General features: G+C 38.4%; 3 protein-coding genes across 10 annotated transcripts in view; 1 reads left to right on the top strand and 2 right to left on the bottom strand.

Annotated features, from left to right (window-relative positions):
- Window positions 1–22,227: 22,227 nt before the first annotated feature.
- Window positions 22,228–59,088, bottom strand: trak1a (trafficking protein, kinesin binding 1a). Of its 5 annotated transcripts, none has more exons than XM_026370313.1 (16): window positions 58,806–59,088; window positions 46,760–46,954; window positions 35,753–35,829; window positions 34,618–34,734; window positions 34,292–34,392; window positions 33,903–34,011; window positions 33,489–33,567; window positions 33,244–33,374; window positions 33,021–33,095; window positions 32,426–32,563; window positions 32,135–32,211; window positions 31,775–32,020; window positions 31,154–31,482; window positions 28,757–29,221; window positions 27,157–27,259; window positions 22,228–26,106 (listed from the first exon to the last, which is right to left on the bottom strand). In XM_026370313.1, the coding sequence occupies exons 3-16, from the start codon at window positions 35,801–35,803 to the stop codon at window positions 25,086–25,088; spliced, it is 3,042 nt and encodes a 1,013-aa protein (XP_026226098.1). In that variant the 5' UTR covers window positions 35,804–35,829; window positions 46,760–46,954; window positions 58,806–59,088; the 3' UTR covers window positions 22,228–25,085. The 5 variants fall into 5 exon arrangements, 4 of the variants coding, with proteins under 4 accessions (XP_026226098.1, XP_026226099.1, XP_026226097.1 ...); XM_026370314.1 differs by lacking the exon at window positions 58,806–59,088 and adding an exon at window positions 52,801–53,030; XM_026370312.1 differs by lacking the exon at window positions 58,806–59,088 and adding an exon at window positions 49,603–49,817.
- A 1,707-nt stretch (window positions 59,089–60,795) lies between these two features.
- ulk4 (unc-51 like kinase 4) lies at window positions 60,796–124,517 on the top strand. 4 transcript variants are annotated; one of them, XM_026373364.1, is made up of 38 exons: window positions 60,796–60,862; window positions 61,665–61,802; window positions 62,128–62,227; window positions 62,502–62,641; window positions 62,731–62,893; window positions 63,407–63,508; window positions 63,846–63,929; window positions 64,102–64,177; window positions 64,286–64,435; window positions 64,790–65,100; window positions 65,390–65,459; window positions 65,821–65,884; window positions 66,077–66,169; window positions 66,467–66,527; window positions 66,650–66,843; window positions 67,830–67,876; window positions 68,259–68,337; window positions 70,187–70,246; window positions 73,514–73,621; window positions 76,421–76,504; window positions 85,420–85,581; window positions 86,861–87,046; window positions 88,478–88,605; window positions 91,915–92,048; window positions 92,997–93,118; window positions 93,485–93,541; window positions 93,928–93,979; window positions 95,149–95,243; window positions 97,724–97,775; window positions 98,461–98,641; window positions 99,702–99,794; window positions 105,385–105,433; window positions 107,366–107,465; window positions 113,185–113,351; window positions 114,842–114,943; window positions 116,795–116,989; window positions 121,176–121,264; window positions 124,255–124,517. In XM_026373364.1, the coding sequence occupies exons 2-38, from the start codon at window positions 61,665–61,667 to the stop codon at window positions 124,322–124,324; spliced, it is 4,158 nt and encodes a 1,385-aa protein (XP_026229149.1). In that variant the 5' UTR covers window positions 60,796–60,862; the 3' UTR covers window positions 124,325–124,517. The 4 variants fall into 4 exon arrangements, with proteins under 4 accessions (XP_026229149.1, XP_026229150.1, XP_026229148.1 ...); XM_026373365.1 differs by having other exon boundaries at window positions 60,797–60,862; window positions 61,662–61,802; window positions 70,190–70,246; XM_026373363.1 differs by having other exon boundaries at window positions 60,797–60,862; window positions 61,662–61,802.
- Window positions 124,518–126,143: 1,626 nt separating this feature from the next.
- LOC113169772 (catenin beta-1) overlaps window positions 126,144–128,534 on the bottom strand; it is a 13,648-nt gene continuing 11,257 nt past the window's right edge. The window contains exons 13-17 of the mRNA XM_026371465.1: window positions 128,382–128,532; window positions 128,115–128,236; window positions 127,909–127,969; window positions 126,862–127,112; window positions 126,144–126,604 (exon numbers count right to left, since the gene is read on the bottom strand). Coding sequence (XP_026227250.1) covers window positions 126,898–127,112; window positions 127,909–127,969; window positions 128,115–128,236; window positions 128,382–128,532 — 549 coding nt within the window. The 3' untranslated portion in view covers window positions 126,144–126,604; window positions 126,862–126,897. The remainder of the gene's footprint in view (window positions 126,605–126,861; window positions 127,113–127,908; window positions 127,970–128,114; window positions 128,237–128,381; window positions 128,533–128,534) is intronic.

The following is a 128,534-nucleotide window of genomic DNA, read 5'->3' as shown; positions in this document are numbered from 1 at the left end:
CACCAAATATAGATGCTGTTGTGATCAGGAACAGGAACAGGAACTTTTTCCATCGTCTTCATGAGTGAGGATAAGCTGCGTCCCGTGAAAACCATACATCCCAAACGTCAGCTTCTTAAGAGTTAATGGTGTTAATCAGCATGAGCCACACACTGACATAATAACAGAAAGTGTACTGAAGGTGAATTTTAAAAGGTTCATTAAAGCTGTAAGTGCTTATTAATCCACTGTTCAAACTAAAGCATCAATTAATAAGTATCTTTTCACATATTCACATCATTATACATTACCTCTGTAGGGTCTTTGGTGCAGCATTCAAACTATGAGGTTATTAGCCGTTTTAGCCTTAATCTCTGTTAGAATGAGCTTTAGGTGTGCAGCCGTCCTGCAGAGTAGAGACTGTATAACTGAGCTGCCTTCAAATGCTCAGATTCAGTTATTGTTCCTGTGTCTGTTTAAATACTGATCTGCTTGCAGAGCGTGTCTCAATCTGAATTACTGTTTACCTATGTTTCAAATCCTAATCCATGGTCTCTGGGATATCGAGTGCGCTTCGGGGCAAATACAGGTCTGAACAAATGACTGGGGGCTGACTAATCCACTGTGTTCCCACATGATTTTAATACAGAACTTTGAGTGCGAGCCTCGTCAGACAGTTCTGTCTGATGTTCAGAAAAAGTGAATGTAAAAAAAAAAAGTTCCTGTGTAAAGTCATTGAGTTACATGGCTGCATTCCATTTAGCTGATTGGGTTTATGCTGATTCGCTATCACACTGTCATACTGTACCTTAATGAAAGAAGGTTTTGCTGTGAGTGCTTCATGTTGGTGCTACATTTGGCCTTCATAGACAGTTTCTTTTCAATCCGTGGATCACTTTTTATGCAGTATGGCTTTGTGGTGCAAATAACCAAGTTTGCACCATGGTCTGTGTCAGTGCTGCTGTAAACCAGAGACTGTTTGTCAGATCAGCTGCTGCTGAGTTTTTCTGTTGGGCCAGCCCTGAAGTGTTGTATCTCTGCTGGGATGCTCAGGTGGACTAACTGCTTCACTTCCACATGCTAAGTCCTGCCTTCTTGTACATGCATGTTCCTGGTTATTGTTTTGTTTTTTTCAAGACGCCCAGCCTGCTGCCTGCATTTGTCAGCTGTGTGACTGCAAGTTAACATCTGTTTTCTTGAAGAGATGAAATATGTACTTGTAGAATTTCATACAATCTTTAACATTTATTTACTATTTTGAAAATTTAGTGCAAGTGTTTTAAGCTCTTTGAATTAAAGTAAATCTGTGAGCTCAGGCCTGTTGTGCAAAACTGCAAAGTCTTATTGATGCATCTTAAAAATGAGCTTCTCAGGGGAAATAACGCGAGACTACATTCACAGCTTTTTCTAATAGATCTGTTCATCAATACTAATGCTTCTCTCTGGGCCATAAAACCTCTTTCTCTCTGTGTGTGTGTGTGTGTGTGTGTGTGTGTGTGTGTGTGCGTGTATGTGTGTGTGTCCACACATCATGCATACATGCATGTCTTTATCTGTGTCACTTTGTTTGTTATGTAAAAGTAATGATAAAACCTGCTTCCCATGAAGCTAAGGCAGTTGCTTGAAAAGAGGAGATTTGTGTTATTGTTGGGTGAATATTCATTTTGAAATATTATTAAATGTGGCTGAATGACTGCGGTAATATCCTTAACTGTTTTGAGTTATTAGGAGACAGGAAGTGCACAATGCTGTCATAAGGTAAACACACTTTGTCTAGTATAACACACTGTTAAAAAAGTATGGTATCAGTGTATGAATGTACTGAATTAGGGCAACAGATCAGTTAGAAGATCATTATCCCCACACTCTGAGACTGCAAACCAAGTCCAACAAGCCTTTGCAAGAGACTGAAGATCGTAGACAGGATCTAGAAACCATCACAATGGCAGACTCATAGTGAATGATGCCAAGCTTGATCCATGTCTACTGGCAAAAGAAGCTAAAGATGCTGACTTAACTTCATGAGCGTCTGGCTGCACAAACGAACCAGCTGCTGATTGTTGTCATATCTAGTTGGAGGCCAGATAGGGTGTAATAGAGATCACTGACTGAAACATAACAATCAGTACAAAATAAGTACTAATGTCAAATATTGTTTGTGTAATGATTCTCAGAAATACGGGTCATGACATTATTTACTCAGTGAGGTCAGGCATGATTCACATTCAAAGACACATTTTACTGTCAGTGCTCTTTGGAAAACCAGTAGCAAACATCAGATCTACTAAATTAACTAGTTGTCCAACGGCAGCAGGGGGTCAAGTGATTGATACACATGGTGTTAAGTGATTAAATCCAAGCACAGCAAAAGTAAAAGTGGATCCACATTGAGTGATTTGAATAAATAAGGCATCATCAGTCTAGCCTTTTACATTAAAGTAGTTTTGGGAAGTCCTCATCAAAGTGGAATGTCAGTCAATGTTGGTGTAAAGATGAAAGTCAGTGTCACACTTCCTGCTCAGCTTTCATCTTGAATAGATTTCTAGACTACTCCCAGGTCTCATTCTATTCACGGTGTTTATTCTGATTCAGCAATACTGTGCTTGTGGTAAAAGTTCCCATTCTTATCTCTCGTATTTCACAGTAATACACAAAGCTCCCCCTCTTCTTCTTTCCTCTCCTCGTGTTTTCACAGTTACTTTAGACAGCTATATTGCCAGCCTGAGGCAGTCTATCACTGGCAGGAAATAGAGGAGTTCTGTTGTTGGTTGAATGAAGAAAATGTGTTCAACAGTGTGACGAGAGGCTGCAAGAAAATCGCACATGCAGAAACTGCTCGGTAAGGTTTCACCAAACATGTATGAAAGTGATCATTTAACAGGAACCACACTGTACCTGCTGTTAGCTGTTTGGGAACACAAGAAAGTAGAACAGGCATTTTTCATGGTCAAACAAGCTTAACACATACGCTTTCTATGTCTTATTATTATTTTTCAGGGTCATAGGTGAGCTGCAGGTCATCCCAACGTGCTTTGGGAAAAAGACAGAGAAACAATGTTGATACGTTAGCAGTAAATAAAGGCTCAGAATAAACCAGGTACTGTGAAAAGTATTTCAAGTCAGAATGTCCAAAAGCAGTAAAAAAAATTTCAGTGGTTCATTAATACATTATTAAAAAGGATTTTTACCAGAAAATACAAATTATTGGTGATGGTAAGGTCATAGGAGGTGTTTATTGAAATAGTGAATTCCACAAGACCCGTCATTTATTACATTGCATTGTACCACAGAATCGACTCTGTTTCGTCAATACAGGAATCACTGATGCTTTGTTTAATCACAGCCAACAGACTAATTTTCATGTCCTGTCCATGAAGAGAATGAATATGGAATTAAGTGATCCCATGATAGCTTAGCGAAGGTGGAAAAACTGGTGAGAAGATGCCCATTGTGACTTTTTGTCATCATTTTCTAGTAACCTTTTTCCACCTGCCTGTTCTCATGGTGGAGATGATGATTCTTCGACGTTCTTGGTCATCTACAATGGTCCTTGTAGAAATAACTAGAAATTAAATTGATTCACTTACACATTTTGGGACAGGGATGCCATATTCTGAGGTACCTGCTCTGTTTGCCAATGACTGCTATACTGGTCACCATAGGTTACCCACATCCCTTGTGTCTACACTTTAAATGAACTTCAAATTGTCTGTCTCTAGAGGTTCATGAACAGTTGCTGTGGCTGCAAGCAAGCTCTTTTCTTCGTAGACACAGTGCTACAGACTGGCCTTTACAGTGGGAGAGAGTTTCCAATCTGAGTTTTTTATTTCTGCATTTGCCATTCAAAGACAGTGTTTGTGTATAAAACAACAGACAGATGATCTACACTCTGGACTGTACCTGACGTTTCTGTTGTCTCAGCTGCTGCTGACTTGCAGCTCACGTTATACCTTTTACATCAGCCACGCCTCAAACCCGCCCCTCTGATTAGCTCATCTTCATTACACACATCTCATGTAAGTTTGTAACATAATTTGCAATAATTTATAATAATTACATTACATCATTTGTAATATTTTGCCTAATGACAGTGACTAATTCCTGGAGGAAGGATAAACCTGACTTCTATCAAACAAGAAAACATTTGGTTGTTAATTTTGCACCAACACAATTTTTCAGCCCTGCTGCCATGTGAAGCTGTTTCCACAAAATAGTCTAGTAGTCAAATGATTACAGCGCACATCACCTAGAGTAACAACGGTGTCCCCAAAGACACCAAAAGACACTTTTGCTTTTTATTCCTGCACAAAAATGAGTCACTCTGCTCTTTCCTTTCTTTTGCCAGATTCCTGCTAGTTTTTGACTTTGTCTGTTTTCATAATTAGTTTTCGCTTTTTAAGTTTCCACAATTGCCTGTTTAATTATTCTGTCTCTTTCACAAAGTGTGTGTTTTTTTGTTTTAGGTTTTTTTTTTTTGTTGAGCTTGGCTCTCTTTCCTCACATGTTTGGCCTGTGTCCCATCAATTTGCTTCCCTACAGGTGTTGTAGCCTGGCTGCATGGGAATTTGGCACGTGGTCACGGTTTTGTTTGGTTTTGAATACTATTAGGCAGCTCTCTCACAACTCTTTTTTTAGACAAGAAGTCATTATATCCACAGTGGACATAACAGCCACTAATGAGAATAAACATGAACATAAACATAATGAGAAACTAGTACAATCAGTTAGTATGGTGTTACTTCTGCCTGATAGCGAACAGTAAAATGTTATCTAGTATGATAAGATTATTACTTTAGGAAGCCTGATAGCCGTGCTGCAGGATGGCAGCGCTGGTCTCTGTAGGCAGCTCAGTATGTGATCCATCATCACTTGGATAATGAAATAACGGTGAGGACACATTACTAAGTCACACACACGCTCTTTGTTACTCACAGCTTTCTATTTATACGTATAGCTCTCTATGAGTGTGAAATCAACACGATTCCAAACACCCGGCTAAACATGAGGAGTCAGGAGTCGCTCTGTCTCCTGCGTCCTTTGCTACCACAAGCAGTGAACAGCTACATCGTTCAGCTCCCATCAGGTGTGTGAGGTCTCACTGTGTGTGGGTTCGTCTGGATCTGTTTGTGTGTGTGTTCCTCTAGGCAGCTTGGCACCAATAAAGAGGTGACAGAGATACACCATTCAAAAGATGGACTGAAAAGGGGAAATGAACACATGACACCTTAGAGACCAGCAGAAGAAAGAAAGCGAGAGAGCTGCACGTAATATTACAAAGTGTTATGGTGCACTTAGTCACAAATAAGGTCTGATGCCCTCTTTATTAAAGGGACCTCAAATGTCAGTCATGAGACCAACATTTGTTCAAGTTCCAGTAAGGATCACAAGAAAGACAAGAACATTTTCTCAAGGCAGCGCGTGCATGGATGCAATAAAAGCTTTTATTCACTTGGGTATAACACTTCTGGCCTTTACCTGAGTAGTAAACCAGATTATTACCTGTTGTTCTTTATAGGCAACATCAGAAGCAGTATTGATAATGTTGCATCAATATTGCAAACACAATGAAATAACGCAACAACATTATACATACAGTAATAACTCATCATTGTTCACCTTCACAACCAGTGATGTGGTAGTTTACATGAACACTTGTCCAGATTCATGTTCTAATAAGTTTATCCATGAGTCCAGTCGGGCGTTTGTGCAACATGTAGTGAAGTTTCAGAGATAAAAGGTTGACAAGAATGAGACATACTGGTACTGATGTCACAATGACTTTGACCTTTTCACCTTTAACCCACAAAATCTAACCAGTGCATTTTTAAGTCCAAGTGGACATTTGTGACAAATTTGAAGAAATCCTCCTCAAGACAATCTTGAGATACTGTGTAAGAAGAAACAAATGGATAACCTGAAAATATAATGTCTCCAGCTACAACTGCCGCACAGATGTACAGTGGCAAGAAAAAGTATATGAACCTTTTAAAATGTCATGTTTTTTTTTTTTTGCATTAATTTGTCATCTTGTCAAAATGTGATCTAAAGTCAAGAATATTAACAAATATAATGTTCCTAAAATAAGAACACAAAAGAAACTCTCATCTTCCATGTCTTGGACACCTCACGGTGTTAGTGGAAGAAGTATGTGTCTCAAATAAAGTGTCAAAATACTAAATTCAAAAGTTTGAAGAACATATTAATCATTTCCATCAAAATCATTATTTCTAACTCACAGTGTCAGTATGTCCTGTTCTTTGTTATATTTCCTATTCAGACTAAGTTCATGTGTGTTTCCTTGGATCACAAACGTTTGAGCTGTAGTGTATTTTACAAGAACAATTAAAACTAGTGTAATATTGTGATATGACGTTGGAAATGTGTGTATGTATATGTGTGTGTGTGGAAAGTGTCCACTAGCAGTCAACAGTTTACCGTGTTAAAGACTTCAGGACTTTATTGTGCATGCTGTTGCTTTGACAGCTGGTAGCAGTGAGTCATCATTCGATTTGTTATTCCAGTTATGCTTTTAATTTCTAGCAGATGATCCAATCGTCACAATGCCCAATATGCCTAATTGTTAATAAAAAATCTAAATGAGAATCATCAAGCACCTTTCGCCTGTAAGCAAGACACTGGCTTTAGAAACACCATTAGTATGAAGTGGAAATAAAAGATACATGTGAATTGATTATTTAGTCGTTTCTCTTTCTTAGGGTTTCATTATGTGGCCTAGCTGCATTAGAGACAAAGATATTGTTCTTTCATATTAGGTTGGTATGTTGGCTTGATGCATCTATGGAAATAAGAATAAAAGTAAGGTTTTAAAACAGCGTCATAATTTACAGAGGAATATTCCTTTAGTTTACAGTTTACTGAGGCACCTGAGTACATACAGTGCAGACATTAAATTAAGTCATAGGAGCCCCTCAGTGGTGAGAGACTGCCTGAGGGTCTTTACTGTGTTTGCTGTCTGCATCCTTCAATTCCTCAAGTGGAATTAAAAACACTTTAGCACTGGTAGTAAAAACAGGATTGCACGTATCTTGCCACCTCTTTGTTGCTTTTTTTTTTTTTTTTTACAGTATATGCTTATGCTGTTGATTTCTCCAGCACGTGATTGACAAGCACTGCTGGGTTCATGTGTACCTTAAAGTTCAATTTAATCAAAGGTGCTCATGCTATAGTGTTACACAGGAGAAACATAGAGGTGACAAACTGGATGCTCTCACAGTCGCTCTGTGGTCTAAACGTGCACACACATGCGTACACAGAGGTATCTGTGTTGCCATTAAGATGAGGGAAGCCCGACCTCTTTTGAGTGTATACATTCACAGTATCCATCCTCCGCAGTTTAATGATGTCTGCTGTGCACACGGGTATCAAACACACATCGTCTGATTATACAGAACACGCTGCTGCATTCACCCTCCCGCTCCCATCAGTCTTACATAATGTGACACGGTGGAGATGGATGGTGTTAGCTGCTCTCGAGTAGCCACAGTTTTACTTTTAGAACAGTGTGCGCGCACACACACACTCGATGACCTTACTGCTGCAGATACATCTATTTTACGCGCACACACGCTCACACGCAGATCAAACAGGGTTGTCATTAGTGTGGGTTTGGTGATCAGTCATCATAACTGCTGAATGTAAATCACTGGATCAACAACCTATTGTTCCTCTGTTCTCTGTGTAATTTGATCGAGAGCAGCTGGATGAACAGCACGAATATTCTGCAATGATCCTGCTCTCTGGTGATGAATCTGTTTTCTTAATGGGTTGCTCTCTGCATCTGTTGTTAAGCAAAACATTTCAATTCAAGGGCTCCATTTAATCCAAGGCTATTAATTGGAAATGTTTAGTCATAGCATAATGGCTCCTTCTAATGGTAGACTGAAATAAAGTGGGCAGTAGACAAACACCAATATACATGTGTCACTTGCTGCACATCAACAGACTTTGCATATTATAAAGTCAAAATACTGCATCCAACAGGCTGAATTGCAATCAGCAGGTTTTAAAGTCTCTTCCTCCAGGAAAGGTTAGATTAAAGGATTTATTACCTGCAAATGGTGTTTTAGTTAGATTTCTATTAATTGTCCCCCCAGGGATCTGAAAACATCCCACAGCTGTCTCAAATTGGCAGCAACTGGTATTTTGTTAACTGGAACAAACCCGATTTACATATTTCTGTTACGACAGAGTGGGTTTGATCTTCAAACATGTGGCCATCAGATATTCAGCTGGTTTCTGAGTTACATTTTCCGTCTCCTCTTATTATCAACCAAAGGAAGCTACTGTAACCTGTCATGGACCAAAATGGTCTTTTTTTATTTTTCAATAAAATATTTTTTTTTTTACTTTTGCTTTTATTTGTTGGACGTATTTGTGACAGAGGTTCAACAGTGAGCATCGCTGGTCCTAATCCAGGGACTTTGAGTTGCGCTTGGTCAGACGGATGATTGGGGCTGCTGGAGGAAGAAAAGCAGGGTGACAAGGAGAAAGGTTTAATTGGCTCTGAGTCACTCTGCAGACTTACTTGTCTATCATTAAGAACAAAGAAACACTTAGATGACATACACATTGACAGTGACACTCATTTAAACTCACACTGTTGAATACTGAAGGCTGAAGTGCTGTGTGTTGACCTCGTCTGTCTTTCAGTTGGAACAACAGATGTGGGGAGCAGAACTGCAAGACATGATGCTTTCAATATTTTGGGTCAGACTGTTGTTTCATTCATAAAATGTGTGACCACACTGTCGCTGGACTCTCAGCAGCAACTGTTAGTGTCTGCAGTTAAAATAAGTCCTGGTGTTGAGTCTGTGTTGTGCACTGAGCAAAACAGGTTCACACACATCCTGTAAAAAATGGATAGTAATGACCTGACCTGAAATAATAAATGTTGACTACTCTGAGTTGGTTTAAATTGAGCCATCAACATCCAATCAAGTCCAACTCACAAAAGCAACATTTATTACAAGAGCGTAAAGTATTTCAATCAACATGTTTCTGAAGTACACGGAAAGACCATCTGTCCAATGTGCACTGAGCTCTTACATTTGAAGTTCAACAAAGGGAAGCCTCAGCACCAGCAATTTGTCCCTGTATGGTCCAGTGAACGTAGAGTGAAACCTAGAAGCCTGTATAGAGGAAAACAGGGGTGAGTGCAGACCACCAGAGAAAATTCAAGGATGCTTTCGTATTACTAAACCCATGAACCCATCCTAACCAATAAGTGAATGTGCTGGTTTCTCTAAACAGTTATAATAAAAGACATTAGCAGTAGCTGTCAGGGATTATTGCTGTCAGCAACCAGTCGTCTGTGTAGTTTTCTCACAGAAATCATTAAGTACTTGAGCTCTTGATTTGTTTCTTTCACCCCTGTAAGCTGAAAACACATTAACCATGAGGAAAAATTTGAGTTCCTTACTGAGATGCAGATTTACTCTACTCATCCATCAGGGTGGAACTAATCTTTACGATGGTCATCATCGTCCGTCCACACATTTATCCCTGTTTCTATCTTTCATCACCATCTTCATCCATTATCAAATGGACCTGTTCTTCATGTGACCTCTCTCTTAACAGCAAAGTCATATAAAATCAGATTCTCGAGAGATGATTTGACAGATAAAGTGCTTAAATTCAGACCTGCTGATTGAAGCTGTGTAAAAGCAGAACACTAAAGGTGAGGCGAGCCTCCTCTCGGTGCACACATTGATTTAAAGCAGTTATCTGATCTAAAGCAACAAAAAGCAGCCCAGATATGCAGAATCTCACTGATGGAAGAAATGCAGAATGAGTTTGTGCTAAAATGGAGAATAAACATATTTTTTTATTAAGTATTATTAAATAAATGACAAGAGAACATAACAGAAGATCCCAACAGTGAGGTTCAAAAGTTTTTTTGGATGTGGTTAGTAATTCATTTCATTCATTGTACTGAGTGCTATCAGTGTAAAATAGAATTTGTTTCCACAATATAATGAAGATATGTAGGTACACACACACACACACACACACACACACACACACACACACACACACACACACACACACACACACACACACAGAAGCTGATTAGTGGTGGACCCATAGTTTCTCTTTGTCTGCTCTCTGTGGGGATTAACAATTTAAGCTTATTAAACCAAGAGATACAGTAATCCTTGACAGTGAGAGAAGCCGTGAAACCAAAAAAATAGAAAAATATCAGGAAATAAGGATGTCTTTACAGAAAGAATCCCAAAATCAGTTTGTAGCAATGAATTTGATCAAATGAGACAAAGATGAAACTGATGAAAGACAATGTGAGACAATAGTTGAAAAGATGCAGATGGAGCTAAAAAAAATGTTTCATTGACAAACAGGAGACAAAAAATGGCATCACCCTGTTGTTGCATGGCAACATGGTGATGGTTTCATCTCTGCTGAGGGCTGTCAGGCCTTTCTCTTCAGAGATAAGACTTTCAGACACAGTTGTTCTGCTTCTACAGCTGAAATCTGGACTCAAATCCACTAAGGGGACATAAGGCTTTGGCCTAAGACCTCTCTCTGTCTGTTTGGGTGAGTTGTCTGATAAGTTCTTCGCCTCTTTGTCCGTAGTGATATCTGTTGTCCCATCATCTTTCTCTGTCCAGTCAGGCTCCTCTGCTGTGTGTTTGTGGTTTGTCTCTTCTTCCCTTGGTGGTGTCATGTTTTTTCTGTTCAAATTGTACGACAATTGTTTGAACTGTATGACGATGCTGTCAACAATGAAGTAAATGTGTCTTACCGTGTCACTGAGCAGATGTTCCTGTGCTTGCTAAAACATCATGTCTGCTCTGTGGCTCAGCCCTAATGCTGACTTGCAATGAGGCAACAATTACTGCGATATTAGGGTAAAAAATATTATAGCTTATAGTAGATGATGTATTACATTGTTAGACAGATGTAGTTCTTACTTAACTACTGACATGTTGAGGCTGCTCTGCTGAGATAAAAACACAAATATTCCCAAAAAAAAGAATATGAAGTTATCATTTAGTTTGTTATAAAGCCTGAGTAGTGGGCTTGAACTCAGGTCCTTCCTTTGTGCCCTCTGTATCAAATTTAAACTCCAAATTTAGTCACACAAAGTCACAAAGCTTATTTGATTTCCCTTGCCTATCCGCCTGTGATGCATACAGGAGCTCAGGACCACTTGTGAATTACATTCATACCAAAGAGAAAACTCAAGTACAAGATAATTGGTGACTGTAGCAAATTCTCTTAAATCCCTCATACATGACCAGCTAAGACGTGCCCACCATTCAATTTAAGGAATTCAACAATATGTTATGATAAAGCAGTGTTTTTACCATCTGGTTTAATTTACAGCTCTAAAACTTGGTATCATTAGCAGATGTGAAACACTCCGAGTGAATCCTCAGAGGACAGTAAAAACCCAGACTAGGAATTGATCTATTGTCTATTCTGTTGGTCAGTGAATACAGACAGAATGTCTAATTGTGTAAAATATACAGCAAACACACACACACACAACCTCACATATACAGGATAGTAATTAATTGATCACTATTATTGTTGAGATTTTCCCCAACAATACCCATCTATTATCTACTACTGATTGCGGACATGAACAGACCAGCTTAAACAGCCTGCAGTACCTGCTGCTTCCTGTCATTATTACTGTAATTGTTTCCTGTATCAGTGCTGTGCACCATGTGTGGTGGTGCTTATTATTGGCACAGGTACGACCATAAATCACATTTAACACCGTTGAATGTGTCATTAGTGATAGCCGCACACTAAACAAAATCTATACTAGACTGCAGGTGTCTACTCATACAACATGCTTTAAATTCAAAGATAAGAGCCAAATATTTGACAGCAGGTTTTTCTTTTTTTTTTTTTTAGATTTTTAAACATAAATTTAATCAAGAGAGACAAACATTGAATTATGCAATGCAATTGTATCAAAGATAATATCCATTGTTAAAATATTACTAATAACAAAATACAAAATAACAAAATGATTAATTGCACAGACACAGGAAGAAAATCAATAAACTGTAACTACCTGCTCAGGTAATTAAAATGCTGCACAGTACATCTCATCTTACAGACGTTTCCTCTACAACGTGAGAACAAAACAATATGTTGACTTGTAGCAAAGTTTAGTGATTCACTGAAACATTAGATTTCATACATTTAGTTTACATATCATTCAGATATTTTTATTTTGCAGATATTGATTTAATCATTCAATCACACCTGAGTACTCTCTACTTCTGAAATTGTTTAAATGATCAATCAACAGAAAAAACGGGGTAATTTATCCAATTTTAAATCATGTTGTCATTTTACAGAACTAGCTGTTTAAAATCAAACTACTATAGTATGTAGTTGTCTGATGTGTGTGATTCCTTTCTTACACAATCATCTTAAAACCACCACAGGACAGTTTGAGTATCAGGGGTTATTTTATAATAGTGAGCCCTTCAGCACAACTTTAAACAAACAAATCCAACAACTTTGGACAAAAAAGGTGAGTATGAATATAATGGGTGCTGCGTGCCAAAGCAAAGACTGTTTGTCGTCTGTTCTTGTGCTAATAAATGACAAAGGTTTGACACTACAGTGATGTATCTTTTTAAAGATTAGTTTTTGAATTATCGCTGTCATGATTTTGCCATCCACTCTAAATTCAAGCACCGTTTATTTATTGGCTATGTCGGTGCAGTTAAAGTGGAGGCCACTTCTGATTTAATAGCGGGAGCTATGAAAATGCAGCTCCCCTGAGCATAACACTGAGGACCCTGCTTATTAATCAGCTTGAGTGAAAGTCACATTTACAGCTGAACGATGCTGCATTCGGGAGAAAGCTATGTAAAGTGAAAGTATAACAATTAGGCTCTGCAGTTCTCACTATGTTGAAAAAAAAAAAACCCAGGGAAATGACTCCGGTGGACGTAAATTATTGTTACTGTGTAGTTTTTAATGTCAGACAGGCACAATCTGTTCAACCAAAAACCGACAGGAACATAATAGAGGACAGTGATGTAGGTCGTGGTTTATGACCCACCCTGTTTTCCAATGACAGATGGAGAGACAGAGAGTGCACTCATGATGTGAGCGGTCCTGATTAGACCAGCAGCGTGCCTGTGCATACTAACAACTGTCATGAACTCAAAGTCAAGTGTCCACTGAACAGTAAAACTAGCAGCAGCACGCCTGTATGTGTGTGTGTGTGTGTGTGTGTATAAGGACTGAGTGGTGAGTGTGTTGGCGTCAAGGAGGCGCTTCCGAACCTGCGTAGCAGATGATGTCACGCGTTTCAATATGAAGCTGTCTGACACTGCAGGCAGGACACACACAGTATACACACACAAACACACACACACGAGTATTTTTTTTTGTTTGTTTACTTTTGTGCCATTTTCAAATTTAAAGATTGTGTTTTGCCACATGTTTGTACCTTGAAACGTGTTTGCTTCCGGTGATTATCTGTATTTTTTTGTCTCAACATTAAGCAGCAGGTTAATGTTGCCCCATTATGTTCAGCTGAAGTGTTTTTATATATCTTTATAACACAGTTTATAGTATTTTTACAATATTTCACATAGAAGGTGGTGCTTCTTTCATTGTGAGGCTCTTTGTCATTGCTCAATAGTTACATTAGGGGCATTTCTTATTAAAATGCCACTACAGGTTAGAGTTGAGTATCCTGAAATGGAAATCATGGTGCCAAAACTCATCAGGCAAACGGTCTAATAATGGCTCCAGCTCTCCACAATTAGAATCACTGTACAAAGCCCCGGAGCTATTGGCTGAGACACACACACACACAGTCACACACTTATAAATTGTAGAATATGCATCAGTGTCTGTGAATGTAATTGAATTAAAGTTGGACAAATGAAGAAAAAAAGAAGTTTTCTTTTGTCTTTACTGTGTTCAAAACAAAAAGCACCTCATGCATCACTATGATGTCACGTATCAACTGCGTTCTTCTGTGTATTAGTTCAGTGCAGGCAATATCATCATCAAGTTAATGTAATCAATAGTTTTATATCAATGGATCACTAAGAAGTATTAATAACGCTAACCTGTTGTGATAATAACAAGTGACAAAGTTACCAATTATACAACATACTTTGCTTGTATCACAGTTCTTGTGGTTGCTGCATGTCTCTGTGGGGTTAAGTGGTACATCATATTACAATGTGTGATGTTACAAGTTTTAGTTTGCTGAACTGTTTCTGACGGTGTTTACTACAGGTTGCAGCTGCTGCCAGGCCGTCTCGCTGTAGGTCACCCGTATCCTGCGCCGAGTGCAGAGTTGCTCGCTAGAGCGAGTTGGTCTGAGTGTTTGCTGTATACACAACATGTTCTTTAGGGCAAAGTGCAAAATGGTACTTGGCTCATATTAAAGCAGACACAACTACAGTACTATAGTGTTAGTACAGCCAATGGAGCCATAATCACAGACTGTTAACACACATTACTGCACGGTCACACACTCTTTAATCTTCCTTTCCTCTTTCTCTTTTCCGTCCTTTTGTTCTGTTGTTGACCATTACAAGCGGCCATAAAGACACTAGGATGTAACCACAGGAGATAAGAGCCGTAAAACACATACTTACAAGAGGAAGATGTGACTCTAATGTGTGTGAACAAATAAACTGACAGACGGGCGGCAGATAAGACAGTCAACAAGCCTCACTCATAAATACAAGACACATGGATGTGGATATGAAGATTTAAATGTGTCGCTGGTTTATTAAACAACACATCACATTACTGTTAATTAGTGAAGTTTATTACTAACAGAAAACTTTTACTGTGTTACCCTGACATTTGAGGAGTGAAAGCTAGCTGGATACTTTAGCACCTGGTGCTGATTTTCTTAATTGTCTGACAAACCCTATTTAACTGGATGCTGAGTCGTTCGTAGTGACTGAAACCCTCAACACTATGTTCGGCGTCGAGCTGGAAAAAGAATGAACCCAAAGTGTGTAAAGGAGTCAGTGAAAGGTGGAGGAGCAAGTGTCCTGGTTTGAAGAATGTTTTCTGCAGCAGTAGTTTGGTCTCTTATACAGCTACAGAGTGAATGCAAATGTTTATCAGAACCTTCTTTAACAACATGCAGTTCCTTCCCTGCATTCGTCATTCAACCATCAACAGTGAGCATGCAGGACGCCGCCCCTGACACACAGCCGGACGGTGAAGCAGTTCTTTAAAACTGTAAAATATAAAAATATCTGGAAAATCCTTGGTGACAAAGTTACGACCAAGAACCCACTACAGCCACAGAACTGTGGAGGAAACTGGAAGAGGAGTGGACCAACGTCACTCCAGAGCAGTGTGACAGACCAGTGATGTCCTGTGGCCGCACAGTTGTAATCTTTCTCCATGCTACAGTCATTGCTGCTGTTTAATCTTCACCATTGTATTTTTTGCTAAATAAAGTGTGTACATCAGTGTACATTAGTGTGAACCACCTGTTCCCTGTTTAATCGTCAATCTATCAGACAACATTTCAAGGGGCACATAATAAGCATTAGTTTTCTTTTGCATGGTGTAATACTATCTTGTTCAATGTTACATACACACAGATGTGCAGCATCATTCTAGTGTTTAGTGCTGTGCTGTCATATTACTCTTGTGGACCTGCCATCACAATGACAACAATGCAACCCGACAGTCCTGTCGTCATAACAGCACAGTCACTAGGTGAGGTTACTGTCTGCCATAGGAGTGGGGGACAGAGACAAATTTGGTGAGACTAACTCTGCACAAATGAAATTAAGTATCCCAGTGGGACTAATGCATACATTTCTTGATGCCACTGACATGGCTATGACATGCAGAAGCAGCTTTAAGTGGAAAATATTCCTGCAGCATCACTACTACCTTCCTTCATCTTGTGCCGCTGCTTGTCTATATCCTGCATTCATTCTTTATTACTTTATTTCTTTATTACTGTGTAATAATTGATTCTGACAAACACCACCCCCCTCTCGTCCACGTGCATAAAAACAACAACCTGATGTCATGTCATCTTGTTCTATAGCCTTCTGATGACGCAGGTTGATACAAGCAGAGACTGCTAAATATAACGTTGCACTGGAAATGTCAGCACTATCACATTCCTAAATAAAACTCTCATCACAACTTCATAAATAACCCCAGAACATCATGGTGGCCCAAAGCAAGCTTTGCATCTTCATATGTCCCCCTCTTCCCTATACCTCTCTGTGTTTCTCCTATAAAAGTGAAGGCATGGAGGATTACCATGCCAACAAGATTCCTGGTCATGCCAATGCAATTGGACAATTTCAAATTGTTGTTTTATTTAGTGTATTTCGTTATGTGGATTTTATGCAAAACCTGTATCAGCTTCTTGTCAACATGCCTGAAAACTGGGGGAATAGAAGAGAAATCGCAGCCTCCGCTGTGTTCTGTTTGATTCATTGTAAATTAACAACACATCAACATTGAGAAGTTTACATTTACATTTTATATATTTAGTTTTTTGGCAAAACGACTTACAAGTGAGGTACAAAGCAAGCAAATATCTAAGCCAAGGAGATCAACTTTAAAGTAAAGTACTCCAGAAAAAGCTGTTTCAGTTTCATGGGGTATATAGATTTGGAAGAGTTCTGTTTTCGGCAGGTTTTTAAAAATTGAGAATGAGGCAGCAGAGCATGCAGAGGTGTGTATGTAGTTCTACCATCGTGGAACCACACAGCTGAAAAGTTTTGACTGGGATCTTTTGAGGTGAGGTGAGGGGACCACAGCACACTGTTCGCTTGCAGAGAACAGTAAACGACCAGGAAGAGGGGAGTTCAGCTAGGCCAGTGCTGTTGAGTTGCCCACTTTGTAGGCAAGCGCCAGGGCTTTGAACTTGATGCAGCAGCTACGGGATGCCAGTGCAGATATTTGAAAAGGGGTGTAGCCTGTGTCCTTTCTGGCAGATTAAAGATGAGACATGCTGCTGCATTTTGGATTATCTGGAGGGGTTTGATGGTCCATTTCGGTAAACCCGTCAGTAATGCATTGCAGTAGTCAAGCCGAGGTATGACCAGAGACTGCACAATGAGTTATATAGTCTGTGAGGTGGGGTCTGATCTTTCTAATTTTAATTATTTTCTTTTTACTTTACTTTTTTATTATTTCAGGTTCAATTCTTGCTTATTATCTGACACTTTTGAATTGAGAAAATATGTTTTGTTTTGTCAAAAAAGAAAATCATCTAAAAAAACCCAAAATTGTATTATTACAGTACATCTTTTTTTTTTTAAAACTACTATTTTTAAAGTATTTTATATTATACTAAAGTAGTATATATTGTACACTACATTATTTAAAATCTCCCTGCACCAAAGAAATAGCATGTCATGTCAGGAAGTGCCCTCTCTGTCTTTGCTATAATGATCACACCCAGGTTATTGTGCTAGAATTACAAAAAATGTCTGGAAATTATTTTAGTTCTTTTCTGTAATGTCCTGTATAATAATTATTCTGCACTGTACAGGAGAATAACTTGGCACAATTCATATCATTGTGTTATTTTGTTATGTTTAGGTTTTAAAGTATTTATCAATTATTTTTGTTGTTATTCATATTAGTATCAGTTTCTTTCATCAAGTGTCAAAAGCTGTCAGCACCAAAGAACCAAAAAGGTTTTACCCAGCATCTGACATCAGCGAATGTTTATTTCCCAGTCAGATTGAGAAAAATGTAACGTAATGTAATGTGCTTTATTTGATTTGATTCAATTTTCTGTCTGGCAAATTCTAATAATCAGATGTAATCAAATGTAAATATTGTTAACATTAAAAATGTCACAATGAAAGTGTAATCAGTGGAGCAGGGGGGTGAAGAGCCACCTCACATTTCACTTCCTCATCAATGGAAGATGCTAACTCTCATTTAGTTTTTCCTCCAGGAGCTGTTGCTAATCACATGAAGAATGGTGAAATAAACAGCCGTAACAAATGGAGGAGAAGAAGATGGTTATCTGTGCTCATATTGTCTCAAACAAGCAGCATTACAGTGATTACAACAAGGTGTGAGAAGTGCTCCCTGGAGACACCAGTATTGTGGATAATGACTTATCTGTTGCTTTTCATGATAGGTGTAGGATACACATCAACAAACTGAAGTCTAAAAGAAGTGCTAAGATCTGTGCCATCGTTCGAAAAGTCTATAAGGGAATATTAACCAACATCCCCCTCATATACAATTCTTACATCAGAGAGTTACAGCAAAGCACAACCAGTCTAATTGTCAATAACAGAGGGATGTTGCATAATGGAGCTGTCACATGTTAGATCTGGATGTTGAGCCATCTGGACTTCTTGGCAACTGGACTTCTTTCGTGTTAGAGTTCACTTCTAGTCAAAGTAGCTTCTTCAGTAGTAACGTTTTAAGTCGGTTAGGGACCGAAATTCATCCTCCAGAGTGGTTTCACCACCTGTCGGAGCGGTAGAGAGTAGTAGAGAGTGCTACTCCTCCTACATTCTCTTGTACCGACCCCAGTGGCTTGTTAGCAGTGACCTCTCTAGTGGACATGTGAAGTAGTCTCAATCCTCCTGGGGATGGATGAGAGGGCAGCATGGAACACTGAAGACACATGGAGACCTCCGCCTCTGCTGAGGGAAAGATTTTTCACTTGATCGCTTCTTTCACCCCTCTCTCCGATCATCTGCATACATCTTCTGTCCAAATTGTGCACATTCCTGTCTTCAAATGAAGTTCCTTCACAATGAGACAGAGACTCATCCACCAGTGGTAAATCAAATCAGCAGTAGGCTACAGCAGTTTACCTCCATTCTGCAGGATAAAGGCCACTCATTTGAGCACAGTACTGTACAGACAATGCAGACGGTTTCAAAGAAGAGTGAAAGAAATCATCTACATTCAAGAGGAAAATCTTTGCCTCAACAGGGACACACTCTGTCTCCCATTTTCTATGCCGCTCTTTCATCTTTCTCCGGGGAGTTGAAGAACACACATCCACCAGGAAGCCCACACCTAAAGACCAATTCTGGGGCTCTGACTTGCAGGAGTGGTTAGCGATGCTCAGGTGAGAAATGAAACCACAGTGGAGGATAAGTCTAGGTCTCTACTTTCCTCAGACTGAAGAAGCTACTTGGATGAGTAGTGAAACATTTCAATCTAACAAGAGAAAAGTCCAGTAGTCAGGACTCAACTTTCAGCCACCGTCACCTGAATGACTGGGAATCTTCAGCAACAAGTTAGATACAGACAACAGCACAATTTAAATAGTAGGAGTTTTAATAAAGCTAATAATTAATTTGCTTTTTTGTTGTTGTATTTGTGTAAAACTAGCAGCACAAGTGTCACACTCAGGTGCAGGGTCCTCGTCTTTCAGAGAGGATTTATGCAGTTTGAAGATGAATGAGTTTGCACAAAAGTAATATTTTGATTATAAAAATATCATACATTAATTTGTTCTGGAGCTTTTTGAATAATATTGCTGGCATACAGAAGATTGATTGATTATGGAGACAATACATTTACTGAACTACTAAAAAGGCATCTGCCTTTCAAAATAATGGTATTTATGAATGAAGCGTAAATAATTTAAGCGTTTGAATACTATTAAAGGAAGCAGATCCACACTGTAAAACTGTACATGAATATTTGTCTATGACTTTGTATCAAGATGAACATTTCTGTAGCATTTAACATGGACTTCAACATTGAAGATTCATGTCCATATTGTACCAACATAAATGCTGTATGAATAGGGAAGGGTTTCTGCTTGAGGTGCAGAAAACAGACATGCACAGTAAATTAAAACGATCAAAACATCTACAGCTAAATGAAACATTATGGACCGTGGAGTAAAGCACAGTAAAAGTGACTGCATCTAAATGTAAACACAGAAACCTGAAATGTCTGAAATGACTTTTGGTTATCTACTCTGGTGTCAGAGTAGATGACTGCTGGTTCAGAGATTCAGGATAAAAGTACCCAAAGTCACTGATAAACATTTAGTCAAGCTGTGCACAGATTAGCAGCAGCCTATGTTTAGAAGTAAAAGATAGAAAGAAATCGTACTTTAAAAGTTAAGAGTCAAATGTTTGTGTTATGTCATAATGTTTTTACTATATACTGTAGAAACATGTCATTAGGATGATCAAAAACGAATTGAACTAGGAGTTAGAACTGCCTGATCACATAGTGCCAATAATGTCTGTTGAATTTACATCTCAGTAACACGCTACATTATTCACAATATAAACTGAATTATCAGTGTAATTTAATTTAAATAGACAATGTTCTTCTAATGCATTCTCTTTCACAGATTTTTTACTTCCTGATGTCCACACAACATATGTTTCATATGTTTGGACTAGAAAACCTGACCGCATTTAAACACAGTGGCCAAGAGGACTGATCATCATCATCATCGTCGTTATCATCATCATCTTCATCATCATCATCATCATCATCCAAAGGCAAAATACACAATTCCTTCTAAGATAAATTCTACAGAAACGTCGGACTGGGTGCTTGTTATTTGACTGTGGAGGCAGTCTGTAAAATCCACACACTGTAATTATCATGGGGCCATAAATGAGAATAGCAGGTGTGAAGCAGCCATCCAGAGAAACCAGTGAACAATTTTAAACAAAGTCAATTCAACACACACTTTACGAAAAGGCTACATTATAGACCTTCTTGGTTTTTGATGTGTAACACAATAAAGCCATTGCTGTGCCTGTTCACTGAAAGTTTAGTTGTTTAGATTTGGTCATAAAGCAGTTGTTACACTAGGTGGTAACTTAGTGTAACAACTGTAATAAAATGAACCAGGTGCTGGTTGACAAATTAAATTAAGCTTTGAAGTCATTACACATTAGACCCATGAATGGATTATTAACATCAGGTAGTTATTGTTGTTGCTTGAAAGTCAGAATAACTAAAGTCATAACAATAATTGTAATCTGTTTGAATAAGAGACAGTTTAGATGAATCCTTTTAAAGAATATATATTGGGGGACAGCCTTTTTTTTGTACTTGGACACAGTAAACCTTGTTTTGCTGATATCTTTCCTCAGTGATGTCCAGCCAATCTGCAGTAACAATGATCAAAACTCAATGTAGCCAGTGTATCCTTTTATTCATTTTGTTATTCCATCTTAATAAAAATTCCATCTTCCTTCACAGATGAAAAGGTACGAGGGACTGACCAACTTTAATCTGACCGAGACATGCAGATGAATAAAGGTTTTCATCTATTTCCTCCCCTGCTCTGACTGACTCAACTCTGCAGAATGTTCTCATTTCCTCTCTGGGACCACACTCACCACCAGAAACCATTTCACAAGCATCCATCATTCCATATCCCTCTGTCTCCTCTCTTTGAGAGTACATAATCATGCCAAACCACTCTTCTTTAATATGTCATTTTAGTCTGTCACGTTTTCTGGGTGGCTCGATGGGTAGACCATCAGCCTGGGCTGCAGAACGTTCCTGGTATAAACCCTGTCTCTGTCACCAGGTGTGTCCTTGAGCGCTGCGTGTGGCTGCCCACTGTTCCCCCCCGGGTGGTGGGTTAATGCAGAAGACAAATATGACTATGACAAAGCCTTCTTCTATTTCTCTGTACAGGTGTTGTAGTAAGACATAATGTAGACAACAACTTATAACCATTTTTAAAAAATGATTGTAAGTATTTTTATGTGTACAAGTTTAAAAGTGAAGAGTTCTAGTGCGTGAAGTGTGGCAGCCTTTAGAAAAGACTCAATAGAGGAGAAGCCCGGGAGAAATCCCTGCAGAGCTGCAGTCTGAAGCCAGGAGGCGCACATATGGTTTACACAGCCAACACTGGGTGCATTTCCTAATCTTTCTGTGCCGTTTGCTGTCTTTTCTGGGGTTACAGTTGGCTGAGGTTTGTGTTTACACCAGCTGTCAATTCTGTTCTCCGAGAAACACTGCCCCCCTGTGGATTAAAGCTGTAACAGTCACAGGAAGAAGCACTAACACTAACAGTCGGCAATCAAACGGTGCAGATGGAGACATCATAAAAAGGATTCAAAATCAGGCTTACACAAAAATAAAGGAAAGTGAAAACAGCAGTTGTACTCGTTCTCTCATGTAGTCACTAATCACAATGACATGTAAACATTTTGATGCTCATTACTCGTTTACGGCCCTGAACGAGACATATACAGTAAAAATAGTGAAACTTAAAAAGTAAATAACCACAGTACTCTTTGGTAAATAGGGAAAACAAATTTGTAATTATGCATTTATATTTGACAGCATAGTCCATTCTGTAAATTAGAACATTTAAGTCCTTGAACAGAAAACCTTCTCTTAACTCAAAACAAACTACTTAACTTCCTCTTTTTCCCATGTTGCATTTTTACTCAATGAAAAGTTAGCATGAGTCTTTGTGTTGCATACATTTACAATGTAATAACAATTCCCCTTCTGAGTTTAACACAAACTGTACATAAATATGGCCCTACAGCAGGATTACTATTTGTATTAACTTACATTCAAGTGACACAGAGAACACACACACACGCACGCACGCACCCACACAAACAAGACTAGCACAGTCTTAGCACTTAGTATCATTATTAAATGCTGTGAACTGTTACGTACAAATATGAAACTTTAATGAAGTAATGGGCAGAATAAGCTTGTAGGAAACTAACTGAACCCATAGTTTTAAATGGCAAAGTTCCAAAAAAGTCAATGTCACAGAAATCATGTAAATCATAACACCAAACTGTGCAAAAAAAAGATTAAAGATTAAAAATATCAGTGATAGTTCAGAATAAACAATTACAAAAGTTCTTCACCTCAACATGTGTAATGGGCTTTCAGTCATGTGCATGCTTCTACTAATACAAATTTCATATTATATTTCATAATCGCCCACTTTATAACATTGCTAGTTTAATCCCTTAATCATTAAGGATTTTAACAGATCACAGCCAGCTTCAGAGCCAGCCATTTTGTCCATTCAGTCATCAGTCAGTCACAGGCCCAGTCCCAGTGTCCAGCTTCAGGCTCACAGTGACATGACTTGTATGATCAGCATAAGTGCCAAAGTACTGGGGTTCGCAGGGGGTTCAAACACTGGATGACCTGAGCACAAAGGTTTCAGTGGCCAGGAAAGTGTAAGGAGCATATTTCATATATGTGTTCTTCTTTTTACCACGTTTAGTCTAGGAAATATTTCAGATGTCTGTTGAGCATCTCTGATGTAGAAACTGGGACTGGGTCAGTGTTTTCAAAAACTTACTGACAGAAACAAACTGATAAAAGTTCAATCTCCTACTCTTAAAACCACCATTGCGATACTTCAAGTCATTCTTTTTACAGTTACATTCAGAAACAAAGTGTCATAATGACTAATATTGCTTTCATTTTTTTTTACCCATATGCTTGTATTGATTTTTAACACAATAATTGAGATGGTGAAAGTATGAACTGCACTGTGAACTGTGTGATGAAGGTTTACACCGGCAATACAGAAACACTTCCACCTGCTTGTTATTTGGGTGTAACTTTGGTTTTGAGTGAAAGCTCTGGGTGCTGCTGCATCTGTGGTGGATTGTACTTTGATGATGCAGCTCTCTTCAGCATCTTGGTGCAATCAGGATGTTTGGGCTCATGCAGTCACGATTTACTCTAGTCACTTTACATTCATCATCTTTCTTAATCTTGTTTTATAATAGTTAGATGAGCATGGAAAGAGCAAAGGTGCACCAAAAATGGAAAAAAACACTAAATATTTTGTGTGCTCTCTGCAGATCTGCCTTTGTTTCTTGATTACCAGTGTCTATTTCTGAACCTGTTCTGTATTATCATTATCATTTATGTGCTGCATGTCGCTGTGGACTCTAATCCAAGGGGAAGCTTCACCCAAACTCATTAGAAAACGAAAACAAAGAACCACAAATGAACAGACACAAATGAGCATGTGTGGGTCTCCCTCAGCACGTTCAGATGCAAATACATTAATTTGCACATTTATTCTCAATTACTACCTCTGACACATAACTCACAAAAGGCTATGTAAATTGAAATGAGATGCAGTGGTTAATAGGATAGGCACATAAGAACATTCAGTCACAGCCAGAGGACACATTAAAGCCCCAATCTGGATTTTTTAAACATAGATTACATACTGTACATACCACACATACAGAGAGAGAAAAAATTGTTACCAGTAAAAAATAATCTCTAGTGCTAATGCCACTGTAGGTGACACTGTAATTTCTCTTAAACACAATGCAGACACAGTTAAAGGCTTAAAAATACCACAGTGGCCCAAATATAGAAGACTTTTTCAGTTTTAGCTTTGGTTGGCTTTGGCATTAGTCTCTCTGTCTGCTGTCCTGTCAGCTCACAGAATAGACCTACATGATGACATGATGCATTAAACAGCCATTTAGTGTTTTTAGAAATATCAAATATTTAAGTCCAAACCCTTAAAGTGCGTTCTGTCAGCAGTTACGTCTAACAACATTAGGACTACAAACAAATCATGGTACTGCACTTCCTCAAAGTAAAAGTAACATTGCTGTAATAAGAGCATTCTCCTTGTGTACTCCTGTGTGTTAACCCCTTATTTTCTTAAAAATAACCTCCACGAAAAACATTGTTATCTTTGGGCCTACAATTTCAGACTCATTTGTTGGCTTTCTTCAAAGGTGCATTCAATAAGGGTGAGGCTAAAAACTGAATCTCTGCAGTTCTTTCACCAGATTGGGCCTTTAATATTACACTATATATGACAGTATAATGCATATACAGTTACAAGACAGAAGAAGGCAACATACTCTGTCTGTATTACTCTGGTCTGACAGTATGAGTATAACACAGTGTAACAGTTGCAGTCAGTAGTACTTCATTCACCACCGTTTGAGTTAGTTTATGTTAATCGGACCAGTGACTGTTTAGAAAGTAATGATGTGGATGGACGGTACTCCTCATGTGTGCAGCTGAAGGATGTCTGTATAGTAACGTGGTAATTGGTAAATAGATGTGTAGGCGGGCCGTTAGTTGTGTATGGGCTTATATACTAAATGTTACCTATATATGAGACAGTTTCATCATCACTTGTTGCTTGTTGAATCCCTCAGTGTCTCGTTTGGCCTGGTGGGTCTCTGTATTATCGTCTGTGGTGTTTCCAGTGCATGTAATGTCTGTGGCATGTGTATGGTCTTTTTGACCAGCGTGGAATTTGTTTGTGTTTTGCCCATTTCTGTGTGTTGTGTATTTGAGGTTTGCATCGTATGTGGTATGAGTATATCTGTGCTAGGGGGTCCTCCTGGGTCTTTCATAGCCATACTGGCCCCTACCATGGCAGGATAGCTTCGATTCCTCCTCAGTCCTGCGTTCAGACCTGGAAGCCCCCCTCCCAATGTACTTTTCCCCAGTCCAGTAGAGCCAAACAGAGTGCTCCCAGATGATACTGAAGCAGAAAGAGGCGAGAGGGTACGGAAACATTTTAGTTTATCGATAAGTCGCAGGTTTAACATCTCTGCTTGGCTGTCATCATCTGTCTTGTCCCCTCTGTCCTTCTCTGCCTCCCCCAGCACTTCTCTCAGAATGGTACGAGCCGGTTTGGAGGCGAGGAAGGTGTCATAGTATGGTGGCTCGTCAGCTGAAGGGCTGAAGTGAAAAACAGGGTGTGTGGTGGTAGCGGAAGCAGATTTGGAGTGAGGGGAGTTGGGTGGGGTTGAGGGTTGAAGGAGCAGTGTGTCTGGGCGTTTCCACAGCCGTATCTCATCAGTCTCCAATGGTGTATCGGTGAACCTTTGCACCTGTGCTGCTCCCACAGGTGTTGAAGCTCCGCTGACATTCAGGCCACGGTCCCAGCTGCGAGGATTATACACTGAGGCGGAGATTCCACGTTCCAGCAAGAGGCGCACCAGCCCTAGAGAGGTACTAGTGGTCTTGGTGGAGTCCCTAAGGTTGGTGGAGGATTCAGCCAGAGAAAGAGACAGGGAGAGGCGACGAGGAGTGCAGCAGGGGGTGTAGGAAGGTGTATGCGGGGCAGAGAAGGGTACAGGAGAGGAAGCAGTAGTAGGGCTGCCAACATAAGCACTGCTCTGACAGGAGACTATAGTTGGGCTGAAGATGGAGGGGTGAGGAGAGAGAAGGGAGGGCAGAGAGAATGGTGGCAGGTGGCATTGGGTGAGAAACAGTGTGGGAGCAGAGAAAGAGTTGAGTCACATGAGTTATCAAGTCTTAATACTTCCAGTAGACTCATCAAAAAAGAACAATGAATATATGAACATCATTTACTTAAAATATAACCATGCCTCAATTAAATCCTTTTCCTGTTTTTGCACATTAGCTTAGGCCTATGTCAATTCTTAGTTTAGACTGTAACTGGTCTTTTAGTCATGTGATAGGTAAACCTTGTCTTGATTCTATCCTTCTACTACATTGGTTGCAAATGTCAAGAATCCACACTTAAATCTGTTGTTGGATTTGATCAGTGGAGTCACTGAATGTCTCAGAAGCTATATTGTTAGTCAGGAACATGTAGAGAAGGAACTTCAAAGGCAAACTGCATGCAGCCTGTGCCTATTTGGGAAGTTAGGGGCAAATGACAGACATTATTCTGGTTTACAAACAGCCACAGCTTTTAGTAATGCACTCCCATGCATTTTCTCACCCATGTGCACCCCAGTCAGTGCATTCAATGGGTTTGTTCTACGCCGGCCATGACAACCATGTGATACAACTCCACTTCATCTTCCTCAACACATGACCTGTCAAGGCCAATCAGACAAACGTGTCATAGAGTGCATCAGCCAGTTGTGGTGGCATCAGAGAACTTCTGCCTCTAAATCTATTTGTGGGGAAGAAATGAGGAATTTGCTCCTTGACTGAGTGAAGAAGCTACAGGATTTGCTTTTCATAATGGAAATTTAGACAGCTAAACCTGTTGCTTCTGTTAGTCTTCATTAATTTTATAACTTTAAATTTACTGTAAAAGTAATATGTACTCCAGCCTATTGTTACAATGCTGCCTGTGGAAAGCAAGAAATACAACAGACTGCCATCATGTGTACAATATCAGCTGTGCACACACAGAACAAAATGGCACAAGTACAGACAGAAAATAATTGAATACTGAATGCAGCAGTGAGAGAAAGTAATGAAAGTGTTTACCTTGGGGACACAGAGGTCAGCTGATCAGAGGGGTGGAGAATCCTGCAGGTAGTGAAAGTGTATGTGGAGCTAGTTTGGGACAAACACTTCCCTGGGAAATTGACTAGAGAAGGAAAACCAAACAGAAAAAGATTGTTAGTGTTCAGACAAAATGCACCATACAACACAGCATATTAATGTTTGAAAGTGGAGGAAAATAGGCCATGATCACAGAATAGGTCCCAAGTAAAGCAGCAGCGTACAGTAATTGCTCCTTAACTTGTGATAGTAAGTTAGGTAAGTTTCCCGCCAGCCAGTAAGTCCAGGTAAAATCTAATGATATTCATATCAGTTGTCAAAGTTTAGGGGATTTACTGAACATCCACAAAGCAAACCTAAACCATTTCATTCTAAAGTATTATTATTAAAGATTCATTTTTCTGCAGTACAGAAGTTTTTTTTTTTTCTATTAAACTTGTTTTATGTTATATTTAGTTGCCATTTGACACTGATGTTTTAGTTTCAGTAAAAATAAATATTGTTATGGTTACAGAAGTTCATTCCCTGTTCCATTGTTGGTGTTGGAGTTTTAGAAATATTTCATGAAGATGTCTGTATGATACATGAAGTATACAGTACAGAGTGAAAAGTAGTAATATGGATACACTCAAATCTTACTATTACTACTATTACCAATAATACTAACACCAGCACCAGTAGAGGCCAACTCTACCAAACATCATGGTTGAACGCAGCTTTGTTTTTGAATATGGGCATTTGGTGTTTGTTTGGTTTAAAGAAATACAAAACAGTAATATTTGCACCAAGGACAAGAACTGAGTGCGTCTAAAGGTTACTGTACACAGGCGCCAGTATGACTCCAGCATTAACCAGCTGTGGATGTCATGTGTCATGTGACTTGGGCAGCTGCACTAACAACACCTAATACAGACACATGCACGTGCACAAGCACAAGTTGGATTGTCTGTTTGTGTGGTACACTGGTCCTTCAGTGTCACTGTTGACTGGTAGAAGAAATAATATGAATCTTAACACTAATAGTGTTAACCTAGCACCAACTAATTTAATTAACTACTTTTTAAGTAGTTATTATTTTAATTACTCCAGACCATAAAATACATATTATATTACTTCTTACATTTTATAATTGCCACTGATGTCAGTAACATCATAGAAAACATCCTAAAGTTAAAGACTTGCTTGAAAAGGATAGAAATAAAGAAATAAATAAATGAAGGTGATTTGTTTAGATAGAGCAAAAGTGTGCCAGTGAAAAAGTGTGAACTGAGAAGGAAGACTACGAAGATGCAAGCTGGAGTAAAATGAAGAACATGAACAAAAAAAAAAAGTACTCAGTTTTGATGTGGTTCGATGACTGCACACAAGGACTGCCAGTGGGATGGGTGGGTGTTGAAGTGTGTACACATGAGCGTGATCATACAGGAAGAGACATCACAGTGGGATTGTTAAATGTCCAGTGAGTGCCTTCCCCAAAACCCACACCCTCCCACTCCTGCTCTTCAAATCTCCCTCCCTTTATTCCTGGGTTACAGTGGAGGGTGGATGCAGTGCTATGACCCCAGCTAAGAAGCTCCCTCACCAGGCACGTGGTCCACTGTGGCAGCCTGTAAGGCCTGGAGCTCCTTCAGGTCCACATGCCCATTCATCATCTCAGAAGAGCAAGAGAAGTTGCTGGAGAAGAGAAGGGCTGCATTTCCAACATTGTCACCTTTTCCTTCATTTGCATCTTTATCCCCACATACTTCTCCAAGCAATGTTTTTGATTGGCAATTGTCATCAGTGTCACCATTTTTGTTGCAACAGAGAGAGGGAGTAGAGGTAGAGCAAGGCAGATCCAAGGAAGTGAAGGTTCCTCCTGACAAGCCAGTGAATGAGTCACATGAGACTTCATCCTCCTCTGGTTGGTCCAGTTCCCAGCTGTCTTCCTGGTCCTGCTCATGTGCTAAAGTGCGGAAGCCCTTCGTGACAACACCAGGCCGAGGGTCCAGCAGAGCGCCCATGTGGGGCTGAGCCAACTGCTGCCATGCATGGAGTGTAGCAGAGCCTGTAAAAAAGGTCAGAGAAAAACTCATGTTACTTAAATCCATACCCTGAGAACTGTGGTAAAACCTTTTTTCATCATATCAGTTTGTATGTTACATGATTTAATGCTAAAATATGTTACTAATAAATTTAAGTTTGCTCCACTCAACAAAATACCGTCTGCTCCACAGAACCATATCTCCATCAACACAGTGTGACATGTTGCATTGAAAATAAATATTGCATGTAGGCTTATTGACATTATGTCTGTTCAGTAAACACAATTTCTATTTTTAAATGTATTAAAATAGATCACAATGTGCCATTTACTAGCCGTTTATTGGCAAATGTTGTATAGTATATAAACACAAGCAAGCTGATAGTAGAGGCACATACACACAACTGCAGGGGCAGCTGGAGTGACACTGGATGACATGGTCTTTTCATTTAATAAAGTCCAATGAATGTTTTTTTCATAATTTATGTCGAGATGTCATTAAGCAAATGTAAAGAAGTAACATGAAAAGAATGAGAGAAAAGAAGATGAGAAAATAAGTACGATTTTATTCAGGAAATCATCAATAAAGAAAAAAGGCAAGTTGAACAGAAAATGAGTAAAGTGCGAACAAGACACAACTGAAGAAAAAAAGCAAACAAAAGAGCAAAAGAGGACAGTACATTATAATGTATTGTAGTGTTAAAAATGTTTGGACTGGTCTGTTGACTAGCAAATTATGAGATTTTATTTATTTAAAACTGTTGCAATAAAGGAATAATTTGTCTTACTGTAAGCACATTATCTGGTTATCACTTGCATTTCCAAGTTTTAATGTAAGTGCTGTAATTGGGAGTTTGAACACTAGATGGTGCCACAAAAGAGGAAATACCTCTTTTTTCAGGTTTTGTTAGTCTCAAGTGGACTTATTTTTAAAGTGATGGAAGATTTTAGTTGTACATATTTTGCACATATTGCATATTTTCAACAACAAAAACAACAACAACAAAAAACATTTTAAGGCTGGTTGACAATATGTCAATATCAGTAAAGATTATTGCTCTGTATCTATAATAGCATCACTGTGTGGATAATTATCAGAAAGGAAATACTGAATGTTAACAGTTTAGTTCTACAAAACCCAGTAACAATTAACTATAACCAAGTACTACTAAATTATTACAGAATAATAAATATCCTCTTATAAACTGAAGAAACAAGGAAATACAGCAAGTGCTATTTCAAACATGCTTACCTATTGGAAAGTGCTCAAGTTTTATGACGTATTTAACACCAGGAAAAAAAACATTGTTCTTTCTTATTGTAGTTACCTGACATCCACTAAAGTCACATAAAAAGCATTTTAGTTAGTGATAATGATGATTTATGGTATGAAGAGCCTAATTATGTGGAAAAATAGCAGTTGTCTGTCTGACAACAGTGTAACACAGATCTGTACATCTGCATTTGGCTGTTTCACAAACAACAAACCTCAAACTAGAGCACTGGGTATAGTAATCTATATTTCAAACCAGCAGCGTGGCTGTGTATGTCTGAAGTAAAAAGAGTGCTGGAGGTTTAAAGTACTTTGCTGTTGTTCAAACACCTCCAGCAGACATGTGACTAAAGCCGGTGGAGCTCTGAGGTAAGGCTTTTTACTTGGCAGGCTGCTCACCTCCAACAAACTAGAGCTCCTTCGCAGGACCTTCTCAGGATCCTGTGAGGTTCTCAGAAAGGTTTTAGACTTATTGTGCAAAATCAGATATTCAGTTGGCCGCTGGTTCTGAATGGCTGGCTTTCGATTCTGTGATTGGGGGTAAATCTCAGTATAACTTTGGGGCATATTTAGAACACAGCTTGAATTTCTTGCTATGTCATTTTCATTGTGTTTTTGATTTTGAATTTCTTTTTCTGTATGTGGAATATTAGAATCCTTACGGCTGTGAGACGAATAATCACCTTCTAGCGGCTTTACAATCTGCAGCTTCTCTGGCAGGTAGGATCTTGCTGTGAAAGAGTATCCTGACCAGATGCTCCCGAAGGAGGGATGCGAGCACAGCGACAACAGGCTCTCAGTCGGGGTCCCTGGGCCTCCGCTACTCTCCCCACCTCCTTTTTCCTCCTCTTTGGCCAAGTGAGCCAGCTTTCTCTCCCTCTCCTCCTCAAAGAATCGCTTTTCTGAGAGGTAGTTGTCACGGCGAAGGGACAGACGGCGTAAGGCTGCTTCCAGGTCCCTGCTGCCTGGGGTGCCTGGAGTGCCAGGGGGCCGCTTGTTAGAATCCTCTGACCTGGAGAGGGGGACATAGTTACGTTTTAAAACCAGTAGGTCTCCTTTTACCACAGTAAGGCCCTGTCTCAAACTGACTAGTAACTCTAGCCCAACAAAAATCCTTCCATAAACAGAAACACAAACACCAAGGATACCAGTAAACAGAAATAAATCTGAAGAGTTCAGAGTGAGTGGTATCCACTTAGTTACTTAAAACAAAGAGGGAGAAACAGGAAATACATGTTAGAGATACAACTAAACAATTCACAAATATCAATAAAGCAAAGAAATACACATAAAACATTCCATACCCATCATAGCCATCTCCACTCTCCAGGATACTGCTTGTCCTGTTGTCCAGGATAATCCCACTTCCTGTCTCACTACCATACATGGAGTTGGTGCAAGGGGTGCCCACCCTGCTAGAGCGCCCTGAGGTGAAGCATGATGTCTGATTGGAGCCTGGGATGTTGAGCGGGGAGGGGGCTAATGATGAACGCTGCTGACGCATAAGATTGAGGTTTTTCACTGTCTGGAACACTCGCTTCGGGTGAAGTCTGCAGGGACACAATCACATAAATATCAAAATTCTGAATACATTTTATATTAGATTAAATTATTTATTCTCCTAACGTATCTACTTTTCAATCTGAGTTTTAAATGGGATGTACCTTTGCTCTTCCACGTCTGGATCATCCATTTGAAGCTCCTTTCTCATAGTGCCCTCTATTTCTGCTGCCAGAGAGTCCTGGAGAAAAAAGGCAAACCTTAATAAATCATTCTGTTGATTCTGGGACGCTGAATCTGCTGTGACAAATTAATGAATACAAGCAATTGTATACATCTACTATTTCTAGCTAAACATGTGTTAGGTTTAATGTGTCTATTACAGAATGAAAAATTACTGTTGAATGATGATCTGACCCCTCTTTATCCTCAGTGCTACATGCTCCCTCACTCACCATCGGGAACAAGCCCAGAGAGTGGAAACGCCTCGGTGTGCTGAGTGGTAGAGTTTTATTTCTCAGGTTCTTTAGCTCCTCCTGAGCTTCTCGGAGCATCTCCATACACTCTGCATACTTATCCTGTAACTCATGCAACTGGAGGATGAGAAAAGAGTCATCATTTAGGTATTGTTCATGATACCTGATAGGGACACAATGGTTGTTATCCTAAACTACGTTTTGTGCACTGTACAGTAAAACAGCTATAAAGAGTTTCTTTCAAATTCAAATGTTTATAGGGTGAAGATAATAAATAAGCAGTTATTTAAAATTAAAGTGTAACATGAAACATGTTTATAAAATAATCACATTCAGTGATGTAATACTTAAAAGAAGTCAAGGTTCTATTAATATATTAATACTACAGGTAGTACTACACGCAAGGCAATGATTTAAAAATAGTCTGGCTACAAAGCAGTTTACCTCACCCTCCTTGTTTTTACCAGACATTCTCTGGGAATGTGACTTGTACCATTAATATTTGTTAATGGAAACTACTGCTGCAGAAAATTTAATGATGAGGCCATGGTCAGTGGGCTGTAGATTGTCTTACCTCAGCAGTGAGTTGTCGCTGTGCATCTTTGGCTGCTCCCAAATGCTGAGTCAGCTCTTCATTCTCCAAAGCATACTGCAAAATAACCCAACAACATCGGGCAACAGGTATGAAAAATGCATATGTGCATGCATGAATGGAAGTAAAACAGGAATTATTAATGTAACAAAGTCCTTACATAGTAGCTGTAGATAATTAAGGCATTAGGGCAGGATTGTCATACCAGCTTGGCCTTTTTCTGGAGGTCTACTATCTGGGAAAGTAGGTGTGTGATCTCTTCCTGTTGTCTGGAGGAGTCTTCAGTCTTCCTGGCCAGCTCTTCAGCCAGAGAGGAAATCTGCAGGTTTGCATCACCTGGGAACAAGAGCAAATGCTAAGCAAGTGATAATCTGTCAAAAAGCTTCACTGCCTCACTGAGGAAGTGGTTTCCAGTGGTCGTAATATGACTGTAGTCAGTATTATACTCACGTAGTTCTTTGACACAGTCGTTGACAAGCTGCTGCTCCTTTTCCTCATATGAGATAGTTTCTGTCTCCAAATGACTGGCCTGGAAAAAAAAGAGACATTATGTGTAAGTGTTATTATTTATAAAAAGGTAAAAGTGTATGAAAATAATGGGTTTCACCACAAATTAAAAGATGATAAATTATTCAAAAAATTATTAATGGTTTGCTTTACTACATTGCTCACTATTACAATAAGTACTGTTCAGAAACAATTTTAAGTGTATATGCAATTGTACTTTAAATGTGTCTGTGCTAAAATGTATTTATTTAGAAAACAAAGCAGAATATTCATGCTAAAATGTATTTAATGCTTAAAGAACCACTGTGTGTATTTGCAGGAACTCGTGTACACAATGTGTATGTACAGTGCATGTACCTCAGATCGCAATGATTTGTTTTCCTCCTCCAGATCTTTGAGTTTCTTCTGTAAGGAGTCCAGGGGGAAAAATGTTGGAGGTGATACACTGGCTTCACTGGGCCGCACACTGTAAACAAATACAGGTTAGAGAGAATGACCAACACAATTAAACTGAAAATGCTATTTTATAAAGTTAAAGCTCTGAACTTAAAACTGTAAAGTCACTGGGACAGTCTCTCATGCCTTACACAGCTTACAAAAGCTTCGGAGGCAGACATTTTCATAATGATTTGTTTTTGTTTGCATTATGTTTGAATTCTGTTGCATTAGCTGTGTTGCATTATATTTCTCAAGAAGGGGAGAAGAGGAGAGGTGATGAAAGAGGGAGGGAAGGAAAGGAGACTTACGGTGTGGAGGCAGTTGACTCCACCTCGCTTTCCTCAGCAGCGCTGGTATAGAATTGTAACAGCTCATCTTTCATGGACAGGTCATGACGCAGCTGAGATACCTATATATGGATTTACAGAAATAGAAATGTGAACAAGAACAGAGAAGAACACCTCTTTTGCACTGCTTTAAATCCACACCCATGACTAACCATAAGTAAGGGCCGATAAAAATATATGCAATATGTAAGTTACTGGAGAGACAATTACCAGACAATGTCACATTTGATTGCCTCCAAAGACAGTAAAACACACACACACACACTGACACACACTCTGCTGTGTACCTCTTCTCGTATGTGCTCTACTTGCTCCTCCAGCAGTTCATTTCTCTCACTGAGAGTTTTGTTTTTCTTCAGCAGTGACTGTCCAATGCGAGCTGCTAACTCCAAGTCACGCTCTTTCTGCAAAGAGCAAATGAGTTAGCAAAATGACATTAAAAGAATAACTTAGCATTTTGGGAAAATACACTTTCTTGACTGATCATTTATGAAGAGAAGCTTTCTTGCCTTTCGACAGTGTCAGTCTAGCGATTATGTTAAGCTACAGCAAGCTCACTGTCAGCTGGCCTCAGCTACATTTTTAACAGCCATATACAAGTGGTATCACTTTAACACTGTTATGTTATTCTGTGGTTGGAATAGCTTGGGGAAAAAAGGGGAATAAAATACATGTACATACATATAAAGAACAAACAACCGAGGATTACAGAAAACACAATGACCACACCTCATGTAACAAGGACAATCATGGAGTCTTTAAAAGGGCAGTAAATACCTTTTCTTCTTATTGCCCACAACACTATGAATCTTTTTAAGATGCAACCACTCTGGAGCACTAGCCAACACTGAAGTGCAGCAGATTTAAACACTATGTACTACTGAACAACACAAAGCAAGTAACAACTACACATGTACATACATAGATACATAAATATCTGAAAAGTGAGTATTAATGCATTGTCAACCAAAGAAAGTATCTATTCACAGCAACAGAGGTCAGTTTATTGATCTCTTGAAGCTGATGCTTTAGTAATTTTGTTGATGGCATGACATATGTAAATACCACGTTCAGTCAATAGTTAGATAAATGACTGGCTGTTCAGTTTTAGGGCTCATTTCACAATGACATCTTGATATTTACACAGTTTTTATTTATGCAAAGGAAGCATAGCTGAGTTCATCACTAAAAATGTCATGTCAGACATTCTGTGGCTCACTGATCAGTTCGTGTGAAGCAGACAGATTTGACTATCAGCTGCTGCAAATTCTATCAAATCTCATTTGTCATAAACCTCATTAAATAACCTGTGTTCAGACTATCAGACTACATAATATTTGACCATTTCCTCAGTGGGTCAGCGAAACCTGTAGTCATCTGTGTTCATTCTGTTCTAACTTATCTTTCTCGACATAATCTTACCTCTTCCAGCAGTCGAGTGACAGCGTCAATGTCGCTGTAGGTCTTCGTCATCTGGCCCACTCTGTCAGCACACAGCACTGCAAAGACACAAAAAAAGAAAGTCTTTAAGTCTTAGCACTATATACACTGGGAAGATTACTGAAAAGGCAGCACACTAAATTTTAAATCAAGATAGTCAACATGTATTACTAATGCTCCTTCATAGTATTTATTGCTTGATTTCACATCTTATGTTATATATAACATTATGCATTCAAACACTTGTGTGTATGCAATTTGTACTGTCTGTAGTATATCATGGTTTCCAACACATACAAAAACACAATGAATAAAGTCTATCTTCTATCTATAATTACAGTACAAAACCTGTGGTGGCATATGATGCGAAGCTGGACAATAACTGACAGGGTGCTTAACACCTACCTGTAGAGATTTCATATGCACTCAGCTGGCTGTTAATTAAGTAGGAAGCACCCAGCTAAACGACTGCAGTTTTAACTGAATGCTATATTCAGTCTCCATTTCATGAAGGTGCTATTGCACAGCAGAGTTTCTAATATTTGCTAAATACATCCTCTATAAAAATGAAATGGCAAGTGTAAATTTCACTTGATCTAACTTTATAAAATATTCTTCGTGTTTACAATGCTCAGTATGGACATGTGTTGTATTTCATACTGTACTTTGATATGCTCTTTACTCTTCACTCTTGTCCTACATTTTACTAAGATGAATCACACTGCACTTTGTTTAGAGTCCACGCCCACATACTACAGTCATATTGCACATGCCTTAAGAAACCTCATCGACCCACCTGGCCATTTAGAAAAGATAAGTTATCGAAAGATGACACAGACACACTATGAAGACACAGGCACAATATGAAGGTCCACACCCATGCATTCCTATTTCAGTTTAAGTTCATTGTTAACTCCTTGTGTCCTCTTACAAAGCCCTGACTTTAAATGACCAGGTAATCAGCTTTAAGCAAATGGTGGAAGACTTACTCAGGTCAGGTCAAAATTCAAACAGGATCTTACTGATAGAAGAGATTACATGTAAGTGTATATCCCTCTGTCTGGCACAAACAATCATGAAGAGCATTCCAGCAAAAACAATAGACTACTTTTCCTGTTTCTCAATAGTATCTGGTTTCCAACACTGAAGTTCCACATTTACATATCACCTCAGAAAAAATGAATAAATATGGAGATGCAGAAGAGTGTGTGGATGGTTTTATGAGTCATTTTAACACCATCAGCTGGAGTGAGATGGTGTGTGAGGACGTTGCACTGTTGGGAAGTATAATTCCCAATATATCTTAATGTGCCATATGGTGCCAGGCAGCACAGTAAGATATTACCGAAACAATTTCACTATTTTAATGTCCACAGAAAAAGCATTTTACTCCAGTTTAGAAAGGACAAAGGTCATGTCAAGCACATGCATAATAGCAACAACTCAGAGGTCTTGCAGAATGCAAAACGTAGTTGGCTAATGCAAACAACATATTTTCATATCCTTATACAGTACATCACAGGCACTATATAAGCATAGACACAAGGCTTTGTCTGGTTATGCTTTAGATATAGGAATTTCCCATGATTATTATCCATTATTACATATGTTTCTCTATTCTAATCAGTACTGAATAAACACACATGCCAACTACACAAAGATGTTTTGTGTAATTCAATCTGATAATAAGAGTAAATAACCTTTTTTATAGATTTTAATTCTAATGTGGTTTGGAATTAAAACAGGATTGAAAATATTTCCCTCTATGATTGCGTCACACATCAAACAACTCATCCTTGTGCCAACATGCTAATGCTTAATGTTTACCATGCTCACCATGTTAGTTCCTCATGTGAGCACACACTAAAAGGCACAAAAACATCTTAGTTTTGGCAGTATTCAGTCATAAAGCAAGATAGTAGATACATTAAAATTGGCAATAAGGGGAATGTTTGGGTAACACTAAAGGTCCTACTATTCTTCCTGTGGAAATTTGAATGTCTGTACAAAACTGACAAGTCTTTCCACTCAAAACATACATTTCGCAATAAGAAAAATTTGGACATATAACAGCAATCTAGTCAGCAGTCTGGACTAAGATAGTGGACGGGCCAGTATTAATTAAAAACAAATTAGTCACAGTCTATAGAAACTTAATCATACAATGTTTTAGGGCAGGGATGGCCAACCCTGGTGCTCGTGAGCCACAGCCCTGCTTGTCTTCCAACTTTTCCTGCACTTACAGCTTCTGATTGGCTGAACACACCTGATCCAGGTAATCAGTAGTGGGTAGGACAGGAATAGTTGGAAAACAAGCAGGACAGTGGCCCTTGAGGACCAGGGTTGACTACCCCAGCTTTAGGGTTTAGCCTTGTATTACAGGGATATTTCTTCCTTCAAATATTTAGATGACAAACAAAATATATCTCATACTAGTGTGATACAGGTGCAGAGTTAGGACACACAAGACCATGCAAAACATCCAAATAGCCTTCTTTTTTTGGCTGAGTTGTTAAAACAGTTGTTAAGTGTTACTTAGGAAAAAATCTGGCATGGCGATCACCAGGAAACAAAACTGTGTACGTGCCCTGACACACATTAAGTATAACAAAACTGCATGCTTGCTGCAACCTCCAACCTGTTTGTCATACTTTTGGTGTTTTCGATTGAAGAATATCCTGGCTTATTTTCATGGTAACACTCCACCCAGGTCAGGGAACTACTACTAACAAATAAAATAGCTTACTATGTTCACTTCTCTCAGTACTATGTAAATAAAATGACCAGCATATAAATAAAATAGATAAAACTGTATTTAGGTTGAGAGAAAGCAGGAAAAGACTAGGAATGAAATATTTGTACAAAAACTGTGTGTGTGGGACATTGACTAAGAAAAGATATTAAGGATTTCGTGGTGATATCAAGATCAGTGGGTTAGGGTTAGGTGGAACCTTTGTTCAGTGATTTACTTTATTAATCCATAAATGGGTTGGGAGCAAAAGGAAGTCATACCTAGATCTAGATTTTGTAAAAAGAGGTGTAACCTAATATTGGAGGGTGATCAGGGTATTTTCTTGGCGCTTTAACCAAGATAGAACTTAAGATAAATGCCCCCTCTCACTTTCTCAGAGAGAGGACAAAGGAGAAACAAATCTTTGATTTTACACGTATTTTCACCAAGGTCACAATATGATCCAAGTAAAAACTGTGTTTAGGTGAGTCTGTTGAAATGTGATTTACCACACTCTTATATGTTCTGCTGCTCTGCAGCAGGGGGTAGACATCGTAATAATCATCGCTGGCACTGGGCAACAGACAACACACAGGTTCAAGGACAACAAACAAAACACCAAGACGACAGACTCAATGGAAAAAGGAGCCCTTGTTAGACCAGTCAGTGTCCCAAACACAGCCTGTGTGGAACTGCGCAGGTCACTGAGTAGGCTGCATCTTACAGCAAATTTAAAAACATGTTTATGCCACAGTAACGTCAACACAGATACTTCCTATACATCTAAAATATTAAACACAAAGAGACCAATTATAGTTGTTTTTTTAGTCTAATTTTTTTATTTGTCTAATTTTTTTAAAGCTGCTTTCTTCCTTCACACGTTACCTTTAGTTTATGTACACGTCTTTCTGTGTCCCTGTCTGTTCAAAATTTTGTGAAAATGTTACAAAATACAAGCTAATTTGCTAACTTTAAAAGAATCACTTACACACATTGCACATACATGAAAACTGTCATGCTGCCACATACAACATAGGAGTGATGGCTGTGATAATGAGCCTAGCCCATATTTAAACATGTCAAATGAGCAGGAAGATAAACCACGCTGTGGTGAGACCAGATAAAACACTAACACGAAGGACCACAACTGCAGGAGAAAGCCACAGCCTGTAGGAAACATGCCAGGTTTTAAAAAAAAAAGTTAAACAGGTCTCCATTAATTCACAGATACACAAAGCAAACTGATCCACAAAGCACTGAATAGAAGAACAATGGGGAATTCCTTTGATTACAAAGGCTAGACTACCTTCACAAAGAACTTGTTGCTCTTCATCCATCTCCTCTTCCTCCTCTTGCTGTGTAATTCCATGCGTGGGAAAACAGACATATTCCTCCTCATCTTCCTCCTGCTCTGTGCTTTCACTAGAGGGACGGCAAGCATATTCCTCATCCTCCTCTGGTTGGTAGGAGTATTCAAGTTCATCTTCGGCAGCTGTGAACAAGGCCATCCTCTTCCCTGGCACTATGGTGAACCAGTTAACCACAAAGCCTGCAGGTACAATGCCATGGCCTCTTCCGATGCTACGTGCATTTGTGTGTGTGCGTTTTAAAGTATGAATCAAAAGACACACACACACAAACACCTAACAATATTTTGATCCATAAAGGAGAGAAGGTGTGTATTTTTACACCCTCTCTAAACACTCCATTCTGCATGTCTGTATGCATTGGTTGCCAAGTAGTGTCTGCTGTATCATGTCTGCTAAGTTTCTAAATGTGTGTATCATTTGTCCCCTTAGGTCGCTCTGTGTGATAATCGGAGAACCTGACTCCTCCTCCACTTCTCTGTGACTGGTCAGTGAACAGCTTGCTCTACTTCACCACAAAAGGGGGTGGACACACACAAACAGGAAACTGTCTAGTAGCAATTTAAGGTCATAAAACTAGGTAAAAATACATTTAACACAATTAATAAATAATAATAATAATCTGTAATATTTATCTGTATCCCTGTAATCCTCAGCTGTTCAACCAATTCAACCTTCCATATTTAAATGTTTAAGGCTGGCACCTACAGGAGGAAACCGGCTCTGAGTGAGTCACCTGTTTCTCAGGTGAGTCTCAAGTCTAATATACTGCAAGTAAATCTTTATGTAACCCCCCCTCACGTGAAAACTGAACTTGGTACAGTCCATTTAACCTGCATGGTGACAACAAGCGAAGGGAAGAGCAAACAATAATAGACATGCACCTATTTCCAGGGTGGGGCCAGACAAAGTGAAAGCTTCACAAGTACACATTACATATTTAACTAATGTTTGTAATGTTTGTTTCAGAGGAGTTAGCTCTGAATGAGATCAATGAGATCAAATTATTCCATAAATTAGAGAAGATTGGTTTTGGACCAGAATAAGCAGATGTGGTACAGAGACAGGTTACTGACATGACGTCGTTATTGTACAACTAAGGCAGTAGGTAGTTAAGTGACGTGTCAAGGATAAGCAGTTAGTGAGTGTTTGTGAACTATACAGGCCACAAAGCTATTTAATTCTTGAAGGGGTACAGAAGTTAATGTTATGAATGTTTCCTCAGGCATTCAGTAGCAATGACATACAAACACAAAGAAAGCATCAAGTCCAGAAAGACACCCTTTTAAAAATTCAAATCCACTTCCAAAATTTTTCAAACATACATTACAAAAGCATTTTTCTGCATAGACAACTGGCACGACAGCTACAGTTAACTTTTATTAATAAAAAGACAGTTCTGGGTCAAGCTCATCAGGCTGCAATGTATTTCTGGGGTTCCTGTAAAATGGACATAAAGCTTCAAAACTTGTCTCTATTGACATATGAATATAATATCATATTGAATTATTATTATTATTATATTACTACTTAAATTTTATAAGTATAACACTTAAATGTCTGTTATTCCACTTTAGTTAAGCACTAAGTTTCAGAGACGTCTTTGTGGCTTGATGACTTAAGCTCACCATTAGATTATAACCTTTATCTATCCATCAGTCAAATTTCAGGGCTGAGGCGGAGTGATTAAGCGTCAGCAGGTCTCCTGATATTGCTTAGTCACAACGTTCAACCAACCATCCTGGGTGCTCATCTGTGTACACTTTAATTAACCTGTCCTATGAAAACAAGGACGCTCAGTCCTCATTAGCATTTAGTAATAAATACATATGTAGTGGCATATTAAAGATGCAGAAAAAGACTTACATGTCTTTGAGAAAATGTCACTCTTATATAATATATAAGTTTTCAGTCTTTCTTTCCACACTAACCAAACTGTCACATGGCCATCTAAGCTTAGATGAGAGACCCTGTCCTTAATAAATTCAGATGGGCCACATCAAAGCAACTGGTCTGTTCTGCTCATTAGTCAATGCTCAAGCAGTTTAATTACTGTAATTGGTCTAGAAAACTGATGTCAGCTCAGTTCCATCCTTAATGCTTGAGTAACTCTAGTCAATGGCCCTCCAAATACAATGCTCCAGGCAACAAAAGAGTCAAACACCACCACTAAGTAGCGTTCCTCTCCCATTGCTTTTCTGGTCACATTCAGTCTTCACACTGCACTTGTTTTTCCTTTACAGCCTCTCCCTTTTCAAAAGCCTGTTAGGTTTCTGTTAACATACTTCAATTCAACAGTTAGCCTACACATAATGTTTAGAAGGATACTGAGAATCAAGGACTTCCTCTAGGTAAAACAAAGACTCTCAACGTCTGTCCCCCTAGCTAAAAAACTAGAAGGATCTATTAGTAGCAATGACCAAGGAACAATTATAGCATTTTTCATAATCATGATGACAACAAATTGAAAGTCATGTGTGTGCACTTGAAAGCAAACAAACAGATTTCTAAAAGCACATTAAAACTGAAGTCTCACCAGACTTCTACAACAACCCCGCCACACTGTCACTTTGCCACTGGTAGAATAGTTTGACCTCTTTCTTGGCCCCAGGCCCAGGTTTCCCTTTGCTCATCCAGACATTTGTTTTGAAGGCTTCTGATGGTTTCAAAGAAAAACTTGGCAGGCTGCTAAAACAAGGGTGGCTTAGAGCAGAATGAAAATTGGTGAGCTAAATATAAGCCAACCTATTTCCACATCCCACCCTTGCATATCTCAGAATAAAACCAGCTGCTTTCTATTCCTGCCTCTACATTCCACGAACTGCACCTCTCCTCTCACTTGGTTATCTGATCATTTCAAGCACACTAAGACCTAGTGTCAGTGTCTAACAGCACACATTATAAAAATCACTAAGGACTAAAAATCAAACCTCAGCTGGCTCTCAGAGCCAGTGCACAGCTCACATTGGGGGAGGTGCTGAGCCATCTCAAAATGTTATATAACTGTCTACATCAGCATCCTTGACACACACATGCATAATATAGTGTATGTAACAACTAACAGATCACATTCTTGCCCTCTATCCATCATTTATTAACACTAAATGCACATTTCAATTATGTCAAAATACAACAAATTCACAAATATGCACCTGTGGTCATAGATAAATTGTTTCAAGCATGATATAAGGTATGTAATTACTTACAGACAGTAATACAGTTAACCATCAACCATAACTTACTGCCTTTTAACACAGTAAGTCTTAGACAAGAAGAGAGAATCAGACAGAGGGCAGAAAGATGTACACATACAGAAGAGAAGAAGAGGAGGAGGGAGAGCTGGAGGCAGTGCCAACTGGCTCCTGATAAACCAAGCACTGTTGTAACCTGTTGTTAGTCATATGTCACATGACTCCATAAGTCCCCCACCTCTTGGGTGTGTATGTGTGGATCAGTCTGTACAATCATCACCCACACAGGTTACTTATTGTAGCTACACCAAGATAACACCACTAGCTGTTTTAACAAAGTGAGGTGTATTACATAAATGCACATCACTGCACCAAATTCTGTAACACATGCAGATAAATTTACAGCATTGTCATTAATGCCTCTTTGTTGCTTATCTTTAATCAGTGTTGCAGAAGATGCAGATTCTAATAGTGATTTACATGTAAGTTATTGATCATGTGGTTGATCAATGTAGCAACTCACTTAGGCCACCTAACAGCTATGCTTCCCCAAATGGAAATTATAATGCATTATAATTATAATTATATTATAATTATAATGCATTATAATTATAATGCTCATCTTTAATTAATAGACAAAAACTAGGTAATCTTTGGAAGTAGTTCCAGTATCAGTAACAGCTAGTTTAGAAACCACACTGATACAAGTGCCACAAAGTAATTGAGGACAAAAAAAAGCATTGTATCGTGTTTTTTTTAGGCTAAATAATCTTTTAATACTATTTTGATCATGCTGAGTGGAGAAATGTCTATTCGTGAGTCTAATTTGTGACCAGTGCAGCTTGGTCCTGTCACAAGTGCTCTTCTAATCTGGGTTATATGTCACCTGTGGTTAAGTTGTAAAACCTACCTTGTGCTTATCAAACAGCGTTATAGCACATACACCTGGCATTATGAAAGTTGTGAACTTTATACCATGAATTCTGTGTCACATTGTAGATACACTGTAGTATATTGGACTGGACATTGAGCAGTTTTGTGTTGAATCTAGACAGCTATGCGATTAAACATACAGTTTAGTTGCATAGTATCGACAAACTTACAGTATATCCTACATTTCATATACAAACTTGCAGTATTTAGTATACAATATATACAAATGACAGCTGTATAGCCAGTAAAACTAGTGCAGTTGGTAGTTAAAATGAACAACTACATGTCACTGCATCAGATTATAACAGACAGGAGTCTTACCATCAGTACACTCCTCATAGTACCAGTCCAGTTCATAGTAGTCAGCCTTGACAAACCTCTGGCCTCTGCTCTGGCCTCGTCTCTTCATCCTCAGTGCTCTGACAAACAGTTGTTATTGTCCACTTATGCCTAGCTGTAGCATATATGGATGATCCCAAATCCCAGCATGCCTAGGAATAACCAGGTGTCACTGGAGTTCTATTAGTAAATGATAGTGACCAATGGTCAGGCATCACATGCTTAGTAGTTTCCAGCTGTTAATGAGAGAGACCAGGTTCACCCTATGCCTCTCTCTTACTCGTAACAAACTGTCAGCATATTATATGCTCCATATTTGTTGTCGTGCTGGTGCCATTTCTGCATGTCATCCCACATAATTGTTACTTGCATCATCTGTTGTCAGCAGAAAAAAACCCACTGTCATTTTATAGTCCTTTTGTCCATCATTTAATGCTTCATTGTATCAGTAAATCTTCCATCTCCAATTACTTTCAGCCATCTTGCTGTCCTTTAGTATGTCTTCTTTCTTTTCTGTCCATCAGTTTCCCTCTTCACTCCAAAGCTTCAGCAAATGTGTCACCTTCTATCCTCTCATGCCTCCATTGTTTTATAGCTTAGTGCTCCTGCAAGACTGTCCTCTTGAGTTTTGTCTTTCTGAGGTTGAATTACAATCACTGTCTTCTCTTTTGCAAAACTGCTTTCTCATTGACAGGACTAGCTGTACACATGGTCCACAGCATCTCTAACAATGACTCAATAAGCACAGAGATCCAGAGAGTGAGGGAGTGAGCAGCAGCAGCAGCAGCAGTCACGGGTTTTGCAGCAGAAATGATGATAATCATGACACAGTGGGGTGGGTGGGATTAGAGGATGTTTACAGCCAATCAGTAAGAGCAGCATCAACAGTTTGCTCCCGCCCTCCATTCGTATGTCAGCATCCTCCCCTCCTCTCCTCTACTTTGTCCTTCTGTGTGGTTGCTATAGCAACAGGCTCAGACCCGAAGGCCTGAGACTGAGCAGCATGCAGAAGCAGTTGGCAGGAAAAGAGTGTAGTGTTGGCAGAAGTGACGTGGCTAATCCAAAATGAATGAACACAATAAGTATCACAGACCGACAGACAGAAGGTGGGGTGTCATCATGGCAGAAGGTAAAACCCAATATACAGTCAATACAGACAATATGAGCAGAATTTAGTGTTAACCTGCCTGGATGTGCTAATGTACTGCATGTTAGAAACATTGAATGTACCTTAATACATTTCAGTTCTTGTAAGGTGGAGCTAACGTAAGATTATTAGCTAATAGGCTAACTTTACATTTCAAACTGATGCTTACTGAAGGGAAACTGGCTGGAACAGTGTCCTAATCCTCCTCCATATTCCCCAGTCTTTTTCCAGCTAGGTAATAGCTAGAGTGGCTATGGGGCCAAACAGACGCAATCTCCCATGTTCAGTAAGATATGTGCAATGTCATCACAACACAGAGCTTCTCTCTACTGGTCAGTCTCCATATCATCACCCCAACATGTTCTTCTCAAGCAGCAGATTACACATTAATAAATAAATAGCACCTTGGACATGCATGTTACCCTGTAAACTTAACTTAAGGGAGGTCTACATAAAGATAAATATCAGACAACACAGGTAATTGCATAATTAATTAATCACTAACATTTTTCCCACATCACTTTATGATAATTGCAATTATCACAGAGAATTAGTAATACAATTTCAGTGAATCTATGTTTATGACCTGGCTGAAATCAATAAGACCAATCACTGTCTCACAGCCTGGCTGGATGTCAGAGACATGCTGAGGCCAAAATGTATACAGTTTGTCAGCACGGGGCATCGAGGTGAAGCTACAGATGTAGGTTAAGCCTATTTCTAACATGGTTGATCTATTTTTAGAAGCTGCTTTTAGTCTGAGTCACGATTCAAGTAGACATGAATTAGAAATTAATTATTGAAAAAAACTCTTCACGTTCCCCTGGTTTGCCATGTGCAGCCTGTGCACATGTTTTATAAGTCTGTGTGTTTATTTGCTTCCACATGAGTGTATTTGCTTTACAGCTGCCATAAACGGCAACAAATAGACAACTCTTAGTGAGATAAGACAAGAGCAGACACATGCATTAGAGGGCAGAACAGAGGGCTAAGTGCAAGAGAAAGCAAAATACCAACTGAGGGTGACAGAGAGACCATTGCATGTGTGTTGTGGCAACCATGATCAGCTGTTGCACCCACACTGTGACGGGCAGATGGTCATCTCACTTTCTCTCATGCATGTTGAAGGTCACTAGAAATTTTAACTCTGCCCCCAATCAATTTTAAATCCTCATTATCCCTCTTATGCTCAGTAACAGCTTCCTGCAGGTTCAATGTAAATAAATATAAATATAGTAGGAGCGTAGCCACTGATATAATTTGAAAACAGCACAAACTCACAGAAGTATTTGAGGGTTTCCTCTATCTGTTCAGTAGTCAGGTCGAGGGCAGAGTCGGGGGCGACGAGCGGCGTGTGTAGCCAATCATCTTGGTCGTAGCCGAAGATGGTGTCGGCCCTCAGCTTGTACACTGGCAGCTGTTCCTCCAATAAGCTGATAATTTCAAGCTCTGGCAAATCAGTACTGTTACACACATCTGCAAGGAGAGAAAGAGAGATACAGTACAGAACTGTTCTTTTCCTTGACAATATTATTTTCTGTTATTTTTTGGTACATCCCTTAGTCTGTAGATATAGATAATGCAGACTTCCATAGTTATGCATTTCTGAGTCATAATACACATGCATACTGGAAAACTGTATTATTTAAAAAGCAGTCCAAAACCAGTACGACAATTCTGAGGGAACTGAAAGTATAGGACACCCTCTACTGGCCAGTTGTTGAACAAACCTTCAATTGCAACAATTCTGTAGCACTTAACAATTGAGTACAGCTGAAAGTTAAATTGAGTCAATGTGGATCCTCAGTTAAGTTAAATCAGATGTCTACTTGGAGTGTGGCAGTACAATGCAACTCATGTGACTGTGTTTACATTAAGAAAAAAAACATTAAAATAACTCATGTTGTGCCACAACATAAGCTACTGTCTGCAATACTGCATATCAAAAAGATTCTAATGCAAACAGTTATATCATTATACATCTTTGTCTCTGAAACTGAATACTGAAACACTGCTAATGTTTCAGTATACTTGTCAAATCTAGTAAATCTAAACTGATAGAGGCAAAAGAAAGGCACACGTGAGGCCAGTTTGAGGGGAGGTCTCACTACTATCAGTTCAAGAATCTACTGCCTGAGAAAAGGACAAGCATGGATACTTCAGGGATTTAAACAAATAAAATCATAGACACTGAAAAAAGGAAACAATAACATGGAGAATTTGGTATTGTAATAATTCACATATGTTTTTACTTGGTATGTTTTTTACAGGGTAAAAATGTAAAAGAGCTCATCTTTAACACTTATGGCATCAAACATCTTCACAAAGTAAACAGCAGCTTCCTAATTCAAACTACAGAGCAAAACTGGGAGTAAAATTTGTGTGCTGCTGTGGAAAACTTTGTGTGCTGCTGTGGAAAGCTAAACAATCTTACCTAAGCTTTCAGCTATGTGCCTCTCTGTTCACACAAGTTTAGTGTGCTATTAAAAAAAGCATAAATTCCGTGCTCTACTACAGAGCACACTCTCACTGTTCAGATACAGAATATTTTAGTCAGTTTCTCCACACAGATGTGGAACTGAGAAGCTCTTGGATAGAAAGATTACAATCGTACAGTAAAAATAATGTCCTTTGTTCCACTGTGTCCCTCTATTTCTGGCTCTGTCGCTCTCCTCTGCTGTCTGTCTGTCTATGTTGCTCTAACAATGATGTCTCTCACAGTTTGCTAATCCAGACTGAATGACTGACTGTGCTGAAAAAAGAAAACACACACACAGCAGATGAAATGGAAATCATTCATTGAGCACAGATGTCAGTGTTAGACATTTGACCATTAATTGTTTTTACTAATTTATCTATGCCTAATTTTTATTTTAAATCTTGTCTTTTTTAAAAACACAGTACACACTGTTACCATGTACTGTGTAAATCTTTATTGTCTGTACAGGCGGAGTATCAACCTATCTTTAAATTGAAACCAAATAATATTCAAATAAACTTATTCCTGAAGAGGGTGTTTTCATTCAGAAGCCCAACCTCTCTCTTTTGGACTGATATGAAATATGACCAATGCACTTCAGTTCCTAAAATGACAACTGATAGGATGTGAATGAGGATAATTATAGCACAAAGCATTCATTGCTGTGTCTGCTGACAAAAGGTCAATGGAGAAAGCACAAGTTGTGTCTATACTGTATTCAGTAAAACAATCCCTTTTTAAGTGTTTAAAAATAGGAACAAGTTAACTAGGACAGTAGAAAGTAAACTGAATATTTCAGAAAATGTCATCATTTTTCTTTTTTCAATTTTACATCTAGCAGGGATGTAGTACGATCTATAGTTCACTCTTAACTATGAACTAAACTATTAAACAGTGACTCAATATAAAACTGCAGACAAGTTATTCAACTTAGAAAAGGTTGAATGCAGGCACAAAGAAGACAAACTAAGAACATTATGAAGCAGCCAGTAGACACCAGAGGAAGAGAGTTCAAGTTCACATATAAGATCAAGCCTCTGTCACACTGCTGGTCTGAGTAATAAACACAGGAACATGTGCAGAGTACACAGAGGCAACGACAAGCATTAAAACCAGGTTCAGTCATCTCCCAATACTGTACACTACTGATGATCAACAATTAGGCAGAACCACAGTCACATAGTTTGATCAAACCAGAGTAACACAGTTCACAAATGTTCTAGATCAGAAACAAGTGCCAGCATTAAACAAAATGTATTTTTATTTTAACTGACCCACACAAACACTCAACGAGTGTCAGAGTCAGAGTGCAGAGTCATCTAGATAAAACCTAAGAAATGTTACCTTAGATAGGATTTAAATCCAAGGACAACATGTCTGCCTCCTGGTAAACAATACAGTGCAAAAACCTTTTAAAGTTTAAACCTTTTTATTACATAGACTGACGGTTACAAATATTTAACTTGTAAATCCCAACGGTCCCAGCTGACTGACTCACTGACAAACAAAATAAGACAAACAAACACAGGCAAGATAGAAACTGTGAAAGAAACTCTATGATCCAGATGTTAGTCCCACTAGTCATAAACCTGACCAGAGACAAGCTGAATCTGGTAGAAAACCACGCTATGCACAGTGTACTCACTCATGGTGCCTGAGGCCCAACAACCACCAACTCTCCTGCCCTCAATCACATTTTCCGCTGGACCAGGAGAAGGCAAGGTCACAAAAAAGAGAGGCCAGAAAGAAAGCACGTTGGGAGGGAGGGAGAGTGAGAGAGAAAGAAGGTACTTAAAGTTTTAGAGAACGGCACTGGGAGACAGAGAGAGGAAGAAGCGGGAGGGAGGATTGAAGGGGAGAAGAGAGCAGAGCCAAACTGGTTCGTCATGCCTGACATGCCAGTGACGGGATCCACATGGACCGCCCCATGCTTGCTCTGCCCCCTCTCTCTCTTCCTCTCTTTGACACTCTACAGACCAAGCTAGACTCTTCCAACAAGCTCCGCTAACACCCATACACACATACACACTGTAGTTGAAGCTTGAAGCTGATTCTGTTCTACTGTAGACTGTCTCCAACTGCTGAAGCAGACATCGCTGCCTTAAACTCATATGTGATTTGAGATACTATGTGATTAAAGAGATTTCTTTTACCAATGAGTAGTGGGTGTTACGTCTAGTTAAGAAATAGCATAATAAATAGAAAAAAAGTTTATGTACTGCAACTCTGATTGGAACTTGTCACTTAATACACTTAATATGCACTTCATTTTCCACATTGAAGCCATTCAACCAAATACTGACATGCTTTTCTCAAGACGCTACAGCACAGTCCAGAATTAGATTGAGCTGCTCCTGGTCACAGGCGGTAATCACGTGAAATACAGGAGAGTACGTCATTGTGGTCAAATATCACTGGCAGCCCATAAGAGCTACGTGTGGAGGGCTCCACCGAGGTGTTCAAATGTCACCAACCCTGTAAATCTCTGAACCCAGCAAGCCTGTTCAGGCCCCGTGCAAACAAAAACTGAAAAAAACAACCAAAATGAATTCCTAAATGACAACACTGAACAACAAAGTAATACTAGTAAGTAACTAAGTAAAAGTTAAACTTATGCAGATGCATGAGCTGGAAACAAGTAAGGATGTATGCACATGACCAAACATGTACAAAAAAAACAGTTTAAGCAAATGGGTGCAGCTTACATCTGACAGATCCTAAGTTCATTTAAAATCTCTCAAAATTACTTCACTACCAAGTCCACCACACCGACAGTCCTGCTGTAAATGTTCACAAAAGTGAATTTCAGTCTGTTATGTGACTTGGCTCTGTCTCTAGTGTGTTTGTCTGTCTCACCGGATCACAGATCAGCAGTGCACTCAGCAGTTTGGATTCTACTGTTTGTCCACTTACATAACTTTGTCTCAATTAGGATCGTTGTCCTTTTTGTTTTCACTCAGCCCCCCCCCCTCTCTGTTTGCTTGTTTCTCATCTCTCTAACCAAGCATCCCATAATTTCACAGTTACTCAACTCTTTACATCACTCCTGGCTGGTAACCGCAGAGAATTAATCCCACACCCAGGAGCTGCCCCATGGCAACGAGTTCCTCTATTCAGCCCTTTGTCTTTATTTACCCGCTAGACTCAGTGAAATTACACATACAAACTTCCATACAGACGTTAACCTTCAGTGAGAAAGAATTCAAAGACAGAGAAGGATGAAAAAACTAAAGGACAATGAGGAACTTAAAATGTAACATTACACATCTGAGTTAAGTTTGTTGTAGTAATACCATACCAGCAGGAGGAAGCACTGACCCAACCTCTTCAGTTGCCCTGCCCTTGACTGACTTAATTGTCACGAGTCCAGCAGATATTACCAAAGCGTGTCATTTCACCATGTGATTTTGAGAAATGGAGTACATTACATGGTTGTTGCATCAACATGTCACCAAAATAATTCTAAGAACCAAGAAACAATGTCAAGTATGAATTGGTCTGACTGATAATACGGCTGAACTTGAGAATTGCATTTAACAGCAGCTTGCACCATAATGCAATGCAATTATGAAAAAGCACAAACATTTTGCAGCAAAACTTCTGACACTTGACACAGTTTCAACAAAGCCAGAGCTAATATAAGCTCTTCAAAGCTAGTGTCTTTGACTACACTGGACTGAACTATACAATGCTGCTTTTACTTTGACCACCAACTGCTTGCATAAGCAAGGTTAGGGAGCGTCCATTAGGAAGTAGACATTAACACACTGATCCAGTGACCACAAAAATGTTGTATATGCTCTCAGGGTCTTTTCAGATCTGTAAGTACACAATAGACCATCACACAGGGCTGCAAACTCAACTAGAATGAAAAAAGCTTCCTGCTGATCTATTGTTTCAAGATCAACATCCTAGGGGACCATGGTGTTCAAACAAAAGGAAGAAAATACAAGTAAAGTGTGCTTGTGAGAATGTTTTTCCATTGTTTGTGAGGTTACAAATTGTCACAGTGTAAATCACTGCAAACTGACTCTTAAGTTTGGTGCTTCTGCCTGATGGCTGTTGCGCTGTCACAACAGTTTCATCACCAAGACTTGGAAAGAGACCTTGTGCTGACTTTTAATGGCCACACAGTCTGCAGTGGTACTGAGCTCAGCTCTGTCTAGTATCCCAGAGAAGATTTGTCTGTCATTAGTGTTTGTTTCCAGATTGGGACAATACAGACTACTGCAAGATGATTAGCATCAATATTTATTAAATGCTTCATGTGATCTCACACAAAAGTTGGTGTTCAAAGATAACTGGTCCAGACAGACTCATTCAAACTGTAAAAAGAAAGGGGACGAGCCATAGAGCAGCTAATTCTGACCATGAGACAGGACCTCAGTGTCCCTCAGCTCTCTCAGACAGAAAGATGAGGGGAATAAAAAGGACTTGACAGAGGCAGTCCACTGAGAGCTCTTCCCTCTTTCACATGCTGGCTTATACACAGAGCTGAGGTCCCCTGGAGCTGCTTTACTGACAGGATGTAAGATTAGAAAAGGGTCATAGAGAAGGACAGTTTCTCACAGCTCCACATGGTTCTGTCACACAAACACACAAACACACACACTGCAATGTCCTTCCCAGCTTATTCTAAGACCATTATAGATTGTCGGCTGTTAGAAACATTTACCGCGGTTAAAAGCAGACGTAAGAATTCTTTTTCTATGGTAATGCAGCCAGACTGAAAGGAGCACATGTTTGACAAATTAATTACTGTATATACTGTAGGTGCTGATTGTACACTAATGGATTCTACTCAATTCTGTTCCCCTTAGTTATAGTATGCATGCAACATTACCAGTAATGGTCTCAGCATCTCTGTAGATGGCCGTAAACTCGTGGACTGCAGCTGGCAGATGCGCCTCACTGACATATTCCTCCTCTTCCACCGCTTCTCTGGCCAAGGAGAGCTCTAAGTTATACAGGTGAGATTTGTGTAAATCTTCTGACGGCTGTTTAGGGGGCAGGGCGGAGGAGCAGGAAAAGGTGTGGGGAGATGGAGTCTTCGGGTCCAGCTTGGCGCTAAGTGGTTACCGATTTAAGGTAAGACTAGCCATTTACAAACTTTGGATGTTTTGGTACAGAACAAGGCCAAACTAGATTTTTCTTGAGTGCATTACTCAGCTGGAGAGGACAATAGTGTGTGTCTCACAGGAGAGGTGGAAGCAGATGGAGAATCAGAACAATGCACCTGGATGTACAGAGGTTTTTTTCACTGCACGCCTGAAAAAGAAAAAAAGCAGACAACAGGAGAAGAATTATAGTGAGTTGGTGTAATAAAAACTGGTAGTATTTATAAATATGATGTCACATTCATCTGCATGGTGGCTGGCTGATTCATAGACAGAACACACACTCAAATACATAATTATAGACAATTTAGTTTGCACTCAATTGAAGTGTTTTGGCTAATAAAGTGTTTTTGTGTCCCTCATAATTTTAAATATTATTAATATTAAATAACTTTAAATGCAGGATATTGGAATATAATCATTGCTAGAGTCCCAAAAAGAGTTAAATTAGTACCTGATGTATTGTGCTACTTTACTTTAGTTAGCTTATAGTATATAGTGTATACTATACAATAATTTAAAGAGCTTAAAATTTGTGTAAAAGATAGAAATTAATTAGTAAAATTAGTAAAAATAATATACATTAGATACAGTACATAACAATGGCAGTATTGAAAGACTATGAGAATCGGTCCATGGAGAAAATGGAGCTGTGTTTGACCTTAAGTTAAGGAAAAGGTGGAAGAAGTACAGCACAATTCTATCACTTAGCAGCAGGCTGCCTGGCCAGCACTGTAGAGGAACTTGGCTAAGTTTCTATTAATAGTCATCTCTTGAAAACACACACGTCCTGCAGAGTATCCCTCTATCATTATTAAAAACCAACAAACCTTTGAGTATAGAATCCTTCTCCTGTATTTATCTACAGTCATCCTTCTATTTCTACCCATCTTTATTTTTCCACCTCATGCTTCTCTTAGACATATTGAGTCATAACCTAATGCTTAGTGGAAGGTATGATTTAGGTCACACAGTTTCCATTATTTAGTCAAGACATCCAAATACCCTAAGACCGTTGCTAACAACAACAAAGCATACAGTCACCACAAAACAAGCACAAGGCTGCAGGAAGAGGATTCTGCTATAGGTCAGGACCTCAGTCATTCAGTCTTTCTGATTACTGAAACATAATTCCTAATAAAGGTAGTAAGTTGGAAAAATTAGACACAAGATTGTTACGGGCTCAAAATGTGAAAGAATGATTTCACTATACTATTTATATTACATATAATTCTGACCAAAGAACTGTATTTCCAAGTAAAGCAGTAACATATTTCCAGGAGCTACAGTAATGTTATGACCACAACACTCCCACCCTGTACTGTGCTTTGGTGGAATGACAAAGACAGGGCTGGGTTGTGATCAGAGGAAGTACAATATCCCAATGAAGAAAAGAACACAATAATAACTGTGGTTTCTCTCTTCTCTTGGGGAAAAGGTGTGGCTTTCCACTTTCTTTCAATTTAAAAAAAGTGTAGTGTTCCAGGTGTTGTTCTCTTTTTACATTAAATTACATTCAGCTCTCTCCAAAGTTTTACTTGTTTGGTCTTACTGTGCCTACAGTGGCATTCATCCTATAATCTATACACTAACTAGTGCAAAGCTATGTTTCACCTGAGTATATAAGCCATCCATACTCAGTCTACGCTTGGCAGGTGAAGTAAGGTGTCCATTAGGACGAGTCACATACAACCAGAGGGCCTGGATTGCCAGTTTAAATCATGAATGATTTTAATGTAAAATTACAAACATCAATAGGGTTCCCCCCACCCCTTGGATTTTTTTTAAACAGCAACAATATGGACATTACAACACAGACCACAAATATTCATTCTCAGCTCCACCCAAACCTCTATCACAAACAACACTTGGCCCATCTACACAGAAAAGACCAGCTCAGACACACACACACACACACTTTATGTTTTGGCATGTGAAAGAATTCAAGCGCATCCTGATCGAATCACTGAACACACAGTGTCTGAAAACTGCAGCACTACTTATCACATTATGCTTGTTGCTCTGTGGCAGATATGATAGCAAGTACACTCACAGTAGTAGTGAGGTTTTTGTTTTCTATTTTTTTTTGGCATGCAAAAATTAAATAGAAATTTCAACCACAATCTGTTAAGTGTTGATGAAGAAACACGTTTCAGTAAACTACATGACACTAGACTGATTATCAGTGTATCCTGTACAGAAATATGTGTAGGAGTCTTTTTGATGATGCACATGTTGCTTATTTTACATCAAAAAAAGCTGTGATCTATCTAATAATCATCCAGGCTTTGAGACACACTACAGAGTCGGAACCACAAAACAAAATTATGGGTATGCGTTTTGTTATTCAGTTGATGAGCTAACCGTTTAACCAGTTTGCTAAAGAAAGTTGAAGTGTAAACCTGTCTGCTGTTAGGTATTATGACACTACTGTATATCAATACATACCTCTGCAGAACTTTTTAGCAGCTGAGTGCTGATGTTTGTCCTTGCTAGAGGGGATTTCCAACTTTCAATAGCCGATAACGTAGACCACTTGTGCTGGCTGTAGTGCTCGTTTTTAGTGATGCAATGTGTGTGTCTGTATGTGTGTGTCCTGGTTAATGGAATATAAATGCATATTGCTGATAGATAACCATTTCCACTGGTTCTCCATCAGTGCCTGTACAGAACAGCATCTAACTGATCAGCTGGAGCTCTAACACAGGAAACACTGTGCACACCAGAAACAACTTCCTGTGAACATTCTATGCTATGAACCCCCCACCCCCCACACTGTGCTGAGAAGTTCAAGTCTGCTTCATAACAGCCTTCATAACACTGCCATAATGAGAGGACCATCTCCTGCCATTAAATCACCAGTTATTAGAGACTGACACAAATCAGCAGGGTACAGTAAACACTGGCTGTAACTGAAAACCAAAGACATGTCACATTATCCTTTGCACACAAACAGGAGATTATACAGTAAGTATAAAAGCACACAGGCTCAGGTACGATTGATGAAATGTTACAAAGAATAGTTTTCAAACTAGTAGTCAAACTGTCACTGTCACTGTCACTGAACTGATGAGTTTAGCATTTAATGGAAAATCCAACAAAATGTTTCAGTGAGGATTTAAATAAAGGTCAGTCCAGGCTGCATCCCATCCTGTCAGCCACTTTATGATCAGTGGATCCAATCAATAACCCAATATCCTCTGCTGATGTGGGATACAATAAAAAACAATGGTTTTTACTCAGGGGGAAAAAAGGTTTTACAGATGGAGCTCACCAAATAATCTGATAACACAGAGCTGATAAAAGTAGAAAATTGAATGCATTACTTCATTAAGAAGACTTTTGTTTTGAAATGTTTAGACCTATTTAATAAAAACTTGATCTGATAATCGTCATTACTGATGGTAACTCAGTTAATCAAGACATAAGTGAACTATGAATTTTCCTGCTTACAGTAAGTTAGTACTGGTTAGTGTGTGAAGATGTACATGGTCAGTACAGAGCAGTTAGTCATCTTTTCCTTGTGTCAGTTTGAGGACAGAAGTGAAAGAGGATACAAAAAATGAACACACAAATCACTGTCACCGATTAGATCTTGTTCTCTCTCTCACGCGAACAGACAACTACCTCTCTCTCCCTGTCTTCAACAAAGCTCTGCTCACCATCTAAGTGGATAGTTACTGGAAACACCTGAGTGGGTGAATTTTACCATCTAACTTGTTAAGGAACTAACTAATGTAACATACAGGAGGCAAGGCATTAGCTTTACAGGAAGAAATTATGATCAAATTACAAATTTAAAAAGTTTCACAGTGGCAGAGAAAGAGTGATCAGTGTAAACAAGCATTGCCATTGTGTCTGGTACAAAGTTCACCACAGCAAATCCTTTCTGCTCAACTCTAAAAATCTAATGTAAGCAAAGCTGCAGAAGGGACGTGCTCCGTCCTGTCCTGCTAATCAAATCATTAAAACAAGTTTCAATCTGTGTGGTCTCAGTGATACAATTGGTTGATGGTGCAGGGTGTGGACAAAAAAAAGAGGGCTAAAGGAGAAATATTGTCTGTCCAAGTGATACTCTATCCAGTGTGTGTCTCTGGCTCTACTCTCCTCATTCAACCACTGTTCTCTCATCTGTCCTGCTAAAGACAAGTGCAGAGGGAGACAAACAGAGACGTTGAGAAAAGATGGGAAGAAGGAGGCTGCAACTGGACTTTTAAAATCAACAAGTCACATGATGAGTTAAAGCAAGTTAAAACTGCAGTGCACTGCACATGCCATGTAACCACCACCTCCCTGAAGTGAGTATGGGAAGGAAGACATCCCCTGCTTTATCAAATTATAGATAGAGACCTGAATGAACTTATGGTAGAGGGGGATCAATGGCATATACAATGAGATGAAAGAAGAGAAAGCGGTCACAGCCTTGTTTAGAGGCACTGAAGAGTTTATACGTGACCTGGATAAAGTTTGTAATGTGTTGTTGTCTCACATGAGACAAGACATGAACAAATCTTCTGGTAATCAAACTAAATATCTGAAATATTAAATATATTGTAAGAATATACAATATATTTGTATATTATTTGCTATGTTACTCACACTTAAGCATGATTCACTATTAACGAGAATGCATATGTTTTGCTCAAACAGCTGCAGCCGTTCAGCCGAGTTCAATGAACTGTAACACCAGAACTATAAATAACAATTATACTGTGTAAGTGAAATGCTTTTTTTTTCAGAACTCTATGAAAATGAATACTGGTTAGTACTCACACACACACACACGCACACGCACACACACACAGTCCATCTGTCGGCCCCTCTGTCTGTCAGACATATGAGCTGTTTAGGTCCTGCTCCTGGCTCATGGTTGTCTGTGTTAACATTGAGTGTGTCCGAGTGTTGGGACAGTATGCACGCCTTCCACAGATCATGTGCTGGGAGTTGGCAACACCAGCAGGAATCTTATTTGGATTCTTAGCACTGACCTAGAAGTTCTCCTCATCTGCAGTAGCGCTGAGGAAAACTGCAAAACAAACTCCTCAAAAACTCTAAGGACATACATGCAAAGGTGTGAACAGATATTACGTACAGGTTTAGGGAGGAAACAGGGTTTGATCACAGACTAGTTTCATATCCACAGTGTGATTTCATATAAAGTAGTAACTTTTACTGTGGTGATAAAGAGGACACTTAGCAGTAGTAAAACACTCATAGATCTAATTGACTAACCAGAGGAGAACTAATAACCTCATGTCACTTGGCATTACTGGTTTGGCCACAGTCCCCGAGCAGCAGCTGTGATAATCTGTTTCTGGAGGCTGAGGGCACTTGAGTCCCTTTTAACGAGTGGAAGCAGATTGGGTGTGATAGGATTACCGTTAGATCAATCTCATTAAAACGTGCCCACAAGTCGCTGAGACAAACCCTCACCACTGGACATTTTCACTTGTATTCACCAGAAAACACACCAAACCCATTGTCCCCGTGCAAAAACAGGTCTTTCCATGGGTCGTCTAATGCAAAGTTGAGCAAGATAGTGAGCAGATGAATGTGAAACAGCACGTATCGAGTCAGAAGTTAGTATGAAGCGTTAACATGAGGAGCTGGGAGAAGAGCTACCGCTAGTTACCAAACCGAGCACCGGCCACTCTGCACCTGCTCCAGTATCACCATTAAACAATTAAACTTCAAAAATAAGACTTTAACAAACACACAAAAGTCTTCCTACCGTTTCGTCAGACAGCGCAGACTTCCCTAAAGAATAATTCCGTTTTCTCTTTTGACCGACGGCTCACTTCACTGTTTCACAATGTGCTGGGCCAAAATACTAAGATAGGACCCGGTGTCTGAGTATCAACCCACAAACCAGGCGGAACACAAGCCAGATAAACCGGTAAATGCAGGAGGTGAATTCGGAGGTGATGTAGAGTGAGTCCTGAGTCTGTTCACAAAACTTGTGAAGCTGTTTGGCTCCTTTTGCTGTTGTGACTGAAAGGTTTGATAGAAACAAAGCTGCTGAGCAGAGCAAAGTTCACGTAGAAGAAACATGGAGGTACATCCGGTGTGGCTGATTTCAAAATAAAACGCACAACTCGTCGTTGTAGGATTGTGCCATATGAGAACTACATAAACAAAGCACGACATTTAAAATAAATACCCCAATAAGGTAGATTAAAAACTTTCTTTTTTCTTTACAAAACGTCATGGACACGGTGGACAGTAATGACTAAAACTTTCACCTGCTCAGAGGTAGAAAAAACTTAAGCAGCCTACATTTACTCAAGTGTCTTTTGTGGTGTCTGCATATTTGCATTTTATGTCGTGCTACTTCTGCAGCGCAATGAAAAAATATTGTACCACGACATGTATTTGAGAGCTTCACACATTGAGATTCTAATCACAAAATATGATCAACTAATAAATGGTGTTTAATCATTTACCTACTTAAAGTGCTTACAATTTGACATTTACCACTTGTGGTAGAGGTATTTGATACTTAGGTGTGAAAAATGGTGTGAAACTGTTCACATTTGTACTTATTTTTATATCATGCATCAGTAATTTGTAAACAGCATAAATCAAAATAAAACGTGGAATACAAATTAAATTGGTTTGATTGATGGAGATCTGTGATTAGATTAGATTAGATTAAATTAAATTAGATTAGATTCGATTAGATTAGATTAGATTAGATTAGACTACTTTGCTTGTTTGAGTATTGAGATGTCCTACTGAATGTTTAAAAAAAAAACTGGGTAGTTTGTTGATATAGATATATTTGTGTTCTATAAATTGTATTTTCATATACAAAACGCTAATCCTTGAGACAGAAAAGTTGTAATTAATTATACGTGTTTATATATGAAATGTAAGAAAGGTGGCTATGTTGTGATTTTAATATATATCTTGCTTTATTTTGTAGAATGTAATACACTCACGGGAAATGGTGCTTTGGATCTTTAGGTAACTTGAAGGTTAGAAAGTTTATCATTTGAAGTGTTATGGAGTAACAGTATGAGGGTTTGCGCTGCTCCTTGTACAATCTTTCTCAATTAAACAGTTACCCAGAGATAATCTTAGAGGAAGTTAACATTATCTGATGAAGTTTTACTAAATAAGCACTATTTTTTTTACTAGAGCTAATTTATACATTTTATTTAAATGAATACATTTTATACAGTTGGAAAATGTTGCTTAATAGCAGTGGATTCGCAATGAAACAATCATTATGGGGTGTAATCACAAAACCTACCCTGGCATCTCAATAAACTGTCTGATATCTGCCATGCCTCTACTGCAGCTGTCGACAGTTCCTGTTTGCTCTTGGGGCGTTTTGTATTCAGTTGTATTCAGGGCAGGTAACTGATCATTAATTTGATAAACAGCACTAGGTTGCCTCCACAGCATACTTCAGGATCACTCCTGAGTAGTCGCCTGTTCCTGAGTCCTGGGATCCAGCTGTTTTTACTGTCCTCCCCTCCATGCCGTCTGTTGTGTTCCGGCTTGTATCATAGCAACGCAGGAATATGCCATATGGAGATGGGGATCGCAAAACAACAGCTCCTTTAATAAAACATCACAAACTCGTTTTGTTTTAATTACGTGTATGAGGAAATATTTTCTAAATGTTATAAATCAAAGTACAATCATTTACATTATGTTATGATTTTTTGGGGGGGAAACATTCTGTTTTATTCTAATTACAGAATTCCAGACTTCCCTCCTCCAGTTGGAATGATGTGACCCACCACGCTTCCGCTAACAAACGGTGGGTTCGTCGAGGAGGTAAGTTCAAAGTAATTTGCCTGGAATAGCAAACTGAATATTGTATTAAATTTATTGTGTGTGTTTATAACTGCACTGAGCTTTCACGTATTTACATAACAAATGTTTTACGTGCTACAGTTAACTCTTGTCCTGTCACAAGCGAACAAACTGCATGTGCTTCAGAATAGACCAATAGGTCAACTAGCGGTTGCCAAACTAAATACATAGGCCAGCCGTGAAGTTAGCCTGATAGTTTAACTATAACTTAGTCAGAAGTTACATTTCGTTGCAGCTTACTTCAATAATGTTCATTTAATATAATTCTCATTGTAGAGTACTTCTTCTTTAACGTTAAATCTATGTGTCTGCTCATATCAAGCCGTCAGAGCAGCTAATCAACTGTAATTGTAACAGAGACATTTACAACCATTTAATTCTGCAGGTGTGGGTAATGTAGTTCAACTCCACTGTTAAACCATGATTGACCAGAGGGACTTTTATTACACACACACACACACACACACACACTATATATATTCTATGACTATATATTTTATGACTATACTTTACTCGTGACCCATTTTTCCAAGTGGCTCAGTGCTGCTTATTATAATTAGCCTATGTCCAAACATCTAAACACTTAATTCAATAGGTTTCAGGTTGGTAACTGAACAACTGCATGGACAATAAGTATTAATACTAATTACATTGTAAATATCTGGTTCTTCTGTGAATGGATAACATCACAACACTCAATTTGTAACAATTCCCTTTTTAGTTATTGTAATGTCTAATACGTTGTCCCTTTCTCTCACAGCAGATGGAGAACTTCATCCTGTATGAGGAGCTTGGGGCTGGTAGAAACTCTGTTGTCTACAAAGGAAGAAGGAAAGGCAATCTCAACTATGTAGCCATCATCTGCACTGACAAAGCCAAGAGGCCTGAGATCACAAACCATGTAGGATAGTTTAAACTTTATAAACATACTAACACTTCTGTTTGTGTTGTAGTATTCTGTGCATCATGTTGTATTTGTTTTATGTGGCTTTAAAAGTCATTAAATTCATATGAAATTAATTATGAAATAAATGTTTAAAAATTATTAAGAGGCATATTGACTTTAAATTGACAGTTTGAGCTCTCTCTCTGGCCAACTTAATGACTGATTTCCATCAACATTGTTTATATTTGTTTGCCAAACAATATGCCCTATATTGCATTGCTTTAGAACCTTTTAATAAAGTATATCTGCTGTATACATATGATATAATGTCACTTGATAGGTACGGCTGAGCCATGATTTGGACCATCAGAACATAGTGTGCTTTTATGAGTGGTATGAGACAAGTAACCACCTCTGGTTGGTAGTTGAACTATGTACCGGTAAGTAATTATGTATGACACTCCTGACAAGCAGAAATTGTAAAAAAAAAATAATAATAATAAATGGCATCAAGATTTTACATATAGTAAATACCTTTATTGCCTGGTTTATTCAAGAATAGATTGTAAATACATTTTTATATGCAGAGTGGATAGTTGTTTTTAAAAAATAAATGCACTTATTATCCCAAAAAATGACTAAGAATCTTCACAGTCAATGCAGGTATTTGTACATTTGTTTGTCTCACACATGCTTAACCTGTCTCTCTGTTAGGTGGTTCCCTGGAGTCTGTGATTAGTCAGGATGGATGTCTGTCAGAGGATGTGGTGAGAAGGTTTGGATGGGACTTGGTCAAAGGACTGAAACACATACATGAATTGGGAATAATTTTCTCTGACCTGACCCCTGCTAAGGTTTGCATCTGTATTCATGTTTGTAAGACTAACAGTATAACATTATTATTATCTTATGAATGCAATACCTCAAATTTTGTCACCCACAGATCTTACTGGATGGTAGTGGAATCCTGAAATTTGGTAACTTCTGTTTGTCCAAGGCTGAGGGAGAAACACTGGAGGATTTTTTTAACTTGCTCTCTACATCTGAGGAGGCAGGGGAAGGAGATGGCAATAATAAGTTTGATGATATGAAAAAAAGATTACAAGGTAAGATCACCATCTTCTAATTATGTTGGTTCTATATACAGCACTTTATATTGCATTGTTGATGGACAGGCTAACCAGTAATGTAGCCCAAAGAACAGTCCTAAGATACACATTTCTCAGTGTATCCAGTTGAATAGGAACATAGCATATAAATTCTTAAGGTAGCAAATTAGCAACTGGGAAACGTATGAACAGACTTGTAGAATTCATAATGAAAGGAGGCAGAAAAAGTGCACATGGAATAGCTGTTACAACACGGTGAACAGATGGGCAAGTAAAAGCTGAAAGAAAGTTCATTTTCCAATAGTTATTTAAAATTTTGGTTTAACACTATTTGGTGGTTAGTCTACAATTTACAATTTAGTTTGTCTTTACTTACTGTATGCGTGTATAATTATGTGTGTATATATACACACATATATATATATATATATATTTGTGTGTGTGTATATATATATATATATATATATATATACCGGTATATACATTTTTTTTCTTTTTTTCTTTTTTTAGGTTCTCAAACTTACAGTGCCCCAGAAGTTTTACAGGGATCAGAAACCAGTATGCAGTCTGATCTCTGGGCTCTGGGTTGTATAATGTACTACATGTACACTGGTGAGATGCGCACATACACACCCTGATACACGAAGACACCTTGTACATGATTGTAGTACACATGTATGAATTAATTGCAATTTTTCCCTTATTATTTACTAATATACTATGCATTACAGAGTACCTGTAATTTACGGTTTATAATGAAAGTTTATATATTTTTTAATTACTAGAAAATAGGTAATTGATGACAAATGATGAAAAATGATGAAAAACTAAACTTCAAAAAGACAAAACAGTGCTAGATACATATAGCATGCCAACAATGACCTCAACATACAGTATGATAGTATGTTACACATTAATTTACTCTAAACATTGTTTTTTTATTTTCCAGGTAAACCTCCATTTTATTCTGATAACTACACTGAACTAACAGATATGATTTTACGCCAGGAACCACCACCTCCCAGACATACAGGTAAATATACATGCTCTCTGGCATACAGTATGTGCACACATTCATATTCCTGCACGCCGTCAAACGCGTTTTATAAAGCTAGCAGCTTTATAATGTGTGAGAGAACATTGTCTTGCATGTTGCTGTTCTGTGGTTGTTTGTCTTTATTAATGAATCTTTGTTTTTGTCACAGTGTTTTCAGCTAGTCCTCCAAGTGAGGACTTTCAGAATCTTCTCAAAGGCTTGCTCAACAAAAACCCATATAAGAGGTTGGATTCACAGATTCACACAATACTGCTGATTTGATTCTAATTACAATATTACATCTAGTGTCATGTTTATGTGTCCTCATCTCTGACTGTTTGTATGTTCTTTAGGATGGATTGGCCTGAGTTGCTCAGACACTCTTTCTGGACACAGATAGTGAATGAGGAAAATGATGTGAAGGAAGGAGAAAGGGGAGAAGAAGATGGAGCAGGGGATCAGGAGGAAAATAATCACTTAGGAGTCAGTCCAGCTAGCATGAGGTCTTTCTTTATCATTTTTTCTCTTGAGCTTATAGCTCCTACAGTATTCTGGAAATATTCTGGATGCCAGTTGCCTGCATCTGTGTGTATTTTCCTTGTAAGAGTAGTAATAAGCACAATGATATTCATACTGAATTTTTGTTCAAACCCAGTGAAGCGTCCTTTAATCCACTTTGATAGGCAAAAAAATTAAACAACAACTTTCAATGTAATGAAGTAGAATTTAGCATTACAACAAATAGCTCATTTATTTGTCATAAAGTTTAATCAAAACAGTTCGTAGGCTACATCTTTAATTATTTTCTTTATAGAGAATAGTTTATCTTAGTATTTGCTTCTTCACTTTCACCACAGGTACACAAAGATCCCTCCCCTTGTCCCGCCAGGACAGGTGGATGAGGTTCCCACCAGCAACTTGGCTATTGCCCAGCCAACCCATAGGATTTCTAAGAAACTAGTGTCATCACAGACAGCACCTGACAGAGGAACTGATAGTCAGCAAGATGTCAGGCACACGACCTGTGGAGCTTTAAGTAACAGCCATGGTGTGGGTAGGGATGTGGGATTGGTAAGAGGAAGAGAGGGAGAGGCAAAGCCAGAAGATGACCCCAAGCTAACTGGGGCCCAGAAGATGTGTTACACAGTGCATCCTAGTATCACATTAGGTAATACATTTCCTGATGCTTGTATTTGGTTATGTTTATGTGTTTTAAGCAGTAACAGTATATCTGACTTGTGTGTTTGTGTGTGTGAGAGAGTTGGGGCTTACTAACTAACTTACTAACAAGTGTAAACCATTATCTCTGTTCTATTTCGTCATAAAAAATCATTTTTGTGGAACCAATTTCCATCTTTCACCTGTGTGGCCTTTAGGAGGTCTGTGGATCAGAAATTTGTATTGTATTAGAAACATAGAAACACAAATTTTAGTGCTTTGTGTTCTTCCTCCTCCAGAAAATGTATCTGAGCTCAGGCCCAAATGTGGTGTAAATGAAGACAACACTGAGGCCATTTTTCTGCTCAGGTAATGAGCAGTCTATCTGCTGCTCATCTACTTGTTTTGCCAAAGATTCATATGGTTATTCCTATTTTGCCAGGGATGTGTAACTGTTTTATCTCCATTTAGTAGTAAACTACCTGGTTACTTGTCAAGGTGTACTTTTACTGTATGGCAGCTGTCTAATCACAATTTTCCCAAGGGATCCATAATGTATGTCATTATTATTGATTTGTTATGTAAAATATTTTATTATGTGGAGTGATACACAGTATACAAAACCACATATAGGGCAAATTTAGCATCAGTGGTCCCTGTGGTACTTGCATGTCTGGTGAACATACAACAGGCACCAATATATTTGGATATTCTTTTTCTGTTCTCCAAGCTCTCAAGCCAACTCAAGAAGGAGCTGCAGTACTTCGGGTACTCAGAAGAACACTGTACTTCAGGTTGGTGACAATATACTCTGGAATCTGCAAATAACAGAGATACTAATAGTAATAAATGACTACCTGTCAATTAAGCTATTGTGCTTAAACCCAGTCACTCTTCTGCTGTTTCTTCTATCAAATTGCTCTGCTGGTGTGCCTGGAAGTTGAAGTTGACTTCTGTTACTTTTCTGTCTTTTCACCTGCTCCTAGGCCAGTGCTGGAACTGACATCATATCCCGTGTGAAAGCTCTTCTCCACACTGACTCTGATCTGACAGTGAGCCCAATCATGGACAACCCTAAGGTCATCAAAATGCATCATATACAGACTATGCCTGACTTTAATAATCTTGAGGAATTGTAGCAATCCTTCCTGTTGTTCATGTTGTATTGTAACCTCCTTACACAATTCAAGCAAAATGACATTTGTATTAGAAATGAATGCCTTATCTTGAAAAGGCGCATCAACATTTCGCAGTCAATCTGTTATTATAATACAATTACTTGAATACAAATATTTTTTGATACAGGAAAGAAAATGGCTACAAAGCAGCATGGAAACTGAGACTAATGTTTGCATTATGTTCTTTCTCTTTACCAGATTCTTAAAAGTCCTCCCGTGAGATTTGATTCAAGAACCCTTTGCATACCAGCTTATTCAGGTACATGTGTTTTTTGCATCAGTATAAAGAGGTTTTGTCTATGTCTTACAAGACGTGCAGTACAGATGATCTCAGTGTCTTGTAATTGACCCCAGTTTATCTGCCTTTTTACTCTACTCTAGTTGAGAAGCTGCATTCCCTGAATGATGAACAGTGGACTGTCTTCATCTGTCAGCTCTGTTCATCCCTTGAGGACCAAAATCCCTCCACTCCTCCTTCCTCCACAGCCATTCGCTCTAGACTGAACCTTCTGTGTTACCTCTGCTGTGTTGTTGGACATACAATTATTGCCAACCGACTGATTAACTCAACACTGGTAGGAGAATTTGTATTTACAAAAGATTTCTACAGAAGTAATGTCACATTGCTTTTAGTTCTGTTTAATTACATTATTAGGTTTAGGTTTATCACTTTCAGGAAAATATTTTAGATCTTAACTTCGAAGTGTAGTAGGCTGAAAAATGCATTTTTTGAACTTTTTACAATTTGTTTCCCTTATTCTGCTGAATTTCCGATGTTGTTTTGCTTCCCGTGTCACACATTTACCATTATTTACCTTCTGCCAGCAAGAACTGTATGAGATTCTTGCTGTTGCTTCCAGATGTTGCTTGTTGTGAATCATTTACAGCACGTTTTTTTTTTTACATATATTCATGGCATTTTTGCCTTTATTTAACATTAGTAGTTGGGCAGAAAGGAAACATGGAAGATAAGAACGGGGAGTTACATGCAGTAATGGTCCCCAGCTGCACTCGAACCAAAGACGCTGCAGTTACGTGGCATGCGCTGCAACCATTCAGCAACCAAGGCATGCCACAAAAGGTCTTTTCTTTCATCTGACTTTGAACATACAGTCGCTTTGAAATATATTCAGACTTCTTTACTTTTTGCACATTTAAAGATTTTGTACATTTATTTTATTTTTGCACATCTTTCCATAAACAATAATGCAAAGATAAAACATATTTTCTAAAAAACATTTTTATATACATATTTATATTAAAAATTACAAAATGAAACCCCTCTCACAAAGGGATTCAGACCCTTTGCTGCGGGACTCGCAACTATGGTCAGGTGCATCCTTCTCCTAGCTTTGGTTGTCTTTGAGATTGGATGAGACTCCAGGACACTTTCTTGAGTTGGTAAAGTCACAATAATCAAAAGACCATGTGTTTTTGTCATTGTCATTTTTGTTTGTTTGTTTTACAGATAGTGTTTTCTTAATCTTGATTTTTTTTTCTTTTATTTATTTCTTTATTGTTCTTGTTTCTGTTTTCTAATCTTCTGTGTCCCTTGTTTCAGCTTACAGTACTGACCCAGCAGTTACAACAAGCTTCAAATTGGGATGTGTAAGTACATTATGTATGCATTCTCTCTATAAACAAGGGAGCATGATGGTGCATCTTTAACAGGAAAGTTTGAGAAGTGGTCACCATTTCCACTGAAGCCAAGACTGGGCCAAATTGCAGCCAAAATATTGGTTGCACTAAAAAAACTTAAAATATTTAATGCAACTCTGGACGGGTATAAATGTTGTGACATTGCAGAACCATATCGAAACAATGTCACGGGAAAAGCGTGCCTGTAGTCAAAGCTAAAGGTGGTCCAACAAAATATTACGTCTGACTTTTTTGGGACAGGCAGTGTAGTTTACTTATCTGGTTAGTCCTGTGTTGCTATGCAAAAACAATGAGTATTTATCACTTTTTGACATTAAAAACTATTTTCCAGGCGGAGTAAGGTTCTCAGAGTGATGGCTCTTCTGGCTCAGCATTGTACTGAACTTGGAGAGGATAGTTCTGTTTCGGAGGTCTGTAACACATTTCATATTTCATATCAATGTCTGTGAAGATTCTCAGTCATCCAAGTGAAGTTGTCTGGAAGTTAAGTCATGGCAACTAAACTTCTTTCTTATGTTGAAATGTTTTCACTATTTTCACTACTCATCCAAGTAGCATCATGAGGAAAATTTTACATGCTGATAGAAGCCTGAAGACTGATGAAGCCACATGGATAAAAGTAAAACCCAACTGGAAAGAAGTGCAGTTGCCATAAATTAACTTTAAGAAAATTTTCAATTGATACTGCTTGCACTAAATGTTAATATTTAGTATAGTACAGGAACAACAATGGTGCTGTAAGAAAAAACATAAAGCAATATGATCAACACATTCCATTTGAACCACATTATAATGTAAATTTAAAGTAAACAAAACCTGCTTTCAAAACTGATTTCCAACGTGCAGTACCAATTTGCACCATGAGACAGCAGTACATACCAGCTGGTGCCCACCAAATGGATGTTAAAGATGTTACAATTAATGCATTTAAGAATATGCATAAACATAATGGAAATCAATGGAGAACTGTTTTGTGTGTATTGTTCTCATTTATAGAAAGTCCTGATAAATGTTGTTTGTTTGTGTACATTAGTCATTATTATTAATTTTAACAATTGCAAGCTTTAGATGTTAATATTATGATATTAATCATTTTGTTGTGTAGGAACATATCACCAGTAACTAATAATTTCTAGACCAACATGAAGGGTGAATTCTTTCAATTAAAGAGAGAAGGGGAATACCTGTTTTTAATTAATAGGACGAGTAAGCACCAGCAGGTGGCATTAAACACCTACAAGAATTGGTCGCAACTCTCTCTCTGACACACACACACACACACACACACATGCACACACTGGGCTAATTGTTAGCTGTATAATAGTTTCAATATTATCATAATAGACTATACTTTGTTATAGTTGCAATGATGCAAGTGAAACTGTTGTACAGATAGCGGAAAACTTGGAAAACTTCTCAGCTTCACATTGTGGTGAGATGCATCCTGTTTGCATAAGCACTTGAGTCCATCTTGGACAAAAACCGAGCCATGATAGAAAAAGATCTCTCTGTAAACCTCTGTGATAAAATTATGATAACCAAGGACCAGGTCCATGCATGGATATAAAGCAATTTCTTTGACTACTTTGAGTAAAAAAGTATATGACAATTGGTGCTTAAATCTTCACCATACTTAAACACCTTTTTCTTGTCTTTTTGTCCAACTTGTCTCTACTCTTCTTTTTTTATTCTGATAGAAATTGATCTGTCTGCAGTAGTTCTGATCCCACACTCGCTCCGCTTCCTGGTTTCTCTGTTTCTTCTCTCTTTCGCCACTTATTCAGACCATTCTACCGAGTCGTCACGGCGATTTACAAAATGGCCGGCATTGGCAGCGTAGTTTTTTCGGTGCGCTACTGTTAAAGACAAATGGCAGGAAATATTTTCCGCTTCCTATCTTAACTTCGTTCAGCTATCATAGAATCACAAATTGTTATGAAAAGGACAAAACAGTACATGCCTGTGTGTCATAGTGTGTCTGCCTGTTAGTGTCTATGACTGTGTGTCCATCTGTAGGCTCAGCAGGTGCTCTGTGTGTGTGCGTGTGTGTCTATTTGTAAGTGCATGGGCTTTTTTGAGACTTGTTTGTGTGTCCACTCAGCAGGGGTCCTGAGAATGTAGTTTCTCTGTTTGTGTGTATGCATGCATTGTGTGTATAGTCATAGTGATGCTAACAGATGACCACTAAAACACTGCTTACTAGCATTTGTGTGTGTGTGTGTGTGTGTGTGTGTGTGTGTGTGTGTGTTGTCATCTCAGCAGGGGTCTCCTGCTGCAGTCTTGCTGATTGGAGTGTCAGGGCTGGGCTTAGTTACCATGGTAACTGCTATATGCTTTGATTATCTCCACCCAACTCTTACACACACACACACACACATACATGCCCACCTGCCTGTCTCTCTCTCTCTTTTTCTGTCTCACTCTGCGCTTTTTGAATGATGAATACAAAAACTTTGTTGTACACAACAGTTTTTGTTATGTCTCTTTTCTGTGTCTGATTTGCCTGTCTTTTCTCACTCTCTGTATCTTTCAATCAGAATAAAACATTTTGGGTTAATGTTACTAATGCAAGCTCCCTGCTTTTCCATATATTACTTAGGAAGGCAGTGCTTAAAATGATCTACACATTTTTCTCTTTGCTCATTGTCAATTATGAAGTGGCTCAGAGTGGTTTAGCTGGTAAAACCTCGACTGTTTAGTGTGTTTCATGGCAGAATACAGACTCAGCAATCAAAACACATATTCAGAGGGCACTAGCTGCAGAAAGACACTACTCAAACAATTTGTGAATGAAGTAAAAATTATAGTTAACATTAACTTAATTTTACTCATCAAAAATCTCTGATATTAATGTATATGTCATATTAGCCAAGGGGTACTTCAGAATGTAGAGTATAAACATTTTGTATTTTTACTCTAGGCTATCTCAGTAGAAACCCAGGATGTTAAGTCAATTTAGGTGAAAACCTGGGTGCTGGAGGATAAGAGGGTTATCTCTTACTGCAACGTAAGGCAGTTTCCCTTTTCACCTATCCAGAAGCAAATGTACTAACTGTAAAGTTATAAGATCAGTAATGTAGAAACCTCAGAAACATCACTGTTTTTCTTCCCAAGTAGAAATAATAGTCCCAAAGTATAGATATAGTCAGTAACTCATGAGCACTATACTTTTTAGTTTATGTATAAGAATGTTTGGAGTCAGAATTTAACTGGCAAAGTGATTTTAACACTCCCACAGATGGCTCAGCTTGGGGACACCATGGGTAATGGGCAAAAGAATAATTCTTAAAGGAGCGAGAAATATATACTCAGAGACAACATGGCAAATGGACTTTTACTACATCTTTCCCAGCAATGAGACAACAAGGAAAAGGGAAAGTGAGGCAGGCAAAGAAAGTCTGTGAGAAAAATATACATTATATATATTATGTGATATACTATATGTATAAATAGAGGACCATTCAAAGAAAAGCAGGAAGAGAGTAGAAAAAGAAGCAGACATAAACTGAAGAGCAAATGGAGAGAGAACACAGAGATGGAAAAGTGAAGAAGAGAGAGGGAGAGATGGAGGCAGGCAGGACTTGCATCAGAACACAGAGGCAGGAAGCTGGCAGTAATGCTAATGCCAGGAAGCAGCCAGCCAGCAAGGCTGTCTCTGAATATACAGTACTTAACTCTGTGTCTTTATGTTTGAGTGTGTGGTTGCATGTATGCATGCAGTGTGCATTTCTTGCTTGAATTTGTGTACCTAGTTATGTGTGCATATATTTAACGTATAGTACACATACTGTATGGATTTGTCAAATGGACTGGAATTCATTTGAAGGGGAGTCAGCAGTCAGCTATTTCAATCAATGGGATGACAATTAGGTGTGAGCTTTGGAGGCTTTGCCCTATTTAAAGAAGGGAAATCTGGTCTCAAAAGCTGTTTTCACGTATGCACTCTGGACTATCTGGACATTGTGCGAGTTGTGCTTTTATGCATAAAGCACACAGATGGAGAGAGTGCAAGTGACATATGTTCCTACTCAGGGAAATAGTCCATTTGATTTAGGGGAGGGGGCTGGTTCAGGAGGAATGACGTGAGATAAAAAGTACACAGCAGAAATCAATTGCGTTTTGTTTTTAGCTCATCAATAGAACACACATCACATGATTAGAACTCAGGTTTAAACATAAAGCTGAAAATTAAACAAAAACAATCAAGACAGCAAGCCTGATTTTTAACTCCTAAACTTTCTGATGTGCAGAGTGGACTGGCTGAAAGGAAACCACCCCATCACCTGCTATGAATATTCTAGACTATTACCTGCTGTGTTCACACACACACCCACACACACACACACACACACACACACACACACACACACACACACACACACACACAGTGGGCTTGCAGGATAAAGTCTGGGTAATTTCTGAGTTGAATAACTTTGACGTTTGCGTTCTCACATGCAGCTCACTCGGGTAAGGTCTGGTGTCAGTGCATGTGTGACAGCAGGTAAAGTCTGATCTTGACAACACAGGTTTGTATAATTGTTATCATGGCTCAAACTAAGAGGAGCACTCAATTGCTTTGTTACCCTCACAATGATTGATCAAGCAATAATAATAGGTTGCAAGGAATCTCTTTAGGAAACTGAAGGACTATCTTGCCGTGACTGATATCAACATTCATGAATCCATCAGGTGAACAGTGAACAACAATTGTGATGATGGTGTACAAAAAAACATTGCTGCTTGTATACAGTTTGCTCAAGGCCTTGTAGATAAACCAGAAGGTTGTTGGAAGAATGTCTGTATTGTATCTCAGGATGAGACTAATGTAGAACTTTTTAGCGTGAATGAGAAACCTAATGTTTGGTGCTCACCAAACATGCATTCCACCATAAGAACTTTGTCTCCTCTGTGAATCATTTCGCCTGCTTTGCTGCCTCCAGACCAGGACAGCTTGTCATCATTGATGGAGCTATGAATTCAGTACAAAGAAATTCTACAGAAAAATGTACATGTCTCTATCTGTGAACTGAAGCTGATCAGAAACTGCAGCAAGACAGCAACCTTAAATATACAAACCAAAGACCAGTTTTTGCACACCACTGTCAAAAAAACTGTAATCAGGTTTTTACTATAGCTAACTAACTATTGTAGTTTTGAGACTAAAACACTGACATTTATATTTTGAGGTTTAGAATTTTCATAATAAAATAAGTTGGTCTATATTATTTCCTGGCCAGTACCAGTATTTAAAAAAAATGTACCAAAAAAAACAAACATAACATAACATGAACAATCTCGATACATTATTTGTCCCCTTTATTTGTTTTTGTTATTGTTCTAGGAGCTAAGTATCATTTCATTTTCTCAAATTAAATTTCTCTGTCTGTTTTTGCACGAGGACCAAATATATTAATTCTGAACACATGCACATAGCAAAGCTTGTATCAGCAAAGCTTGTATAAGGCAACAAAATAAAAAAAAAAACACACGTCTTTGTGAAATTTGTTTATTAGGCATATTTTGTTTATTTAATTTGAAACAAAAAGTGCTGCTAAAGGTGTATTACACTATCTTCTCTCTTTCCAGGCTGTGTCCACACTGACAGACCTGTTGAGGGATAATCTGAGGAATACCAAACTAAAGCAGTTCCTTCTGCCGCCACTTGGGGAGTTCCTCTACCTCATTGCGTCTCAGGTATATGCTGAATGTCAGAAGCCAATATCAGATGACAGGATGAGACAGAGATACTGTAGATGACTAATTTGATGGATTTAAACAATATATAAGCAAAGACGAGATGCACTTGTGCACTTGCCTGAACACAAAAGAAAACTGATTGCAGTGGTTCCATTTTTATCTAAGTTGGAAAGGGAGTTCTCTAAGTGTTTTTTTCTTCCTATTTAAGGGTTATTTTTTGGTATTTTTCTTTTAATAATCAGGACAAAACTGTAGATGGACTATGACATTTCATAATGACATCTAAGGATTTAGATGGGATGATTTATGTTTAGTTTCAGTTTAAACAAAAATAAGATACTCCTTCACATTATTTTATTATGTATGACTTATATCTTACGACCATGAGTACTTAAGAATAAGTTATATTGTATAATATACAGTTTCAGGTATTAAAAAGGTCTGACAGGGTGATAATGTGAATATTTTCCTGAGCACTCTATAGTTCCTTCTAGCAGTCATTCATTGAATGACCGTCTCTTTAAGACAAATCTTTGGGATAGCAGTTACTGTGTGACTTCTTGCTAGTAGTCTGGATAAAGTATTGAATTAGACATTTTGCAGTTTTTAAGTCATCTAAAACCTACAAGAAATCTGGGTTTTAAATCAGCCATCTATACCTCTCAGAGACAGCTGATTCCAATCAGATATATTTGATTTAATCCTCTTCCTGTAGTTTGTCAGTCATTAATTAAATACCAGACAAGCACTCTCAGTGCTGCTTATTCCTGCGACTACAGACTAGACCTGATAGTGACATAATCAAAAAGTCATTATATTTATTGATAAATTGATTAAGATGTGATCATCATATTTCAGAGGAACGTTAGTCCAATTCCCCACTCTTAAGTAATTAATGTGGGCAGGACAGTTTTTTTTTAATTGATTTCAGATGTGCAAAAGATCAAACAACATTTTCTTATTACTTCAGTGACAGAACCAGTTATAAGTAAAAAAACGATAGTGAGTTCTTTGTCTCTCTGTCATTAGGTAATGCAGTGTATATTTACATGCTGTTTGAACTGAATTAGAAGCACTGACTTCATTAAAGACTTATTCAAACTATTTAGTGAAGTTAATTAGCTGTAAAATTTTGTTTATTCTACTAATAGATAACCTATGACTGGCCTGAAGCCATGAAAAATCTCATCAGTGTCCTTACAAGCTTTTGATCAGATTTTTCAGCTGCTGTATTGCGTGACATTGAACAGGTGTGTCTAATAAAGTGGGGAGTGAGTGTATGTTTACAAATTGTAATTATTAACATATATTTTATTACTCTGTGGGCTTCTGTCTTAGGCCAAACCCTAATGATAGTATGTAGTTGAAAATTGCTTCTATCGCATTGTTGGTTAAGGAATTAAGAGCTCTATAAACCCTGTGGATACTCATCACATTGTCTTCTAAGAGTCCCCTGGTGGACAGACAGGTAGGCTGTCGGTTTTTTAGCTACGCTGTTGCCTGTATTCTCAAGGTTAGATATCTCTGTTAGAACTCTGATTAAACACCACAAGAACATAAACTTTTACTGGACTAAAAATAAAAAGTTATCAGACATCTATTGTGTGATGGGTACAGCTACGTATGGTGAAGATGAAAAAACAAATAAGACAAAACCATATTGAGATTTGAATTCTATTTGCTATTAGGAACAGCATATGTAAAACAATTCACTGAATATAATAATACACAAGTGTAATTAAATTCATCAGTGGTAGCTAATGTCATCATTAGCTACCACTGATTTGACCTCACACAGTACTCGCTCACTCCTAGCAGATGGAACCATTTTGTGAAGAAGACAGATTTGAGTAATTTGGAATGGCCCTTTAAGTGTCCCCAGGTAAATCCTCTGCTTTGCTACTCTCTTCTTCTGCAGCACTAGTCAATGACAACGATTAGCTATAGCCTCCAGTGCTGTCTTCATCCTCAAGGTTAGATGTAGCCTAAAGCCTAGCACAATAGCAATGGAACAGAGCATTGTTTCATAAAAAGTTTAAAATATTGGTTGAAATCGACTTTTGTGGATTGTAAAACAGTTCTAGTATGATGATAGAAGGATAGATAGAATTATCAAATAATAATAGAGCTAGTCAAAACAAAGTAAATTAAGTTCTGATAAATAATCAGTTAAGTAATTTGAGAATGTGCTGCTGTTCAAATTTTTATATAATTGTAGTTAATGTGAAATAGTGACCAGCATATTCAGTATTTTATAGACAAAGATTGATTTATTAATTATTTGTCAAAGCAGTTTAGAAAAGTATTGCAAATGTAAATACCTTCTTATTATTTGCAATTGTGTAATGGTTAAATTAAAGTTTATATAGTAAGGTTAAAACTTTAATTTATTTTGTTTCTACTATGTATGTAAAAATGAGAGGGACTCAATTGAGTCATAAAATTCACAAATGAACAAAAGAAAACATGCACAATGCTCATACATGCTATGTTTCTTAGCAAAATCAATATGTTGAAGAAAAAACTATTAGCTGAATTTAAATAGTTATGAAAGCATTTTCAAGCCCAGACAAGTAATCAAAATGTCATGGCTCCTCTTGCTCCCCTTCCCCTCCCCAGCGCGGTTCTTCTTGCCCTTTTTCTCACTCTTCTCTACTTGCATTTCCTCCATGTTACATCTTTGACTTACTCTTACTCCCACTCTACTCCTCCACTGCCCCCACTCCCCCCAATCCATACTCTCTCCTCCTCACTCCTCTCACCATTCTCCCTGTCTTTTCTATGCCTCTCTATCAGGAAGAGAAAAGAGGCTCCCCAGAGGGACTGTGGTTCGTTCCCGCTGCCGCCTACACTGGCTTAATGAGGAGCCTGCGGGAAGGGGTGAGTGTCTCTGTGTATGTCTGCGTGTGTCTGTTTTTGTGTCTCTTCCTGTGTAGCTGTGACTAAGTCACCCTCACTTTTCATGAGTGTGTGTGTATGTGCAAACGTGTAGCAGGGGATCCCTGTGAACAGTAATGATGAGGCAGCTGTGGGGGCCTAAAGCGTTGTTTGCCAGCTGCAAGTCAAGGGCATGCAGAGCAGTCACACACACACATGCATGCACACACACTCTTACCTGCATCAAACACAACCCTTTACTGCTCAGCAGCCTGACCTCAGCAGCAATTAGGACCCTCCAGACACACACATACAGTAGATAGAGCAGAAATATAAGTAGTTCTTTCCTTTTAGCTGGTATTCTCACTTTCTTTTTTCCTTCTATACACTGTCTCATTTCATTTTCTATTAATTATATTTTATCTTTTGTTTTTCAAAAGTACATTTTGGTCATCTTTGGTTGATATGATACTGTACTAAAGGAAAAAGAAAATGCCCCTATGCCGGCATATTATATTCAGCAATAAATGTCAGTTTCCTCTTTTAGTCACTGTAGATAGGGTCACTAGAGGAAATATTTTATATTTTAAGTCCATTTTGGTATGTTGTAGTGTTGTTTTAATATTGGCTGTACTTATTTAAGCTTTGCTTTGCTTGTATTAAGTTGTGTACATCTGAATGCTTCCATTGGTCGCATTGGTTATGGTGGGCAAATGCTGCTGGTTGAAGAAAATTGCAGTGGATAGTGAAACTGACAGAGACAGTGTACAGGTAGAAAGATATGAATGGATGTTGTTTTGTCTCTCAGAGGTAGAAGGGGTCTTACTGTGGTGGCCCACTATAGCAGAATAGAAACTCTGGTCTGCACAGTTGTCAACTAGTACCTACTGTTGCTTCATTACCACTGGGAGTGTAGTTAGGGGGTAGATGAACAGATGAGGTGTGTGTGTCTATGACAGGAGCAGGGAGAGGGGTTGAGGGGAGGAGAGAGGTGGTTGACTTATTTATCATTATTGAGCTGTGAGAGTATGCTAACAGAAACACACACAGTATGTGCACACATATGCAGCCTTAGGGACCACATACTCATCCTCAGACCTAACCTGCCCCCCTCTCTTTCTATCTCTTCCTCTCACCCTGTCTCTCCATGGCTGCCTGTTTTCTTCCTGGGGATGCACAAATATATTATCATATTACAGGGCTGTCTTAATAGTCTAACTTTGTCTCATGGGCATTACATTTCCTGGAGTTAACAAGGTGATCACAATATACCATAACTTACTATACTTCCATAGACAGTCATATATTTGTACTGAGATATAATCCATAATGCAGAAATGCCAAATATTTATGGAATATTTTAGGAATGTATAAAAACTCCAAGTCACTAAAGGTGCAGTTGCACCAGCATGCATTACATCAGTTCAGTGCATTGTTTCTAGTGGAATTACTGCTATATTGGATTTTTGCAGAACTTTACCACTTGGTAATAAAGGAACAATAGAGTAATAGTTGGGTGGTAATTTGAAAATAACAAATGAATGGGGTTGTAAAATCTCAGACTAAGTTAATTAGAGAACAAACAGGCTATTGTTGGTGTGTGTCGTTTGAGCAAGTTTGTGGGGAAACGGGCTTCAATACACCTTCACTGTATGTAGCCAAAGATTGTCTACATGAGGTATCACTCTGTAACACCTCTGAGCAATCCAAGAGGACTGGCTTTCTCTCCAGTTTAGTAACAAACGCTCTCAAATCTGAGTCACACATCTTCTCTAGTAAATTTATCAGCTGATCTTGTTTATATGTCATATGTCAATAAATCAATATTTCTTTTAAAAGTTTGAATCTGAATCTTCAGTGTTTAAAGGTAGTAGTCTTTACCTTTAATGTAAAGCTGTCTGTTGTTAGAGTCAGTAGGCTGCTCTAAAAATGCAATCAAATACCAAGCAATCAATTTTGAAGGAACAATATGAAATATATTTACTATACTAAATTAGAAAATATAATGAGAACAATAAAATAACCTTTACATGTCATCAGAGATTTGGGGAATGTGCTAACTGGAAATATTAGCTTCTCAGACAACAAAGCTAGAGCTTGTAAACGCTTGTTTGAAATGTTCCTGGTGAATTAAGAGAGTAGATACTTTATCTTTAAGCAGAGAGAAACATGTTCTTTTTGCCAGACTAAGATCTAATTTTTCTTCTTATTGTTTTTGTTTATTTGTTTTGTTTTTTTGGAACCTTTTTTTAACAAATGTGATCAAAACTCGAAGTTAAAATTATGTCCATTATGCATATTTTTTCTGATAATAAAACACTGAAAAAACAAAAGAATAAGCTAAAACAAGCTCAAAATGCTACATGTTGATAATTGCCTAATTTGTCACATTATACATTTGTATTTGAGCCATTAATAATATAGAAATATTGTTTAGTATTACTCTCAATAAAATATTTAAGCTGGCTAACTGCTCTCTAGAGCAAATTGATCATTGACAGATCAAATGGGGCTTTTTATGATTGAGAAATATTGAGTTTTGTTGGGTTTTACTTAATTTTGTAAAGTAGTTGTTTATTGTTACACATTGTAGGACAGTGTTAGTAGCAGCTTGCAAAGTCAATACATTCCCAAAAATGCAGATCTAAAGATTACATAAGTATTGTCAAACTCAAAATAATATTTACTTACATTGGCCACCAGACAACCGGACATCCGATCACCAAAGATCTTTTGAGAACATGCCTTGTTGGAGTTGGTAATTTAACAGTTTCATCTTTATTATTATGTTTTGATGTTTCAATTGTGTCTCCGATTATTAGTGGTGCATTTTGTTCTTCAGTGTTCTCAGGACATGAGATTTTCTATAAATAGGCAAAATGTAAAGTCAGCGCCACTCTGTATTGCATGACAGCACTGAGATACAGCCCAGAGACCCTCTAATGTGCTTGAGGCAGTGTGGTTGTGATGCATTTTCTGACCCACCAGATCACCCCAGTCCTATCTGCTGTTTTTAAGAGTTTTCCTGATTTACAAGTAAAGCACTGGAGGGATAGAGATTGTTGTAATAAAAGAAGGGGTGTGTGGGGGTGGGGGGCACATTGGCTTTCTATTGGAGATGGGAAGAGTGGGGGATGGAAATGAATGACAGAGGAAGACAGAAGGATCAGTGTAGTAGAAGAAGGGGAGGAGATGGGAGGGAGTCAGAGAGAGGGAAAGAGAGAAAGTTGTACTTGGAGTGGGGGAGTGGATGGCATGGAGTGAAAGGCAGGTTTCCAGGCCAGACTTGAGCTGCAGGAAATTATTTATGAGCCTGAACATGATGATGCTTCTGCTGCCTATGATGAAAAATCTGTGTGTGTGCAAGTGCATGCAGTAGAAATGATGTGTGAACAGCATTACAGTGATAGAAGCCAGGGGGCAGAAGACAGAAATCCCTGTTACACACACACACACACACACACACACACACACACACACACACACACACACACACACACACACACACACACACCCCAGTGGTGAGTCTATTAATGATTTATTGCTATCTTCCACAAAGGAGAGAAGAACAGAGAGGGGACCGTCTAAAATAGTCACAGGTCCTACCCTTGTGTCTCTAACATAGGATAGCCACTCCACGTGCATTTAGTAACATCTAAGTGTCTGTCTGTGTAACTGTATACTGAGCTGTATGTACTGTGTACTGAGCTCATGCATCTTTTTATTCATGAGTGCTAGTGTCTTTTACACGTAATACTCAACACTGAGTATAAATTTCCCTTCTGACCACCTGCCTAGCAAATTGTCTTTCTGTATTGCATAATTGCCTGTCTCTTTGTCTACCTTTGTCTTTTATTCTTTATCATTCTTTCCAATTAGTTTATGTGTGTGTTTGTCTGTCTGGTCACCTGTCTTCTTTCCTGATTTGCACCCCTACTTGTTGCTCTTTTGTGATATCTTGTCTACATCTCTTTCGTCACGCCTCACTGTCTGTTGGCCTGTGATTCAGACAGTCTGTCTCTCTCTTTGAGTATGGCTAATAGTGGTGTTAGATGTGTTGTCTGAGGCTGATAGATGGTGCCTGTGTCTGCCATAGGGGCTCATTCTAAACCAGGTGCACTGGCTTCTGAAAGACTTTAATTACAGAGAAAACTGCATCAAACACTTAACCACATGCTTGTGCACACACAGGCCCACAATCCTGGGTCAAGTCATGTCATAGTGTTTCTATGATGTATATCTCTTGATATTTGAGACTCAGAGGCCAAGTTCAAACATGTTGGGATATAAAACTAATCCACTAATAGGCACAGGATTTTATTGTTCCATGACTGTCTACAATTTTAATTCTTTATCTGAAAACAGAGGTTTCTCCAACTTTTTTTAGAGTTCAGAGTTTAATTTACTCCATTTTCCAGTACGCCAATTAGTTCTGTAGAAACCTGACAAAAAATGATCCTCTTCAAACTGCATACACCTTACGTTAAAGAGAAGTGCATGATTGTTTCATTTCAGCATTTGCCATATTCAAATCCAGGAAGCCTAAAATTGGCCAATGCATGTTTTGCCAGAGCATTATGTCTTCTGCCAGGGCAATGAGCTAAAGGGAGCAGCTGAAAGAAGAAAAATCAACAACTGGTGGACAATGTTTGGACCCAAAGAGGCTTGTATTTGGTTTCACAATTAGTGAATTAGTAGAGCTAACAGGCTAGGTTGGTTCAGATTAAGGTTAGGAGAAACACATTTATGGGAAAAATGGGCTTCACTTATATTGAGATCTAAAAATCTCTCTAACTGTGAGGCAAAATCTAGTGAAGTTAACCCTATAAGAAACAGCGAGGCCAATAAACCTGCTCCTCTACAACTGTAAAAAGTTACAGTATGCCAGGTGAAATGTCTGCATGTTAGCTTTGCTATTGTGAGACATAACCTTCAAAAAATTCTAACAAAGAAATAATAATTAATCTGACTCAACTGAATATACTTAAAGCAGTAAAGTATTATATGACTAGTTGAACCACCATTGGCAGCAATAACCTCAATCAAACACTTCCTTCCTTTCTTTCATCCCTGTGGATTAAATGAGGTTGGACCATTCTCTTTTACAGAACTGCTTCAGCTCAGACAAATTCTCACAGCATCTGGTATGAATTGCTCTCTTGAGGTCATTCCTCAGCATTTCTATTGGGTTGGGGTCTGGGTTCCGACTGGGCCACTCTAAAAAGTGGATTTTGTGTCTCTGGGGCCATTTTGTAGTAAATTTACTTCAACATTTAGGGTCATTTTCCCACTGCATCATGCAGCTACAGCTTAAATACAGCCATCCGGATATTATCTTATTGAACATTAATGGCACACTTTATTGATCCTGGGAAATTTTTCTTGGACAGCTGCACAGACATACCGCTACAATAAGGTTTTTGTGTTTTATGCAAGAACACCTTGACATGTGACCAGGAGCAACAGGCAGTTGAATCACTGACTTTGGGGGTTCGTGGATGACTGAGCTACTGCTGCCCTGCAGTATCTACTTCTATTACTATCTAAAACTGGTCTGTTTTATGAATATAGCCAGGCTCTCTTAAGATGTTATGGTGCTGTCTTCAAATGGCACTATAATTGCATAGCTTTGTTTGTGTCATATATAATATGTGATCTCTCACTTTTGCTCAAATATAGAAAAACCGTTGTTGTGAAAGCTATTAGAAAATTGTTACTTTTATTTTCTTAAAGCTGACTTTCAGTAAATGTGAAATTTAAATAGGACAGTGAGGATAATATAGTGAGTGTGTTTCTTGGATGAACTTGTTTCTCATACTGGGAAATATTGTAATGAGAGTTACTTTCCCTTTCCTCTGTCTTCTGTATTTCTGTCTCTGCATCATAATGATGAGTTACTTGCATGAGCTACTTGTTTCTTACCACATATAAGGATCTCTCTCTCTCTCTCTCTGTCTCTTGCTCTTTCACTCAGTCTCTTCCTCTTTCTATTTCTCTGTGTAAATTCTGGCAGGGCTACAGTCTATTAAACACAGAGACAGTGGGAGCTCCCCCGTGGGCTCATTAGTGATTTGGCCCACACGGCCTGGGGAATGCTGGAACAGACCATTCTACTGGTTCCCAGAGGGGTGCCAAAAGATTCATTATGTTGTCAAGCTATGTAGTCCACTGGTGTTGAAAAACACAATGTCATGTCCTGTAATGGATCAATAGGTGGGTTATTTAAGATATCAGATTTGATCAAATATCCTTTAATAGGATATGTTTAGAGTTTATTTTTGGCCATGGGTCACAACCTGAACATTAACATAAACACTGTATTCTTGTGGCCGAAACACATCAAGACAATGGCCATCTATCGGTCAATGACAGGCCATCAGTGAGCATCTGTCACCCTAGGTTTTGCAGTGTCCTGCACCGTCGGCACTGGTGTGAACCCCGTTGGCAGCTTTTCAGCTGATTCAGCATATTGTTGACCAGTTAAATTGGGTGTTCATCTTAACAAATCTGTACGTGAGGAGAGGAACAGAAGTGATAAAAGCCAATAAATGACATTGTCAGTAGTCAGTATGTATGTAGTCATACCTCCCTAACCATAGAACGTTAAGATAAGACGGTTTGGTATGGAGAGTTATTTGCTTTTTACATAGGTGCAAACATGCGATAACTGGTCATTGGCTATAGTCTTGCAGTCTTGTGGGTGCAACATGTGATAACTGGTCATTGACTATAGTCTTGCAGTCTTGTGGGCAATGTCCAAGTGCTACTTTTTGGCCCAGACAAAGGTTAGTTGGTCTTTGATGTTGTCTTGTGGTGTGTCTCTGAGCTGAAATGTCAGAATCAAGATTTTTATTATTGTATGAGATTCACTTTGTTCTGGACGTGAGATTTCTGCAGGGCCATATGGAAATTATTTTGCTGTTATCGCATAGTGCATATATTCAGGAAGATGGAATTGTGGTAACTCTGTGTGAAATTGAAAATTATAAAAACACAGGGCTTAACAATCAGAAATCTCTTATTTAATGCTATGCACTGCATATATACAAACATGGGTTTTCTGCAGTTATATCTGAAATATGAACAATTACAACGAAATAATAATTATTAGCAGCATAATAATGTGGTTGGTCATCTGCATCACTTCATAATTATCATAATAAACACTGAAATTGATGTTTCACCGGTTTTTATAAACCTTTACCACAAAATATAGTTAACTGTGTTTTGTGAATAGGCTCTATTGTAACTCATATCTAGGGAGAGTGTCATCTAAGTGATGTAACACAGTGAAACACAATAATAACTTGACAGAGGCAATCACTTCTGTTCTACTTCCTTTTCCCACAATGACTTTCCTGGAAAAACTCATTTCCTCAGCCACAGAGATTTCATTAGCGTGGCCCCTTTGTCTGAACATAAACAACTGTTCTCTACTCAAACAAAGGTGTGTGGGCACATGTAGTATACACATAAGCACACACAAACACTTGCACATTAACTCATGCACACTCGCAAATGCACACACACGCCATCTGCAACCTCTTTCTCCTTTTTGTATCAAGGGAAATTGAGGGGAAGCTGATTCTCAGTTTGTAATTTGTTCATGTCTGCTATATGTCAGTTTTTCTATAATTGAGTTTTAAACTTGTAGCTTAACAATAACCCAAAAAATGTTCATTGTGATCCAGTTGTCCACAGTTATGTATAAATTTTGTGAAAAGAAAAATAATTTTAACCCTTTGAGATTATCTATTTTATGTGTTAATTAGTCATAAAATGTGATCTAAGACACAACACATGGTGATTTAGCTAATAACACATCATCTTTCTTAATTAAACATTCACAGTGCTCAAGGAAAAAGTAAGTGAGCCCTTTAATTTTTATGACTGAGCAGCTGCATTTCGGACTGTTCCTTTAGAACTACTTCAGCTCAACAATGTTGGTATGAATTGCTATCTTAACGAATCACTCAAAAGGTCTTCCCAAACTTCCACAAAACATTTTCCCGTTAGCGTTGTTGAGTACTGCTCCTTGGCACTTCTTTGTTGTGTCCAAAGACACCATGCTTTATGGAACATTGCATTATGATTTGCATATTGTAGACCTGTGAACAGAAATGTTAACAACAACTGACAGATTTGTGTATATTAGGAATAAACACAATATTTAGAACTAACTTACAGTAGACAAAGAAAATGTGTACTGAACATAAATGTAGATAATTCCAAAAGATTCATCCATCCATCCATTTTCCTACGCGCTTGTCCACTCAAGGGTCACAGGAGTGCTGAAGCCTATCCCAGCCATCATTGGGCGAGGGTATACCCTGGAAAGGTCGACAGTCCATCACAGGGCTCCAAAAGATTCACTTAATTTAAAATAGAGTATGTTTTTAATAGTAAGAGTAAACGATCTGAAAGAGAATAGCCATCCACCACTTGTTCTAATATTAAATGTTAATAATAGCAATATAGTGCCAATACATATCTACATCAGAACATGTTTCATAGTACTTGTTAAGGGCACTGAGGTCTGTGTCATGGTGTTGGTTTGAAGACTTTGGATTTAATCAATAAAGGTTTTAACAACCTCCTTGACTTTGGTTGGACTTGGAAACTTCATTTTCAAAAAGGTTAAATGTTTTTAGTCAGTACAGTAGTAGCCATTGATGTTTTTCTTTAACTTAATAGATTTTAGTATAGCCATCTGTTTGGTGTCTTGGCGAAACAATAAGGGTTCAGTTACTCTGAGAACAGATGCTCATTTTGTGGTATGGACTAATGCTAATTGGGTTTGCCCAAACACTCTTAAATTCATAGTTACAATAAATAATATGTACTTCTTAAAATTACTTGTAGTCAACACAATTTGTGAACATGAATGATTCAATTGTGTTTACGTGTCTGTCTTGCAGGATGATTCCATAGTTCATCACATGGCGGCAAAAATCATAGAGAACATTTCCACTACTGTTTCTGGCCCCTCGCACCACCTAGGTACCACAGAGATTGGCTCTGCCTTGTGGTACCTGTTTACTCATTCCAAGGTAGAAGCTGTCAGAGTTACTGCCATCTCAGTAAGTTCACACAAATAAAAACACCTCCTTGTACACAGCCATGTATATGTAACTCTGTACAGATGGAAACATTACAGTTTCTGTAAGTCCCACAAATACAAATAAACATCAACAAAAACATGGTGATTAATTCAAGTAGATGTTAATGAACTGGCAAGGTTTTCTTTCACAAATTAAAAAAAAGTATTATGTATTATTATGTATACATAATACATATGCATACTGTATACTGTATACATATATTTAGACATATACATAGACAACTATTGGAATTTCAAGATAAAAGCTGGCTAATATACTTGACTGCATGAACTTGTTTTGTGATTGCTGATTGAAAATGATCAATTTTGCCTCCCCTGACCAATCTCAGATGCTCAAAATGTATAGCCTTCTAAAGTGCAATTCATGCTTTCTGCCTGCCCTCAGATGGCTGCATACTCATACTATAACTGGTACATACAGCTCTGGAGACCACTGCAATCTTTTTGTAAAATAGCATCTATATGAGAATGGCATTCATTCCATACCAGTGTCTTTTAAAGTCCTACACCAGCACACTTAAGTCTGCTTGATGAGGTTGTGATTAGGTGATCATCTGAATCCTGTTTGATTTTTTTGCAGGAGTTGTAAACATTTATGCAACAGCAATGTAAGAGCATGCCAAAACGCATGAAAGCAGTGACTGCAAGTTGGGGTTATTTAAACAAACACTGATTTCTGAATGTTCTTTAATGAAAGCATTATCATCACTTTCTTAAGAAGTGAATAGATTTATTTTAATTTCTTAGTATGGAGTTTTCTTTGTGTTTCTAAATAACAATAGTTTTTTTTCAGAATTTACAAGATGTATAGCAGTTCACAAATAGGTACAAGGATGCGGAAAATGTGAATGGACTTCTATTCTAAAAGACAACAACTTTTTTGGCTAATTAGTTTTACCCACCAAATATCAAATTGGGATACCTGTACTACTGTATATGTTTGTTCACAGAACCTGCATGCAGCAGTTGACATGTTCTGCATTACATATTATGAATCATATTCACTTTCTTGTTAATGGGAAACATGAGTGGAATTGCAGATGCATTTGTAGGTTACTTGGCAGTCCGTGTTATGTACCACTGAGAACTTCAGTGACTTTAAAGCTTCAACTACCTAAAATGAATGACTTCAAGTGTAACATTACATTACAGTGAAAAATGGAAACATGCAAGCTACAAAGGACATATAGTACATTACCTGTATGTGAGTTTGTGTTCACCTGTCTCTTTGTCTTCAGTCTCTTTCTAGGCTAACATTGGTGGTCCCAACAGTCTTTTTGGCAGTGATTGACTCCTGTAGCTCAGCAGCTATATTGGAAGGAGTGGGTGGTGCAGGGGCCAGGGTTCAGCAGCACCTGCTCACTGCTATGGCCGCTGCCTTACTCACTTCACGCATCCAAATACACCGTGTCACACAGAGCAAGGTACATCTTGCACACTTGCATCACAAATTAAGAGTGTACTACAAAAATGTCAAATGAAAATTGATTCAGCTTACAAGAAACTAAAACCAGAACAACAGGATTGTTTTGATGCTATATTTTATTTATTTTGCTACACAGAACTTCTACAGTTTGGATGGTTGTAAAACCATTACTACTAAGCAGGATTGGATTTTTAGAGCAGTTAAGGTGGGGAATATCACTAATATGGTAGTTTTTACAAGTGCTGAGGGATGAAAGCACAAAAGCCTTAAGAATGTATTTTAATTTGTGATTTCTAGCTGTTTTCTTCCGGTTTTCTCTGTCTTTATGTCTTCCATACAGTTCATGAACTAATATTGAACTGCACATGACCTAATTTGTGGTGAATTGCTTATTTAATTTTTCATGAGACAGCCAATCTACTATGTATGTGAAGTGCTAATCTTTGTGAGGCAGAGGGGCTAAAATTGATTGTTGATTTGAAGGTTTTTAACTTGGAGTCTAGCATTGGTAATTGACTCTGAACTGAATTTATTTGCATTGAGCATTTCCAATTTAACACTAGAATACAAACTTAGTACTTCAACTCTGCTCTAATTATACACTGATATGCATTCACACCCCAACACACTCTTCCCCTGGCACAAAGACAGACAGTCCAAGAGTCTGTTTATACAGAACTCTGTCTGTTAGTGTTTGTGCATGTGTTTGTACGCATGCCTTACAGTGACTATGTGTGTGTGGATGTGCATACGCTAATTTGTAGACTATGTCAGTATCTGGGCTAATTGGCTGAATGAGCATACTGCAGTCTTCTATTTCAGCAAAGCATTATGGGTAGTGGGGAGGGACTTATCAGCTAAACCCACACTACTAGGCTTTGAAGTTAATTAACTTGGTGTGTCGCCTTATGAACACACATGGATGCAACTCACATTAGCTTACACACAGACACAAAGTAGTGTGTGTTGTTGGTGGTGATGATAATAGTAATGAATGTTGGCCAGTCAAAATTTTTCCAACCAGTTTGTGCTGCTGGGTTTATGCTAAGTGATTGGATTTCTGAAGTAGCTGTAGGCACACAAGTGTGTGTTTGTGTGTGCGCGCGTGTGTGTGTGTGCATGCACGCGTGTGATAATTTGGAGTCTGAGCTGGTTACGTTTTATCCTGGTAGTTGATGTATTTTCACAAAATGATGTTTTTTTCTGAACTCCCAAGGAAAGAAATTGTAACAGTTCCTTAAATATTTGGGCAGTAAAAGCTACTTAGCTGAGGTGTTACCATGTAAGCAAGTAGGTGTCATTTTGCAATGGTGCTAGTAAAGTAACATATAGCTGATTGATTTGAATCTTGCAATATACATTAGTAACAACTTAGACAGCTAGGCTCACAGAGATTTTAACTACTACTACTTTTTTTTTTGTCTTGTAGGATTTGGTGTTGAAGGTGCTACGCTGTCTAGAGAGTCCATCCACAGTAACTAGAGCCAAAGCATTTCTACTGCTGTTGTTACTAATACAGGACAACACACACACACTGCTTTATTGCTGTCAAAACAGGTAAATACACACATTTACACACACTCATGCACATGCACTCACACTCACACTGTATTTAAATCATGTTTTGTTCTTAGGAAAACTATTATGCAACTATTATAACAATTATACAGTCATGTGCAATGTTTTTTTTTCCGAAGTTTGTAAAAACATGATAATAATCTCCTAATCATATTGAGTCTTAGTATTAGGCAAAAAACATTTTATTTTATTCATTTTATTACTTTTTTCAACAGGCCAGTGTTTATTTAACAAAAATTAAACCAAAGGGGCAAGTACCCCTAGAACCTAGAGGAAAAGTTGCAACCAGGTGCTGCTAATCATCAGCCCTTGAATCATTGATCATCAGCAGGTGTGCAGACCTCTATAAAAACAGAAATGTTGGCTGTTTGTAGGCCTGGAGCATTCAGGTGTGTGTTAACGCAGTGCCAAGAGGGAAAGATATAAGCTATGCTCTTAGAGGAGCAATTGTTGCTGCACATGAATCTGGAAAGGGTTATAAAACCAGTTCCAAACAATTTGGCGTACAGTGAAAAAAAAAATCACAGTCACAGAAACATTTGTTTTTACTTTCCCTATATTCCTTTTTCTTGCAGTGTAGATATTCACTGATTATTTATTTAAATGCTATTTAAATGATATAGTACTGTATATTTTTGTCCTGTCTACACTTTTCAGATTTATTCACTTTGGAGTGCATTTTAGGAATGGGCTGGCTGTGGAAAAGCTACAGCTTTTTTCAGCAAGAGATAAATAGCTGAAGTCACATGTTTAACTGATTTAGTTTGGACATTGGACAACAAACTGAGTTTAAGATTTACAAGATTATTACAGTAAATCAACAAACCTACCAAATTCATTCATGGTTTTGTGGAATTATTTATCTTGAACCAGATTTCCTATTCTCATACATGCACTCCCAGGATCCCAGTTATATGTCATTTAAAGCATGCTGCCTTTAGAATAGAGACTTTTTCATAAAAATGCTGCCTGGGGTTGTTGGCAAGACAGTGTACTCTGTGTAACCTTGTGTTAATTAGCATAGTCGCCATGGGAGTGATAATATCAATGTATGCAACCTGGACATTTAGCTTATGCTGCTGCATGTTGTAGCTTCACTGGAACTTCAAATGTTTCATTCGCTGGTTGTCTGGTGTTTTACTCCAAACTAACTTGCAACGCATCTGTGGATGTGCCCATATGTTCAAATGCATGACATATACATTACAGTATTTACATACACCCCCACTTCCCCTGGTAATACATTACCAGTTGGTATTGGGGGAAAAAGATTATTGACCTATACTGAAGCTCCCAACAACTGTGAGATACACCGCTTTGTTACCTTTGACTCAAAAAACCTCTTTTTACACATGACCTCAAGCCCCAGATTAAAAGTTTATTTATTTCTCATTTTCTCTTAAGCTCTCTTTTTCTGCCTGTCTTTCTCTCTCTCTCTCTCTCTCTCGCTCTCTCGCTCTCTCGCTCTATATCTCTACTTGCACTCCCTCTCTTCACTGTGCCAGAGCTGTCAGAGTTGACCTGCCTGTCTCTCTCCCACTGAGCACTCTGCATGATTCAACCACACGCACAGACACACATTTTTTTCCATTCCTTCTCTCACCCAGACATGTTTAATTAGCTCCTCAGTGGCGTGAAAATGTGTGTGTGTGGGGGGGAAGAGAGGGAGTGGGGAGGGGTTGCGTGTGTTTTTGTCTGTATGAGATAAGCTTGCACAGGCCTCACTGAGGAAGTGTCAAGATTGCCATTGGGAGTGGAGTGGAATGACTTTCAACAGAAGCAGTCGCACACACACAGAGCAAGCCACTTGTAGGTCAGTTGTGTGAGTACATTGTAAGTCTCCCACAGTGACTGACAGAGTGATGGCAAGTTTGTCTCTCTTTATTTAGCAATCTGGAAAAATAGCTACAAGTCTAATAGAGGCAGACGTCTAGCAGTGACACAAGTGCAAATACACACAGTGAGCAAACACAGAATATAAAGGTCATTATTAGAAAAAAGTCATTATATTTGAGGCAGGCAAGGTCATTACAGATGACATCTTAGGTTCTGTTGAACAAAGAGCTACCCCAACACCAAATTCAGCTAGTGTGACCTAGTATCATTTTGCCATTTAATTTTGTCCAGTCAAATATGTTTGTCACACCCTTTAGAAGAAAATTAGATAGGATGAAGGGTAGATGGAATATAGTTAGACAACATATTAATGATTTGGCACATATTTCTATATAGATGTTTATTATTCCCTGATGTTGTACCTTAACAACTTTGCTAAATCTCCACCATGAGTTTGATTTTCATCAGCAGTTAGATGAAACTTGGTAGGAATTGAGGTCTTCCTCAGGATGAAATGTAAAAACCTTGGTGATCCCCTAATTTTTTAATCCCTTATTTTTTTTTCTTTAGCAACATAAACTTTCATATAAAATTTTTCATTTTGTATGACCAAATACATGCAAACGCCACACTGAATGCTGTTGAGGCTCAATGTTACACTGGATGTGAATGTTAATATGACCTTCTAAAGATTATGTTTTCACATACAGTGTAACAGTTTTGGAAAATCTAGCAATTACCATTGCATGACAGTTCTTTTGAAATCCAGTGGACTCCCAGTATTGTAATAGTAGCTGTTTTCTATTACTGTAAGACCTCGATGCTAATCTTTTATGCAGCATAAGAAACAAAATTACAGAATTCAAAATCCCCCACACTCTCTGCACCATTGCCTGTCTAAAGCATAGAATCAATATTTGCTAACTAACTTGACCTTTCTGAATAATTCTGCATTTGTGCTTGTGTTCGTGTGTGCACTCATACATATGTGTGAATGTTTTTGTCATGAATTGTAATGAATATCAGCAGTGGCAACCTTTCCGCTCCGTTCTGAATTTGTGAAATGAATGTTATTGATTACATTATTATGCTCAAAACACATAATCTGGAGAGAATAAAAATGTTCTCAAACACATGATATGTCTGTCTATTTCTCCCGGGCAATCAGGCTGCTACCTCTTTTTTCTGCTTTTTGTCAAAAGGTAATAGCTCATTCTCATTGACTAGAATTATATTGTTAATGTCTGTGTCCTTTACATGTTAGTCACTAAGTTGATACAGCTGAACATCTTATAGTGAGTGAGATGCTCAGCAACGAGGAAAAAAGCCTGTGTCATTTAAATGTTGTCAAATGTTTAAATGTAATCAATATTACTATATGCACAACTTAAGCTAAGTAGCTTTTTTCAGTTTTTTGACATGCAGTGTGTGTGTGTGTCTATTTCTCTCTAGGCTTGTGTTGTACCTTGAAAGAGACTTACGCAAAGCCACTCCTCTGAGAGAGAATCCCAGCCAATCGGGATACCTTTCTCAGTGTCTGGACTTGATGATTGCGTATCTGAGTAGCACTGCACCACTTATACTGGGTATGCTCAGATACACACACACACAGTGCTACATATGAGTGTGCTTGTTCTGTGTAATTTTACCTATATTTAATAAAGACCAACACATTTTGGCTCATGGCCTTCATCTTAGTCTATTCAAAGTACATAGCTAAGAACATTTAAATAGAACAGGTGTTAAACAAATCATACATTGCATTCAATCATACGCAAATCCATACATATGAGCCAGTAAGATGAATTTCCATCGTTGGGATGTGTCACCATGTGATTTCTGACCAAAACATTTCTAAAATTGACACAGGGTGTGGGTTTTATACAAAGCACTTATTAGTGGTTTTTAGTGTGTTTTTTTTAGGTATGTCTTGTTTTGAATGTGTTTTTCTTATATTGTTTTATTGAAATTTCTTGGAGAGCTGTTTGGCATCTGGTGCTTTGTGATATGTTTTTGGACAAGAAACCTACCAGGCCTATTAGGGGTTTGCTCCATAGATACATTCTTTTCACCTGTTGACCATACATAGTGTCATTTGTGTCAATCACTTTACACGCTGTGCTTCCTTGCCAGTTTTAGAAGCTTAAGGATCAGAAATCATATGATGACACTCCAACCCACCAATTCTTTTTATTGGCTTAAATGTATGCATTTATATATGATGGTTGCTATTTATTTTGTGTTCAATAGCCCTTCTATTTAAGTGTTCATAGCTATGTACGTTTAACAGACCTTGAAGGCCTTGAGCTGATGCACGTTGGTCCTATAATGAAGTTGTTTTATAGTCTGCAAGTGTTACTGAAGATTTCATCCATTTAAAGCTTTGGTATACAAAATATTCATATTATAATATGAACATATTATAAGAGCCATAACATAAAATAAATACTGTGATAGAGTAGTTTTTGTGCTTGTATTTTTGTTTCACATTTCAAAAATTCACAACAGTATAACACAAAGCATCCTGTTTCCAGAGGAAGTTTTATGTGTATTACAAGGTGTAATTGGGAGGAGACACCCATCAACAGCTCAGAGCAGACAGCTCAAACACACTTTGCCTACAATGTCTGTAGTGTTGGAACTACTTTCATCACAGGTAACTGGGACCTAATTCATTTTTTTCTCTACCTAAATCAAGTCTTGCCCATATTTACTATTTTGCAAGTTAGTTATTTAATTGTCAGTGCATTTTCATTTATACATACATGTCACTGGGGCCCAGTTCTAAGGACCTATTAACAAATATGTGTACTGGTGTGACCTGGTTTAGTCAGGTGTCAGATGCATATATTTGTCTATAGCTGCGTGACTCTACACTATTATCATTTATAAAATGTCTTTAAGACAATAAAGTTATTTATAAAGCAATTCTGTTCCATTTCTCTTTTTTAGTCTTAGTTGTCCCATTGCCAAATCTCATTGGTATGTGTGACCATTTCTCTCACTTTCTGTCTTCTCTAAGGTCTTTAGGTCTCATATTGTAACTGAAGAGTTTCTGGCTCAAATTGGATTACTGCTTGTAAGTGTTTGTTGCAGTATCACCCACTGCCACCCATTAGAGTTTTTGTTTTTAAACTAACGCTCTGCACTCTGACATATTGAATTTTAATTATTTGACACATTAATACAACATATAGTAACATCCCAACACATTTAAGGCAATTAGAATAATATATAGGATACAATAAGAGGATAAAAGTAAAGTACTCATTTCCATGGTAGCCTGTGAATGTTTAATAGAGAGGCAAATACTGTAGATGAAAAGAGCTGAAACACACAGGAGCACATAGTGATAAATACAGTAAAATTAAGCAGTATTCACTAGAGTACACTAAAATTATCTCAGCCAAGCATTGCTAAAGCTTTTAATTGATATGCTGTGTCTATCCTCACTCTTTCTCCCAGAAATATATCACTTCTATAGAGTCCAATGAAACAAATCTGGCTAGTGCTGTGGGTGAGTTACTTTTTAATTATGACAATATACAATACATGTTGTCTAAACAATTTATATTATTCATTGTTACTTAAAGCCATTGATAAAAATTATGTATTTAATACAGCAGTCAAGATCTGCTTTACAACTTTTTTAAGGATATCATCATCATTGTGTGTTTTTGTCTCCAAAAAATAAAAATTAAATTTTATTATTAATTAAATTAAAATGTGAATGTAAAAATGTGAATACAACCATTTTTTAATCCCCCCCAATTTAAGGGGATGAAAATTATTTGACAGTTGACTGCACAGATGTTCCATGGTCAGGTGTGAGTTGGTTTCTCTTTGGTTTATTTATAATTATATGGATACAGTTCTAGAGTTTGATTTCAAGTGCTGCATTTACATTTGGTTTTCTTGTATTTATAGATAATGTGAAGGCTCACATAAGCAGCAGGATTAAGTATTTAGGGCTTTATTATCTGCTCACATTTAGCCATTGCTTCAAAAGTATTTTACACTGCAGATAGGCAGTGACTCAAATACTGTCAAAGCAAACCAAGATCTTTGCTATAAAGTGGGATCATCTGACCTAAATCCAACTGAACATGCATTTCACAAGGGAAAATGCCCTAAAATCCAGCAGGAAGTGAGGACAGCTGCCAGTAAAGGCCTGGCAGTAAGAACATCACTAGAGGAGATACATAGCATCTGATGATTTCTAGAGCTTTCAGACTTCATGTCAATGACTGCTAAGCATTTGCTACCTAGAATTAAAGAGCTGAATTAAAGCTGAACATTTTTAATTGAATTTTATAAATTGTTCTAATTAACACTTTTTTTTTTTTTTACAATACAGTATGTTTGAGGCAACCAGTAAACTAAAGCTCACAGTCTACACATGGTCAATTTCTATTCTAACTGTTATGGTGGCGATACAGAGATGCAATGATAAAAATGAAGATAAGGAGAGTGATTGATACACACAAGATTGAAAAGACAAATGTGGTGTTGAATTTTAAATGTGTTATGCACAAGGCAAGGTCAGAGACTAGGGTTGCGGAGAAACTATGGAGGTTTACTGCCTTGCTCAAACACAAGAATATCAACCATGATTCATTTGCTAGTTCACAATTCAAATCACCCATTCTCAATAACAGCAATACTTAATATTTTATTCCTTGTTAGGTGCAGCAATATGCGAGGAGTTAATTAGAACAACTCTGTCCATTGTGGAAGTTCTGAGTCAGCACAATGCTCTCATCACACCATATAACAGCACTGTAAGTATTCATGCAGTATGCAGCTGAATATCTTGCCACTTGATGCAATACTGACTGTTTGTCTGTTTGTTTTCTGACTACCTGCCTTCCTGGCTGATTTGTTGTCTGCTGTGATCTTTGTAAAGAAATATAGACAGTTATCATGTGATATTCAACAAATGTCAGCCCATTACTTCTAATATGTTGCAGACAGACTGTCATAATCCTGGTATTCTGTTTTGCTCTTTCAACTGTCAGATTTCTAACACACATTTTCTACCCTTTGCTCATTTAGAAACATATAATACGTAATGCAAGTGGCTTTCTAGAAATTAGGGCTATAAAATAGCCAGCCATCTGTTAAAAGTGTCTCCAAGAACAACCCCAGTTTTGTACATTCATATAGTGGCCCTTGGTTTTATATTCAGGGTGTCTTTCAGTCTACTAAACCTGTCTATTAGTGGTTAGAGGACACAGGGTCAACCTGTAGGTTATTACACAAGACTCTAATCAACTATTGAACCAACAGAGCCTCACCAGATATGTGTGTGTGTGGGTCTGTGTGTGTGTGTATGTGCATGTAACAGGACAATGAGACTGTGTTTAATGAGTATTGACATATGGAAGTGGAGAGCAGCACAGGCAGGATAGAGGAAGAGAAAGAAAAGAGATGAGTAATAGAAGAAAGGAGCAAAGAGGAGGCTTGCTGCTACTGATAGTCAATAACACAGGAAGACACTTTAATTACTACCAGCCAGCTCAGATGAACTTTTATTGCCTGCTGAACAAGGACACACACTTGTGTTTGAGTTAATTTACATCTCTGAATCCCTATCACAGATTAAGGTTTTGGAGAAAGTTTTGTATCCATTACGATAGTCTTTTACACAAGTACTTTCTCAATATGGGAAAATGTTAAAATTGTGTAAAAACCTTCCAGCTAAATCAGCATTAATTGTTTATACCAGTTATTCATGGTCAGGAAGTCCCAGTCCCAGTTGACATGGAGTGTGATTGAGCTTTAAAAATGTAAACTTAAAGAGTTACAATCAAATACAATTCTTTAGCACTAAACATGATGTCACCCACTATGGTTCATTCATGACTTTTTTAAAGGTGAAGTGCTAAACAGGATATACTATACTGTTGTCTTTGGCTTGTAACATCAATAAGAGATGACGTTTTTTGGGAGAACATCAGCGTTTGCCAACAAATACAAGAATTAGAATCCCACAAGTTAGACTAGATAGATTGAAACACACTTGCTTCTCAGTTTCTCAAACTGCTGTAAAATGTAGTAGGCCTCAGCGATTAAATGTCAAATATTTGTACTGCAGCTATTTTTCCACGAGGTCTAATGTGATACATGTTTGTGTTGTGACATATGTAGGTAGGTTGGTGTTTTTGTTTTTGTAAAAAAATCTGAAAATTTACATAATGTTGACACAGTAAGGCAATAAATAAGTATGAGATTGAACTTTCAGTAAGTTAAGATTTTGTTGTTGTTGTTGTTACAATAAATAGAATGTGTCAGTTTGGCAGAGAAAGCCACCAGTCTCTTTTCACTTCAGACCTACGACCATTTAGTACTTTAGAAAACCTAAAAACTACTAACACTGGTGCATGTTGTGCACCTGTGTTTAGTAGGCAGAGAGTTAAACGTGTAAGAACCTAAAACAGAAAAATAGAGGCAAGAAAGGATTTCAAATGTGGTAGGACATGTAACCTCACAAATATACACACTCCATTCAGTCTTTTGATGGTTGTGATGCACAGACCAATAAGTGGACAACATCCTTTGTAGTTTCCTTTCTCTGGCTTTCACTGTAATGACCCCACACACACTAACTCGGCATCAGTGTTGTTTCTATGGCAATATTAATAATGATGCAAATTCATGCAATTCAAATTCATGACTAAATAAAGGATTTGCCAGTTGCGGAAGTTAATTTGTGTGTGTGTCTGAGAGAGAGATCAAAGAAATCAGTCAACAGTGCACTTCCATAGTAAAATGATCCTCTGTGACAGTTGTCCATATGCTTGATGTCCACTGAATTAATATAGTACAGTCTCGCCTATTGAGTTTAATCTAAAAATATATCCTGTTGTCAGATTAGCTGTATATTAAGTCTTATTTTTAGAGGGAGACTTAGATTGACTTTGTTGTGGTTTCTATGGGACCGAATTGAACTGTTGATAATGTTTATTCTTTTCATGCTCAACAATAGGATTGAATATGAACTTGAACTTTATATGATGCCTTTGCACAGTGGCAGTTGTTTTGCTAGCTCTACAACCTATATTTATCCTACTACAGAATTTCAGACTGCTTTCACCTGTGTTGATTCATGTTGAGACATTATCTACCAGACTGTAAATGAGTCTACTAGATTCTGGCATTGTTTGTTTGAGTAGGTAATCAGCCTTCATAGACTATTATAGTTAAGAACCAGTGCGATGTGACATGTGTAAAGTTTTTTCTCTTTTTATGTTTCTTGAAGGTTGTTGTGGCTATCCTGCCTCCTCTGATCACTCTGGCTTTCAGCATGAATGGTAAGTGATGGTCCGTTTTGAGTAAGAGAGAAGTGAGACAGGAGATATAGAAACACGTGTAGATGTAGAAGCAAATGCCACAGTGAGGGAGGAGGGAAGAGGAAATGGCTAATTGGAAAGATAAGACGAGAAGTTTAGTAAAGGTTGGAGTCTGTGATTTTTTAAATAGTTATAGTTTATACCACTTAACCACAATGTCCCTGGTTTGATTTTCTATGATATCATTTGGACCTTGCAGCTCTACTTTCTTTTCACAAAATGTTCTTATATTATCTTTTCAAAAGTAGGCTCACATGTTTAAAAGAATCTTGCCAAATAAGATGGGTATTGTATGTACTTTTATATGTAGTTAAACATGCAAATTATGAGTTTACATAATAAGAAGGTGTGCAAAGGAAAGAGCTGCAAAAGAGGAAGGGTGGTGCTTAGCAGAGGTTATAAAAGTCTCTGAATTAATGAGTTGTAGCTTGTGAGAAACATCATTGTACTTAACCAGTGTGCTGTTTTAGTTTTAGACCCTTAGTGAGTGATTACTATTTCCATTGTGGCTTCTCTGGGTCCCAACATAAAAGAGTAAGAATATGTTTGGAGCCAGTTTCTTGTGCTTGTTTCCTGTGGGTCATTAATACTGTTTTTTGCATATCATATACTATAATAATCCTGCTTGTCTTTTCCCACATTATAGTGGAGTGGTCCGTGTTTGTTTTGAGGGTGCTGACAGAACTCAGCCTCATTCTCCTGGTTCAAGATGGTGGTGCTGATGAGGAAGAGAAGAGAGTGGAAGGAGGAACAGCAGTAGAAGGAAAAGAAGAGGAAAACTCTTTTACTACAATCTTGGCTCTTATCTCTAAATCTCTGCTTCCAAGGTTTGTCTGATTATTTAGTACTGGTGTGACAGTGTCCCTGGCGTGACCCATTCATTTTTTTTCTGTGATAACAGAATGGGTTGTAGGTTCTATGAGTAGTATTTTAACAAAGAAAAAACAGCACACATTGACTTTATTACTTTGATAGAATTAAGAATTAAGATTAAGATTAGAATTAAGAGAAATCAAACAATAGTTAAAATTATTATTTCTTGTGGTGTAATTGGTTATATTTCTGAACATTAAAATATAAGTTGACAACCAAGGCATTGTTTTATGATGTCCAAACGAGTCTGTCTATGCAAATGTTCTACTAGTCATGTTAAATATAGTAGAGTCAAATGGTGATAACGTCAGAGCTGAGCTTTAGAAGAACTGATTTCTGAAATTTAAACAGGAATACGCTACCATCATAAATTCTATCCTGGTCAAGTCCACCTGTCATCTGAATGGCAGTCTAGTTAACGAAAATGTACACACATTGTGAATTTAGTGTTGCAATAAGGACTTAAGTATCTCAAATTCCTGCTCTAGCTCCCTGGTAGAATAGATTGTATTAAGTATTTGTGTGTTGCACTTACCAGTGTGTGGGGATGTAATATCTTACTACTTGTCAAATGCAGGTAACTGACAAGAATCTGTCTTTATGAATGTTGGCATCCAGCCATTGCACATGGCTTTGGACAGCAGAGACAACATGCCAACATTTAAAATAGACATTGACATTTATGTTGTGTTTTTCTCATTTTACTTGACATGTTCTGTGTGAATCTATGCAGTCTTTTCCTGTACTATTATTATTTTTATGTACCCTTTTAAACTGTTTTTGTGTTTTGTGGTTACCTCTTGTTCACTCCACGCTCTCCATTTTTGGTCCTAGCACTCACAGCTCTCCTTTCCCTTTTCCCCCACATTCTCTCCACTCCTTATTTTTCCCACATTTACTTTTCTCTACTCCTACTGTATAACAATTATTATCAATTATTATTATTATTTAATTAATTAATTATTAAGACTATAAAAAAAACTAAATGTTATACCCATGCATGTTTGTGTCTAGGTATGAGTCTCTTCTTCAAGCACCAGCGCCTGTCCCACTTCACGCACTTAAACTGCTAGTGTCAATGACCGAGCACAGCGCCCAGACCTGCAGGTACTGTACACTGTACTGCACCTCACCAGTCACAAATAATAAATCACACACGGAGACCGCGAAACGCTGTTGAAGCATTGAAAGGTCAGCTCTGGCCTAAATGTAACCTTTATTTATGTTAAAGTACAATTTCAAGTATTATCAGCATAATTTACTGATATCATATTGTACAACAATTGAAGTGGTTGTGCAGTGAACAGCACAAGCCATCAAGCAGAACTCGCTCTACACATAGTGTTCAGTCTGCTTTGTGTATTCAGCTCTTAGCATACATCCTCCTAAAGTAACAAGTTAGGCGGGATTAAAGTGTTATGCAGTCCTAGCAGATACACGCACAAATACACAAAGTCGCATTTTTGCTTTTCTCTGCAGAATGTTTTAATGTCAAGGTCAGTTATTTCCCGTTGAGCACTTTGAATCACTTCCATCACTATGGTCCATCAGATATACGCAATTTTTGTTTATTCATTGACTTTGCTGATACTCATTCAGATCTGATTGCAACTTTACCACAATGTACAGTGGCAAGAAAAGATATGTGAAACTTTTGGAATTTCATGGTTTTCTGCATTAATTTGTCATACATCTTCCTTTGCACTTAAAATTATTTTCTTCCAGGTATACTAATGCCTTACTCCAGTTAGCTTTTTGGAGGTTATTATTCATACAGTATATGCATATTATTCCCCTAGCACTATGAGGTTTTTATGGTTGTTCTCAATAAAGACATAAAAGATCAGATTTTTTTTTGTGTCATTATTTTAAGCACATTCAATTTGTTAATAAAATTAATGCAGGAAACCATGAAATTCTAAAAGGTTGACATACTTTTTCTTGCCACTGTAGATCACTGCTAGTAATCTACACTGAATAATACTCTGATCATTTGTCTCAGAGCCAACATTTATTACATTAGTAATCAGTTTAGTGGCAGGCACAAGGTGTTATATCAGATTAAATGTATGAAGACCTGACCTACTCTGCAGATATATCATTACACAGTAGATACTACTGATATGTAATTAATACTTTCTTCGGGACAGTTGGCTCCCCTAAGGCACCAAGGGTTTGGGGTTCAGTGTCTTTTTTGACCAAGAACTAAAAAATCTCTAGAAGAAGCACTTGTGGACATTAAAATAAAAAATGTGATGTGTTACACACCAAGAGATTTTGCTGATCCCTACTCAAACCATGAGATAACTCACCTGTGTGTGTTGAGTGTGCATGTCCATGTAAGTGTGCATATTTACATGTTTGCTGATATATGTATGTGTGTTTGATAGATCTGTTCTGACAGATCTGTCAGCTGTCAGTAAGTCGAGATTCTCTGGTCATCTATCTCCTCTCATTTGCTATCAACAGAGACACAAAGTGAAGTTGAAATGAGAGGAGACAGAAAGAGAGAGAGAGAGAATGAGTAAGGAAAGAACTGAATAAGGGAAGGAAGGATAGAAGGTGCAACAAAGAAATAGATACAGATAGACTGAGAAAGATTATTGCAAAGAAAGATTAACACTAGAATGAAAAGAGAGAGAAAATGTTCATAATGGGAGGAGGTGAAGGTAGAACGTATTTGGTGTTAATAGGTGAGGTAGCATGAATAGATCATGCCCTGGCTCTGAAATTAGGCAAGCGCAATGGTTCACATAAGCATGTAATTTAGCTGTACATTAGCCAGATGATGGATAGCCTTCTGTAGCTAAAAATATTTACTGCCTTAATATTGCAGAATTTAAACTCAGACCAGAGGATGTACAGTACGTATTGCTAATTCGTTGTCACTTAGTCCTAAAACATGCAGTCACTATTTACATTTCTGTATCCCAAAGTGGTCATAGACCTGGAGATGTCTATTGTAAAATGCTGTAGCTTATCAATACTTTGACCTATGTTTCACCTTTTATCTTTCAACACTAAGTATCAATTTATGAAAATCATATTTGTTGGCCTCTCTGATTTGCTCTTATTTTCCCCCACTTCTATACACTTATTTAATCAATAATAATGCAATAAAATTCTTATCACTAATATCCCCGTCTCTCCCCATCTCCATTTACACCCAACCTCCAACCATCTCAGAGTTCAAAGATCATCTTTGTTTCTGAATATGCCCCTACTTTTCTTATCAGTAATATTACCGCCTGTTGTCTCAATTCTTCTCTTCCTCCCTCTTCTCTCACACTCTTCTTTCCTTGACACCAGTAGAGTGATGTGAACTTTTTAAATTGGTGTCAGCACTCTTCTTTCTACATCTGTATTTTTCTCTTCCACTCATTTTTCTCTGACATTATTAACATTTTTTTTACATTTTTCTCTGTCTCCATCATTTTCTTTCACTCGCCATCTCTAATTTATTAGCATTTGTCCATATTTCTATCTTTCTCTGTGCCCCCTCTCCACAACTCTCCCTCCATCATTGCAGTTATACAATCAAAAATTAAATTGCCTGGGTCTTGGCTAGATAAGTGTGGCTATGAAGCCTGCCGTGCAGTAATTAGATAGTAAATTGGGAACATTAACGTTGGGAAGGCAGCCTGCTGTCTCTCTCTGCATTATCACAGCCCAGACACACCTTCAAACAACTACATTTACTATGACCTTTAGCCAAAGAACCTCATGCTTTGTTGTTACATATGTGTGAACTCATGTATGTTTAAATGCTATTACATGTATTTCTGTCAGCCAAATGTCTGTGAATGTACCTAACCCTTTCACACATTTCTTGCTAATCAACTGAGTATATAGTATTATTTTCTCTTAGTTTAACTGAGTTTTCTATCATATTTAGATTGTAGAATAAGCTAGCTCTTGCCTGTGTTCTTTTTGTTTTCTTTTCTCATCAGTTTATAGCTTTGCATCGGCCATTACATTATGAAATTGTCATGTTAGATTCAAGTCTCTAAAAAGAAAATAGTTTACCTTTTAGGTTGTTATCCTCACTAAAAGGCTGTAATTGCATGTTTTGCTGGTCTTTTTTCCGAAATGAATGAATGGATAAAGAAGATATTTTAAATATTCTTGGATGATACAAAAACCCATTAAGAATTGTCATTTATGACTTCTAACTACTACAATTTACCCCCCTGACTTTTATCTTTTCGCTTATCAAGGTCCATGATGCCTTTTCAAAATCATCTAAGAATCAGATTTACAGCTGCATGTGTTTCATCTGACAGCAGGAATATAGAGGAGGGCAGAGGTTAATCTAGTTTAGTAGCTTGCCTTATTGTGATGGTTATCATATTCTCCACTATAGGTAGTACTGATGACTAATGCAGTAAGAGTTGTCTCATCTACTCTATTAGAGGCAGTCTGTTGTGTTCTGGTCCGTTCTATGTCTGGCACTGAGCAGTGTCTGTTGATGTATGGTCGGTAGTTTAAAGGTGGTCCAGTTTATCATGTCGTACTGTCCTGTCCTCTCCTCTCATCTCTCAGCCTGCCACCTACCTAATGGGAGGCCATCCATCACATTAACAAACATAGACACACATTTACACCTACACACACACACACACACACACACACACACACTAACTCTCTCTCTCTCTCGCTCTCGCTCTCTGTCTCTCTCATAGACGTTTATGAAAGATCCAACATACAGTCCAGTGCATGAAATTAAATCATTTACATATAATAGTAATATAATATATTGCAGTATAAGCAATATCTAAGTAATCACGAGGTAATATTTCAGTAATAACATAGTATTGGAATAAAATCAGATAATAACAACAAAATATTATTAATGATTATAAATGACATTTGATGAGTTATTATAATCGTCGTCATCACAGTGATAACCAGGTAATGGCTTGATATAAGCAATGGATATAGCAAGATAATAGCAGACCAAAACAATAATGCAATAGAATATATATAGAATAATATGGTAATAATATGGAAACCAAACACGAAGAACTACAGTAATTAGCTTAACTATCCATAGTAGTTTCTGTATAATATCCATAAAAAAGTAAAATGCAAAACTACCTGATTACTCCTACTTAATTTCAAAACAATGTCCGCAGTGATGTGCTCACCAGAAGTAAAATAGCCTTAAAGCCATAATATGGAACTTTTGGGAATCAGGCTAGCTGTAGTATGAAGCTTGAAATCAGTCCAACCAGGTCGTCAAATATTGATGCTATGTCAAAACCATAAATCCCTGATCAAAACCTGCAGTATGTCATAGATAGGGAATATCCGTCTTTGCCTGCCTGTGCTGTTCTGTGATTCTATCACCAGGGGCTTTCACAGTACTTTGCCAAATTAAGATAGTTAGTTATTGCTCATATCACTACTAAAATATATGCAAAAAAGTTACATTAACTTTAAGCCAAGGTTGCATCATAGGCCATAAACCACACTACAAATTCAAAGAAAATGTCAAATAAATTTGTCCTAATGGTGTTTTCAGTTATTTTAGTTAGATATTATGATGTTGATTTCAGGTTAAGTGGCCATTTGTTTTTGTTTTTTTGTTTGTTTGTTTGTTTTGGGGGGGTCTTTTTAGGATATATTACCATTAAATAAAACAACTCGACATGCCCAACATTGCATGATGCTCAAGCCTCAACTCTTGGGCATCTTATTGTACTTAGATGTCCATCTTACATAGACCAAAAAAACTGCCCAGACAAATAAATGATGCTGATGATGAGCTCAGTATATGTTCTAATTGTTGGGAAAATTATATTGATTTGAACTGATTGTATTAAATGTTGACTGGAGAACTGAAACAAAAGTAACAATGTAATGTATACAACACAGTAAGTGTTCATTATACATGAGCTGGAGACTCTAGTGAGCTTTAAATCCGCTACCTTTGAATTAGAATATAAATTTGTTTTTTGTTGTTACCTTTAGCAAACTGTCTGACTTTAGCTGGTTTTGTTCCCATTGCTTTTTCTCCTTTTAATGCACACAAATACACATAAGCCTGTGTGTACACAAGTGTAGGCACTCCAACCAGATTATGATTGTAAATCAAAAAACCTTAATGAGTAAGTAGACAGAATGCCATTTCTAAAGAAGACATCCATCTTTTTCTTCGTTCTCTCTCTCACACTCCCTTCCCCTATGGTCATTGGCTTTTCTTCCAGTTTTTAAGTTTGAATTCATCCACGTAGCTCCTTATGTTTCAGTCTCCACTTCCTTCTTCCAGCCATTTGTTTCTCCACTCTTCTTTCCTGCTTTTATTTCTTGATACCCCCCACCCCCTGTCCATCCCAGTATGTCCCCTCCTTTTCCTTGTTGTCACATGCGATCTTCTCTTACCTAATTTTTCCCTTCTCTTCTGCCCATGTCAATCCCACTCCTCTCTGACTTGCTTTCCCCTAATTTGCTCTCATTGCGTCTCCTTGTCGTCTTTTCTCTCTCACTAATTCCACTAGTACCAGACATGAGTTGTTATAGTGGAATTCCAACCTTAATGAAGATGAAACAGCCCTGTGTGTGTGTGTGTGCGCGTGTGTGCGTGTGTGCGTGTGTGCGTGCAGTCAGTTAACAGAATTGCCACTAAATTACATTAGTTCCTCACCTCAGTTTTTCTACCTCTGCTCCAGTACTGACTTTTCTATTTCCCATTCAGGTTGATCAAACACAGCAGGCTTCTACTGACAGTTTATCAGCTGATTATGGTAAGAAACCAATCTCAGTTAATAATTTAATCAATTATTTTTCATTCAGCCACTCAGTGAATCAAACACATACACAGTCGTGTCTCCATATACCTGTGAGGACACCCACTGACATAATGCATTCCCTACCACCTTACCCTGACGCTAAGCATCACAACTAAATGCCTAAGCTTAAACTTTATCCTTATCCCAACCTTCACATGAATCTGAAGTGCACCTTAACCCTAAAACATAGTCCAAACTCCTAAAGCACTCTTTAAAATTGTGTGTACCAGCTAAAATGTCCTCACATGACCAATATGTCCTCATAAAAATGGTATTTGAGCAACAAAAGTGTCCACACAAGAAAATAGAGACACAAAGACGCACACTAACAACCCCCCCACACACACAAACACTGACTTATTAATCAGTATTCTGCATGGCTACCCTTCAAGCCCTGGCTAGCTGATGCAGAATGTTAAACACTGTTATCCAGCAGCCTGATTAACTCTTCTCCTGATTGTTTACTCCTGTCTGAACCAGTCATGTCAGGATCCATTAATGCCATCTGGATTGCTCATGTTTGGATTGATTTATGCTGCCTGAAACACTCTAATCTGGATTGATTACACCTCTCTTTGGTAATCACACTTGTCATGGACAAACTCACCTAATTGTATTTGTCTAGATGATAAAGTACTTCTGCTTCATACATGAAAGGACCTCAGGAAGCAAACTAGACTGGAGTTCTTAGCTGGTTGCGTGTATGAGAGGTTAAAAGAATAGGTTGAAGTCAAATACTTTTACAATCTTACTCGCTACTTATTGTGCTGCAGTTACACTAGTCATACCTAGTAATTTGAATGATCTCTAAGTATGATCTATATGACACTGGGTCACCAAGAAAAAATTTATTTTGTTTATTCTTTCAGTAATGTACACAGTTTGTTTTTGTGACTTATTAGTCCACAAAGATCAAAATAAATTAGCGTTGTCATTTGTTGTTACTGGCAGGCAGGATGTCCTAGGTGTGAATTGATGTCATTGTCTATAGCCTCAGGCTACTGCACATGATGAGGACCAGCCAGGCTTATCAGCCCTTGCAGATCACACTGATACGAACAGACCCTGCAGGCAGAGCTGGTGTATCTCAGAGAGGATCAAATAGTAAAATGAGGGCAGGGGAGAGAAGGGAAAGTGTATTAGGAGTAAGGAAAGGTGGTTTTGTAAGGTACAGGGAGAGTAAAGTGAGGAAAAGGAGTAAGGGCAAAGTAGATAGTACAGGCTTGTTTCTTGTCTTTCCTCAAAACCAATTCATTATCATACATTATAACACCATCATCCTGTGATAGATAGAATTTATTTGCTCAAAATTGTACTATAATAACTCTGTTCATAATAAGTAATTACATCATGGCTGATGGAACACTAGTAATAAATACCCTCTTTTGCCTTTTCGGGTGTCCTACTACCAGTTTCACAAATGTACTTTTATTAGTGTCCTGTGGGAGAAACACTGGTACAAATTCACAGAAAGACTGGATCTGCCACACTGTTTCCAGCTCTCTTAGCACATTCATGGTGTGAGTTCCCAGGGACAGGATTAAACAAAACACTGAACTATATATAAAGTAGACATATTAGGCAACCTTCTTTGTATTATATAAAGGTTCTAAAAAGTGAATGACATGAAGCTGATAATTTAAACTTAAACCTCCAAAACAGAGCCAACTGATTGTCAATAATGATACATTTGTAGTTTTAATATAAAATGTCAATAACTCCTAATACAAGAACACAAAGTAATACTTATTCAAAGTGATGCTTATTGTGTTGTGATTTTAATACATGGCAAAAGTCTGTAACAGAAATGTTGCCACTGATCAACAGTGCTCAAAATACATGGATCTTTATCTTACCCAATCCCTTCTCTTCTTCCTTCTTTTCTAGACTAATAATTTTACAAGTGGGATGGTCCAAAATGCAGTTGCCTTGCTATGTAACCTTAGTGGAGACACAGTCTTAGACCTGGAGCCACTACACCAGCATGGTACAGTATACATGTATAAATATACACTACAGCTCAAAAGTTTGGAATCACTTAGATATTTTGTGCTCTTGTATGTCTTTTGTGCTGTGCTCTTTTGCCTATTTCAGTATTTTGCTTTTATTGGCCAGTTTGAGATACATCTTGTTGGAGCCAGTTTGTGCTGCTCTCTGAAGGGAGAAGTTAAATTAGGTCACTCTTCAAAATGCATCTGATTAATTTTAATTGTTTGTGAATTGCATGAAAATGTGTTTTTCTTTGGAAAACAAAGAAAGTGATCCCAAATGTTTGAGCGATAGTCTATATGTATGAAAATAGGAAGGACTTGACTTTTCTGAGCTTTGAGAACTTCTTACACTCTTTTATTCTTGTTTGAGTTTTCTCTTAAACTATTACTATGTTTACTAAAGGAGGTAACTTAGTCCCAGAGGCCTGTCTGTCATTGAGCCTACTGCACTACTGCACAATATGTTTGTATCATGTTTCTGCTCTGCTAGCATTAGTTATTGTCATGTTACTTGTCTTGTTGACATCTTGCTTTCCACAGGCTGCTGTCTTGGTACAGCATAATGCTTATTCAGGTCAACAAACTTGGTTGTCTATGTGTGTATCCATGAGCAGATACAATGTTTTTTGTCCTTCAGCTATGGGGAATTTCCTGTTGTTTGCAAATCATTTAAACTCATCTTAGCAAAGAAGAGCTAGTAGGCATCAGGACTTTACTTACAAGGACTACTAGGCACAAAGGTTTTACATGTAGGGATGTAACCTGAATCTAAAATTAAATAATTAATTGCAGTAAATTGAAATATTAAAATTCAAACACTGCTGGCTTAAATTTAGAGTTAGGTTTACGTTGGGGTTAGAGTGAGTGATGGAGTGTGTGTGTGTGTGTGTGTGTGTGTGTGTGTGTGTGTGTGTGTGTGTGTGTGTGTGTGTGTGTGTGTGTGTGTGTGTGTGTGTGTGTACTGAAGTTGGAAGTTACACTTAAAGGAAAGTAGTATCACTTTTTCAATTTTCTATATAAGTGTTTCTTAATTTCTGTATTTCTCTCTCACTAATACTATTGCATCTTATTCTGACCATCATTTCCTTTTAACCCCCAGAACCAGCCCCACTATCAACAACTCTCCTCCATCTATTTTCCTTGGGTTAGCAGTGCAGCAGTTCAGTAGTCAGCATCATTATCGTCCAATCCGCTCTCCACTCAACAAAAAACTGTCAACCCAGCAATAATACCGGCCGGGCAATTAACACTATCTCTCCTCTCCTCTCCTCCCTCTGCTGCGTTAACTTCTATTATTCCCCTTTTTTCCTCTTCTTCTTTTCCACTGAACCCATTCTAACATTTACTCTATTTTTGTGACTTATTTCTCCTTTTTCTCCCTTCTTTTTTCATTGTGGTTCACTCCAGATCAGTGTGGTGATGGCAAAAAAGGAGAGAGAGGAGGAGAGAAGAGGAGAGGGGAGGAAGTGTGTATAATTGGCTTTTTAAGGTGTGACATAGAGAGGAGGGGAAGTGTGGTTTGTGGGCATGTGTGTGTGGAGGCAATGAAATAGACAGTGAAGAAGAGCTAAATAGGGAGGTGGGTTTTGTGTTTGTGTGAATGTATTTGTGCCTATGCATCTATGTATGTGTGCAGCAGAGAGGAGATGTCTGCATGTGTATGTGGTGGGCGGTGGATGCAGGAGCACCCTGTCTGTCTGTGTGTGTTTGTGTGTGTGAGAGAGAGAGAGAGAGACAGAGGAGATGAGGTTTATAATTGGGCAGATTTGCCTCTGACTGAGATAATACCCCCTGGGGATTGAAGACTGAGAGAGAGCAAAGAGAGAGACACAGAAGAAGCGAATAAGAAAAAGAAAATAAAAAAGCATGAGCAAATAGAGAAGGAAAATGATAGAACCAGGAAAGGAAAATATGAGGTAAAAAGGGTAGCAGATAGGTGACTGAGTGTGTGGTGCATTTGGGTGAGAAAACAGGGAGGAAGAATGAGATGATAGAGAGATAATAGTTTGAAATGTCTGAGAGCTTGATAAAGTGACAGAAAGAGAGAGAGAGAGATATAGTAATAATACTAATAAGTTCATTAGGCAGTAACACTGCCTAAACAAAGTTTTACTGCTGACAGTGTATGTTACTATTTTACTGTGGTGTTTATTTGTGAACATCTACTACATTGAGTCTAGGTTGTAGGATCTTATCTACAAAAGCCTAATTTAAACAAAATTATTGGGAATTTAGAGGATACTGTTTTCTCTGTGGTCTCTAGTAATTTAACTAGAGACCACTGGACAGGATTTTAAACTTTGTGAAGTGACGTGATACTTGTGGATACTCAACAGGACAAAACCAAAACATAGCCATAGCCAAACGTTCAAACTGTAAGGTGTAATGAAGAAATTAATGTCTCTTTACAGAGCAGCAAATCGTCCCAACAACAGTAAGAACTGTTTGTGTCACATGTTTTAGGATCACACTGAGTTTTATGGTAGGCTGAGTTGCTGACAAGGTGTTAGTTAATTAAAGAATGCTTGTCCTTTAATTAATTAAAGTAGTCTTCAGTGTGATTTCTTCAAGGTCTTTTTTTCCTCTCTGGATTTGACCCATGTTCAATCCTTGTTATTTCTCTTGACCTTCTGTAAGAAGCTTAGAGGAATTTTGTAGGTAATTGCTTCTGTGCCTGTGTTGCCAAGTTTCTGTGGAACTTGCATCTATGAATTGTCAGTTTAATTTGGGTTGAGGTTATTTCCCTAAATGGTAAATATTTCTACAATGATTATTCCACACTGTGTCCATATGTGTCCAAACATTATCCATTAAGCACATGTAATCAGTTGAGTTGCTTTTTTTATCTGTGCTCTGAAAACCATTCCTGCCTAGACAGTAATACTCTGAGCCGTCCATCCTGTTGATTCCCTAAAGAACTCTTTTTACAGTGGTTTATAAATAGATAATATAGCAAAGCAGTATTGAAAGTCTATTTTTAACTTAAAGTCCAAACTCAAAAGTAGGACAGAGTACAATTGTTTTCGCTCAAATTAGTCCCCTTGCCTTAAAATAAGCAAGTGACATTTGAAAATAGAGCATGTGACATTTTTTAAATGTTTGCATTAGTGTTGAGCTGCTGTACCTGTGATAGCAGGGCTGATTTGCTGAGAGTTTACCAGGGAACACCCTGAACATATTAACACAGTTACACACATCAGTCCTGGCACGATCAAATTCAAATTTAATAATTTACATTAATTAGTTTATTTGTGTCACTGGAATATCATATAGGTGTTTACAGTGAATCATCAAACATGCAGTCTATACACCTCATCGCAGTTTTTCCAGAGCATATTACCAGAGTTGTTCTTGGTTTTTGTTGTGACATGCAGTGATAAACAGGTGTGTGCCTTTCTAAATCATGCCCAATCACCAGTCAGATCTTTCTTTTCTTTGTTTAGCATTTTAAGTCAATGCGGTGCCTTTGTTTAAAATATAAAATACATTTGCTATGTCAACTAAGTCATGGTAATATGTTCATACGGTGAAAGCATAAAAACATACTTGCTGGCTTTTTGAAGCGTTTTATTACAGCATTGTCTCAGGCAGAAAATGAAGTCTTTAAAATTTTTTATTATATCCTAGGTAGGCACAAGGTACAGTGCCATGTGCCGTATGTACATGTATTCACATATATGCCTGCACCATTAGATCACATTAAAGGCCAGAGGTCTTAATTGACTTAACCGAGGACTGAACAGTCCAAAGTGAAGTAGTCTGTTTAATTATGAGGTATTAACAGTACAGGTCACCGACAGCAGGCCAATTTAATAGCTTTCTAACATTCAGTCACTTTCGATCATATAAATAAACACACACAACATCTACCTTCTAAATAAAGATCTACTGGAAATAGAAATCACCTGGGTTCATTTTTTTCCCAGTGATTTTATTCATCTATGATTTAACTGTTTAGTGCACAGAAATGGAAATGAACTACACTTTTTTTGGAATACATGTGTCATGTAAACTTAGCCAAGGCTGTAGTCTTCACTCCTGAGATATATGGGAAGAGCACATGAGGGACAGATACCTACATATATAGAAGCTACACAGATTGAGTGGGAAATGCTTTATCTTCAGTGTCATGTAAAATTGAATGAGCAAAGACACACGGATTGGCACTTTATTAAGTGGTTTTATTCATGACTTAGCAAGGGTTAAAATCTTCACAGCATGTTCTACATTGAACCAATTTCTAGGGAGGGATAGACTGAGGTGAGAGGGAAGGCAAACTGAAAAGGAGAGAAGAACAAAATATATTTAGATGACCATCTAAATTGAGTTGTGTTTTGTCGTTGCTACTTGTGTTAAAAACGTGTGTACTTGTAGTTGTGTTTTCATAGAGGAATTCAACCCTGCACAGCACTGGTAGTTACATGTCAAAATCTGCTTTTTTCTCTGCTAAACAAATTGTTCACAATGAAATGTTGATGAAATGTTAATTGATTGAAGGTGAAGGTACACATAGTTGATTTGATTTGTTGCAATGCATTATATTAGCTTAAGTACATAATTGACATGAGAGACTGGAGGACATGTACTCCCCCAAACTCTATTTTGTGTTATTCACTAATGCACTCACTATTACACAGGCCAAACAGTCTTTTTAAATCATAGCATGACTTATGTTAAACCTAAAGTCTGTTATTATATTAGTTGTTACCACTGGTGTTTGTCAGTTTAATAAATCTGGGGTCACTGAACAGTCGTGCTGTGAACTGTGCAGATTATCATTTTGTTGTTGGACAAACTACTCGCTCCTAGGTGGAGATTCTGCGCACCTTACCTCATACTGTGTGCGGCACACGTCCTTACAGTGAATGTTATTTAAATATGTTGCTGACACACTGAAACAACACTTGTCTGTGTCACATCTTATTTTTAATAATAGCCTAGGTAAGGGGCAGGCTAAGCCCCATGAAAGTGTAATGTAAATATTTTGCTAAGCATTTTGTGAGTCCCTTGGCTTTTTGGATCATTATTTGTTGTATGCAATGGCTATCAGATTATTTTAGTGAGACAACATGAGGAAGTGAGACAAATCAGGACAGACAGAGCCTCTGATAACTGATTGAAATGATCAATGTTACATTCTCCCTGTTTTCTGACCTTGAAATGTGTCTTCTGTGTATTTTTGTAGTAGAAGAAAAAATAAAAAGTCAGTCAAACATCTGGGTGGTTTATTCAGATAAAGCACAACCATAGCACAGCGCTGTTGTGCGTGACTATCTACCATGTTTACCTTAATTAAATTGTGCAAATGACACCTAGCTGCTACAGAACAAACCCCACACGTCTCTATAAATTTCAAACTGGTATTTTGGAAGTCAGTATTACTGGTTCATTAATACTGTTTTCCCAGTACCTTCTTTTCAGCTGTTTTTGTGTTTAATTCAGTTACTCTGAGATAATAATACTAGGCCAACACATTCTTAATTTACACTATTTACCCCCACCTCACCTGAAATGACTGACAGTTCACATTAATAAACAAGCTTGTGAGCAAACTGTTTCAATTTCATATTTTATTAAAACTTTTTTTAGGTAGAATGCAGAATCTAAAATGTAAAAATTGATATGTATTTGACTTTATCAGTCATAAACAGCAGTGTTGCTTTGTTTAATTATTTCATCCACACTCTTCTACTCTTCTACCTTTCTGCTGCACAGGGCTAACAGAGGTGGTGGTGAGCACACTATCAGAAGCTGCATTGTTCTACATAGATGGAAAAGAACATGCTGGAAAGAAGATGGGCCATTTTGTTTTACAAGCTCTTCTGGAACTACTTCACAACATACTGAAACAAACATCATCTGTTGTCCGCGCTGCACTTCAGGTATGAGCAATCACAGGTAATCAGACTAAGAAACTCACTACCCTCTATACCACAACTACCTACTACCACTTTGTTTTATATTACGCCCCAATAACAGAATTTATGGTTGTGTATTTGCACAAAATAATTTAATGGAAACATCAGTAGACTGTTTCTACGTCGTAAATGTAACTCTGCAAAACTGAGAACTTTTCAAGAATGCAGAGGCTACTGTATATGTTTATGAGGGTCTATAACATATAAACTTTTAAAAAGCTATTTAACTTTTAGCAACAATTTCGGTACTTCTAAAGATTTCTGGCTTGTTCCTTGCAAAGTAATCCTTCCACGGCTTCTCCTGTTATACAGTATTTTGATTGGTAGCTGTCAGTTGTTTTGCTGTATCATGTTATATTGGTCTTTATAGTGTGGTATATTTCCCACATTGATTCACCACTGCTTACCAATCTGTGTTATCTCTGTTGAGCACAGAATCACCAACAGAATTACAAAGGCATCTTCCTCAAAATGTTGTCCTTGTATCATGTCCCTGAAGGCATGTGTATATGGTTGTGTGTTTCTCAGTGTATGTGTGTGTCCACTGATGTTTGCAGGAGAAGCTAGCGACTGCAATATTGAAGTTGTGGACTCAGGAGAAAGTGGTTGAGGTCCCAAGTCACTGGGTCGTGCACACACACATGCACATGCGCTCATAGTCACAGGCATACACAGAGGGGCCTGTCTGGCTATGTCCCTGCGGCCTCATTATCACCACTGGCTTTGTCCTCAGCTTGCCTCCATACACTCACATACGCTCACATACACACACACCATCCCCCACCTCCCCATGGTGTGCACCCCAGCCCAACACATACATATTAATGCCTGGACAGGGGGTGGGGGAACTAAAGTGAAGGCAGGGTAAAAGTACAAGAAGAAGAGAGATAGAAAGAGAGACAGAGATGGAAAAGGGAGCAAGCCGAATGAGCAGTGGAAATCAATTCTGAAAGAAATGCAAAGCTCATTAAAAAGAAAACTTCTGCCCAAACCAAATTCATTTGGGTAATAAGGTCTGATAAGGAGAGAGGACATGACTAGACCGCTCTCCCCAAACTATTACTCTGTTGGTCAAGAGAGGGAGAGAGTCAGAGATTATATATTCTTCAGAAAAAAGAGAGAGTGAGAGCAGAAGTGGGAGAGAGAGAAAAGTTGTGCCACTATTAATCACATTATTCCACTGCTAATTGGCCTGAAGTTCCACTGTAGGCATGAACTGAACGAAAATAAGCCAATGTGAGGGACAAAGGGGCTAATGGAACCGCAGGCATATGTGTGGGTTAAAATAACATGATGTATGTAGGGAAACAAAACATTTACTGTACCATATATCCCTCAGTGTCTCTCTGTGTCTATCTCAGTCTGTCAGAATTTGTCTTGGCAGGTCTGTGGATCCATCATTATTGACTGTCAAATCTCTATAAATGATTTAACGCATGTGTGTGTGTGTATAGAGCCAGAGGCTATCTTGTCCAGCAGTGGAGACGGAGGCAGCAGAGAAGCTGCTCCTAGCCAACAGACCCCTGAGCCAACTCAGCACACACCTCATTCAAGTGGTGAGACCAACACTCATAGAATCTGTGTGTGTAAATGCCTTGCATGCATGCATTAATATTTTCTGTATTGTATACATATGTCTGCGTGCATATTTGTATACTGTATGTCTACATATAGTGACATGAACTATACATATATGTTTATATCAATAAAAGAGAGAGGGAGAGAGAGAGGTGCATTAAACAACATGCAGAAAGGCATACAGATTAAAGAGCATACCTATTTTTGCATTTAATTTATGCTCAAAATATGTGAACAGTGAGTAAGTAAGTGCTACAATTAAACAAAAGCACTAATAACAAAAGTAGTAAGTACAGGTGCAAAGTACAACACATAAGATTGCCTTTCAAGTGACATTATTTAATGTACTGTTTTTAAAGCAACAAGTAAAATATCTAAAATATACTTTTATACATGTCTTGTGTCTTATACTGTGTATTGGCTACTTTACATGTGATTTAAGAGAACTGTTATATAAAAGCAGTATGTTGCTTGCGCAGTACCTGTTCAATGTCTGTTCAATGCCAATGATTATCTTATTGTAGTGATTATTTATTATTATTATTTAACATTTGTTGCAGTTAATAATCCCAGAAGGCTGGAGAAATGTCTCTTACTGTATCGTGCAGGTATATAGAGATCCTGATGCAATCTGAAAATGGGAAAATAAGATTGGGTACAATATCTGCTTTCTTTTGGCCTAAGAGAAATGTGGAAATATTATCTCAGTAACTACTAAAACACCCACCCTTTCTGGCAGTATACACAATACTGGGGATCAAATATTCACTTAAAATCAAATATGGAGGACTAATGTCATGCAGAATAACTTTCTTCTCTTTACACAATCAAAATCTCAGAGCTGCAGTGTGGCTCATATAGTCTTTCTGCAACTTTTTTGCAGAAACCAACACTTTTGTAATTATTTCAAGATAAAATAGTGATATAGATAAGTAACAGAAGCCCAAGAGTTGGAGAAGATAAACTGAAGTGGCAGAGGATTCAAACTAAGGACACACAGGTGAGAGGATAAAATGAAATTAAATGGGACAGGGAAAGAACACAGATGGAGGGAATCCATGTTAAAGAGAGGGAGCTGTGAGGCATCTTAGGAAGCCAAGGACATAACAAGAGGAGAGAGAGAAATGAGAGTGGGAGGAGGAGAAGAGAGGGTCTCAAGGGACAACATAGAGGTTTTTACCTTGACACACACAGTATTGGGTTGGCGTCTGTCTGTGTGTGTATGTGTGAGTCTATAAAGGGTTAAGGCAGCAGTTGACACACCCCTGGTCACAGGGACACAGCTTCTTTGCCACACTGGAAATTAGTGGGATAGAACACAGTAGTGATAAGATCCCTGAATCTAATATATTTAAAACTGGAAAACTTCTGTAGTATTGTGTACTATGCCTATTATTTGATGTCTGGTACTATGATTTACATAGATCTGTTTACACATATTAATCATGGTCATCCGTAGAGGGTTAAGAAGAAGAACACTGAATATCAATCCCGATCCTGGAAGTTTTTGATTTTACTTATTTTATTTTTCACCACTTCCAAATTAGCTGTATAAATTTTACGGTATTATAATTGCAATATACTGTTACAAGTTTGTTTCACACATTAAATTTGCATCAGTTCACTAACCTATGTGTGTCATTGTGGGACTGTTATAGAATTTCACATCCTCATTTTGAGTATTTTATGACATGTACAGTAAGTGCACTTAAAGGAAGAAGGAGAATTCAATTACTTTTCTTTATCTCATTTTAGGTAATCACAGCGACGTTAATAGATACAGGAGTTAATAATCGTTTTAATTCATAACTGATTTTCTTTCTTTGTAGCTGTCTACTGAAAACCAGGAGGTCTGGGAAGAGTCTCTTCAGTGTCTGTCTTTACTGGTCCAGCTGTATGGTGGAGAGGGTCAGGACTGCCTCTCACCTCCCTGTTTGCAAAGCTTTTCACATGTGCTGCTCACACACATGCAAGCTGAGCCTACCCGAATACAGCACAAAACACTTAAGATCATCAAACGACTGGTGAGTACAGTGTACATGTAGGTGTGCAGACAGAAACAAACCAACACCTGTGCACATTAACTTTCACACATTAACATTGCTTGCATGTCATTCTGTTAGTGTGGTTATGCACCATTTTTCCCTTTTCAGTTGCCAGTACTTGTCAGTAGTGGTTGGGAGTAAAACATGGTCGAATATGTTTTATTCAAGAATCTTGTGTATGTTTATGATGTGAGTGTTAAACTAATAGCCACCACTGCAGGTTCAAAATATTGGAATTATAAAAACTACACAACACAGCTGTGTGCTGTGCAGCTGTTTTGAAAATAGTGTAGACTGTAGTTTTACCAGAAGTAGACGGACAGAAGGAGCAAGACAGAGTGGGAGAAAAAGTGTTGGTTTGTACCTGCCTGTCACTCTGTTCTAGTGTCTCTCCAATTTTGTCTGATAGTTAAAATGATTTGTAGTACAGGCCAAAGACAGCTGACTTCTAGTTTGTACTGCGGTAAAGAAGGTGGCAATTTACTGAGACACCTTTTCCCCAAACCTCATAAAAAAACTATTCCAATCTGGTAATATGGAGAAAACTGAGGCAGCTGCAGGTGACATCCATCAGAATTAAAAACTGACAGACATACTCATACAGGAACTCAACACATGAGTTACAAAATGGTGCAGAAAGTGAACTTGCAGTAAAGTACTGATCTAGAGAGATCCATCCTACATTGGACAAAGCCAGTTGTGAAGCATATTTAGTATCCATTCTGCAGCCTGGCTTTCCTTCATACTGGATGATTTTGCAGTATAACACTCAGTGGTGACGCTGAAAGTAATATGCTACTTATGAACCACTAGCGCCACTGATGATTTTACTGGTGTCACAAAGTTTGGATCCTTTCTCTGACCAAAATGTATGTTTTGTTTTTTTTAATTATGATGGCATACTTTATCTCTTAAACAAGATGTTGTCAGATCCCAAACTTAACTTTAAACTTATATTGTCATGGTACACATTAATTAGGCATCATTTAAAATGTTGATATTGGATATTTAAAAATTTAAGTCATTGAATATAATCGAGGGCACTTGTCACTTTGAACTGTTAGTCAAAAGAGAGGCAGGTTTGAGGTGGGCGGTCCAGTATAAATATATCTTAAAGAGTGGAGATGACCAAGTTTAAGAAATGGTTTGCTGATTTTGCTGCAGACCCCTATGAATTATGTAAAATGCATCACTGATGTTTTGGCTTGGCCGCAGGGCCATGAACTAGTTTCTGCACATGGGACACAAGGTCAACTGTCACCCTGAGATCACATGACATGACTTAAGGCTGTGCCTGGGAGCTATGCTTTATTTGTAATTGTGTGTGTGTGTGGGAGAGAGAGAGTGTGCATGTGTGTATTTTTGATTTCTCTCACTAATTAGTTCCAGCCACCTGAACCACCCACACAGAAACTCTGTCACACACAAAAACAGGCTTACCTCTATCTCTTCCTGTCTGTCGTCACAAATTTTTCCTCTTGTGCAAACTTCCTCATTACCCCCCCTAGCCCCTGCTCACCACTCTGAGCAAAACACAGAGAAAACTGTGTTTCAGCCATTTCCTCGTAGCTAGTGATGAGTCACTAAGCAGCTCAGTGCTAAGAGCAGAACTAATTTATTTGCTCAGAAAATATCCATCTACCTTTCCACACATTTAGTCATTCTACTGATTGCATGTTAAAGTTTTACTCACCCTCAGAGTACTGTTGACATCTTGTTCTACGGCATTGTACTATTTCCAATCCTGTCTAGTTTAAACATAAACTTCTAATCTCTAGATTGAGTTTTCCTGAATCTTATTTTCAATTGGCAGGCCAGTTGACCGAGTGCAACGTGCACCCTTAAAACATTCATTCATTATCGGCAACACACTCTTTTTCACACATCACAGAAACACGATGACTCACATGTTATCTCTCTCTCTCACTCGCACACACACAGATGAGTGCCTGCCCTCTGATGCCCTTGAACAAAGGCTTTTTAATTATCTTTCATTGATTTCAGGGCTCTGATAATCTCAATCAAAGATCCTGCTAATAGCTCGGAAACTGTAAGGGAGGAGAGAGGGAAAATGAATCAAGTCTGATAAAATTTTCAACTTGTCATTTTTTTTCCAGTCAACTTTGTAAGGCTTAAAGGAGCATGCTAATTAAAAGAAAAGGGATTCACAAGAAGCATTTCTTATTTCTTTTAAAGCAGTTTAAAATGTCGGTTTACAGTGTTGTTAAGATGTTGTTACTCATTGGCCTAAGTGATTGGTCCACTAATAGTGTATGCATGCACAGCTCATGTCTTTGTCAAGCCCATGGCATGAATCTAATCCGAAAAACATTTTTAACAGGTTTTCAGTTTCATTAAAATATTTTCCCTATGCACGACTAAAAGTTAGAGCTGACAAGTGTAGATTGGATATTTGGGACTATTTCATCTGCACCAAAAGTTTAATGAGACAGCATACACTTACGAACCGCAGGACTATGGTGTGATGCTGTAATTAAACTGGATTGTGACTGTTTTTATATGAAGTCAAATAAGCACATACAAGTATTTGGACAGACATACAGGTAAAATGAATGCACTGGCTTTAGATATACTATGCCAATTGATGTTGGTAAATAATTCACATCTTTCTTTGTACTATTCATAAAATGCTTATTGTTGGACCCATTTACTCACAGATTATCTTATTGTGTATTATCTTTATGTGATTCTGCCAAACTACTCTCCCTCTCTCCTTCTTTGCTGTCAGGTGCACTTTGAACTTCATAACACTCTGCTCTGTATTTCAGGGGTTGAGAGAAGGGATAAACAAGGGATCATAGGTAGTTGTGCGTGTGTTTGCTAGTTGGTTGGTTGGCAGGCACAAAAAAATGTCCCCTCACCCTGATGGAGAAGGCGCAGTGTGTGTTCGTTTGCAAGAAAAGTAAATGAGTGAGGGGAGCATCTTTGTCTCCTCCTAACCCCGTTTCCTAGCAACAACCATGCTGTGTCTCCACAGAGACAGAGGTGATGATGTCACTGGAGATCAGAGAGAACATGTTCGCCAAACATTCAGACACATATCAGACACACACATGCACACACACACATACACACACGCACACACACACACACACACATACATATTAATCTCACCAACACACACTCACAGATCTGGTTAAACTGTCGCATGATGTTAAAGCAGATCTTTAACTTAGCCTCTTCCTAACCCACTTCCTGAGGACCATCCTAAACACACACTGCTGTCTGTGGTCCAGGTGTTCTTGGTGGGTGTGGCGCTCAGACACCATGGTGTGGGAGACATGTCGGTACAAGAATAAAAACAGGGATGACAAAGAGAAGAAAGAAATGCTTCAGGAGGGAAATTTAGCAGAGAAGGGGGGGAAATACTTTTTTTTAAATTTACTGTTGACTGTCTAAACTACAGTGGTGTACAAATTTTGTAAAGGGCTCATAGAAGAAATGTAGCAACAAAATGATGATCTTTATTAAGGATCAAAATGACAAACTCTAATAAGAAGAACAAATGAAAGCACATGTGACACAGGGTATTCATCTGGATTTTTGGCACATTAGCTCTTTGATCGCTCTACTTGACAAATGAGTGTGATGTCACTCAGCAGTTGGTTGGGGGAGCCTGTGATGATAACACAAACCAGTGGTCTGTGATGACTGAGTGAGGCTGTGAAAAGATAAAGAATGTGAAAATGGTGTTTCCTATGCACAAATGTATCATCATTGGTTCCTTATCTGGTGGAACAAAGCTATGGCTGCTTGGCTTCTTCAAGGCAAGAAAAAGAAGATTAAAAACAGATTTTGTTGTGTGTGTTTGCACAGCGTTGTGTGTCAGCGTTGCAAAACTGGATAAACAAAATATTGTAAACAAGAAAGAAAGACAAAAATATGTTTTCATAGTGATTTTGTACTCGTTTCAGCAGACCTGCTGGTGAAATTTTAGTTTAGTTGAACTTTGACTGTGTGGTCTCAGAATTGTAGCAATGCATTTATACGCTGTTTTCAGTATTGTTATTATTATTATTGTTGTTGTTGTTGTTATTAACTATGTCAGATCAATGTCATCACACCCTGTGTCAAGTACAGACCACTGCCAAGACTAAAGTTCCTTCATCCTTCTGGGCTCACTTTGTTTTTCCTCTTTCTCCAGGTTCAGACTACGGCTAAATCTGATTGGTTAGAGTGTCCTGAAGGAGAAATGCTAGTGAGTCTACTGCAGGACATAACTACGTCCAACAGGTGTGTGCTTCTGCAGTTTTAATGTGAATGTGTTTGTTTGCGTGTTACTGCTTTTTTATATCCAATGGGATAAGAACACAAAAGGATAACTAAGTAACTAAGACATAACAAGAGTTTTTGTCAGGGTGTGTGTGTGTGTGTGTGTGTGTGTCTGTGTGTGTTAAAATCACTCCTCAAGGGATACCAGTAACAAATCGCTGGATTCAGATATGTCTCCTTCAGCCATTTCCCTTATCCTATTATTTTTATGCATGTCTGAACATGTCTGTGCATTACACATGTCAAAACTGCAAAACTGATCTTTTACTAGTTAATTGAAAGGCAGACAGGGCAGGGGGTCAGCTTTGCCCACAAGCGCTCTGATAAAATATCCACATTTATGAAATTAAGACTTGGTCTGGGATGCCTCTTGAGATCTCATCAGTGGCAGGAACCATGTACCCACATATATATAAATATATATATACAACTTTTAAAATTAAGTTTATATAGTAAAGATTTTACTCCCTCAGTTCATTATATAATTGTGTCCAGTCAGCATTGGTCATTCATTATGTTTCTGATGAGATAAGGGAGACCTGCAACGCCTTGACATCTCAGACGTGTGTGTTTGCTCTTGTGTTGTTGTTCTTGGGCGTTTTGGCTCGTCCTCACTTTCACTTTTCTTTAAACGTCTGATTGTTCAAACTAGGAGTTTGTGGGTTAATGTTAGAATTATGTTGAATGTATTGTTAGACATTAAGGTGGGATTGTTGTGGTTAGTGGTAGAGGCTAGGGAAGGCATTATGTCAATGAGTGTCCTCACAAGTTTAGGAAGGGAAGTGTTTGTGGGCTTGTGTGCCTGCACCTGTATCTCAGCATCTGGCTGCCTTTTATGAGTGTGTGGGCCGAATGTGTGTTCCCACTTTGAGCCAAGGGTTTTGTCACTGTAATGACCATACTTCCTTTGATCTTTTGATGTCCAGCGACCTGCCAGACATACACACACACACACACACACACGTAGCGCATACAGGCACACACAATGAATACACAGAAACTGATGCTTTCACCCACTTGTATATAAAAACTCTGTCTCTCAATCACACACACCCTGTCAGATCAATAATAAAGGTGTTTTGTTGTACTGCATAGAGGCCTCTCCCACCCCCTCTGCCTTCCCTCATTTCTCATTGGTCACCTCCTTTTCTGTCTTTTTGTCACTTTCTATACCCCCTCTCTACTCCTCCATTTTGTTCCCTTATTTTCTTTCTTTTCAACCTCTTTCTTTCTGTCCCTCTTGTGCTTTCCCTCTCCCACTTCTCCTCTCCCCTCATCTCCTCTCTCTCTTCTCCCTCTCTGGTAGATGAAAGCAGAGATCAGCTCTAGACTTTGAAGTGGCTGAGACTGGCACACTCCCACTGGTTTAGCAGCAGTAGGAGGAGGGGTGCATAGGTTTTAGGAGAAAGGGTGAAAGATGAGAGGAGTTATGAGGGGAGGGGGGGCAGGTTTTAATTGAGAGGATGAGAGGAGTTGGGGCAGAGAGAGGAGATGGTAGTAGGGTGGGGAGGTGAGGGGAGATCTATGGCTGACATCCTAACCCAAATGATGTCATTCAGTCTTTACCATGGCAACCTGAGGAATGCCTTTTCAAAACCTCAAGCCTGACCAAGTGTGGAGGGAGGGAAGGGGCGTCGCTCATCCTCCATCCTGAAGAAAAGCCTTGAGGCCCAAAATCTGATCCTTACTTTATTGCTGCATTCAGTCAAACCCGACACCATCAGGAGTAGAGAGTATGTGCTCAGACAACAGAGGCCTGCTCTGGTTACCACAACCAGCTGCTCTGCAAACACTAAAGTTTGACATTTTGCAGTCAACTACAATGGATATGATGGATTTTACCAAAACACGGACCTAGTGCTCCTTCAAAAGGGCACAGCAGTCAGCTACGTCATATACCAGACACTGTGACTGTGTAAAAATTTTAAATTATAATGAGCCTGTGATTGATTTGTAAAACATCTGATTGGTAGTCGGGTTTTTGACTAACAGTAATATAAAATCCCTTCAAACCACTGGTCAAGGGAATAGTCTGCCACCATATTTCAATTTCATGACAGTTTAAAATTGAGAGCATGTTGTTAAATGAATCCCTGTGTTCAGTGTGACAGTGGAATGAACTAGTCCATCAAGATAAAGAATTTTAATGATGGTGTTTATTTGGCTCATTGTCAAATGGTGCAAACGTAAACGTACTTCCACACAGCAAACGCGTGTAAGTGTTGGTGTAAGCCGAGTGTGAGGCTAATGTGGAGCTCTAATAGTCATACACTGTAATCTAAAACCAATTATTCCTTTTTGCGCTGTCCTCCGTGCAGCTGCTGGGCGTCAATTTGGAACTATGACAGTGCAGGCGTTTAATGAGTAACCAAACTCTAAAGTTTGTCCTAAAAATGTTTTCCTAAGCCACAAACTTTCAAGGATTTCTAAGGCCTCTGGGCATTGTGTTAATTAGGTTAATTATGTGGGGCTTAATTAACTACAGGGGGTGGGCTTCTGCTGGCCTGGCTGTCAGGGTGCCCTCTAAGACACCTGGGAGGAAGAGGAGAGAGGAGGTAGATAAGAGGGGGAGGGAGAGGTGAGGAGTTAGATGACAGACAGCCTGTAGGGGTCTGAGCCGATCATGTTTTTACCTAAAATACTCTACTATGCTACATAGTCATGTGTTTGTTTTCTGATTTCTATCCTCACTTATGTTCTTTCTTATTATGTTATAGTGAGTAAGTCGTGGTATTTCCAGATTTCCAGAGACTGGACTGCTGTCAGTCGCCAGTGGCCTGTTTGGAAACAAATTGCATATTCAGATTATTAGTCTGCACTTTTACTGGGGATAATGAGTCAGAAGTAACAGCACATAACCCTTTATTAATGTTATACATACACTGTACAGAACACTGTTACCAGTATCACATTTTAAAGAGGGATAAATAAGTGTTTTTTCTGTTTTCCAGGTGCCACGGCGATGTGGTTCCACTGGCTGCTGAAATCCTCCAGGAGATTTGTGGACCTAACCGTTGTTAATCTTCAATCCATCAGCCCAACAAGGCGGGTGCAACAATTAGAACCTTTTACCCCCAGAACCTAAAAGATCATTTTGATTGCTAGTCGGCATTTTGAATTTCTATCCAGGTAACCTGTTTTGAACTAATTTAAAGTTGGAGACTGTTCTTTCACAGTGTTTTTTATTATTGATTAAAATGTCCTTATACGTGTACTTCTTGATAAGGCTTATTAATGGGCTGGATATTAACATGATAATGTTGTATGTGGTTGTTAAATTATGTTTTAATTCACAAATCGTTAGTGGCACAACGTTGCGTCAGACTAGTTAATGTGACCATGTGCTATATCTCTGCAGGACTCTAGTCACATTTGCAAATTGGATCAATGACAGTAATAAATATTGCAGTGTGACAGATCATTTGACAGCTCAATCAAAACATCCATCCAGTGTCCATCAGCCTACAGAGGATTATGTTGTGACTTAATTCAGACTGTCACAGCTCTGGCCTCTGGGTTTGACTACTGCAGTCAGGGCCCATGTCAGTCATCTGATTAGGAATACAGTTATGAACAAAACGCTGTTCAACTCCTGCCAACTTTTCTTCACGCCGTCATACATTAAACTTGTTTCTTTTATCAGGAGTTGTGATGCCATGAATATAGAATGATGTCGTTCTCAACAAAGGCAGGTCAGATGTTAGTGGAGTGAAGCGATAGTTGCACAGAAATGCTAATTTGAAACAGATAAAAGGTCAGTATGAAAAATACAACAATGTACCATGACAAGATGTGGATGATGTGAGAGCTGGGGACGAGACTAAGCATGGGTTTGTTCTCTGAGCAACATCATGTCATCCTTAACTCCTACACAAACTACACACGGTCACCACTGGCAGGCTTTCATTGTGTCAGGTGTCAAAGGTTACTCACAAACCTGACGAATCACGCAAAAGCAGAGAACACAGCTGTCACTGTTCAGATATCACAACATATCAGGCTTCCTACCCAACTGCACGCTGACACTTTCTTCTCACACTTAACTGTTATTTGATGTGTAAAACTGAGACCCTTAGGAAATTGAATGACACTTGAAGGTTCCTTTAACGTATAAAATGTTAAACTACACCAAGGTGCTTTACAATGCTGTTGACCTCTTCTTCTGCAGTGTAAATGCCAAGCACATTCCAGAACCACATAACTGTATGTAGTAGGTTAGTGGTGATGTAATCTGGACACTTAGACGTACATGGTGAAGGTGAAGAGTTGTCATCTGTCCAAGACACATTTTAAAACCAGGTGTAAACAGGCTCAGAGTCGTGTTGTGGTCATGTTACCATTACAATGGGAAACGTGCTGCTCATCTTTCATTTAGCACGACCCTGTCGTCATATCTACAATTGTCCATAGTCTTTGCTGTAGAAAGATTTATTACATTAAATTTAAACAAACTGTTCCTGGATTGAAGGTGTGGGTGAAATGAGACATGGAGGCCTTCAGGTGAAATGACAGTCCATTTTATTGTTTCAGAACACAGCAGGCTACAGCAACCAGCTCCACCCATTACCCCACCCCTCTGTAACAGCAGAATAATAAGAGCCCTCCACCACCCCTGTCCTTCCACTGCCACACCCCTTCAGCTTAGGTTAGCTACACCTCCTTTGGAACAGCAGAGACACATCAGTGTCCACCTTTAAAGCAAGAAAATAACTTGATATTTGGACCATGATTTCCAATTAATGTTTTTTATACAAAAGCTACACAATGTTACACTTGATCATCAGAATACATTTCAACTGTTTAACTTTAGTGTTTGGACACCATTTAAAATGTGATCAGATTCTTTACTTGATGGAGCATTACCACTTTAAAAACAAACAAAAGAAACAAAACCAAAACTCAACACTACTAGAGACTTAAAATACAAAGGATTGCAAAACAAGAGTATAATAATTCATAATAATGAAAAAAGGCAAGCTAGAATCAGTTTGTACCATTACGGACACAAGGAAAACAGAATAAAAAAGTGAAACAATCAGAAGTAAAAACAAAATACATAAAAAGGTTTTTGAAAATCAACCACTGAGATCAAACTCCATGTGTCATGTCAGGATTTGAAGTCAGCCCCTTGTCAGGCTGACAGACCAGAACCGAACCGCACTTATAATCTAGTTTGTCCCAATGGAGTTCCCATAGACAGGAAACTGCTTGCTGTTGAGTCGTCTTCAGGCACTTTCTGAAACCCCGCCTCCTCCATATGGGCGAATCACGATGCAGGTTCATCCAGATCACATGATACAGCTGCAGAAGGGGGGGAGGAAAAAAAAAGGAGGAGGTGAGTGGGGAGACAGCGGAGGAGCTGGTAAAGACCACACACAGATCAAACACACCACATCACACAGCTTTTTAATTAGAAGCAGTCAGACCATGCAGCAGCCAGTGAGTAAGTCTACCCCCACCCCCCCCTCGGCCATTTCATCCACACAGAAAACACCCCTGCTTCAGAAACAGCTACCCCTCATTTCAGCTACAGAGTGAATGTGAACATTGGGTCTTACCTAGTAGAAAGTGTAGTGTAATGTTGGTCTTGGTATTTACAGGTCAGTATCAAACCAGGCCAGTTGGTTCGAATCACCTGGGGGCAGACCCTCTATCAGTTCCTGGGCATGTCCCAGGTCAGGCAGCCCCTCTACAGGGGGGTAGTCCTGGCCAGGGTGGTGGCCTCCACCCAGATCATGGTCCATCATGGGCTCCATGCCCAACGTGTCCCCTCCATAACCCCCTGAATGGAAGGAACGGTAGCTTGGGTCTGGGGGGAGGTGGGAGGTGTGGATGGAGGAGAGCAGGGGAAGCAGAGCAGTTGTTAGAAGCATGTTAACAAACCAAGCTGTCACACAGTAGTATGATCATTCAAACTAACGTTACACAGCAACACAGCACACGTCCACTCCCCAAACTACGAGCAAACTCAGTTCAAATTACAGCTGTTCCAGCCTTTGAACTGGCTCTGCTAAATTTACCTCACTGTTTAGATTTGGTTCCACTATCAGAAATCCATCTCTCCAGTGGCAAGTCTCAATACATCAAAGAAGCTCAAGTCATTTTCTTTTGGCTGGTGTAGAGCCAATTAGGGGAATGGAGAGCAGTGCAGATTAAAAACAACAGCCAACATGTGCCCCACAGTCTATTGTTGAGTACAATCTGAGGTCCTGCTACACTGGTCAGCATTTACATGTCTGACTAACAATTAGGAAAAGCAGCATGTGGTTTTGCTAAGAGCCACTTGTGTTGGCCTTGAGTGACAGCAGTCATCAATCTCATCCTCAACCAGAAAGCATTATCACCACCACCTTTAACAGCAGTCCTGTCACTAGTGGTCTTAAGAAACTGACGGGGCAATGTGACAATATTTAGTTGTTTATCAACAAGATAAGGGGACAGAGAGGTCCATGGGTTTAAAGAAAGTACTGACTGGATAGGCAATTAGCAAAAAAATCTCAGCTGAAATGTTTGTCACAGCCCAGCTGATCTGAGATTCATGACTTCTTTGTCCCCTTTGTGCTTCTCCTGGAAGCCTTCCAGCCATAGGTGAGGAGGTGGCTTACCTTCCTGTCTGTAGCCCAGAGGCTCTCCCTGAGCTCCGATGTCCAAACCTAAGTCTCCAGTCTGCAGTAGAATACAGACATAGATGAGCACTGAGGTAGCAGACCACACGCCTTTATTCTCTGAAGCAGTTTTAAACTCTAAATAACTTTTTTATGTGTACAAATATACTGATTAGCAAGGAGAAACCTGATGTTGAGAGTCATACCTCATTCCAGGCCATCGGTTCTGTCCTGAAGAGCGAGCTGGTGAGTTCTACAGAGAGGCGTTTCTTGTAGTCTTGAGGTTTGTCCTCTGACATACGGAACAAAACAGCTGCAGCATACGTGGCTGAGGGAAAATGGAGGGTTTACAAGGTTAGCCGTCTTTCTCTGGTGCACCAACTGGTGTTTATAAAATAATGACAAAGCCATCAGAGGACAAACAACAAATAAAAAGTTGTTAATGATGGCAGTAGATAAATGTGTGCACACACCAACTCCTTCATTGCGGCTGTGCAATAGCTCTGTGAGTGGGGCCGTGGCTCCCTCAGCCTCGATGGCCTCAGCAGCCTCTTTGTCCTGGGCCAGTTCACAGAGGACGCCGGCTGCTACACGCTGGATGTTCTCAATGGGAGAGTACAATAGCT

The sequence above is a fragment of the Anabas testudineus genome, chromosome 16 (genome assembly GCF_900324465.2).
Source record: "Anabas testudineus chromosome 16, fAnaTes1.2, whole genome shotgun sequence".
Lineage (NCBI taxonomy): Eukaryota > Metazoa > Chordata > Actinopteri > Anabantiformes > Anabantidae > Anabas > Anabas testudineus.
This window is presented reverse-complemented; position numbering and strand designations above follow the sequence as displayed.

Coding starts and splice junctions, on each gene's coding strand:
- trak1a (XM_026370311.1), bottom strand. CDS start 40,009: ATGGCCTTGTTCACAGCTGCCGAAGATGAACTTGAATACTCCTACCAA. Junction 34,012..34,291: donor GAGTCAACTGCCTCCACACC/GTAAGTCTCCTT, acceptor ATTTGTTTACAG/TGTGCGGCCCAGTGAAGCCA. Junction 33,568..33,902: donor ACAAATCATTGCGATCTGAG/GTACATGCACTG, acceptor TTTTTTTTCCAG/GCCAGTCATTTGGAGACAGA.
- ulk4 (XM_026373364.1), top strand. CDS start 61,665: ATGGAGAACTTCATCCTGTATGAGGAGCTTGGGGCTGGTAGAAACTCT. Junction 64,436..64,789: donor GTCAGTCCAGCTAGCATGAG/GTCTTTCTTTAT, acceptor CTTTCACCACAG/GTACACAAAGATCCCTCCCC. Junction 116,990..121,175: donor TTAAGATCATCAAACGACTG/GTGAGTACAGTG, acceptor CTCTTTCTCCAG/GTTCAGACTACGGCTAAATC.